At 43.6% G+C, this 103,466-nt stretch overlaps 3 protein-coding genes across 7 annotated transcripts; 1 reads left to right on the plus strand and 2 right to left on the minus strand.

Annotated features, from left to right (window-relative positions):
• Positions 1 to 1,156: 1,156 nt before the first annotated feature.
• Positions 1,157 to 37,637, minus strand: ASB2 (ankyrin repeat and SOCS box containing 2). 4 transcript variants are annotated; one of them, XM_080396266.1, is made up of 11 exons: positions 37,521 to 37,637; positions 31,925 to 34,407; positions 25,681 to 25,949; positions 23,977 to 24,081; positions 18,680 to 18,846; positions 17,850 to 18,005; positions 15,658 to 15,903; positions 13,214 to 13,385; positions 7,817 to 8,378; positions 3,867 to 4,020; positions 1,157 to 3,121 (listed from the first exon to the last, which is right to left on the minus strand). In XM_080396266.1, the coding sequence occupies exons 2-11, from the start codon at positions 31,928 to 31,930 to the stop codon at positions 2,985 to 2,987; spliced, it is 1,974 nt and encodes a 657-aa protein (XP_080252392.1). In that variant the 5' UTR covers positions 31,931 to 34,407; positions 37,521 to 37,637; the 3' UTR covers positions 1,157 to 2,984. The 4 variants fall into 4 exon arrangements, with proteins under 4 accessions (XP_080252392.1, XP_080252393.1, XP_080252394.1 ...); XM_080396267.1 differs by lacking the exon at positions 37,521 to 37,637 and having other exon boundaries at positions 25,681 to 25,964; positions 31,942 to 32,062; XM_080396268.1 differs by lacking the exons at positions 31,925 to 34,407; positions 37,521 to 37,637 and adding an exon at positions 26,061 to 31,895 and having other exon boundaries at positions 25,681 to 25,964.
• A 9,385-nt stretch (positions 37,638 to 47,022) lies between these two features.
• On the plus strand, positions 47,023 to 74,672 carry LOC308067473 (uncharacterized protein). Its single transcript, XM_080396347.1, is given in 9 exon segments — positions 47,023 to 47,160; positions 47,162 to 47,276; positions 47,862 to 47,892; positions 47,895 to 47,933; positions 47,936 to 47,973; positions 49,392 to 49,572; positions 52,433 to 52,475; positions 52,477 to 65,342; positions 74,535 to 74,672. Coding segments are annotated over 8 exon segments (633 nt in total). The 5' UTR covers positions 47,023 to 47,038; the 3' UTR covers positions 52,541 to 65,342; positions 74,535 to 74,672.
• A 3,401-nt stretch (positions 74,673 to 78,073) lies between these two features.
• Positions 78,074 to 94,178, minus strand: DDX24 (DEAD-box helicase 24). Of its 2 annotated transcripts, none has more exons than XM_080396265.1 (9): positions 93,751 to 94,178; positions 92,552 to 93,278; positions 89,135 to 89,512; positions 87,299 to 87,452; positions 86,396 to 86,911; positions 84,283 to 84,358; positions 83,492 to 83,680; positions 80,969 to 81,098; positions 78,074 to 79,209 (listed from the first exon to the last, which is right to left on the minus strand). In XM_080396265.1, exons 2-9 carry the CDS (start codon positions 93,270 to 93,272, stop codon positions 78,974 to 78,976), a joined length of 2,400 nt encoding a protein of 799 aa, XP_080252391.1. In that variant the 5' UTR covers positions 93,273 to 93,278; positions 93,751 to 94,178; the 3' UTR covers positions 78,074 to 78,973. The 2 variants fall into 2 exon arrangements, with proteins under 2 accessions (XP_080252391.1, XP_080252390.1); XM_080396264.1 differs by having other exon boundaries at positions 78,074 to 79,205; positions 80,965 to 81,098; positions 93,751 to 93,908.
• Positions 94,179 to 103,466: the final 9,288 nt, after the last annotated feature.

The following is a 103,466-nucleotide window of genomic DNA, read 5'->3' on the forward strand; positions in this document are numbered from 1 at the left end:
TAGATAGATGCATTAAATGCACATTGAATTTGTACAGATTCAGTATTGTGCACAAAATATTGTGTCAATGACTGGAGTGGAGAGGTAGTGAGCTCCATTTCAGTGCAAATAAATGTAAACTGAACATGTGAAGATTTGCTCTAAGGGTCAAGCAGAAAGGAATTAATAACACTGTAATTACCAGATTCCCCCTCTAATCGACTTTCCTCTCAGTTTCGGTGCAGAATGTGCACTTATCCTTCCTGCAGGTGCGGTACATTCCCATCAGACCAGTGCTCTGCAGCTCAGGGACTTCTCCTGCTCAGGACAAATGGTGGAGAGCAACCAGGACACGGGTCTTCCTATAGAGGCATAAAGGTCTCTTGGCTGAAAGAAGAAATGGACTTTCTGTATCTGCTCCACTCAAACCCAGTTTCAACTTCTCAAAGGACAAAAAAAGAAATTGCAACTCAAGAGGCTTTTGTATACGTAACTCTGATGGCTCAGGGGAAATTCCCACTTTGGGATAGCTTATGAAATCCCAACCCTGTGGTTATAAATGCAGCTGGTGACTGTGAATTCTTCAATCAGTCAGCTGTCTGCAGGACACTGTCACTGCATACCAAACAAGCACTTATGTACATGGTCTCCACCAAGCCGTGTGTCTGTATCCACCAACCTCTACAGCTCTGCTCTGTTACACTCACTTAATTTCAAGGAATTTTCTTCAGATTTATATCAATATGAGTAAGACCCAGACTTTCACTGCTCAGCCCCGTAAAGTGAGATGCACAGACTCCACAGGTGATTTTCTCTCTCACAAGCTCTTGCTTATCAACACAGGGCCTTCACTGGCAAAACTGGTCTGAAGATTTCCTGTTCCCCATCCCTTTCTCTCCACCTAGTATTTTTCCACCCTGAAGCAATTCCCTGTTGATGTTGCAGGAGACAAGGGGGTAGATGCTAAACTGGTAGTAATGGAAGTCACTGGACAAAATTTCAGCAGTTTCCAAAGCTTTGCAAGAAGATCCTTGTTCAGTGTGAATTGAAACTCTTAGTTTTTCAACATTTTTGTGTTTGGGAAGGGGACAGCTATGGACAGAGTGCCCATGGCTATAACCAATTCTTCTGCTCACGTCCTGTTCCACAAGTGCTGAACACATTTCACACAAAACCATTACAGAATCTGAACTTGTGTGCCCAGACAGACTTGTATGTGTGCAACACACTTTTAGTCCTGTATTAAGGTATAAAAAGCGGTACAAATAAAATCCGGTGCAATGCATTTTCCCTACTTACACTTCTATCTGATTCCATGGATGGTATGCAGGCCAACAAACAAAATCAGATCTGTCAGCTTTCTGGTGGGGAATCCAAATAAACCATAGTGCACAACAACTCTGTCACCTAAGGTAAGAAGGATTGTGCTTCTAGCGTAAGATTTGCAAAGACGTAGTTCCAAATTTAGGCTCTTCCATCCTTACTTAGGTGCCGAGTCAGGAACGAGGCACTCATCAAATCAGTTCAGCAAGTCACACCTATCAACTGAGCTGTAGTCGCTGCCAATAACCATTCATGGGCTCCTCAGCCTCCCCAGCTGTGAGGGAATGTGACTTGTTAAAAACTTCAATAAAAGAATTTCACGGACAATTATAGCGGTTCAGCTGATAGATGGTAACTTGTTAAGCTGCCATAAATCAGTTGTGAATCTGAGCTGTAAATAGGTGACCTAATTTTCAAAGAAGCTGAGATAATAACTTTCATCAATGTCAAAGGGAGCTAATAGATACTTCAAACTTCCAAAGTCAGGAAATTCAGGGCTAAATCCTAAGCCTTTTATTCTGCCTCAGTAATATCTGACACCAAATGTGGTCCTATTGGCTCAAGTGGAACTACACCTGGCTCAAGCAAGCTGGCATTGTTTAGGCACCTGAATAAGGATTTGGAAGCCTAATTCTGTGTATCCATTTTCATAAATCTCAAAGTCTGACTTCCACAATTTTGGAATAATCTCTCTTTCATCCAGTGATGGTATTATAGCCACGGAGGTCCAAGGAGGTAAGAGAGGCTGGGTTTTATAGGGACAAGATCTTCATGGGAGGAACAAAGAAAATTGGTTTAGCAGTGTTGCCTCTCCCTTCTGTTCCTGCGCCTCTAGGGCTTTGTTCTGTTCTGACACTAGCTCCATGACTGAGTAAAGCTACTGTTTACAGTGCAGCTACTTCTAATTTACACCAAAAAAAGAAAAAATAAAGCTACCCAAGCAGAATTTCACCTATTCCTTATTGCCAATGTAATACAAAATGAACTGTATTCACTATGCGCAGATACAATTGATACATCTTTAAATAAACCTTTCCTTCACTTTTAAAGGAATCAGAACTTCTGAATTTTAGTCTATTAAAAAGATCTGAGATTTGAATGTTCAGAATCAAGTATTCTACTCAATAATAAAGGTTCAAAAAATGGAAGTAGAAGTGTTAGCAAGATGGTGTTAATGCATCAGAGAATTAGCAACCAGCACACTTAGCAGAAATCCAAACAGTACAAAAGAAACTAAAATAAAAATCTCATTCAGTGAAGGAAATGTGATTGTTTTCCCAAATAAGTTGTTTCTCGATAATTTCTAAATTGTGATCTCAGCAAGGATACTAAGCTCCACCACAGCCCCAGGATACCTTTTAATTCCTCACTGATACTTGCTTCAGCACTACTAATTTTTCAGTGCTGGCTTTCATTTCTTGTTCTTTGCAGACCAAGCTCTGAGGTGAATCATAGGTGTTTTCTCTTGGAAAACCTAACAACAGTCCCATGTTTAGCTCTCTGTCTCCTCCATTTTCTTCTCACTCATGCTTCAGAAGCATATTTCTCTTAGATTAGTCATTGGAGGGTGCTTGACCAAACCAGCAGCAATTCTTCCCCACCATGCACAACGTGCACCCTCACCATGCTGGTGACGCTGAGTGCCATGCCGGGAAGCTGCTGCATGTCTGGTGTGCCTGGGGTCACTGTGTGTAATTGTGCTGTAAGTATCGAATCAGTCTGTCTGGGAGAGGCAAGGTGTCAAGAAGTTTAATGCGGTTTCTTCCAACCAGGCTTCGTACCTTGATGCGGCAAAGATGGGAAAGAGGTCGTGGGGGTTCTGAAAAACAGGCAGGTCAGAAACATGAGCAGAACAGGTTTAAACTTGAGAGGGACAGCTCAGCTTGGCCAGGTCAGTGTCAAGAGGAAAATGGGAGGATGAATGAAAAAAGGGGGCTTTTCCATAATAGAGGGATGATTCATCTGGCATTGGTGGCAGCTCGTCTATTCTGAGTTATGACATAGGGAAGGAAGCAGGGCAGGAGGATGGGGTGCTGTATCCCATCTCAGCCTTAGCTATGGGATTTCTAGGAAGATTTAAACGAGCTGCTTCACAGTACTCAGCCTTCCCACTGAAAATAAATATAATATGTACCAAAATTAGCTTGGTGCCAGGAAACTAATACTGATAATGTCTATGAAAGACTTGATCCTGAGGGAAAGGATATTTGGGAGAGCAGAATGTTAGTAGAAGTTTTAAAGTCCACTGGTGACTGCTGGGCTGCTGTGGAGATGGTCATGCTGCCCACCTGCCCTGATGTGACTGCACCCCAGGTGCGGCCAAATGGGCCTTCCCGCACTGGCAATGCTCCTTCCCAGTGGGTCAGATCCGCAGCTGGTGTACATCACAGACCCAGCAACACTCAGCAATTTCTACTGCCTCATGCCTGGTCCAAAATGTAATTCAGTCTCAGTAGGGAAAACCTATCAAGTTCAAGTGGTGAATACTAAGAAGAGATGGTAACTGAGGCTTTGATTCCAGCAGTGGGACTATTTGTGTCTGATTCTCTCCTGGGTGACCATACCTGCTTTTTCTTTAATGACAGCCCAGTCCTCATAGCTGTCAATATGCTCCTTGAGCCGGGAACAGAGCTGCACATTACCCACATAATCCAGCAGAACGTCGATGATTGGACCAGCCCAGCGACTTATTTCTGGAGTAGACACCATTTCACAAAACTTCAAGGAAAAAGAGATTGACTAAAGTCAGTGGGACGTGAATGCAACCATGGAATCTACATCAATAGCAACAGGGCTTTGGTGGTCCCAACCTTATACCAGCTGTGAGGGCAATTACCAGATTCCCTTCAGAAACTTCAACTAAGCACTTTTTTTTTGCAACTGAAGATGGAATCCCCTCTTTGTGACAGCAGGAGGACACAAACCTCTGTTGAAGTCCGAGCTCTGGAGCATGGAAAAGATGCTGAATTGTTTACAGGGTCCTACTTCCACAGAAATGGGAGGGCGGAGGAGTTTTGCCCCAAGCCAGTGAGGGAGCTGCTGAAAGGTCCATGAAGCCTAGGGCACTGTGGCCCAGCATGCTGGGTCCCTTTCCCTTCTTGGGAGGGGCTCTGTGTGGCAACTGTGCAGAAAGGAGGCTTAGGGAAAGAGGGAGATCGGGCCAAGCACAGCACCTCCTGCTTCTTGTGAACCTACTAGCATCTGCAGCTTTTGGGGACGAAACACCTCACTAGAAACAAGTCTGGGGAAATCTCTGCCCAGATGAATCCCAGGCAGTTTTACTCACTCATGGGAGAACTATCCTGGGCCTAATACAGTGATGTCTTCCTTACACAGTCCTGGATTAAGCAAATTTTCTGTTGCCCCCCATGGGAGCTGCAGAGTACTTAGAGCTGTTGCATGGAGGGCTGCTTATGGTGATATTGAAGAACAGATTTAAGGACCTGACTTTAAGCAGTCTCATATCAATAAAGTAATAAAAAAAATCAATAAAGTAGTGACTTCTCCTTCCACTTTAACTAAGTATAATACACCAGACAGCTTCATCTATCTCTGTTAAGGTGCTGCATATGACGAAGATATCTATGGATGTATCTGCATGTGAGCAGTCAGAAAATTTAACATGAATTGCATCATGCTGTGTGGGTAAGAACTCAGGCACATGGCCAAACCCAATTGGATGATGGTGGCTTAAACACCGTCGATCACTTTAGTCACTGAGACTGTCTGCAAGCACCCTCCAAGCCCACCACAAACAGGAAAGACAATGCACCAGCTTAAATCTCTTTCAGTTTAAGCTCCTGTAACTATCTAATAAAAAAATCAAAAATCAAATTTTATTACACATGCATGAGCCCTAAATCAAAATGCATTAAACTTTTGTGTGGATACCCTTACTCAGAATTAAAGTTATATTACCTCACCCTGGAAAGAATAAAGCTGCAGAAAATTATAAGGCCATTTTATTCAAGGTGACAGCATTCACAGAGGTGTTTATTACTCTTCTGACTTTTTTTCTTTTTTCCACTGAGCACCACCCTGTAGTGTTTCCCAGGAAATTTAGGTACAGTAATGTTGGGAGGATCCCAGTGGACAACCTACAGCTTCCTACCTGGACCACTTACAGGAAGTTCGGTTTAGAATATCTGGCTGCATTCTCCAGTGCATATGCCATTGCCATGCAGTTACTTATAGGATGTGCAAGCTGGGGATCTGCACTACCACTTCCAAGCAGTAACTCCACATTATCGAGTTAAATGAGGACACATGTGTAGGGCAATAAAACACTGAATCTCACTGCTTTCCTCTTCTTGTCTCTGCCAGAGACCTGGCCTGCCTTTTTCTCTCTTGCCTATTCACAAGCTCAGTCTGCAAAAACATTCTCTGAAATAAAAATATTCCAAAACATGTTGCAGGAAAAAAGGCACAACAAAATGAAGCAAAATTATGCAAACCTGCAGCTACAGGCAAAGGGATTGACTCGGGGACAAAGCGACTCCGAGCATGCATCTTGGTAGGCCCCCGAATGCCCTCTCGCGGCAGTAGGACACCTCACCCTCCGTGTTCACGGGTCTGACATTGCAATTCTGGAAACGTGGTGCAGTGAGACACCCATTTCCCTGTGTTTGCTCTCTCCAGCACACATTAATTTAGTAGCAACAGTAATGATTTATAGATATTCATTTTTCAAATCCACTTCCAGTAGCTCATGGTCTTTACTGTGTAAAGACTAAGCTTTCAGATTTATTATCTTTCCATAATCATATACAATAAAATAAAAAATGTACACATTTTGTGTGGAAAAAGCTATAGTTTCATAAGATACATTCTATATTTCAGAATACAAAACATGTCACAACTATATTATGAAGCTATACCACACAAGCCTTACTTTCATTAGCCAAATTCCTAGCAGTAAAGGAAGCAAATTTTAAAAAGTATTGGCGGGAAGGGATTGCTTCTTTTTTGTATGCATTTGCCTCTCACTGGTTCTAGGCACTAATATGATTTGATACAGCTTCTGCTACCTCTGCTTCACATGGTCTGACCATTAAGGTGATGACCTAATGTATTGTTAGGCACTAAAAGTAGTTGTAGGTGAGATCCAGAGTGAAATAATGTCCTTAAATAAGTAAAAGCAGAACGGGTTTTGAGTGGCTAGGATACAACAGAGGGCTACAGACAAACTGTCTCTCCTTGCCTTGGAATTCCAGCTCTCTGTTCACTCTACATGCTACTATATCACGGTTCAAGAACTGGAGATGATGTATTTTTCTTCTTTGACAAAAGTGTAGTATCCTGAAGGAATTTCGTTGTGACAAACACTCTCAAGGAGAAGTCAGCTCTGTTTGGTATAAGAGATTATTTTGATGGACTCTTACAATCCTCTTTCTAAGATTTCTTTTTATTCATTTTTTCCCAGACACATTACTAGAGAGTAAAGTCTTTTGGAAGACAGGACTAATAAAAAGGTCAAGATCTCCTGTGATCTATTAATGTCTTCCTCTGTTCTTTCCATTACCAAGGAGCATTTATTAGTGACAACCTCTTTGGGCTAAATGACACTTTCTTCTGAATCCCTCAAAATTACACTTAAACTAGATAGAAGGTGATTTATTTCTTCCCTGCTTCTTTGCAAAATAGAAAGACTGCCATGCTGAGATTTCTTTGTTGTGTTGCATGTTGAAGGGTAGGAAATTTTGATTGGAGTCAGCACACAGAGATCAGAAAAAAACCCACGTGTAATCTGAGATTCTGCAAAGTTCTTTAAGGAATTGATAGTTCAATTCCAGCCCATCAGAAGCTGAGCCTAGCTGAGATTCGGAAAGGACTGCAAAGATACACGTGTAAAGTGTGGATATCTAAAATCTGTAAGGGGCTTTGAACATATGAAATCATGGATCTACATCTCCTAACGTCTTTTGAAAACTTCAAATATAATGCACAGTCATATAGGTAATGTAATGATTTACACTCTCTCACCATGGCTGTTTGTTCAGTAAACTGGGGAATTGCAACTATTTACATTCATTTGTTTACCCTCATAAAGAGAAGCACTAGACAATTCTAATTTAACTAGGAGCTTAAATTCTGTATCAGGCAAAACAAATCTTATAGGGCAAATAGAACAAGCAGGTTTCTACTGCCCATATGCTACTGTCCATATGTTACTGCCCATATGACACTGCCTATCAAGAAAACATGCTTTATTCCTGGCACCTCAGGTCCAAAGGAAAAGAATATTGTAGATCTGACAGCAAAGCTGTCAAGATGGCCATAATTCACTACAGATTCAAGCCAGGGCCACAGCAGCTGTTGCCTACCACCCTGCTGTCATTGAACATGGACTTGGAACATTCAAGGACTTTCATTGAACCTTTTTTTCTGTTAATAAAGTAGGAGGGAAGGCATCTTCTATCACAGGAAATCTGGGAGAAAAAATACATTAAAATTTGCGGGATACGTGAGTAGGAGATGTCCTCAGAAGTACTGTGGGTAGACAGGCAGTGCTTACCTGTACTATGGTTGGCTCCTTGGACAGCTGGGGATCGTTAAGTCTGTCCCGTCTGTAGTTTAATGCAGGGTGTGGGCCGTTTCCATACTGACACTCAAAGCAGGAACCTGCATCACAGCCCAGATCCAGGAGATACTTCAGCACGGAAAGGTACTTCATCGAAAACATGATGGTAGCTGGAAATGTGGTGGGATGGCTTGATATATAGGCATCAATGTTCGCTCCATGGTCAAGGAGCAGTTTCATGGTCTTCAGGCAGCCATGGCGAATGGAGATGAGTAATGGGTTAATGAGGTCAACATTGGGGTTGGCTCCAGCTTGCAGCAGGAGCTCTGTGGCATAGATGTTGTTATTAAAAACAGCAAAATAGAGAGGGGTGGTGCGTCTGTCCTCGTAAAGGCAGGACCGTTCATTGGAGAGGGTGGTGTTGACATCATAGCCAGCATCGATCAGCTCTTCCAAGATGTCATCATTGTTGCGTTCAGCTGCTAAGTGCAGGGGGCTGATGCCACTACGCTTGACACGGGTGCGGCTGGTCACAGGGATCAGCATGGAGACAATCCTGTCAGGTGGAGAGTCAATGAACAGCAGTGAGCTCTAGGGGACCTAGGGGATCTACAACCATACAGCAAATCATAGCTGTATGGTTGTAACCACCAGAGAGAGCCTGCCAACTCAGGCACAGGAACAACTCTCTCTGAGAGAAACTAAAGTGTGAACTTGAAACCTGTCAGCAACTCCCTGTGCTCCTACCTTGCCAAAAATGTCACTTGCGTGACTCCTTCTTTCCTGGAGGAACAGGTGTTTTTTGAAATTATCACCCAGTTTCTATGAGATAGTGGCAGCTACAGGGGGAGTTACGATGGAAGAGATGACGTGCTGGCACTCACCTACCCTGTTGTAACTTGTCTTAGGTGCCACAGCCCAAAAGGCAGATGCCCAGCCAGGATCTCCCAGATGTTCTGCACCTTCATCGGCATGCTGTGGGTAGGACTGGAGGAAAAGGTGCATGGCCTGAGGTGCCAGCAGAGAGGCTGTATCTCCCCACCTTCATCGGCATTGTTTTATGTTTTATTGCTCAGCGGAGAAGGGCACTAACACAAGATGTTGGCAGGCCTCATGGGTCACAGCCACAGCAAGAGGCTTGAGACAGAATGGGGTGAAATCAAACATTCCTCTGCAGGACTGAGCTAGAACAAACTACATATTTGGTTCCCAAGCCTCCCTGCCCAATTTTATGATTCAGTTATTACCCTGGCTTGATCTCCATCCTGGAGGCTCTCACTGTGTGGCTTTTGGCTGTGGCAAATTCATGGGACTATCAACATCCATCCCAGATCATGGGGAGCCAAAAAGATAATTAGGAAAGGGCAGAAAAAGAAATAAAAATATTTTCCAGGCTGGTTTCCATGCTTTAGCCCAGGGAGAAAAAATGTACAGCCAAGTCCTAAACCCCAGTAATCAGGGGTTGCTATTGGAAAGTGTGATGTGGCCTCAGACACAGCAACATAAATCAAGCTGCTCTCGTTCTGTAACATGAAGTTCAAACACATGATGTGCAGGAGCCCCACAGTTGCAAATCTGTGATCATTTTTATTCTCCGTAGGTGCCAATGGAGCTGCATGACCAGTCCTTTGGGTTAAACCCTCCTTTCCTGCGTGTAAAACTGGATGGTTTAGCCAAGGCACTAGGTTGATTCTGTAAATACAGACCAGTCACCTTAAGCTACTTCCAGAAAGACTAGGGACCATCCAGCCTGAGTCTGCCTACTGTCTCAGGAGATGCTCATGTTCCCTGTATATTGTCTGTGGAGAGAGAGGGATATCTAAAATGAAACTTGCAGGAGCCAGCAAGCTAAGCACACCTTCTCCTCCTCTTCTTCCTTCCACGCAGACTTTATCCAGCGGTCAACAGTTCTTCAAACATGCAAATCTCAGTTTCCTACCATGTAGCATGTCTCCTTTAAAATGCTGCACATCTTCAGCTTGACTGCAATGCCTGGTCCCAACACTCAGCCCTCAAACGTATATTTACATAATGAACTAAGCCAAATGTAAACGCTAGTCTCAGGAAGACCTTTCTTTGTGATACACCGAATGATCCTGTGAAAGACAGAGCCTCCAGTGCTCCCAGGAGCTGAAATAAGAGTTGAAGATGCATAACACTTTACAGGATTATGTTCCTATTTAAGTGTTGGACTGTTGATGTCTCTAAGTTACTTCTACATATCATTTTTAAACAAAAAGTCTTTTAAAATATGTAAATATCTTGGGAAATCAAACACCTTTTTTTTTTTTTTTTCCTAAGCAGCCTCACTCATTTTCCAGCACTCTGATGCTCACCAGGGAGCAGGAGGTTTGGGCGCTTGTGAGCTGGCAAATTCCCACCATTAGCAAATGTTCTGTAAGAGCCGTAATAACAAAAAGGGCACAGAGCACTGCGAGGACCATGCCAAGTACCAGCATTAGTCATCCCATGATCAACTGTTTTGAAGATTTAAGGGTCTGTTTTGTTCTTTCTCTCCAGCATATGTGCTTCAGCCAGCTCTTCACATCTGAGTTAAAGAGGCACTGCGTCATTTCTGTCTGCAAGGGAGGCCTGAAACTCAACACAGGGGTGCCATGCTGAGACTCTGCATCCAAATGCTGCAGTGTCCCAGGCCTCAGTACACTCCCTGTACCCCACATTTATTTTGGGAGGAAAAACAAGAAGCATCACATTTGTATCAGTTTCATTTCGAGGCTTGAATCGTCTCTCTTCCTCATCCTCCAAAGCGGGTCGGTTCAGTAATATGGTGCCTCCACTTCTGCAGTCTTTCCTGTCTGTCTAGAGGGAGAAGGCAGCCAAGGCCAGACAAGCCAGGCTACATCCTACGTCCATCACAAGCCTGAGCCTCATGTACAGTTTTGAAATAGTGCCAAGTTTCCCCTTATCCCTGGCACCTGTTTTTGTAATTTCTATTTGTTAGAAACTATATGGAAAGGCATATATATATATATGAGGCAGAGCATCCTTAGCATGAATGTGCCAAAAATTTAATGGCTTTCATTTACTTGATAAATTTGCCCACACTTCACAAAGTCTTCCCTTCTCAGCATCTCAGTTCCGAGGGGGGAGGAGTTAAATAACTGCTTGTGATTGTCCTACAGCCGATGAGATGACCCTTATGAATTTCAGGTCAGTATTGACAAGGTGTCACTTAAAATAAACAAACACCAAGCAACAAGAGTTGACAGTTGAGCCTTGGGACTGCATTCTTGGCTTTTTGATGGTAGGGAGCCTTCGTGCTCTGGCAAAAAGTTGAAGCGTGGAATTCCTGCAGAATTACGTATTAAATCTGCAGGAATACAAAGAGAGGTCACCGTGAAGGGTGTTATTTTACTGAATACCAAAGGAATTAAGAATGATCAGCCAATTGGGCTAAAGCTTTGTCATTTAGATAAATATTTATAAGAGCAGATATTTTTTTCTTTTTTCTTTCTTTTGCACTTAGTTTGCAGCAGTTGTGCACAAATATTTGTGCTCAGTCTTTTACAAGTGAAGGAACTCGGAGTTTGGGCTAAATTCTGGTCTCATTTATGCTGCTGGGTGTTGGGAATAAGTAGATGTGAGATCTGAACCAGGCACTTTCCTTTATAACATGGGGATGGACTCAGCTTGTAGAGTTTCCATGTAAATTTCTTTTCAGGTCAGGGTGAGGAACTATTGAGGGGAGCAGAAGATTCAGAGAGCTGGTGCAGACTCTATATACAAATTGGACTCAGATCAACTTACTGTATTTTCAGATGAACTTTTTTTGAAAGTGAGCAACTAAAGCTGGGTTCTGTCTCTGGCACATTTCTCATCTAAAATGTGGGGTTTTTTTCAAGAAAATGTCTTTGTAGCTCAAACCCCAGAGAAAATTTTGAATCATGCCTACATTAGTCTATGTAGGGTATTCATGTACACGCTGTATGCGTATAAACACACACTGGGCTGCCCTCTAGAATACACAGCTTGCACACAAAGCAGACCTACTCCAACTGCAGAAAATTATTATCTTCAGGTCTATCAAAGTGATTTGAGAAGCTTAATAGGGATTCCCAAGCAGACCTAAACACTAGGATAAAAGATGCTATGGGAAGGCGTAGTGCAGTCAAAATTTTTCATTCCCCAGGCACTGTGAAATATATAAGAATCTGCTCCTGCAGTTGTCTGCAAAGTTAGCTTTACTATCCAGAAACAGTCTTTGCAGTTGGATATACTCTTTCCTTTTACTATTGCTGAAAGGATTTTGATAGAAGCTGTGACAGAAGAATTTGCTACAGTCACCAAAAGGGTCTGTCACTGTGAAATGTGACTGTATTTTGCAAAATGGCTGTGGGTCACTCACCCTTCCAGCAGTGAGGGGTTAAAGGCAGGAGCTGTAACTTGTCCTAGGATCAGAATGCTAAGGAGTTCATGCTCAGAGGCATACTCCAATGTCTCAGGTCTTGAAAGAGCTCAGTCAACAATATTTCCATGACAGTGCAACAATCCTATCCCTAGACAGCATTTTCTAAATTGATATCCTTTATCACAGGCTGTAGAGTTTCTCCTATAAACACTTCTGCTTCAGAGGACTAGTAAGTCTACTCAATTCCTGGTTATTTTTCCATTAGTTACTTTTCTCACTGTTCAAAGAATGTGCTCAGCTCTATCCCAAACACATTTTACTTCAGAAAAAAACCCCACTAGATCTTTTTATGCATTTGTCTGTTATATTTAAGAGTCATTTAATCACTCACTAATAGAGTATATTTTCCAGATCATGAGTAATTCTTGTACTTCTTTTCTGAAGCCTTTCCAATTTCCTGAAAGGGTTCTGAAGGGGAGGATACTAGAACTGGACACCATATTCTAGCAACAATCTTTCCAATGCCCTAGAGATTCACTTAACCACTTCCTGCTGTCAGTCTGAATTATTGTTAATAAAACCTGGACATACCAGAGGTGAATGCAGTATGTTCTGCTTGTACAGGAGAATCACAATGGGCTCATGTAGGAAAAAATGAGGACTAACTCCTACCCCTACACACATGCACACGCACAGATGTTTTTTTATTCTGTCTCAAGCATATTTTCTGGAGCTCAATTTAATCTGCTTCCAAGATACATGAGTCTTTTTAGTTGTAATAGGTGACATCTTGGCAAAGCTAAAGGAATCTTGCACCCACATTCCTGCTCACCCCATCCTAGACCATCCCAACCTGCAAACACGTTCTTCATTTCCAGCCTGAGCTGTGCAAGCAGAAAGACCAGCTCCCAAGTGGCAGCATCCCATGTTCACAACTAGATCTGGAACATTCCAATCTCCTTTTAATAAGGACTTCAGATTCTTGTCTAAAAGATGAAACTATGAAATGAACTAAAACTTACTCGCAAATCCCTTTTTTGGCTGCTATGTGAAGAGGTAACAGGCCATCCTTATTGGCTTTATTAGCATCTGCTCCCTGGGACAAAAGAAATTCCACGATAGGTACGTGTCCATTTTTACAGGCTTCATAAAGAGCAGAGGCGTTATCACTGGCTTGAGTGTTTATATCAGCACCTAGGAAGGAAGAAAACCTTTGTAGCACCAAAAGGTTAAAATCAGGTGGAAGCAACATGCTTTGAATGGACACATACATCTCCACGACACTGAAGCTACAAAATGTGCTGGACTGGGATGTGAATGAGGTCATATCAGAGGTGATACAGTCATATCAGTTGTATACAGCTACATCATAGCTTTCCACTGGTTTTTAATATGATGTGAATTTTATGAGGGAGAGTTTAACATGGGTGGTGACTATTAGCTCACAATCATGATTCTAGGCTCCATTCAGCTGCAGCTCAAAGGCAAAAAACTTTAAAACTATAAAATTATTTATATAGCATGGCTTTTTCTTTAGATACAATAATTCCATTTGTATTTATGCATTTATACAATGTATATAGATTATTCCTGAGCTGGAGTTTGGGCTAGATAACATCAAAAGATGCTCTCCATAATTCTATGATTATATATTTATGATATACATTTATTTATATTTAAATATATTATTTATACTTTTTATATATTCACGCTATAAGTACATTTATACTATTTACACTATATTTTAGTTTTAGTACATAGCCAGGCCAAAAGAGTACTCTATAACATGACATCTGCATGGTACTGAGTAACAATTCTAATCAGCTTTGGTCATGCCTTATTCAATGAATATTTATTTCATTTCAAAACTCAACACCTAAGGCCACATCACTTCACAAGGTTCCAGTTAGGCTCCGAATGGTAGGTTTTACCAAAAAAAGATGAACATTATTCATGAGCTACTAGATTATTTGGGGCATTTTTTTCTGCAGCTCTAGCGTGTATTTGGCTTAATAAACAACTTGCAAGAATAAACCAAGACCTAATACTTTTTGGCCACAAACAATTTGGATTCTAGCTTTTTCTGTGCTAGATGTTTAAGGCCTGGAAGCCTGGGTTTTGACTGTAGTATACCGTACTGTGCTGTCCTCAGGAGGGCTGCTCTATGTGTATCCTAAATGGGAATGACATTTCACTGGAGTTTTGCTTTTAAACTCCAATAGAGGAGCCAATCAGTCTCCCATTTGATCATGAAAACTCCTTGCCAAAGAGAACATTTCCCTGTGCTCTCGCCCCAAACCGAAACATCTGTGTTGTATTTGGCCCTTTGAAGATGTAGCTGGAAACATCAGGAGAATTGCAGTGACAAAACATAACACAGGACTACGATCCTAATGAAAAAGAAATGAAAAAGAAACCCTTTTTTATGATGAACATTGCTCATCATAAACAATGCAGTGATATCATTCCTGGGATTCTCAGAGGAGCTTTCCAGGGCTTGAAACAATTGGACAGTTTTATTGGATTTTCTCCTGTGTATTTTTCTCAAAATTGAACTTTACGGAAATCCTAATATCTATCTAAGTTGAAACACAAATCACATCCTGGCTTAGTTTCTAAAATTGTAGGCAGCGTGGTGGACTAACTGGTCACATAAAACTGACTTGAGAATGCTAGCTGGACAGCAGAACACATTTTTTGTTCCCCAACTCATATTTTAGCCATACTAACTGCTTCAGAAGTTTTTCTTATCTTCATTGCTGTTTAGCTCTTATTTCACAAGTGCAGGGCCCAGCTGTTACCTACATTGAAGATATTAGCCCACAGTGAAAATAAAATATGCCTCAGAAGAGTAGTAAAGTACGTTGTGCTTATTTTAAAGCTGTTTTACATGAGTGGAGCAGTAAAAGGTAGATTTAGTGTAAACTAGAATCAAATTCACTCTGTTCACATGTTTGAACATATACACACGGAGAGAGCAAGTCTGCTTCTCCTTGGTGTAAATCCATTAACTATACAATAGTACTTATCTATTTTCAGCAGGATTCATTAATGGAGGACAGCTAACCTTGCCCATCACTGCACATGTTCATGAGAAGATGGGGTTGGCTAATGTTCAGCTTCTGACATCTATTACCACCTACAGTTATCTTTTATGACTGATTGGATTTTAGGCTACGTGTGTGCAGCAATATGGGTTTTCAATCAGGCAGTGTAATTAGAGAGCACGATATTACTTCCCAAAGTAGGTGACCATGAATGAATGCTGAAGAAGCGGACGTGTCTGGGCCATGCTCACTGGAAGACCCTACACAATTCAGCCACCTGGAACAACAGGGTTTCAGCACCTCTGAAAGCTAGGCCTTGTCTCCAGAAGCAGAAAAACTGAGCCAGGGAGAATTAATGGCAACTCTGAAATATGAAGAATGAAAGCAGTAAAGGCATTTAATGGCACAGCTGTACTCACCACATTTTGCAAGGTATCTCAAAGCTTCCAACTGCCCACTCTCAGCTGCCACAAACAAAGAAGTGATCCCATAGGCATTTGCAGACTCGATCTTTGCACCTCCTTTCACAAGGATATCAATAATCTCCAGGTCATTTCGGGAGACAGCCTCATGGAGAGCAGTCCATCCTCGATTGCAACGATGGTTGGTGTCAGCATTGTACTGCACCAGGAGTCTTGCAGCCTCTGCATTCTTGCGCTCACAAGCTGTTTTGGAAAAAAGGGAAGTGATTAGGACAGGCTTTTGAGAAGATTCTGGATGTTGTGGTATCCATTCCATGTAGCATAGGGCAATATAATACAACTAGGCCATAGTCAGTAAAGACCAAAGTTCCATCTAGGTCAATATGAGGGCCAAGGCTGTTACCAAATGACACTGTCCAGGGCCTGTAAATGATATGGCAGTGAAGGCAATCTTCAACCAGGGCCTGGAGGAGGCTAAGTGTTCTGTGCAGGACTTGTGCCAGGCCTGGCATGGAGGGGAATCCAGCCCAGCACGTTTGTACCAACTGGACACCACAGTGACACAGCAAGGTGACAAGGTGCAGGAGATTATTTATAAAGAACAACATGTTACAGAAATCATGACTTGAAAACTTTCCAAATTCGGTGCAAACTGACTGGACAACAGATAAAGCTCTATATAGACAAAAAAAAAACCAAAACAAGCTTAAACCAACAGTACCCAGGAAAGGATCCTTAGGAAACAATAATGATGTGAGTCAGCAGCACTTTCTCAGCTTGCAACAATTTATAGTTCAGGACCATCCTGAGCTAAAGATATTTTCTTGATAATTAATAGTATTTCGTTGATTTTTATTCTACCAATTTGTCCCATTGTTTTTTGAATCCCAAATCGTGAGGCTTCCTGCACACCTTTATGGTGGGACCCCAAACCAAAGGTACCTAGAATAAGGCACATTTACAAACCCCAGTTAGCATTTGTTGTACAATGTATAGAGAGGCCAGCACATTCCATAGCAATTGGGGTTTTTTCTTTGAAATAATAGTGTCTTTTCCTCACAGAATTCCCACCTTTTGGTTTTGGTTCTTCCCTTGGGATATTGCCATGGCTTCCTCACCCATACGCAGGTGTCACTCATGTGTACTGAAAGCAACTATGTGATTAGACACTTCTGTAATTACCTGTGCATGGCTCTGCAGAGTTTAATTTGTTTACGCACTGGGGATGACTAGTTTCTTATGATATTTTTTCTTTTTGTTGTTGTTGTTGTTGGAGGATAGACCAGAAGATTTTGCATCAAGAGTAGCACATCCTTAATAACAGTTTTCCTCTGGCTAAACGGTGCTTTCCTATTACACTTGCTGTTATTATTAGTAGTATGAGCACTGCTACTACTACTACCACCACTACTGTGTGCTAAATGCACTGTTGAACAGCTTTCCTTTAGCAGACTATAGGCCAGAATTTTAAAACAAATGCATTTTAAACTGAGCAGCTCTAATGCTAGGCATCCAAACTTGGAGGCAAGATTACTGTTTTAACCAGTAATATGTGCTTTTTAATGTTTTAGAGTGCTAAAAATAGTCATGACAGGAGCAGTCAGTTAAAGGGCATGGACATGAAAGTGTGAGAGATCATCTCCTTCTCTGAATCTTTGAGATATCATAACGTAAAGCTGTTCTGCTAAAGAAAGTGTTCTCTCTGACCAGCAGCAGAGTGGTATGTTCACACTAAAAACTTTACCTACCTCACTGAATTGTTTACAACCTTATGCATCTCCCACAGCACACAGCCTGGCCTGGCGCACACAATATAGGAATCACTGGCATGTCTACAGCCATCGTACTCCCACATCTAACAGGACCTACTGTTTAGACGAGCATACATATTCCTGTACAATCCAGCTTTCCATAAGTTTGGGACATTGTACAGACACCCTGTGCTTAGGGCCCCACTAAGCATCACCCACCCCACCCTCAGCCCATGTGGCATCCTGCAGGGGCAGCTCTAATCCTGCCTCTGAGGCGGATGAGAAGGCAGGCTGTGGCATGGCAGGTCAGACATAGTAGGCAGGGAAGGTAGAAAATGGGAGCTAATCACAGTTTCAGCCTCACATCACCAGCCATCCTGCAGCTCTGCCTCGGTGGTGCCAGAAGAGCTCAGCATCCCTGGAAAGGCAGCCGCTTACCTTTGTAGAGTGGCGTTTCTCTGGCTTTGTTGGAGATGTCAGGCTCGGCCCCAGCCTGCAGCAGGGTGAGCAGGCAGTCCAGGTTGCCCCGGCTGGTGGCCAGGTAGAGAGCTGTCTCCTCATTGAGGGTGCGCTGGTCGATTGTGCCAGGGTATGCTGTGAAGAAATGGCAAGCCCAAAGCCATCACGGCACGTAGTGCACAAGTATCTGCAGCATCATTACCTTTCAAGATCCTCCTAGCTTTACGTGACTTTTTGTTGTTTATTTCTTTTCTTTTCCTTTTCCATGAGCAAAGCAATTTAAGAATATACTATAAAGTTACTGTAACTCAGATCAAGCACTTTAAATCAGTGGCCGGCATAGATTAAAATGTTCAGCTATGGCCACTGGTGATGCAGTAAGTTGTGGAGTAACTGCTCTTCAGCAACAGTTTGAAAACAAACTATAGTAGTTAACCACCTTCAGAGATAAGCAAAGAGGTGCTGGGCTGGATCTCCAGCTAGTGGGAAGTGGGGTAATTGCTGTCAGCTGTGGCAGCCAAGCAGCTCACAACAGCTGAGAGTTCAGCTACAAGGCTTTACTGTGAGATGTCGAGGACTTGGCAAGATCTATCCAGATACCACTTTCTCTGGAAGATCCTAACTTTTAGAAGCTTCAGTCTGGGAACCTATTCTCAAAAAGAAGGTGAAATTAACATACGCTCAGAGAGATTGGAAAAAAGCTTCACACACTGTCCCAGACCAGGCTTGGGTTTCTGCTAATTCTGTTTTTTAATTTATTCATATTCTTCTTCTCCCTTTTGTGATTACTTAGTTTTAACTTCACTGACCTTTTTGCAACAGGCTCAGGCAACCCACTTGGCCATAGTACGCAGCTTCATGGAGGGGTATCCAGCCATCCTTATTAGGTTCAGAAAGGTCTTTTCCTGATTTCATCATGTTGCATACTGCTTTTTCATCTCCATCCTTGATTGCTGCCACTACAGGGTCAAGTTCTCTTTAAAATAAGATTAAAACTCCTTCATTACTGAGAAGCTTTTTGCAGCAACATCACTGTATCGTCTAGCCAATATAGTGAATCCCTAGCCTATATAGTATTTATCATCCTAAGGTGTCTTGCTACAGGACCTGTAGAGGTAAAATTTGTCTTCTCTGATTTGGCCACTCACAACAGATCAGAAAAATCACTGTCTGGAGGTGCCAAGCTCTCTCCTTGGAGTGTGAGGAAGGTGAAAAGTGTGACTAATCTCTGACATAAACACTTATATTTTAGATAGCTGGAGTAGGGGGAGACCAGCTTTACCCTTGCTCTGTACACTTCCATGAGTGTCCATGGTTGTGATAACTGCATCACCCTGCCATTTGCTGTCCCATGTGGGACATGTGTTTCCATATGAGATCTCTTGAATAAGATCAGCTTTGAAGATAATTTCTTCTGTTCATCCCTGAAGAAAACTTTAAATTTGATTTGCAGGTGGCTTAGCCCTAAAACAGAAATTCTCAACAAATCTTATTCTTGTATTTTAAAGATACTTCCAATTTCTCTTACACAATGCTGTTTTCAGACGTTAGCCAGTCCAGTTACGAAGAAGGGAGAGCTCTGGTTAGACTGTGTGAACATCAGGGTGTTGATCTGGGCTTTCCTTTCTTCAGCCAGGGAGGATTAAAAAACCAAATCCACCCACCCAAATGAAATTCTGCACTGCCCTTCACAACCATGCCCCACAGGTCCCCAGCCTTTATTTCAGCACTGAGTAATCAAATTTTCAGAAATTATAACCACCTCAGAAATTATAGACCTTCAAAAGTGTGTATTCAGTGTCCCAGTAAGAGATATTAGGTGCTGGGCACTTCTAAAAATCTGGTCGTGAGAAGCCTGCTTGGGAGCAGACCCGTTAGCTCCGTTGACAAGTCCATTCCTGCAAACCTCTTAGGCAAGTTAGCGATTCCCCAAGAAACTGCAGCAGTCAGGGGCCTCTGGAACCACAGCTGGGACCTGATGCCAAGCTGTAAAAAGATTTGTGATCTGGTCCATTTGAACCCAGCAAACCACTGTCAGACTCCACAGGGTCAAAAAACTTCTAGGCACAAGGAGTAAAAGGAATAAAAAATTATTAGGGAGAGAGGGAGGTAAGGAGTATTTTAAAGCCTCTACAGAGTAGAAAGTGATTGAAATGTGTAGAATCACTGAAAAGTGTTAAAGTAGGATTTCAGTGTTTATCACAGAAAACAAAAATAACATGACAATCGTCTTTTGATGCTAATTCTGAAGCTTTCAAGACAAGGCGTACTGTGAAAATCTACAAAGAGCATGAAGTGTGCTCCATGCCACCCAGAAGTGAGACACAATGAGCAGCCTACTAGTGTGCTTTGCTCTGCCAAGCCTTCTCTTTGCCAAGCTTGTGTTCTGCACAGTCCAGACAGCAACCCATTTCTCCAAGCTCTGTAAGAGCTATTGCAGAGCAGGGCTGACTGGGCACACCAGTCCTGCCGAGCAACAGCAAGAGCTGCTGTGGGACTCCCTGCAAAGTGGGGTCACAATGCTGCCTGTCACCGTACCATGGGTCAGCAGTGCCCGCGCCAGGGCCCGCCACCCTCCTTCCACCCCGGCTGAGGCTGCTGACAGCGCAGCAGAGGCAGGGAGCAGGTACCCTGCGGGTGATGCAGGCAGGACCCTTGCCCCTGGCAGGCAGTGGCTCTGTGCCTGGCGGTGGGCTGGCTGTGCCTTCCAGCGTGAGTATCTGCTCATGCTCCTGCTCAGCTGTGCTAGGAGAAGGCAGGCACTGCTTCCTTATTCTGAGGCACCAAATGACTAAGCACCAGGACAGCAAACACCACAAAGCAAGAAGCATTTTTCCACTTCTAATGGGGACTTGCAAATAATGAATAATTTCAGAGACGGAGAACAAGAGGATGTTGGAAACATAGGACAGTTTGTGGTTCAAACTAACTCTAAAGAGACATCTTGCAGCCTTGAAAGCAGAGACAGGGAAGGGAAGTGCATGTCTCAGAGAGACTTTTAGCATCACCAGAGCAGGAATACAGTGTGCAGTGACTGTCATGCAGAGCAGTGACAATGGGAACAACCAGAAGAAACTCCGATTAGGGCAGAAGGTCTAAAATTCTACAACAGAGACCAGAGACAGAAAAATAGGGGCAGCTCACAGCACAGGAGTCCTCAAAAAGCAGATCATTGGTACAGCCTCTACATTTAGTGCAAGTTACAGGAGCAGCCCTGGATTTTGTTGCCTTGCAGGGGCTGGGCAGACTGACAGCCTGAAATTTATGTAGACATCATTAATTTCAGCCTGCCTAGAGGTACCAAAATCTGTGCCATAACACTAATCCTAGCACTGAAAGAAAAGTCACCAAGCTGCTTCTGTGAGGATAAACTCAGGGACTGCAATGGAGCAGGTGAACACATGTGTGCCAAGGAACGGGAAAGACACCATTTCCCAGGTGAAAAAGGACCTAGTACCACTTGCTCCTTTTCTATAGCTGGAAGCAGTGATCTCAAGACAGCAGGGTCACAAAAATAGCAACGCTGGAATGGAGGGAGATATGGGACACAAAGCCAAGCTTTTTGCTTGAGGAGATAACAGCTAGAGCAGGCAGCTGCCTTCCTGGCCACAGCCCACCCAGGAGAAATCAAGTGACCTTCTGATAGCTGCCCTGCTGAGGTCCCAGGGACACTGTTGTATCTCCACGCTATTTAGAGTACCCTGGGGATTAAGCTTAACACTGCTAGTTTTGTACAGATAACAGATTTTTATACAGGCATTTTAAATTGGGCATTTTGTTGAAGTCTGCTAACAGCAACAATTGGCACATTTGGCTGGGAGAGGAGGCGGAGGTGGGGGACCTTCATCTTTAAAAGCCTCTGGCACAAGGCTGCTGAAACCATCTGTTGTTCTGTGCGAAGGTTCAGATTACACTTGCAGGGCTGTTCACTGCAGCCTGAGGATTTGGGCACATGATTGCTACCAGCACTTAATGAGTTACTGCATGCCAGGTGGGCCAGTGCAGAAGGCTGTGCATTGGGCTGGCACACAGCAAATGCAGAGTGAATTACATTTAGCTGAGGCCTCAGTGAAAGCAGAGGGTACCTTGGATCTGTGGCAGGGTTAAAAATGTGTGAAGAATCAGTTACTACTCTGCTTAAGCCCTCAGATGCTGAAGGAAGCAAACTTCTGTTGGGCTCCTTGACCTTAAATGATTCCTGAGTAAAATGAGGGGGTTTGCTGGACCAGGCTGTCGATGCTTTAGCCAAGCAAATTCCAGATCAGTACAGAAAGTTTAATGAGTTTCAATGTGTAATCCTTGTTTTCTGCCTGGCTTATAATTGGCTGTTCTAAAAAAATGCAACACATTCTACAGCTTGGATTTTGTCAGATACAGAAAAAGTGAGTATTAAAACTACAGAGGAAACCTGAAGATCTGATGAAATCTTAACCTTACAGGCAAGTCAGAAGAATAAAGGCATTTCAAAGGCCAGCAGCCAAGATAATAAATACTCATTGCAGATAAGATGTATGATGGGGTCAATTCTGGGTGCTGCAGAAGCAGTTCAGTGGAGCACAGAAAGGTTCAGGAAGCTCCTGCTCCTCCCTTTCCTGGCAGCCTGGTGAGATGCAGGCAGCATGAAGGAACAGTATCTCCCCAGGTGAAGCCAACTATCATCCCTGTCTGGCTCTGGGACCAGGGCTATAAAGCAGTCATGACATCATGCTTTCAGGTGGCTTCCCAAACACATTTTTGCTTTCACCTGGTAGCAGAGGAGCCCTAAGTTATCAGCTTTATCCCCGCCTTCTTGTGGACTGAACCCTACTGAGCTACCTAATACAGAAGAAATGCCTGCCCTCCAGTCATTGCACCCAGAGCAGCAGGGAGGCATGTAAGGTGTGCAGAGCACTTAATGAGAGGATGTGATCTTAGTGTGGCCAAGGGGCACTGGCAGGTGACAAGGTTGAGGGAGGCTTCATGCTTCAGCAGAAATAGGTTTTCACAATGTCAGGGAGGGCAATGTCAGTGGGGAGCCAGGCACAGAGCCTGGATCAGCTAGGGTGCAGGGTGAGGTGGGGGAGATTGTAGAGCTGGGTAAGCGATGAAAGGAAAAGTGGTGGGGGGGGTGGTCACTGCAACATACATCCAGGGAGGGACTTGTAAGATGAATAAAACAGACTAGATTTGAACTGGGTAGATAAAGACAGGCAAGAATTTTCTGCAGGACACAGAGTGTGCTGATTTTCTTCTCTTCATCTCATAGCTAAAGGCAGGTGCATGCATCTCTCTGCCTGCCGGGAGCTGTAATAAACTCAATACGGTCCAGACATTTTCACTACATACAGGCACTGGGGCAGAGTGTGGGCCACCACTATCCCTGTCTGCTTTCCTCATCCATGACTGTTTTCACCTTAGCTTATTTACAGTCTCTGCCAACTGCAAAATGTGGCTAGAAGGATTAAAGTCAGTCAAGCTGGTTTCCTCCTTGGGCAGGTAAGATGTGCTATGGCTCCTCAGCAGCCCTCCTCAGTGTGGAAGAACAGTGCTGGTATTGCTCAGAACAGGCATGGCCTCTTGGGAGCGTTTATAAAATATTTATTTTGAAGGACTGGACTTTCTCACCCTGTTTACATACTGCAATAAAATGTTTGTTTGTTTTCCCCACTCTTCCCCATTGCTGAACTTAATACCAACACAGTTACTATCAGCACCTGCCTGCCTCATCTACTGTGTTGACTCAGGAGTCAGCCTATATAAATAAACCACAGTGCAGGCATCCCTTCCCTGCCATCCTTGTCCCCTCAGAGCTACCGAATGACCCAGAGTACCCAGGACATGTGCACTGGAGGAATGGAGAGGGGTCAAGGGGGTGAAGAGAACAAGGGAGGTCTGAGGTGGGTCACCTGCAAGAGCCTGGGCATGGTCCGGGGCAGCTGGGAGGTCGGAAGGAAGAATGGGAGGGCAGCGACGGTGCGGTGCAGGTATCAACAAGACCTCTTCCAGATGAACACCACCATTTCCCCCCACCAGATACTGTTGCCACCCCGAAGAACTGGCTCAGGGGGAGAGTGAATAGCAAGGCTTGTTTTGACCACAGGGAAAAGCAGGAGAGGAAGGCACTTACACGGGCTGGGATGTGCTGAACAGGCTGCCATCGTACCTTCGCCTGAACCCCCAGGCTGCCCCCGAGCTGGACGGCTGAGCACGGCCTCTTGGCTGGGCCACCAATCTGGAGTGGCGATGACATGAATGAAATAAAGAGAAATACTCCGAATAGGAGAAACAGGTCATGTTGAGGCAGAAACAGAGACACACATCCGCAGAGATAGAGCGAGAAAGCCTGCCGGTCAGGGCTTTGAATAAAAGCAGATGGCCACGGCTTGCTCTGTGCTGGATTCAGCTGCTCGCTCAGCTCGAGATTATTTTTGGCCCTCTGAGGAAGCGTCAGGGGATTCAAATGACCATATAAGACAGCAGTGAGGTTAACCCTACCACCACCGCTCAGGAAGCAGGGACGAGGCGAGGTGAGGTGACACTCATCACCTCCAAAGCGCCACGCAAGCAGGCAGAGGCAGGGGTGGAGGAGGGCCCAGGGCACCCGGGTGCCAGCTCCATTTCCAGCTCAGCTCTCCTGGGTGGCAGAAGAGTACAGCAATGCTACAGATCCGGAGCTACAGGCTGCAAAGTTTTTCCCTCCAGTGGGAGGTCAAAAGCTGCTCAGCTGAGGCAGAAGCAGGACAGGTTAGAGCATGGAACAGCAGATGCTGTCTTTTGCCAAAACAACAGGTGTCAAAGGACCCCCAAGGAGGACAAGACCAAATGGCCAGGGGAGCCCTTGTTCTCCCCCGCATCAGGTCCCTGTGGCAGAGTTGACAGTACAAGTGCACAGTAATGATACCAAGAAGCCACGACCTTTGGTGGGAGCAGGATGGCCCTGCGGCACAGCATCCTGATTCCACAGCTATGAAACGCGCTTACTGCTCATCAAATTGTTCCCAGTTTCCCAGCCTTGGAAACCAAACAATCACAGGTGGTAATGAGTGAGGTGTCAGAGGAAGGTGGAGTTATGAGAATGAAGGAGGAACAAAACTTCAGTTACTCCCAGCTTATTAAAAAAAAAAAAAAAAGGAGTTTAAAAGGATATTTTCCCTTGGCTTTGGAGTGACTTTGTAACCTCTTCCCTCCCCATCTGAGAAATCTGTGTTTTAAAAAATGAAAGGAGAACAATGTCTGGGTTTGAAACTGTCAGCAGGTGTCTGTAACCCACAGCCCAGCACCACAGGGGAGGGGGATGCTGCCACGCTTTGGTGTCTGGAGCTGCTCTTGGCTGAGAGCAGTGTGCCTGAGGCCAGTCTCCGATCTGAAATAACTACATCCTTTAAAGACTGCAGTATTTAGAAGGTAGCCAGCTCACACTGTTTTATGTACCTATTTTTGGCCTCTCTCCTCTGTTTTCTCATAACAAATGCTGTGCTCCGTCTCTGGCAAAATCTAGGCTCAGCATACAGCACGCCCCCGTGGGGAAAGGAGCCACTGGCTTCAGCAGGGCTGCTGTTGTTCAGGAAAGCATGTAGCAGTGCCCCTTTTCTTGTTTTATCTGTTGCTTACAGCAGATAACATCAAGCAAATTCTCATTTTGCTGTGAGGGCGTAAATTGTTGACCTCATTGGATTTAGAGCAGACTGGCTTTCAAACTAATGACAGACTCACAGAGCAGCCGCTTGGTAAAGCTAATTAAAAAGCATGTGTTTTGACAGGGGAAGCTGTTTTTCTCTTCCCGGGCAGGGTGTTTGTCTGGGCCAGGCAGCTCAGGCAGGGGCTCACTCACCTTTGCCAAGGGTAGATGCGGTAGGGCGGGTTGTGGCTGCTGGAGTGGCTGGGGGCGGCTGCCTCGCTGGGACCTGCCACCATTGACTTCTGGTGGCTCTGGGCAGCTGGCTGACCCACGGGGTCCTCTTCCAAGCTCTGCTGGATGGCCATCTTTATCAGCTCATCTTCACTCAAGCTACCGTACAGACTGTATTCCTCGCAGCCTATAGTTTGTCTTTGAGTATTTGCTGCTGTTGTGGCCATTTTTATATTTTTTTTCTTTTTTTTCTATTTTTGGCTTTCCTGTAAAAGGAAATTGTGATCATCAAAATTTGGAAAAATGAAACAAACTCAATTATCTTGTGCTTTTGTTCAGCTTTGCCTCTTCATTAGACTGACCAGAAAACCCTTCAGAAATCCTCCTCCGGGGAGAGAAGATTATCAGCTAAAATCTGCATGTAAATGTAATGAACTAACTCCTTTCTGTCACAGAGAAGTAATTGACTTAGCTGGTGTTTAAGAAAGGGAAGTGAGCTGCTGCAAGCAAGGCAGGTTTTTATCTACTTATTCTGGTTACCACCACTCAAAAGAAAAATAAGTAAAGGAAATCCCCATAAAATTGAAGAGCTACAGCTTTGAAATGAATTTATTTAGGAGAATGCCAATGGGCATCTATTGTTGGGTTTTGGGAGGATTGTTTTATTTCTTGCTCTAATTGCAGAAAATTAAGGGAAAAGGTTTGTATGTTTGCTGGTTCTTCTTTTTTATATGGTTGTAAGTTCTCTGCCACAAAGTGTATAGAACTTTGTGGAGTAATTTTTTCTACCTTATCTGGAGATCTCTTGAGCAACATGCAAAGCTGTTCTTTGAAGTGACTTTCTTTGTTTCACTCAGCTAGGAGAGCAATATGAGACTGCTCAGTTTCACTTCTGATTTTTTGCTTTTCACAGAACAAAGTTCAAGGTCATAAGCTTTAAGACTTATAGTCAGGCTCTCTTCTAAAAACTGGTGGTTGAGAACTGGAAATGAGAGAGGGGGAAAACATCAAAGCACACTCAGCAGTCACAGAATGACTGTGAACCCTCACTGCAGCATGGACTCAAAAAAACCAAAGACAATCCAAAATACTGTGGTATTTCCAGCAGTGATAGGGAAGTATTAATGTGTTGAATTGTACAATGCTCTAGCAGGATCTCATTTGATGCCAGTCTGGCCACCAGTGTTCAAGGGCCAAGGGCTTATTTCATGAGAGGAGATGGAAAAGCTTGCCTTTTTAAAGAAGATGACAGCCAAGGACTGAGTAAGAACTGTGTAAAATAATGGAGATGAGGGGCAGCGGGTACAAGCTGCCCAGGAGGACATGGCCAGGACAGGGGAGGATGGAGAGCCAGCAGCAGGAGTGCACCAGTAGGGTTGCCAACAAAGCTGCCAGCCCCCAGCCTGGGTGCTGTCAGTCCCTGTCCCAGCAACGCCACAGCTGGGCTGGTCTCCAGCTCCACACAGCCCTGCCCTGCCCAACCATGGGTCCTGGTGAGCTGGACCACCCAGCAGAGCCACAGGCATGAGGATGGCAGAGCCACCCAGACCCCCCTTTCTCAGGACCTGCCTCCCACCAAACCAGCACCGCTGTCAGAGTGAAGCCTTCAGCCCCTTTTCCCTGCACAGCTGCTCTCGCCAGCAGGCTGGGGCTCTGCTCCGGCTCTCCGAGTGCCTGGGGCAGCCTGGCTTCCCAGGGACTCACACCCACGTAGTCGATGGAAGCAGGGTCCAGCACACCACAAGCCTCCTGCCAGGAAACAGTCCTGACCAGGAGGAAATGGTAGCTCCCCAAATGGCAACAGAGCCGTATCTATCCACATCAAGACACTCATGTTTATTTCTTTAGCCATCATCTTTTTTAAAAAACTAGACTAATACAGTGTCAAGAAATTTCAAGAGCTTAAACCAAGCCATAACTAACTTAAAATCTAGGATTTAAGTTTTTCACTTCAGCAATCTTGGTATCTCTGACATCAAGAGCCACCTCAGGCTCCAAGCACACCCCAGAAGAAGTGGGAAGAGGTTGGGGTAAAGGGAAGCCCAGCAGATTTCAGATTGACATTATGACTTTTAACAACAAAGGATGTATTTTAAAGCAATGCAAACTGCCAAAATAAAACCTTCTGTTGCTGTAAATAGTGCAACCGAGTTTTGTTGTTTTTTCTTTTTTGTATTTTCAGCTAGATTTCTCACAGCTGTTGTTGGTTACCTTCTCCAGAGAGAGCTGCAGTGCCTCAGCTCTGCTATGACCCTCTGCTGCCCCAGGGAAGCAAGCCCAGGCATCAAACTGCTGGCAGCTCTGGTGCGGAGCCGCTGCCTGCCCCATGCCCCAGCCGCTCCAGTACCTGTCCTTGGCTGTGCTCCAGCCAGCGGCTGGCCAAGAACCATGACACAGCTTTGTTTTCCCAGCAGCTTCTGCTGCTGCTTGGCTTGTTCAACTCCTGGCATGCTGGGCAGCACTTTCATAGTCGGTCAGCCTGGGTACTCACTTAGTAACTGGTGCACTGCAGATGTGTGAAATCCACGGGCTGGAGTCAGAGGGCTTGTCTGCAGCAACCAGCACTGCAATGCCTAAATGTAGGGGCACGGCCCCAGTGGTGACTCAGAGACCTCAACTAAGCAGTCAGTGAAGGCAGGATCTGCTCATAAGCTCCTAATGGAGGTGATGCACAGTGACTCTTTGGAGGAGGCAAGAGTGGAAATTTAACTGCTCCTCTCTGAGGGCAACCGGAACCAGTGGAGCCTGAGATACAGATCCCTCCTTGTTATCCTCCCCAGCCCCACTGTTGGCATCCCGATGGGAGGCAACCAGGCAGTGGGTCCCTTTGTGGGCAGTCAGGGCTTTGAGGAGTATACAGGAGACCACTGCCAATGTGACTCCATGCTCCGGCACAGAGAAGCCAGCTGATTTGGCTGCCTCCCTAAATCCCCAATGGATCTAGATATAAAGGCCATTTCTGGGCATCTTCCCCTCCCTCTTTCTTTTGCTTTACACCTTGTTAAGGCACAGGGAGGGAAAAGGAAGAAGGGATCATTCATACTTCACCCTCTTATTCTTTTTATGGGTTAACTGGGTCCCACCTACTCACAGAGAAATGGGATAACCTCCCCTGCATGTTGGTGATCCTCACTAATCTAAATATTTTGACCAGCGTCCCATGGAGTACAGAAACAACAGCTCTGGCTGCAGCTCCCATCACTGACTCATCCTGCAGGAAGAAACTTTGTAGGGCTTAAAATAGAGAAAGCTTTCAGTTCTGCTCATCTAACTGGCACAACAGCAATGAAGGTGTAAAGGGTCACGTCCTGGGGCTGCAGGAGCTTTTGGGCTTTTGGGTCTGTTCTTACAGCCAGGGACAGCCTTGGCTGTCCTGAACCCTTGCAGAGACTGTTTTTTTGCAGAGCTGTTACTGCATCCCCTTGCCTGTCTCCCCTTGCTCAGACTGACTGTGTGGTGTAACTGAGTTTGGCTGGAGTCATGAAGTGTGCCTCCTCCCTACAGCTCCCTGTGTGATGGTCCCCAGTGGAGCAGAGCCCAGCCACCACCCTCCCCTTCCACCTGGAGATGCTTCTGTTGGAAGCTGCAGAACCACAGGGCTCAGGCCCTGGATGAAGTTATTTCTGTAACAAGCCACCGTGAGCCAGCTGGGTGCATGTCCTCTGCTGGAGGCTAATGAAATGCAGCCTGATTCAGTTTAACCTTCTCCCACTGTGGCTGAGCTCGGCGGCATCACCTGGCGCTGCTGCAGCCCACAGACCCACCCTGGCTCTGCTGACACAGCAGGGCTAAGGTTACCCCATCTAAGGCCAGTGGTGAACTACCAACCACGGCCTTATGGAAGCCCACTAGACTAATGCACTATAAGCTAAATATTTTCCACCTTCTGTAACGAAGGTGTGAAAAAAAAATCAGTCATTGTTGCTAGGAATGGTTGAACTGGTTTGGATAAGTAAGATCTGGCCAGTGGCCTTTCTAGATGCAGCTTGGATCTATTTGCTTGCTCTAAGCCTGTTTACCGCAGGTTTAAAGTATTGGAATCAGATTTATAATTGCTGTGCTTACTGTTCACCCTAAATTCAGGTTTATGGAGGAAGTTTTAATGTTCGGCTGTTCCCTGCAATTCCCTGGCAGCCTAAAAGCCCATCCTCACGTGCAGGCAGCACACAGCATTGCATCTATTGTAAAAGCAGAACCTGGTTTTTAAAGCTGTGGGTGTAGTGCCCATATCATTCCCTAGAGATTGCTTTCCGTTCAGGTCTGAACGGCTTCACTAGTGATCTCTCTTGGCAGAGATACCCCTTAGGATACTGCTGCCTGTGCTGCCATTTCATAGCTCAGTCTGGCAAGATCTACTGGATCTAAACTGAGCATCATTTCCACATAGGTCCTGATCCCGATCCTTAATTTTGCCATCTCGATTTCAGTGAGAGTTTGTTGATTTAGATGTGGAAATCAGACCTGTGTCAGGTAATGTAGCTGCACCCAGGGGCCAGGAGGTGAGGGTTGAAATGCCAGACTGTGATGCTCTGCCCTGCATCAGTGAGCAGCTGTACCTGGCACAGCTCTGATGCCAAAGGTGCTATTCACCAGGGTGACTACTAGTAACCACTGACACTGTGGCAAAAGCCACAGACAAACACAATTAGGTTGCTATTATATTTGTACTACAAGCTCTGTCAACATATAGTGTTTAGGAGAATGGGCCTCTGATCCCTGATGCAACATAAATAAACAACAGGGATTACAGCTGGCTTTGAACATGCAGAACCGTGCTATTCAATACCATTAGCATCTGAAACAACTGGTGCCCATTGATAGCGCTTCCTCAAAGAAAAGCTTAGCAAGGCTGCCTGTCCTCCTTCAATAGATCCCAGGCAGCAGAATTAGCAGAATTACTTAGTGCTGTCAGAGGAGGGTGGCAGGTGAGTGACAAGGTCATTAAGGGAGCAGAGCCAGGGACTTTGCCTGCCTTTGCAGTGAGTTTACCCCCGTCAGTTTGTAACTTAATACAGGACCTCAGTATTTATGGCTCAGGGTGCAACAAAACACATTTCTAAAAACAAAACCAAGTCTTTTGAGGCTGCAAAAGAGAGGAGCGGCTTGCTCATTCTGCCTTTTGCAAGGAACAACTGAGCCCCAGCTTCTGCAGATACATGTTTGCCTTTCCATGTGTTTGCCTTTACTTCTGAAAGCAGCAGGAGCACGCACAGGGGGAAGGTAAACACAGCTGGAAGTCTTCACAGTAAACGAAGCCTCTGCTTCAGCTCTTACTGCGGCACCTTTCAGGCCAGATCCTCTGCTGGCAATGGAAACTGGACCAATTTGCAGCACTTGAAGTATTCGCATTTTTGCTGTAGTTTAGATCAGTTTCCAGATAAACGTTTGCAGTTCTCCAAGGATATTACATTGGGTAACTACTGCTAGGAAGCAAGTGATTTTTTAAAAACGTAATGATTTCAGTGCCCATCAGACCTGCCAGCACTAAGGCATCAGAAGAATGACATCTCATGCTGTCCAGCTGCAGCAACAGGCAAACATACTTTTTAATGACAGCTTATGCAAACTGCTCAAGTTCTAGCCCTGTGCTGAAGGAGCAAAGCCAGGCTTCCCAAAGGAATCCTCCAAGGAAACAAATCCCCCTGTCCAGCCCCAGCTGTCAAAACAGGTCACCTATCAGTGTGGCATGTGTTATGATGCCATGAAATCATGGTTCTACGCAAATTCTTTACTGGAAATGCATACATCTGCAAGCTTTTATTTATTCTCAGAAAGCATTAATTCACGCAGCAATCAGTGCAATATTAGCTTCATGTCATACCAGCTAGAAATTTATAAATGAAAGAAATAACTTGCTGATGTCATTTTTTGTCTTCACGCTGTGCCTTACACACTACATTGTGCCTTAGCATGTCGTAACTACAACAACCATTTCTGAGCAAGCTATTCTAGGGACAAAGATACAAGTATCACCTGCAATTAAAAGAAAAATAAGGAAATGACAGAGCTACAGTTCTGCTTAACACTAGTGAGTGTTTTATGGCTTATTTGAAAAAAAAACCACCAACCCAAAAGCAAACCACAAAAATTCCCAAGACTGTGTCAGGGTGTTAGGTTACAAACTGCTATAGGAATAAATATTTGCATAGACATTGTTGAAGGAAAAATATTTTCTTTAACAGACATAGCACACTGACAGATTGAAAATATTAAATATGTTCAAAACATGCATATTTGCATTACCTTTTTGTTCTGAAATAAAAGGGCAATAATACTGCTGAAATGGGTTATCTCCTTGATTAAGTCTTAATTCAGAAAATCCGTGCTGGTATTCGTCTCCCTGCTTTGCCTGGATGTTTCGATCAACTGCAGGACAGCTTTGAAACACTCTCGCTTTGAAGCCCGGAGTTTATTTCTGGATCACCCCATGATCAGCGAATACAAGCCAAAATATAAGTTGTTCTGAATCTCAGATTTCCTGTTTGAAGATGAACGGCAGAAACTTTTACCCATCCTAAAGTTCTTCTTTGTTGCATTATCTGAAGAACTTCACTTCATCAAGCATCCTGTAGCTAAATGACACAAAGCTGACCTTTCTATTACATCATTATTTATTGTCCCTGACAAGTAGACCATATATGGACATGTTTCTGGAACCTAAAGAAGAAAAAAAAACCCTTGCCATATAATTTTGAAGTAAAATACGTTGTCCTGGAGAGTTTTATTTACTCAAGGAGAAGGGAGGTCCATTTACTTTTCTTTTAGCTTCTGCTTGTTAAACAACGTGACCGAACATTACGTGGGTAGTTACTGGTGTTTTAGAGTGGTTCGTGTATTTTTAAGGCTGCAAGTTTGAGACTTCAGGATTCCAAAAGATGACAAAAGCAGCTGTGAACTTGTTCCAAGTAGTATTTGTAAGAGCTTACTAGTGGAAAAAAAGCTGCTCTTACACCATGTAAATGTGAACGACAGACTCCTCAAGACCATAAACGTGAAATGGTAGCCACCTTCCCCACATGTGGCAGAGGGCAAGCTGGCCAAGGCAGAGATAGCACTGATCCAGGGGTGAGCTAGAAGAAAACAGTCAGGCACATACAGGAGAACTGACACTTGGATTAACTGGAACGTGGGGATAATAGTTTGGGAAGGTTTCTGTGTACTTGTCCAGCTGGTATGACGAATGAAGGGAAGCTATAATACACCATCACAATGATGCCTATGCTTTTTCCTTCAGTTCCTGCTTCACTGTTTGCCATGGCAAAACATTGCATGTAAAAAGAATAAAATCTAGATTGCAATGGGTCTGGTTTACCTTTTGAGTACCTTGTTGATCCTCAGGCTAGCTGTACCCACCCTGCCAGTGCATAAACACTCCCATCTAAGGCTTAGCAAGAACAATCTTGAAAGGAACCAATTTAACAAGACCGCATCATCCACTAATATGTGATCCCTTGCAACTCACCTGCTTTGCTTGTAGTGTCTTTCAGGACCAGCGTCATTCCCTTTCCATGCTTGCTTCTCCATCCAACTTACTTCGGCACGACAGGATGGCTAGTACGTGACACGTCCCCCTTCCCTGCTGCCCACAAACCCATCTGCCCCTCATAACTAGTGCTAGGGCTGTTGTTTTGTCCAAAGTTAAGGACATTCAGCAGTTACTGTGGCAGGTAAAGGAGCCTTGGATGTCATCACCAAGAGGGTGTGACGCTCTTATGCCCTTGACAACACGTCAGCCAACCCTCCAAAACTTTTAAACAACACCCAGCACTTTTTTCCCCTATATTACTTAAAGATTGTAACCAGCCTTGGCTCAAACACAGGAGTGAATATCTCACATATTTAACCCTTTTGCTTGCCTTTTTGGCAGTCTCTTATGCGATCCACACCCTTGGCACCCTTACGGCCTGCTTCATGTCCCACTGAACTCAAGGAAAAATGCCAATACTGTGATGCAGAGTCACACTTGGCAAAGGCAAGGGTGCCTATGTCTCCCAGGATGGACTGCTTGATTAGAAAAAAGATGTTGGGGCTCAAGGTCCCGGCAGCTATGAACATTGCAGGTGGTTCCCCATCCATTCACACCAAGCACACTGCAATTCCCTTCCCTCCCACATTCCTGGGTTTCCTTGCAAAGCCCTGTGCACCCCTTTGATACATTTGGAGATCCTATGAATGTTGCCACACCATTTTCTAATAAAAGCACAGGACTCTGCTTCAGAAGACCTATTTTCAGATATCACTAGTTCTTCCTTTTGTCTTGAGTAAATCATGTAACTCCTCTGTGTCTCATTTTTTACATTAGTAAAGTGGGAATAATCAAATGCATTAAGTTCAGAGAAAAGTGCAAAATTCCTTGCAGATGGAAAGCCAACAAGAGTACTTATATGGATAGAGATCGCTGAATAAGACCTTGTTTAATTAGTATCTGTGAAATACTTTGTATCCTCAGAGGAAGACCTCATAGAAGTTTGAAATATTAATTACAGAAATGTTACTATACAGGAATGAAATCATACATTTGGGGGTTGAATTTTTTTCCCAATAAAACAATGTTGTGGCTTTATTACAACACACCCAAAGCATAATAACAATCATTATGTTTTATTAGCATTGCATCAGATTTGCTAATATTTCCCCTGGAGCACGCACAGTTATAGATCAGCATTTTCAGCTTAACCCCAAGACATTCCAAGAGATTACAAATGTCACCTGCAAAAATAAATAGATAAATTTACACTATTTTCTGGGACAGATACCAAACTCAGACGCTGCATATTAGATCTCTTTGCTTTTTCTTTAAATAGAAAATTATGGAAATAGCCAACTCATGATGATGGGGGAATCAGCTAGGATCTCATAAATGAGGTGCAATAAAGAGATTTGAATCTGAGAGAAGACAAAGAAGGATGACTGTATGAAAATAACATGTTTATGTTGCTTTTATTATCGCTGTTCATGCAAAATGAGCAGAAAGATTCACTTTAATCTTCGTGTTTCCTCAAAATAGCCAGCAGAAGTCAGGCTAGGAAAGCACATGTAATATTTCCATGATTGTTGGATTTGTTCAGAGTCTCTACTTCCATTAAGTCACCCTTCAGCCCTTACTAAGCCTTTCAGTTCTACTAAGCTACACAACTGAATCAGGCAACTGAGGCTGGTGAAAAAAAACAAAGGTCATTTGTGCATTCCAGGACACTGATGAACTTGTCACAGGCTCATTTTGTGCAGAGCTGCCACAGATGTGCCATCACATGATGAAATGCAAGTGAAAATGGACATTAGCACAAACTATTATTTTTCATAGCCTATGACAACCAACAATGACTAACTCTACTGCATCCAAATTCTTGACTCATGGGTGGGTGTTCTGAAAGGAGGGAAATACTGGTTAGTTGTGGCAGCAACAGTACCTGGACAGAAAGTCCTTATAATACTTTGCTACAGAACAGCATACTGCTTTGTGCACCAATTACCTGGAACTGTTCTCTTGTTACTTATATCTTGTTTGAACAATTTTTTTTTTCCTGCAGAAAGACAACAACATGCTTTGTGTGGCATATTTCACTGAAATAGACCTAGGACACACATCTCTGTACTTTTTGTGATCATATTCCAGTGAGCAGAGCTTGGTGTTCAGTGTTGCCATGCTGCGCTTCCATCAGACACTCCCAAAAACTAAGTGCAAACACCAGAACCAAAAGCAACTCTCCCGTGCCTCCTGCTACATAACTGATGTTCAAATAACAAGACGATAGAAACTCCCACAGGGGAAGATGGTTTCCATTTCCTTTGCGAGAACTAATGATTGCTTTGGCCACAGTACCCTGAGAAAGGCAAGGAGCCAGAGGCACTTGTGTGGGAAAAGGTGGAGGATGTCACATGTGCCCAGGGGTAAGGACTAGAGTATACATTATTTCTTGCTGACACTGCTGCCGGAATACTTCAGTGCTGGAAAGATATAGGTGTTTTGAGATCACTCTGCTAAGAACATAATTCCCCTTTCAGGAGGAATTTAACCCACCCTAATAGCTGCTGACTCACACCCCCGAGTCAGGGTGGACTTCGGCTCAGTGTACGACTTCCACCTCTGCACAGTGGCTCCCCACTGAAAATTTTTACCTTTCAGATACAGTCAAAATGCAATCCTCACTCCTCTGGAAATATAACATGAGCACAAAGGGAAACACCCAGTATCCAGGGTCCCAAGCCCTGTTTCAGGTATCTGATGACTCAGCCCAGATCTGCCCTGCCAGTGAGCTCTGGAAGAGCGTATAGCTACTGCCGTCACAGCCTCTCTGCAAATGTCATCATAAGGTCACATCCACTGACTCAAACTGAAAGAGGAATCAGTCAGAGGGAATGTGAAATGCTAATACGAAGTGAACACAACCCAAAGACTATATAAACAAATACGTGTTCCTTGGAGGAACAGGGGAAGCATGAACATTATCATTTAGTTACTCTTTGCTGTGCAAATATCATTTATATTATGTTATAATATATGTTGGTAAGAATTCTAATGAAAGACTTGTCTTTTTCTTGACCTTTACAAAATCCACAAAATTCAGAGATGTTGCTGCAAGCCCATTGCTCCAAGGCTCTTGCAAGGGAGAAGGAGAATGAGAATGGCAAGAGACACAGGCTGCTGTGAATAGCAAAAGTCCTGAGAAAAAGCAATGATGGAAAAGTGACATCAATTTTGATGCAGAACAACCTTTCCAGAGTTTTTTCAAAGCAGTCTTTGGAAACATACAGTGGCCGTTTTCCTCTCCATTCAATCCCTTAGGCTAGTTTATAAACAGAGTCCCTTTTGATGCAGTTCTCTGGTACCCCCTAATTCCTTTAAGACTGATTTGTTTGTAACTGTGGTGCCTGCTGTATGCAATCAGACCTGTTGCATTGCTCTCCTTCCCTTCCCTCAATGACATGAGAACAGGCTTTCTAGACAAAAATCTGACTTTGCTTTATTATTGCCACAGATAAACAGACCTCAAAAAAAACAAAAGATGCCCCTACCTAAATTCAGAAGGTTGCAGAAATGTCATTGACTTTGAGTACAATGAAGTGCAAGGAATTACAACTTTCTTTATGCTTGGAGTTATACTAAGGCTATCAGGTGCCACCAGAGCAGCAAAGCAGCACAGGACCCTCCTGTGGACAGCCCAAGGAAGAAGTGGGTTGTTTTGGTTTTTGAGAGATGGGCTCCAGCCTGGCTTGGGATGAATGCCAAAGGCAGCCTCTGGCCACCCCCACTGGAAGTGGGTTTGCTGCCATGGGGCTCAGAAACTCAAAGCAGGGGGATGAGCTGTCATGCACATTGACTCCTGCCATGCTACACTGGCCTACTCCCCTAATGAGCTGGTCAGACCCGAGACATCGTCAGCTGCTGTGCTGACAAGAGCAGCAGAAGAACCAGAATAGACTGTACTAAAGGGCACTGCACCATTATCTCTGTTTACCCAATGCTGGTTTTGCTGTGCGGTCAAATTCATATGTAATAAATACAATATCTGACCCCCTGATCAAATGAACTGTCCTTCATACTGCCCTGAGAAAGCTTTGTTGTTCTGCACTGACTGCTTTGAGCATGCATGAGAGAGGACCAGAGGTTTATGCCCCCTTTAAGTTCAAATCACAATGCAACAGGTTTGTTTTACAGGACTGACATTTAATTATTTGCCCTACATCTCTCAGGTTAAATTTAGAGCTAAATTTAGGACAAGTGTCTGGACAGAATGTCATGACACCAGTGTGTATCTGTTGCACAACATGCCATACGAATATGTAATGTTCAACTCAGTTATAAATAACAGTACACTTACCTAATTCAGCAGGCTTCTGGACTCTATCTACTGAGCTGGTAAGCAGGCAGTGCAATAATAAGAGTCACAAGTATACTGAGGGAAGAAACACAACTAAAAACAAGAAGACAGAAAAAAATAATCTTTTTTCCGCATTTTTTCTTTTTTTTTTTTTTTTTATCAAGTAGTAATTACTGTCCCATAGAAATATATGTATTACAGTCTAGATTATCTTAAAAATGGACAGGAATAGATAAAGTGGAATTGTGAAAAGAATTGTAGAATTTTTTTCCCACCGAAGTGAGAGATGTCTGATTCCTCAAGAGCAGAGTTAAATGGCTGTCAAAACTCCCACCCTCAGCCTGGAAGAGGACAGATTCTTTCACAGTGAAGAAGTAGCTTGCTAAATACATGACTTCTTCAGCCACAACAGGGCTAGATGAAAGCAGTCAGTGTGGCTGAGGCAGGGAGACCCACACCTCCAAACTAAGCATCGTTAGCTTCCTGAGCTGTGTTTGGAGATCATAGCTCAAGGGAAAACCTGAGTACAGGAAAAAAACAACTGTTACACAAGTGTCAAAACCACAAAGTGAGATGGAAAATCTGTTTAACACCTTTACGGTAAGATGAGAACAAGCACGACAGCAGAGATGAAGGCTGGAGTAAAAAGCTGAAATTCAGCTCTTGATGTTACTGAGAGCTGTGATAATAAACAGGATGTGTTTTCTCCATTTGAGCTTCTGCAATGCTTCTGTCCTTTGGCATTCATCTAGACCCACTTGTGGAGTGTTTTCACCAGGCCTTGGATGGTGAGGCTGTAGGCACTCTGGCCACGGCTGGGTGATGGCCTTCAATGCCAAGCTCTCCTCTGCTGCCAGGAGCTGGCAGCCTCTGTGGCTCTTTGCTGCAGAAACATCCTTGTAGGTCCCCAGCTGGTGCAGAGTCCCTGTCCACCTGTGTTCCTGGAGCTACAGCCTGGCAGAGGGAACGTCACTGGGATGAGACAGACAATGGTGAATTCTGCTGGCCATCAGATGGAGGGCCCAACAGCTGCAATGTGTGAATCAACTTGGTATCAGGGCGCACTGAGAGCACCAAGGCAGCGTGCAGTGCTGCCGAGCAAGCCCTGGGGGACTGTGGGGAACTGACACTGCTGTGGCAGCTGAGCAAGGAGAAGGTTTTTTTTCAAGGCATTAGAAATGGGATGCAAACAGCTCCCTGGGTCCCTAGGATAAAGATGATCCAGCCCAAGTGGAGGGGGCTGATACCTGACAGTTGCCCAGTATCTGATGGGAGCACGTGCAAGCTCAGCCTGGGTGTGGGGGAGGGTGATCTGTCACATCATGGGCTACAGTGGGTACTGCCTGGTCCTCTCAGCAAAAAAAATCTCACCCTTAGGTGGGACAGTCTTCTGGGACCTGAGTGAGGCACATTACCATGTCAGTGTAGGGACACCTATGCATCCACTTTGTGCTTGCTCTCCAGATACCAAAGCGCTTTGCTATGAGGGCATGCCAGCACAACACCTTTCAAAAGTGCTTAAATCATGTTTAGCATTTTTTCCTTTAATGAGCGATTTCCTATTGACCTGAGATTGTGAGACAAGTTTAAACTTCTTAAGCTACTCACAGTATATATGAATGTAGGTGGGTGCATGCAGAGTGTCAAAGATATTTTTATTGAAATGCTGCAAAGATTGAGTCATTTCTTGGTTGGCACATTTTATTTTTCATGAAAGTGGTTTTGCTTTCTCTGCTGCAATTGCACATCCTGTCTGTCACATTCATTGTGGTCACAGTTTTGTATCATTGGTTAATCTCTGATAACAACCTTAGTTTCTGTTGTTTAGTACCTAAAAATCAATCGGGCCAGTGGTCAGTTTAAGCAGACCACATAGGCTGACTCCGACAGTGGTGGTTTAGGAGCATTTGCAAGAAACTTCTGTCAGGATAAATAGTTCCATGCAGAGACATCCTGCAAGCTCATGAAGACTGGTTTAAATCTTCAAAACTTGGCACTTTGCAACCTAACCAAATATTTTTCTGATTATTTATTCCTCAACAGTCCCATTTTCATGTAACACTGAACCCAAATTTGAATCTTGCTAAATTCTTTATCTCCATGACATTTTGAAGCAACGAGTCCCAGAGCCACAAATAGCACATTTCTGTGCTATTGTTGTCAGACTCCTGACAACCTCTTGCTGTGCAGCAGCAGAGACCCACATGTGGCTTTGAACACCAGCAGCAAGGACCTCCATCCCCATGGATGCTGGCACTGTGAGCCAGGCACTAGGGGAAAGCAAGGCTGCACGCACCAGCCTAGATTTTGACACACTGAGTCACACAGAAAGGACATCGAGGCATGCTGTGAACACCGAGTTCAGGTTGTGCAGGGAACTGTGGTTAGCTTTAAAACATAGTCAAAGAAAAAAAAAATCCCAGACCTCGTATATGCATCAAGACTTCACTTCTGCAGGCAGCTCTTCTCAGTGAACGTGGCAGCACACTCATGGGCAGCCTGTGCAGCACAGGGCACCAGCAGAGCTGTGGACACCTTCGTGTCTGGCAAGAGCCAAAACACTCCCCTCAGAAAAAAAGTGATTGATAATGTAAATTTTCACCAGTGTTAAGAAAAGTCTCTGGCTATTGGTTCACTGCTCAGGATGTGAATAGGAATGGAGTGTTTCATAATAATTTTATTAACAATTTTATTTTTTTAGAAGGAGAAGAAAAAAGATTTACTAGAAACCACTGGAGTACTTGGAGGATGCTGCCTTCATCACTGATTTTTGTAACCACAATCTGTACCACATGTTTGGCCTCAGGATCAGTTTGTTTCTGTTCTGCATCACATATGTATAACAAAGCATGGGAACTAATATTCGTTTAGTGCTGTGCTTGGTTATATTGGTTCAGTACCAGAGAAGCTGATGGAGTCACACTGGAGTAAGTGAGGACAAAGCAATCAGTCAAAACTCACTCAGGTCTCATAACACACATAAATATGCAGAGAAAGAATAGATCAACCAGGCATTACCAACCTTTTCTTTCCCTAGTGTAATTGTACTTTATCATTTATGACAAAGTACTATCATCGCTTCTGACCCTTCTGTCATGCAAAACACACACGTGAATAAGCAGTCACTCTCTCTCGGCACATATATGTGCACATGTACAGATATCTTACTGGAGATCTGCTCTACTTGAGTGAAGAGGGTGAAGTCCTGTACCTGAGATATCCACTACAGGTACAAATCAGTGTGGCAAGAGGGTAGCTGGGCAAAATACTGCAGAAGGTGCAGGCTTTCTCCAGCTTTCTTCCAATAAAGAATTCCTTCATGTAGCTACAAGTCTGCTTCTACCTGCTTTCCATCCATCCTTAAGTTCTTCAATCAAGCTACAAACCTGACAGATTGGGCCAGACAATTCAGTCTTTTGCATTTATTTATGCAAAGAATGAGCTGATATTCAGCCACTAGAAATCAGTATATCCCTGTTTATTTCAGTGGAACTGTAATTACTTGTTTCCAAAGTAGGTGCAGCTCAGTCCAGGGAGCACTAGAAGCACTTCAGGGAGAGGCGTGTATGATCCATCATGAGATTTTTAAAATTGTGTATCAGATCTGTGAAACAATGTGGCATGCAAATGGAATACACTGACTTGCCGAATGACGTTCTCATGATACATTAACACTTTTCCTTTTTTTGAGCTCCAGGGTGATAGCTTATGTCTGGTAAGAAACAAACAGTAAGACTTCAGGCTCATTGGAGAGGAGTGAAAAGCTCTCTGCTGATGCCATATGGCTCAGGGTAACTTTCGGACAACCACAGCTGCAAACAGACCTGGAAAGGACCTGATGATGTACTTGTGCACAGAATCCACCACTGTCTGAGCACAGCATCAATTAAACATAAAAAAGAGGCGCTCATTATGCAGATGGTTAGGCTGACTTGGAGCAAGCAGAAAAAAAAGTTTCTCTGGTCATATAGGAAGTATATGTCTTCACCATTGTGGGTGGACAGGTCGGAGTTCTGTACTGGCTAAGCATCCTCAGGGAAAAGTCATAATACAAATTAGCAGCACAATATTCATAGTAGCAGAAAACCAAAATAAATTACATAAAAAGAAAGCTAAAATTGCATATAACTAAAATGGCATAATCCAGATATAAGCATGGGTCTGTACCTCTTTTGCTTATTCTGTAAAGTAAGAACACACTTTACTATGCAAATCAAACCTCTTCGCTGAGAGGACTGTAGTTTGGAGGAAGATAAAAAAGATAATATTTGTCTATCTCTGCATGTGCTGCAGTAGATGTGCACACACACACACACAGATACAAAGAAAGGACTGGGAACTGTGTGTGAAAAAGGACAGCACCAAGTAAGTCAAAAAGCTTCTGAAAAATAAAAGAAATCTAACCCTGTAACCCTTCAATTCTGTTTGCATCATTTGCATTTGGAGGCTTCCTGGGAATAGATTGTATTGAATTTGTTACAATTGATTTTGAAGCTTTCAGGCTGAAATTTTCTCCAAGGTGTTATGTGTGGCAAGGAAGGGACATTTACCCAGGTAAGGGTGTTAACATGACTTGTCAGGTCTCTGCATAGTGGCATGCAGAAGAAATATTTGCCAAGGCAAGCCTTGAGGCCCATGATCACCTGCCTCACCATGGCCAAGGCTGCCAGGGGAACAGGGGCTGCAGCCATGGCTGGGAACGCCACTCCCCACAGGTCCCCCTCTGCTCAGTGGAGATTGACAGCAGATTCGCATCCATCTAGAAATTTATATTGCTCCAAATCATAGTTTGGTACAAATAAGACAAAGGCAGCTGGATTGTGTTGAAGCAGGCAAAGGTTGTTAAAAACTGTTTTCCCCCCAGCTCTGTTCCATCCTTTTGCAGAAGTCATCAAAATACGCGTGGCTTCGTACATAGAGAACTTGCATGTTGGGAAAGATTCCTACTGTGCTTCCAACCCATCATGAGAAACTGGGGGTCCCCAGCAATCTCAGATGAGGCATTTGCTGCAGCTGCAGAACGGCAAAAGTCAGCCTAACTTGTTTTGCTGACCCAGTTGGGTCAGTGCAGGTAAGTGACTTCAAATCCCACCATACTCTTGAATATAAAAGAAGAAAACTTTATGGGGAACATGCTGGTTGGAGAATCTCAGAAATAGCAGTGTTTTAATGAATTTAGGATAAAAAGGAAGAATAATTGAGTAGTAACTTTTCTGTACACATAAAACAGCTCTATCTGTAAACTAAGTGCTGTGCATTTAAAGGTGTCATCCCAGAAAATAAAAACAAACTGGGATGATCTCAGTAGGCACTGCCTGAATTTAAATTAGTCATGCAACATGGGGAAGGGAGACTGTAGAAGGCAGTGAGATGATTCATCATTGCAAAATCAGAATTTATAACAGATAATATGGCGTCAATAAAAATAAAAAGACAGAACACCACCATGCATAATATGACACATATGTGCACAACTGGTTCAGTCAGCCCCAGAAAAGCCTAGGACAGATCTGAGAAACTAAGTATGTGCAGCTGCTGCTCACACGTGAGTCCATGTAATCTATCCCTCAACTGTAATGTGCCCACCACCGTGGTATCTATTTACATACTGCAGAGCTCTGACACATACATACGTTGACCTGCTTTACCTAAATTGCCGCTCAAACCTACTTGATCAGCTGTCTATGTCTAGCTGACTTGCCCCATCAGCCTTCTCAAAATGGTGCAAAAGATCCAAGGGGCACAGTCCTTCCTATGTGTGTTGGCAGCATTCCTTTCCGATAAAGCATATCTTCAGAAGGATCAGCCACATACCAGACATGCCCATTAGTTTCGCCCATTTCAAGACCATTCTTCTGCAGCTTGCCCTTAAAGATCTCCACCTCCTGTAAAAAAAGACTCTAGACTTCCAAAACTTATAACCATAAACAAATCAAATGCATAATATCACTTAAGACATTTTGTATGGGACTAATCCTGGAAGAGAAGCCTCATTTTTCACCCCATACCCACCATGCTTATTGCGTGCCCAGTGGAAAATCAGTAGCTGGGACCATATCTCATTTTCTCATTTGTAAAACCTATGAGAACAGGTACTTTCTCCAAGATTTCAACAGTTGTGTCCACTGAAACAATCTCTGCAGAGGTGTCAGGACAAACATTTCATCTGAAGAAAATCCTCAGGAGCTGTTTAGCATCCATCCATCCAGAAGGATCCATTCCAGAGACCATCATGCTCTGAATCATACTGATAAATATATATCAGTCTTGCCTATCAGGATCTGGGCTTGCAGATTTATAAAATTTCAAATCTTCAGAGTTAAACATTGATGTTAAACTTAAAACAGAAATGCAATACAAAGGCTGTCATGCTGGTAATTTCTAGGTTGAATTTTCCTGTTGGAAAACCTGCCTGCCTCCTGAATCCTTTCTCCGTTGTGCAATATGATGCAAAGTGTCTGCTGCCTGGCCCCTGAGTGCAGTGCTAAAGCATAATCTTTGCACCAGCTTGTCAAGAAGCTGAACAGGTCTGTTTTATGTTCCCCCAGTCTGTATTTAGTCCACTTTGTCCTCATAAGGAGCCCTGCTCATACAGATACATCTATTTATAAAAACACCCATTCATTTTGTACGTAGAAGATTTCAAAGTACAATCGTCTCTGTAAACGCTGTGACCAAAACCCCTTTGGGGTTGCCAGACCAATGACAGAAACTCTTTTCTTTGTCTTAACTCAACCCTTTCTCATCTTTGCTATCATGCACTGCTGAGCAGAGCCATGTCATTATATGCCATGACAGTGCACCACATATCCTTACTATTATCAGGCTTAAGAAACATATTAGGGAAAAGATCGTATCACTGCAAGCTGATATTTCTCATACAAGGTCTGATTCAAAAAGCAAATTATTGATCTTTGTTAACATGCAGTGTACCCTTTCTTTAAAAAGCAAAATCTAATAAAATACATCAGATTTCTTATTACATTTTCGTTTAACTTAATATTAACCTGAAAGAAATGTTGAAATCATGAAAATGACAGAAATGACCTTGCTTCATAAAATATAATTTTCCAATTAGTGTAATTGTTTTTGAAACCAATCAAGCTGAGTAAAAATCAGAATATTAAACTTCCCCTGTCATCAGTCCATAAATTTTTAAAGAACTTTTCAAACCATCACTGCATTTAGTATGCTATGGACAAATCTATTGGAGACAAGATGCATCCTGCCCTCAGCTCTTCTAACTCCCCTGATTATAACACCAATGAATACAACTGGTTCCCTTTCAACATACATCAGCTTCACCGAGCTTATGACTTGGCCAAAGAAATAAACAGTTGTGCCTCAAAAGAAAATCAGTAACCAGGAATATTATCAAAAGATATCTGATGAAAGTTGTTGGCTGGTCAATCTTTGCTGGCAAATAAGTAATGCTAATTTTTTGAAAACATCTCAATTGAGAAATTTCCTGGCTGATGCAAACACCTTGTCCTACATTGGTGGTGTTACCTGCCAGCAGAGAGAGTCCAAGTCTGGAATGAAGATAACCAAGGCAAGCTAAAAATGTGCCCTGCAAGGTCTAGGGGATAGACAGCATCATCAGTACTAACATATGGTCAGTCCCTTCCTCTGGTCCCCAGGGGAGGGGAGAAGAAATGGTTATGTCCAGCCCTCTCTGAGAGATGAGGGATGGGTCTTGCTCTCCTTGCTCTCATAGTGCAGGTATAAAGCCAGAAAGACTTACAGTCCTGCATGCCACTCAGCTTTTCTGCATATCCTTGGGTAACTGTTCTTTAACAGCTCTACACAGAGAAGGTCAGAACATTATGGACTCTTTTCTAAGGGCAAAACACCTCCTGAAGTCAAAGGCCATTTCACCATGTACAGGCAAGAGAACACCAAGTAAGAAACCCATGCTTTGGGTGATGCTTTAGTTCCTTTGATTATTGTGTATTTTTCCAGAGAAGAAGAAGACAGGTGTCACTCACGTCCCCAACATCTATGAGGCTGGATAAATCTCTTTGCCTATTCATGTGTATGTCAAAGAATCTCAGGGAATGGCATTCTCTCCTTAAATCAAAGCAAACCCTTAACTCTGCCCTCAGTGGACAGTGCATGTGTCAGCTAAGCTCACCCCAGGTGTTTTCAGCTATTTCTGTTATCGTTTGGATCCAAGTTTGGGCCCCTAGAGAAGGGAGTGCATGGCACTCTGTTCTTCAGGAAAATTACCTTAGTGCGGTGTATCGACAGCCGAGGTGAGGTGGTGTCATGAGTGCAGGAAGCCAAGCATACAGTAGATTCAAAGGGTCTGTTCAAATTTGAGCTGCACCACGTTATTGTACAGGGGCTTCCCTCAGACAAAATTATGCATCAGAAAAATTATGCATCTTTTTATACATACAATAACCCAAAAGCATTTATTCATTTTCAGAAAAAGGTAAAAATCAGGAGTGCAACCAAAGAAAAAACATATAATGTATTAAGGAAATAAATCTTAATACCAAGTCTTCAACAATAGCATCTGTAGTTATGCACAGCTCCTGCTTGGTTCATGACATGTTTCAAGTCCTACCTCATGCACTTTCTTCGTGCAGAAAGTGGGACATGCCTTGGCACCTGCCCAGCTTCTCTGGCCAGATTTGTCCTGTGTATCTGTAGGCACTGAGTGATGCTCCACCGTCTTACCACCTTACGCTCCCCTGAATCATGAGCAAGAGATATGGTACCTCCTTGGGCATTGCAGAGCTTGGGCGGGCTGCACTGGCTTTAGCAGGGGGTTGGACTAGAAGGTCTCCAGAGGTCCCTTCCAACCCTGACCATTCTGTGATTCTGTGACCTCTCAGGCTGTTTATTTTTGTTCATCAGCTTCAGAGTTGGTTAATATTCTAACTTTAGCACCTCCTCAACATGCCTAGAGATAACCAGGATGCCCTCTACCCTGTTAAAAGCCCCACGCAAAGTTAGATCTTTCTGGAGGTTAGGCCCATATCTAGCAAGTTCATCCCACACTGGCCAGTGTGTGACAATTTACTATTCATTTAAACCAATGTGCACCAAAACCAGCATAAAGACAGCACTGAGTGAGGCTTTGCTACAGCCTGGGCATTTCCCAGCTTGACCTAGTCAGCTCCACGGATGTCAGAGACTCCGAGGGCTGCTCAGACCCACGTGGCAATGTCCCACCAGCCTCACTGGTCATAATGGTACAAGTACAGCCCAGCCCACCACCGTCCCCTTTGCTGCTGCTTAGCTGCATGCCTGATCAAAGGGTTTCTTGCCACTGTATGCCTTTGGGAGCTGTGGCAGGATGGGACCTTGGGTCATGGTGGCTCCTAGCATGGCCAAACAAAGTCTCATCGTTTACTTTGACAAAATGGGAACTTCTTAAACTGTCGCACTCCTGCTTAGGTTTGGGGTCACCACATAAAGTGTATGCATGTACTATGAGGGTGAGAGGGTGGAATCTGACATTTTGGCCAGCTTTAGGACAAAGAGTTATTGTACTCTGACCTGGCGTTATGCAAGCACAAGAGGATTTGTTATGTGTCTTTACTGACTTGCAAAGCCATTTCTGTTGGTTGGGCCCCAGCAAGACGCTGGAAAGCAGTGCCAACACGCTCCAGAAGACTCCACTTCTAAAGAGAGGTCAAAGTCAATCATGTCACAGCAGAGCTTGTTGCCAAGAGGCAAGAAATTAAAGTGAGGATGGAAGCTGTGTCCCAGCGGAGAGCAGAGCTGGCCGCCAAGCACAAGATGTAAGCATCCTTCTCACTCTGTGCTAGGAGAGCCCTGGCATCAGGGCTTAGTCTTGCTTCATCCCTCAGTGACTCTCTTCTGGCTGTTCACAGGGAGCATTTGCACATTCAAACACATTGCAATCGGTAGGAAATTTAAGCAACAGGCATAGTCCATTGGAGAAAGGCTTGACACTACAGTGTGCTCACTGCCTCCTTCCCTTTCTCACAAGTGCACATCCCTCATGCAGTGGCAGGAGTGACTTTCACATCTTACCATGACCTGTGAATCACTGCTGCAGCCTGCATAGACTGAAGCCTGGGTCTTCGCTTGTGCTGTAAAATATTTTGACTTGGGTTCAGCAATGACACTGGGGGCAGTTACTGGGGACGTGAGTGTCTTATCCCACGCTCCATTCCTAGTGTGGACACTTCAGTTGCTTGGGACTTGATCTGCTGGGAGCTAATAAATCTACCCAGGACACTGCATAATCCAGCAGTTTACCATGTCCCTAAATGGAGAGCTTCATCCACCTGTTAAATGCATCATTTCGTTTCTTTTGTGCCTGAACAGGAATCAAACTCTAAAGTTTGTTAAGTTTTTAAGGCTAATGGTGTGAAGAGGAAACGAGCAATCCAAACTACCAAGCAGAAGTAGAGTTAAATGAAATGACTGAGAGAAAAATAAACTGGTAGCAGAGGTTGAAAAATTGAGTCAGGTAAGGGCTAAGTTCCCCCTGCCACAATATCAGATTGTGTAACACAGGGATGCCTCTGTCTGCACACGGTCTCATCCAACTCCATGCATCTCCATTATTCCAATGATTCACTTAATAAAACAAATCAGCAAGATAGCACAGTATTGGTAATAGAAGCAAGGCACTAAAAGGGACGTATTGCATCTTCAAGCCTCGTCCCTTGCTATCGTTAGTAAGCATTATGTACAATCCTCCTTCAGAGTATAATAAGACCCATCAAAAAATGAGCAAGGAAATCTGGGCTAGACACAGTAAGGGGCTGCAAGAACTGCTGAGCTGGGCAGTGCAAATCCTGATTTATAGCCAAAGGGGACTTGAGATTTGGGAGCTCATGTTCCTTCTGCAGTCAGTGGGGATTAACCCCTGTTATCTACCCTGGTTGTCGGTAAGAAGCTGTGCAAACGTGGGTAGTGGAGCGCTGCCTCCCCCTCCTCTAGTCATGTTTGAAATATGGCTCTCAATGAATATTACTAGAGGCTTGGACCTCACAGCCCGATGCAGCCTCACAGTAAGGGGCCCTCCAGGTTTAACCCCTGGGACATCAGCTGGTGGTCAGCCACTTCTGCTGGGACTCGGGTATGAGCAAAAGCATGAAGCTGCTCGGCGTGTGGAGACGCAGAGCTTGCAGCTCCCTGGAGACTCTCAATGCCTATGGGAGAGTGCTACGTGATTTAGGCACCTCCAGCATTCGAGGGCTGTAGCCTGCAATGGCAGCATGCAAAGGGACAGTGTCCAACATGGCTCTAGCCCCAGCTCCCATTACACCCAGCGATGCATTGCTCAAGACCTCTCTCCTCTGATTACAAACTTTCTTGTAATTGACTCATGACCCTTTATTTCTTTTGCTGCCAGCTCTGTCCTTTAGCTTAAGTGGCTCTTCATTCTCCCCCGTGTTATGCCCTTGCTTTATTTATAGAAAGCACTGGTATCCACTCTGGGATACTTTCTCGCCAATGTTAAGCCAGCCAAGTCCCCCTTCTCCCAGACCGGCTCCCAGTGCCCCTGCTCTGCTCAGCTCTCCCTGGCTGCACCTGTCTAGTCTGAGGTTGCCTTTCATGAACAGTGCACACAGTATTTGGGAGTAGATCTCGTTAATGTCTAGTACCACAGGATGTTAATACTTGCTGTTATTAAGTATTATAATTATTAGCTTTCTTCCTATTTCAGGATGCAATTGGGAGGCTGAACTGTCAGAACTGTCAGATTTCCACCTCAAAGGACAGTTGCTTTTATATACTTCTCCAACATTATGGAAATCTTCTTCATGTGGCATAACACAATTGAAAGCTCCTTTCACACGAAAAGATCCCGTTAACACCAAAGTATCCCTTTAACAATATACTTCATTCTCACTGTTTGTACTAACCCTTCTAAAATAGTCTTGGGTATTTCTTCATTTTCTTTGCAGGCAGCAAAAGCTTGAGAGGAAAGTTGCTAAATACAAAGTATATACAGATTTCGTACTCAAAACCAGTGACAAATTGCCTGACAGCAAGTGCTGCTCTGAGGCACCTGCTGGGTCTTTCTCTGTAGTAACAGCAACTGTCGTCGTCTCCCTTTGCTCCTGAGCTGTGGTCGGGTAAATGCAGTCACCAGCAATACCAGCTGTGCAGAGAGGTGTGCTTGGGTCTAGCTGGCAGCTGGTGGCATGAACAGCAGGGAGCAAGACAGACCCATGTCCCTGGGGTTGAGCCTGTGCGCCCGGGCAGCACTTTTAAGCTGTAGGTAGAGGGCAAGGGAGCCAGATCCCTTCTATAATAGATGCAGCCCAGTTTGACCATGGGATCTGCATAGCCTTCTGGCTAGGAACTAGGAGCACACTCTTCTGCAGCTGATAGCAGCACAAGGGACAGAAACACTCAACTTACCAATACAGCTGTGCTTGGGAAGAAAGTAAGTCAGGACTGCATAGTGCAACTTAGCAGCATCACAGCAATTAATTGATGATGTCCTTTTGGGAACTGGGTTAGGCCAAGGTGACATGAAGTCACTGAAAGGATTCACAAAGTATGTGTTTCATTTCTACCTTGCTGAGCTTGTCTGCTATTGAAGGTGGGGTCAAAATCATGCCTCTTGCATTGGGAGCTCTTAGACTTGCAGACTCCATCTGTGTACTGCAGTCAGCAGGGCTGCTGTGCCTGAGGAAGAAAGTAGTGATGCTTGGATGGCTTCATCACACTATCATTGCAAGCACAAACTGGACTGAAAGTGGCTACAAACACCCTAAGCCTCCTGACCCCGTTGCTTCCCATTTCCATCGTTGGCTGTCAGCTCTGTTGTACTTCTGGCTCCACACAACCATACAACACTTGGGTAGAGCCAGCCTGAAGAAACCTGCCCGGACAAATTGCAGCCCATTGGGCATGCTTAGCACTTTTCTCAGACCACACAGACACATCCTTGGCCCCCAGGAGTTACGTTTTGACCATGGTTGGATTCTCTCCCTCCAGACAACTGTGGACCTTGCCCTAAAATGGCTTCAGAGCTCATGCTTGCCTGGGAGCATTGTGGATGGGAAACAGCTCTGAACTGCTTCCACCCTTTTGTGAGTGACACAATCTGGTTTTCTCCACTTATTTATTAGAGGATTAGAGTTGCAGTAGAAGAGGTTCCAGACTGTTTTATAGCTCAATGTTTTTCAGAAAATCGGTTGTGGCCCCATGCAAGGCAACCAAGATGGTTGTGATATGTTGAAACATTTATTACACTATAAAATGAATACAGTCCTGCTCCCTATCCACCTCTACCCCTGACCCCCCCCCCCCCCCCCTTCTAAGGTCAACTGTGCTCTATCAGCTTCTCCAAACAAGCAAGTCAGTCCAACAAGCTTTGATATTTTTTTCTCTTGCTTTTATAACAAATATACTGGGGTCAAGGGAATATTTGTGTTAGAATGAGGGGGGCCACCACCCAGTGGAGGCTGTTAAACATAGATCCAGCTTGCAGAAAGCTCATTTGGTATCAACAAACCCATTTGTGTTTCCATGATGTATTTAAACACTTAGGTGATGTTCTTTTAAGTAAATTCACTGATGTGTTGTTTACATACAGGTGAAGGAACCTGCCTACCGTTACCAAACTCTCTAATTCTGCTGAGTTACACATATCTTACAGAAGATGCATTAAATGCACTTTCTGAAATGCATCTTAAATCCTACCTGAATCCTTTCAAGCTTTCCAGGTCTTTGGGTTTTCAGTCCAGTCTCAGTCTGAAGTGATAATTCTGCACCAAAAGGTTTATCAGCAAGAGCTATTTAACACCAAGTCAGGTGTTAAGCCTATAAATAGTTTGTCTTGGCAACATTTAGACCTTGAGCTATGAAAAGTCACTGGCTTGTTTTCACTATGAGGTCAAGTCTGTTTGAAGGAATAGTGTGTTTAAAGGACACAGAAATCCCCATGCAGACTTAAAAAAAAAAACAACAAAAAAAAACCAACCAAAACCAGCAAAACAAACAAACAAAAAAAGCCCCCAAATCAAACCAAACCAAACAGATTCTCTTAAAAAACCATTTCACTTACTGGTGTGAAGTCTCACAGTGGATTAATTTCCTTGTTGGGTCACTACAGACTACAGACTACAGAAAATATTCATATTCCGTTCATGGAGCAACACCTTACTTGGTGAAGAGTCTTCCTCCTTTCCATCCTTATCACCATATTTTCCAGAAATTAGATTCCCCGGGATTAGAAGCTTAAAGCCCTCAGTAGTAGACGTATGAAGTCCAATACACTTCCCTGACAAAACCTTGAAATGAAACCAGTTCAGCCTCCTTGTTTTCTTACCTTTCCACACTCTTGGAGTAAAACAGGGTTGTTCGCTTTTGTCCGACATCCACCAGCACAGGCACTTCACATCACTTTCTCACACCTCAGACTAGCTGAAGTTTTGGACTCAACAGATTAAACAGTGGTCTCCACCGTTCAAGCAGGGGTGGGGAAGGAGGCACGGTGTGGCTTTTTCTTAAGAAGTCTGTTTCAAGCCTTTTCAAAGTTGCAGGGAAACAACCTGAAAATGTGAAACTCCCACATTTAAAAACTGGCAAGCACGAAGAACTGCCATTTTCTATTTTTGGAATTTGTGATTGTGGAGATGACCTCCAGATGAGAAATCTGAGTGCTGAGATATGAATGTTCCTAACTCGTCAACTTGAATCAATTCCCAGGAGTGCTAGACACACTCCCCAGCAGTGAGATTAGGCTGTTATGCAGAGGTCCTGGTCCTTCGTGGATTTTGGAAGGTGCAGGCACTTCCTCAGAGGTCCATGAGCAGTCAGAACAACCCATCCTGCAGGAAGAAATCTGCGCATCAGCAGGATTTGGCTCCTACCATGCAAAGAAAAGACAATAAGGTATATGTGATAGATGATAGGTAGCACCTCTGTCTACTTTGTGGTTCGTTTCCCTTGTGCCCTTCTAGCGATTATTTGGAACACGGTGAGAGCTATCAACAGGAAGCACGAGGCTCTCAGCTACAAACCAGAACTTGATAACGAATTTAGCCGTCCTGTCAGATGACTACAATTAAAACCAGCGCGACCTTGAAGCCTTGCTATAGGAACATGATACCATAAAAACTGTAATGTTACTAAGCATGTTATTTATGGTTTATAGGGTGGTATTTAGGTCAACAGAGTCATGCCACCTAAAAAATCAAATTCTTTGTGGTGCTGACTGTCATCTTTTGGGCCCAGACTCACATATAACAGCCGAAAAGGGGGACATTTCTCCAGTTATTGCTGACTGTAAGTATAAAATTTATCCCCCTCATTTGAACTGGCTAGAAAAAAATCCGTGTTGTCAAGTGAGTGGTGCCAGTGGCCACTGCACAGCCTGGATTCCCTCCCTGTTGGAAGTCTCTCATGGATATCAAGTGCGTTCCTGGAGGGGAGCCAAGTGCAATCCAGGCCACAGCAATACACAGAAGTGGTGACTGAAGCCTAATTTTGAGACGTGTTTACAAAATGTTGCTACTGAAGCTGATTTCTATGGTTAAGAGATTACTCCTGATATTTTTGGTTAAATCAGTCATCCTCGTTATTAATTTAATTGGGATAAATCGAGAAACTGTACCCTTACTGGGAAGAGAAAGCAGTCTCGCAAAAGCCTGTGCCCTCAGATCATTGCCCTGGATCTGATCCTCCAGGCCAGGTCCCAAGGAGGCTCAAGTGCCACCCACCAGGCTTGGGCTGTACCGGGGCAGCACTCCTCCTGGCGCCGACCTTTCTGCTCGGCAATGTCCAAGTGCTGACGCCGGAGCTGCGTTTTACCTTGGTGTCGGTGGTAAGAGAAGAAGGTGGCCCTGCCAGCAAAGCAGAGCTGCACAGCCCCTTGCAGAGCCTTGGTGCTTGCGGACCAGCCTACATTTGTCCTGACCCAGCCCCAGAAGCAGGCTTGGTAAATTTGCAGACACTTACAGTCACTTGGAAAGCCGTTTGGCAACTGGAAGCCATCTCAGCTGGCCACCTTTCTGCAAGGGAGAAGCGCAATAGTGGGCAAGCTTTCTGCTTTCATCATCCAGGTGCTGCTGATGAGTGAGCTTTCCCTGCAACAGATGGGCAACAGCTTGTGGAAAAAACCCAAAGAGCTGGAGCTACACATCACCCAGGAGAAAGGTCACTGCAGACAGCAGGTGAGCCGGTTGCAGAGACCAGCCAGGGTCACAGGGAGGAAACGGGGACAGGGACAAATGCAGCAACACCATTGGGAAGCTCCCAAAAGAAAAAGAGGATCTCCCAAAGGGATTTGTACTGTGCTGGAGCCCTGCTCTGTCACTGTGGGAGGAATGGCCTTTTCTGGGAACTTGGCAATGCTGTACTCACTGTGGTGGGCAGAAATTCATGCAGGACTTTTGTGCTGGGGCAGAGCCAGGCACAAGGCAGGCTGCTGTCAGCCACCCCATCACACGCAGCCCTGGCGAGAGGTGGGATTGCTGTCAAGCCTGGACATGAGGCTGGTAAGCAGCAAACACTCTCTGGGCATGGTGTGTGTGTGGCGTTCCTCCTCAAGAGGCATGCACACCCCCATGGTCAGCTAAACTTCCAGCGACTCACCCTGCTTGCCGAAGCACTCTGGCAGATGCAATGCCACCCAGACTAGCAGGTCTGCTGATGGCAGCAGGAGTGTCGCAGCAGTGGGCACTGTCTTGCACAAACAGCCAGGAACAAGGAGACCCAAACTGTCCCTCAGCTTTACCAGTGAGTTATGAAGAGACTGGGAAAAAGTCACATAACACCATGCTTCAGTTTCCCCACAAAGAGTAATATTTCTCCACTTCTCACATTTTCTCTGGAAGTTATTAGATACATCGAACAACTGAAAAACTGAGGGGAAGGCTGCTAAAAAGGGGTATCTATCAGCAGCAGCATGTGCACCTATGCATGTGTAGTATGCGTGCTGCACAAAGCTTTGCTATTCTCATCTTGCTGCCAGCCTGTAACACCAGCAGGGGTGGATTAGGTTCCTTTGAGGTGATGTGACAATAGGCAGGATATAAAGCCAGGACAGGGACACTTGTACTTCTTGTCTGAAATATGTCACAACATGTTCTTCAAAGCTGATCTTTTCAGGATACAGCCCCTGGGAATGTAAACCTGAGGAGCAGAGTATCGTTGGAGAAAGCCACAGAGCACACAGTCTGCTAGGATACATAAACCCACTTGGAGACTGCCTAAATTTAGCTATATATGGACATTTCTAGAAAGTGAGAACTGCAATGTTTTTTCCATCAATATTTCAAAGACCTTCTCCAGCCTCTCCCAAAGGCCTGTATTAAAGTGGTTTAGCAGAATAATCCTGTCTTAACAGAGAGATAACAGAGACACAGGGAAGTGCTTGGTCAGAGGAGGAGCCAGTGAAAGGGCCAAGAACAGTGTCCAAAAAAGTTCCCAAACTGTTACAGCTTTGTGTCTAACTCTGAACCTTGCCTCAGCTCTCTCAATCTTCAGTCAAAATACTGGCCTTACTGAGACAAGGCAAATTATTTGACCTTGCAAAAATAAAGAGGAAGGAGGAAATGAGTCCAGCTGATGCTCTCAAAACCCAGACTGTGGACTAGTCTGCACCTATATGCATTTTATAGCAAGGCCAGGAAATCCTGAAGGTAGGATATGCTAATAGCAATACATGATCCCAGTACAGTCCAAGATTAATTAATGGGCTACATAAACAGACTCCTTCACTTTTTCTGATCCACTCTGCCTGCATTCCTGGCTACAGCATGTGCCTGCAAGGGGCAGCACAGCCCCACGAGGAGACTATGGGGAGGGCACAGGCTGAGGAGGGCAGAGCTGTAGACTCAAATCCTGTAGGTTAGCAGGGAAATTGAGGCAATTAATGGTCTCCTGCACAGAAATCTTCTCCTCTTCATCACCAGGATTCACTTCAGAAAAATTCATATCATACACTTAGTGACACAGCCTGATGAATCTGGGAAGTTGCAGCCTGGTTTAGGAGACCAGACTCAGAGCAAGATGCTACAAAGAAGGCACAAAACAAGCTGCTGGCAGGCAGTGGTGGAATAATACAATGTGGTGTAAAAAAGTGGAAAGCATCCACATGGCACTATTTTAGATGAATGTACTGCTGCTTCAACAGAGTAAGATTGTGAACTTCAGCATCGGGCTAGCTGGTTTTCTTAAATAATTCTTCTAATGCTCTTTTTTGTTTGTTTGCCCTGCATATCCAAGCTTGGTGAAAATAGATTTAACTGCTGCAGAATGGAAACACACTGGTTATAAAAAACTTTGACATTACACTGGTCATGCTGGGAATGAGTGGGATCAATACATATTTTGGTGTACTCTGGTTCAGGGTGTCTACTTTGAAATTAGTGCAGGAACCCTCATTTTAGTTCCTCCTTCTCTGGGAGAAAGAAGGCATTACAAAATGGACAAAGTATTACATACTGGAACACTGTGGGAATGGTGATGAGTGATGCTACTGAAATCACTCACAGTGCCCAAACCATATCATGATGCTGCAGAGCCTATTCAGTGTGAGGCTGCTGGGGTTCAGAGGCATTTGGCCTCTTGCTCTCACCATGTTAGCTCCTCGCTCTATCCAGCTCTCTTTGCCCATGAGGTTTACACCAGTCCCTCAAAATTCCCCCTGATCCTGGAGTTGAATTGAACAAGGCTGTGCTGAAGCTGGCCCTCCCCTCCCTTGCCTCTGCACAAAGCCCCCTCCCTAGTCCGTTATTCAAGGGTTGAGACCACCTGGCAGCTCTGAGAGCACCAGCAGCCAAAAGAGGAAAGTGGGATGCAATTCTCTCTCACTCACCCTCCTTCCTATACTTCCTCCCTGATGGCAATCTAACCCTGGGGGCTCCTCAGCTCTGGGCTGGAAGACGTATAGGAGGGCATCAGGAGCAGAGGCTCTCCAGATCCAGATGGTGTGAGCAGAAATGAAGGAGCATGAAGGGGCAGGATGCAAATCCAGTATCACAGATCCCATGATACCATGGCAGTATTTTGTTACTGGTCAGTAACACGTGTGCTGCATTGTGTTATCACAGCATCAATCAGTCTGTGCGAGAGCTGATTCACTACTTACAAAAGACAGAGGTGCTGATTTGTGCCCGGTTAACATCTCGCACAAGATTTCCAGTGTTGTAACAGCATGTTCCATTCACTGCGTGCTGCCAGTTTTCTATACTAGAGCAAGCTTGCTGGAAAACACTCCCAAATTGCAAAGGAAGCATCTAATGCTGCTTTGCTGCAGTGAGCCAAGCCCTTGACTTCTCCCTCACACCAGTCCAAACAGGAGAGCTGGTTGCTAAAGTTTTGTTTCCTAAGAGTCACTGAATTAGACACTCCTAAGTGACTCACCAGCTGATGAAGCTAGAGGCATTCATTGCAGGCAGCATCAAGTTCTTTCAGATCTAGCCTCAAACTCCTTGTCCTTTGTCTTAGTCCAAAGGTAGCATCAGTTTTAATAGCTCTGTCATCAAACCACTCCTCAGGACCAGCCCTCTTTGAGTCACCAAGAATTATCCAGCTAGTAAAAGCCCTGTGGGACAGCAGCTGAGTACTGTTCATGCCCCATTGCCAAACCCATCAGGAGTGGTACTGGTACCAAGGATGCAAACTTTTAGAACAGGTAGGCAAGAGGTAGTATGAGCCAGCACTGGTGCCTCAGCTGGCAAGTATGGAGCTGGGCCCAGAGCCCAGGAGTGGACATTCACACATGTTCTCCAAAATGTTCCACCACTGTGCTGCAGGTCCTGCTCTCTTCTTGCCCTGTGAATCTCAAGCTCTGCCCTGGGCAGCTGCTGAAGCAGTGCTTGGTACTGCCTCCACCTGACTCTTGCCCAGGCACTGCCATGAGATGTAATTTGGACCTCTCAATGTCAGGACGGGGAAAGAGCCCCTAATTCATTTATCATCACCATGCCATTGATGAGCACTGCGTGCCTGTGCTGCAGCACTTTGAAAAAAATCGGTGACTGCTGCTGGTTGTAGGCTGCATGTAGGGCTGGGCACCAGTGGGCCTGGCTCCTTGGTGGAAGCACCACCTCCCTTCAGTCCCAACTCAGCTGCCCAAGCTACTTGAAGGTACGGGAGATCACGACCTCTTTCCATAATGTCCCAAGCAGCAGCTTTTAGGTAATGCCTTCCAGTGATTGTGGGTGTTTTGAGCAAAGGGAACTAAGTACCCAGTTCTGGGATTGGATGCCACTTCACAGGCCTTTTTTTTTTTTTTTTTTTTTTTCTTTTTTTTTTTTTTTTTTTTTTTTTTTTTTTTTTTTTTTGCTAAATAGTGCTAAATAGATGACCTGGGACACTGGGGACTCAAACCTGCATTTCTCTGTTCCCAGTGGTTTGTTCTTCTCACAGGAGGCACTGTATTGTCACACACATTTGAAAACCCCTGTCAACTTAAAAAGCCACTAGCAGGGAACAACATAATACCACTGCCCAAAACAGCATAATAATGAATCATAGAGTAATAGAATCATTTAGGCTGGAAAAGATCTTTAAGATCCAGTCCAACCATTAACCTAATAGTGCCAAGTCCACCACTAAACCATGTCCCTAAGGGCTACAGCTACACATCTTTTAAACACCTTCAGGGATGGTCCTGGACAGCCTGTTCCAATGCTTGACAACTCTTTTGGTGAAGATATTTTTCCTAATAGCCAATCTAAATCTCTCCTGGTGCAAACTGAGGCCATTTCCTCATCCTGTCACTTGTTACTCGGGAGAAGAGACCAACACTCACCTCGCTGCAGCCTCCTTGCAGCAAATTGTAGAGAGCGATAAGGTCTCCCCTCAGCCTCCTTTTCTCCAGACTAAACATCCCCAGTTCCCTCAGCCGCTCCTCATGGGACTTGTGCTCCAGACCCTTCACCAGCCTCATTGCCCTTCCCTGGACACGCTCCAGCACCTCAGGGTCTGTCTTGCAGTGAGGGGACAAAAATGGCCACGGGACTCGAGGTGCGGCCTCACCAGTGCTGAGCACAGGGGGACGATCACTGCCCTGGTCCTGCTGGCCACGCTGTGTCTGATACAGGCCAGGATGCTTTGGCTGCCTTTGCCACCTGGGCACACGGCTGGCTTGTATTCAGCTGGCGTTGACCAGCACCCCAGGTCCTTTTCCACCAGGCAGCTCTCCAGCCACTCTGCCCCCAGCCTGTAGTGTTGCATGGGATTCCCACTGTAGAGTCTTCCTGCCCTCAAGCAGATTAACACTCCTGCCCACCTTCATACCAAAGTGATCCAAGAAAGTCACATGGATATGGGGACCCATGGTGCCAAGCCCCTGAGTAGGCACTTGCTGGTGAGAGGCTTGTCCCTGGTCCACCCCCCTTCTCTCCAGTGAGAGTGCAGTAGTGATGGCTTTTCATCCAAAGCACAGGACAGTGGGATGGATAGGGCTGTGCTACTCACTGGACTGCCCTGGATGCTGTTTTGTATGAAAATTACCTTCTAATCACATGGAGGATGACAGAAATACCTTTTCTTCAGTGGGTACCACAGCTCATGTCCAGTTAGTCCATTGGAAAACAAATAGCAATTGCTTCTTCTTTCATAAAAGTGTCATGTTGCAGTTAATTCATAGGATAGGATAGGATAGGATATAGAGTAGAATAGTTTGTTTTGGTTTGGAAGGGACCTTAAACGTTATCTACTTCAAACTGCCCTGCCATGGGCAGGGACACCTTCCACTAGACCAGGTTGCTCAAAGAGCACTTCCAGGGATGGGGCATCCACAGGTTCTCTGGGCAGCCTGTTCCAGCGCCTCGCCAGCCTCACAGTAAAGAATTTCTCCCTAATATCTAATCTAAATCTATCCTCTTTCAGCTTAAAGTCATCCCCCTTGTCACATCACTACAAGCCCTACTAAAAGGTCCTTCTTCAGCTTTCTTGCAGGCCCCCTTTGGGTACTGAAAAACTGCTAGAAGGTCTCCCTGGAGCCTTCTCCTCTCCAGGCTGAACAACCCCAACTGTCTCAGCCTGTCTTCCTAGGAGAGATGCTCCAGCCCTCTGATCATCTTCGTGGCCCTCCTCTAGACCTGCTCCAACAGGTCCATGCCCTTCTTACTTTGGGAACTCCAGGGATGAGTGCAGTACTCCAGGTGGGATCTCACGGGAGCTGAGTAGAGGAGCAGAATCACCCCACTCAACCTGACTCAGCCCCCCCAGATTCTGCTAAGTTCCACATTTCAGATTTCTTAATGATTTTCTAGTGAATTTCTGATACTATAGTTACTACTTATAGTGCTGCTGTATAGTTAAAAACTCAGAATGAATCAGTATCCCTGGGGGCTGTACAGATATAAAAAAAAACAAACAAAACCGCCAGCATGCTTATTTGGAGAAGGACATGGATTTTCCTTTGGTGTTCAGTTCAATAGTATTTGGAAGTTGATATTGTTTGATAAATAGGAATTATCAAAACTCAGTTCACAGCTTAGAAGCCTTTAAAAGACACCCGCTCCACAACAAACTAACGTATAACCCACCCAGGACAAAGTCGGAACAACAAGCAACAGCAAACTAAGTTGTACAGTAAGATAAAGAAGAGAACCAGAACATGTTTAAAGGTCTGAAGAAGGCAAGTGTTTTGGTTGATGATGTGTTAAGAGAAATGACTGAAGAACAGATTGTGCGTGTGAAAACGTGAGCCACATAACCCCGTGCAGGTCAGTCAGCAGAGGGGCAGCGTGTTCTGCCGACGGAAGGGACCGCCAGCACTGCAGAGCTCTGCAAGGTTTCATTTAATTATGGGTAGCATATGGGTAGCATCTTATGTGATCAGCTTCACTGGGCCTTAAAAAGCCCGATTTAGAGGTGACTGGGTACTGCCTACTCATTCTGGCTGCCTCTGCCCATCTCCTGGTGCCCTCTCTTTTCTCTGAGCATTTTTTCTTGCATGAGCATGCAAGCCTGCTGCATGGGTCTCACCTCCAATGTTTATCACTGTGGATACAGCCGGCTTTGTGCAGAGGAGAGGACAAAGCACCAGTCACACAGAGAAGGCTGTCACGCACCAGTCCTGGAGCGAATCTTGTTAACGGAACCACTGCTGACGCTGAGGGTGCTTCTGAATGGAAACAAGACTTCCCAGAAATGTGGGTTTTGACAGAAAATGTAACTGTCCTTTGAGATACTAAACCAGATATGTAAATACCTGAAAAAATGAAAGTCACAGGGCCCTTAGACTGGAGTTGCACTTTCCTTCATGTATCCTTCAGCTTTCCTAGAGGCCAGGATCAGCCTCTCCCCCCAGGGAGCGGGGCCAGGACCTCCCAGGGTGAGGAGGCATAGGGGTCACCTTGGGATCCCAGGCCTAAGAGCAGAATGACAGCTGCAAATGTAAAATGCAACTTTTAAGAGGCATTACAACTCCTGTTTTGACTGCAGTCTTTCATGATTTTGGAAATTAAGTCAGAATTTTCCACTGAATGAAACATTTCCAGTTCAGCAACAATTTCGCTCGCTTCCCCTATCCTACCAATAAGCTTCAAAGGATTTAAACTAAAGCTGTAAACTGCTGCATACAATTTTTGTTTCCTTATTCTTTTCTTTAGGCCACCCAAAGTCCCTTTTCTGTAAGAAAGCAGTGTGTTGCTGCAGCCTTTGTTTCTGTGACAGGTCTACAAGGGCAGAATGATGCTCATGCTGGACTTGGTTATTCTGGCATAAATCAGAAGCCCTGACAATTACATGGACAAAACCCAGAAACCTCTCATTCCTCCTCGTCACACCTTTGCTTAGCCTGTGTAGTGTGTAAAATGCAACCGAATTGCACTGGTCCCTAGCAGCTTGGGTGCAGGGCTGCAGTCCCCACCATCTTCTTTCAGGTCCCGTGGAGATTTCTGCCTTCAGCTGCTCACTGTTACCCACTGCGTGGACATGCTGTTGATGCTAGCCCAGCTCATCTGTGCTGAAGAGAGATGACTGGACTCCCAGCCCTCTGCTCTCCTTCCTCACCAGGCAACCCCCAGCTGGAGAGCTCATACCCACCATGGAAAGACCCTCTCAGAAAGGACGTATAGCATGTGCATTTGCCACTGGAACAATTCAAAGGAAATTCAACACAACTGAAAAGATTTATCATTGGTCACTGTCAATTTAGAGCCATAGTTTTTCTCCAGCAGCCAGCCAGAATTTGTAGAGCGAAAGTAAACATGACCCTGCTGAGGCTTTTGGTTGTTTACTTTCCAAGAGGAAGAGAGGAAAGAGGAAAGGGGAGAGTAGGACCATCCTGATCCTGAACTTATGACTGGCTGTACTACAGGGAACAAACGGCCTTCTGGGAATTCAGGAAAGACTGTGCATAGCATCAGAATTTCCCATCTCAGGCAATGGAAGAGGACAGTAACCAAAGCTTGGGCAGCTCAGTTTATCTGACTGACTATGCCAGGTCTTGATCTTCTTTCCCCAGAGCAGCGCTGGGCAAGCAGCCGCTCATTTTCTGCTCTCTACGCGAAGGGGCTGTTTCTCCTTTAACGGATTATTGGCAGAAGGTGGTAGGCCTGAAATCTCCAGACTGCTCTGCGTGAAAAGCCAGAAGTTAAAAGAAGAATCAGACTTTTCCAGGCTCTGGCAAAGCTGTTCGTTTTCAGTGCAGGCTTCAGGAGGGTGGCAAGGTTATTTGCAGAAAGTTGGTGTTAATGTTGTGTAGGTTCCCTTCCTCACCACTGCTACTGAGCCTATGTGCAGAATAACCATGTTTTACAACGTGCGGTAGCTACATTCCATGTTGGTACACAATACACTTCTGAACTGGAGAATCATTTAGCGATGCTGTTAAGAAACCACTGAATGTTGGCTTTACCAGTTCACCGAAATGGGGATTTAATTCGGCTTCAATACCAGTCCAGCTTGGCTATTTCTGGATGGATGCTTTGAACTTTCTCTTTCCTCCAAAAGTCAAGAGGACTGTCATGACCTAAGATGTGGTCTTCCCTTCCCTAACAATAGTCTGCATGGCTAAGTTTAGAATACATTGGTGACTTCAGATACATTAGGATAAAAATGTATAATTGTCCTGATTTCAGTTGGGATAAGAGATAATTTTATTCTCAGTAGCTGGTACAATGTTGTGTTTTGGATTTAGTATGAGAATAATGTTGATAACACACTGATATTTTAGTTGTTGCTAGGTAGTGCTTAGTCTAAATCAGGGACTTTTCAGTTTCCCGTGCTCTGCCAGCGAGCAGGCGCACAAGAAGCCAGGAGGGAGCAGAGCCAGGACAGCTGACCCGAACTAGCCAAAGGGATATTCCATACCATAGAATATCATGCTCAGTATATAAACTGGGGGGAGGGGCTGATCACTGCTTGGGGACTGCTGGGCATCAGTAAGCAGGTGGTGAGCACTTGTGTTGTGCATCACTTGTTTGGGGCATTTTTCCCCCTTGGGTTTAATTCCTCTCTCTCTTTCTCTCTCTTTTTCATCACAATTGTTGTTATTTGTTGTTGTTGTATTTATTTATTTATTTATTTCAGTTATTAAATTGTTCTTAACCCATGAGTTTTACGTTTTTTCCTATTCTCCTCCCCATGGGATCGGGGGGCTGAGCAAGCAGCTGTGTAGTACTTAGTTGCTGGCAGGGGCTAAACCATGACAATAATGCAGAAGCACAAAGCAGGCATATTACTTATAAAGTGCTTCCTATATCACATAGGCATCCATATTATAGAAGAATGACCTTATCGCCTTACACTGTGAAAGTAAATTGCTGACTTAAAGCTGCTGATTTGGAGGGCTAATTGACTCCAGTCATATTTAAACTCTATTGCACAAACTCAATAACAACTTCAAGTTAAAAAAAAAATCCTATGTCCAAAAATATTAAATGGTCACAGCCTTTGGAAGCAATTAAGCAACAACACAAAAGAAAAAAATGTAAGAGTATTAACAGTATAGTAACAGGAAGAAGAGTCTTCCATCCAGGTGGTGGCATTGCCAGCTTCCAAGGTGCCCGGAATAGCTAAGTGGAGGTGTGACTTTTGGCTGTGCCAGAGAATAACAGTGAGCACCGCAAATAAAACCATGGTTTTAAGGGCTGTATACCTAAAGGAATAGAAAACCTAGACAGGAATATCAGTTAACCTCAGATCTGCCAAGCTAAGGTAGAACAAAATAATCCATTTACTGGCAATAAAGGCAATGTTCTAATCGATAATTTTTTGCTGAAGTTGAGGCAGTTTGACAGGTCGTGGCCACAGCACAGGTGCTCCTGACACCCACCCTGGGGCTGATGGACCCTGATGTGCCAGCGGGTCTGCCCCAGCGTGGGGATTTGGAGAGCCTCCTACAGCTGCTTGGGGCACTGACAGATGCTGTTAAGCAGTGGAATCGACAAGTGTGTCAGTTCCAGCCAGCCACGCCACGGACTGTGGAGGTTTCAGTTTGCTGAAAATTCGCAAAAGTGTTGGTTCCCACCCAATTTGGATCACGACCAGGTTTTTAAGAAAAAGAAATTCAAAATTTTCCCACGACCTCACTTTTGGCTGGTTCTGCTTACTACTTACATGCATAGCGCTTCATGCAGGGACCCTACCCTGGAGAGAGGTCAAAGGCATACAGTAATATACAGAATACTAAGCCCAAGATCCAAGAAAGAGACAAATGCAGATTTGCCTTAAATCAAGCAATTCAAATCTTGGTTTATACTGTTGAAACTTAATCTGTAGCTCACTCAGTATTAGAGCAATGGGGTCAAATAATTGAAGTTTTATATTTTTTAAGCAAGACTGAATTTGTTAAATATAAAAAGCCATCAGGAATATTTGAATCCTAAACAAGATTTTGAATAACATCTATCAATTTAATTACTTAATGAAAAAGGCCTCAGCAAGAAGACCGTGTTTTATTTTTACACTAATAAAAAGACATCAACCGGTGGGATAGCAATCTGATGAAGTTATATCTATTTCCAAAACTATCTGCTTAATAAAAAAAAAAAAAAAAGAAAAAGGTTGTATTCATGAAGCAAGATCATCATGCTCAAAAGAGATTTTTCCCATCACATACCGTGTTCTGCATGGAACAGCCATATCTCTTCCACCCGAAACATGTTCTCCAGGGACAAGGGAAAGAGAAGGACAGGAATGGGAAGAGAATAGGATAAAAATCAATCTCTCATGAAGTACACCAGATGTTAAGAACATTGTGTTTCAAATATTACTCCAATCTCTAACTTCTGGGATCAGTAGGAGACCTCTAGGGAGGACTCTTTAACCCACATCTGCCTGTTGCCAGTTGTTGGTATTTTTGCAATATTCCTTCTCAACAGCTGCTTCTGACTGGTGTCAGAGATGGAACCTGGTCTACTGCTGCAATCTGCAATGTCAATTCCTACATTTCACAAATCACCCAGTTGCCAAACGGCTGCATGCCTTCGGCAGCTACGGAACTGGTACATGCGTATCTCATTAAAACAAGATTCTTATCACATCAACATTATAGGATTAAATATGTGGAATCATAGTTCAGTTCAGTTTCCTAGTTGAAGAAACATCTTTGTGTTTTTGACTGTCACTCAGTGAGTATCTTGCTTTCAGTGTTAGAATTAAATCTGGATAGTGTTTGATGTCACCGATTGAATTAAATCCAGCCTACTTTTGATTTATACTTTCACTCCTTTATAGGAACCTGAGAAGGAATTGTAAACTTTAAGTAGGGCTTCTGCCCTACAAACTGGGAAAATGACTGAAAACACTGAATACTGACAGAGAGAGAGAAGTCCTTGCTAGGATGGAATTAAAGGACAATTGTGATCATCGTCTCTAGGACTGAACAGACACAGACCAACACGAGTGCACAAGAGCAAAATGGATGCAAAATGCTGAGGATTTAAATGAAGCTTAACTACGGTGTGTTTCATGTTCTTTTTTTGCTGAGATAAATGAGTTACCAAAACCCAATAAGTTTGGGCAAGTAAAAGAGGCAGTACAAATATCCAAAATATCTGATGCTCGTAATTTCACCCATGAACCACGCAGAGGAACATTTACAGATATACTTGGCCTGTGACACCCCTAGCAGAGGCTAACGAAGCAGGGGGTGCTGCAGTGACGGTTCACGGTGTCCCAGGCCAGCCCCTGTGTCCCGTCCCCCCGCCCCGGGTGCGTGGCTGCAAGAGGGGGGGGGGGGGGGGAGGGGCTGGCTCCGAGACGGCGCGGGGGGGGGGGGGGGGGGGATGCCCAGCCCAGTCCAGCCCAGCCCAGCCTCCTCCTGCTTCGCAAGGCATCTGTGCCATCTAGCGCCTGCTCTGCCTCGCTACCCAAACGTCCCACGTGGAGCATCCCGTGGTTGTGGGAAAGACATTCTGGGAACTAGTTAGCTGGGTAACGCTGATGAGTTTAGCTGGGTAAAGATATACCTGAGGCAGGAGATGCACAAACTCTGTGGCATCCATAGGCACGCAATCATCGAGTCATTAAACATCAGGGAGAGACAAACGCAGGTAAGTTACTTCTTTCTGCCCTTTCTGCTCTCTTTTCTTGATACATGTGAAAAAGAAAGTGCTGCAGTTTTGCCCTCTGGGAACTATGCAATGAAATTCCACTCAGAAGGCATTCAAAAATCCCTCAATGTCTTTTTAAGTGCCTCAGAGTGCTTGGATGTGTCCCTCTGGAGAGAAAGCACAAAGATTCATTAAAACAGATGTTAGAGTTGTTACTCCAGAGGTAAATCAAGCATGAAGTGCCTTAATGTTTGCCTTTTCTCTAATTAAGCCCCTACTTAATCACAGCTTTCATAAGGCTCTATTCAGATGGGTCTTCAAGAGCAACATGGCCAATGGCCTCTGCTTATCAGAGCCCCCAAAACCCTTACTCACATATTTGTAGCATACTGAGGGTCTTCAGTACAAGATGTCAAAACTAGGTGACCAGAAGAGAGCGAAGGAAAATGGGCATCTTCAGTGCTGGTGGTTCCTGCTGTAGCAGAGAATTTTGTAAGGGTCATCTAGATGTTTTCATCTAAAAAGTCACCATAGTCCACAACACAGAGGAAGGCAAAACCAAAAAAAAAAAAATAATCCCCCCAACCCGTCATTGCCAGTTAGCCTGACTTTAGTATAGCTGTTCAAGCAAGACACCAGAGTTCCGATTTTTTCCCCCCAAGCCAATAGAAATAATAGAGCATTTTATCTGACATCACATCTGTATGGCTTCAGAAGACACAAAAAGGCTTCTGGATTACAGAAAAGTCCTTCCTTGATGTTTTCAGAGGACCAGTACACTCTCTGAAGCATGCAGCCTGCTGCCTCCCATGGGAGACAGGATCCCAGCCTGGGCAGGTCTTTGACCTGGCCAGACCAGCTGTCCCTGCGCCCTGCCTGACATGTGCAGGACAGGAGAGTCACTTGCCGAGTGAAACTCCTGCAGACAGCAATGACATTTTCATGGGAACCTAAAGATCTTATCGAAGCTGCTATGTGCAACAGCCTGAAACATCTTTAATGTCACGTGATGTTTTTAGTATGGCTGAAAAAAGCCCCACCAGGCAGCCGTGTGCCAGGCCAGAGCAGCTGAGCACATCTGCAGGGCAGCAAGCAATGCGGCAGAGATGCTGAAGGTGAGCACTCCGGCCAGATGTGGCAGAGATGCTGAAGGTGAGCACTCCGGCCAGATGCGTTTCCCCATGCTGCTGCCACATGCCTGCAGGCTGCGGCTCCCTGTTACAGCAGGATGGATCAGCTGCTTGACCAGACACTGTTCCCTGCATAGAAACAAGCGAAGGAGCAGCAGGCAGTTGCAGGAAATGGGGTAAAATGTGGGCAAAGGGAACACTCTGAGAAATCTGCGAGTCTCGAGGAAACTTTCCTGCTGGCACTATGACCATGGCTAGCAGAGCACAATGTAGAGCAGAAACAAACCCGACTGCCCCAGAAAACCCCCTCCTCTCTCGTTTTCTGCCAGTGTTTGGGTCTGTCCCAAGCCTTTCCCCTGCTCTGCCTCCGGGTGCGGGTGCGGCGGTGGGTGCAGCGGAGCCCAGCGGCTGCCAGCGGTGCGGCCAGCTCAGGCGCGCAGCTACCGCCTGTGTGCTCGCTGTCCAGCGGGGAAACCTCACAGCAGAGCTGCTGCCTTAACTCTGGATTGACAGGAGGAAAGGCCAAGCTTCGGGCCTCTCGGCTCCCCTAAGGTGCTCCTGCGTGCTTGGGAAAAGGGCTGTGCGGGAGGCTCTTTGCACAGACAAGCTGACAGGCAGGTCGAGAGAATTTTGCTTGGAAGGGGAAGATACTGAAGGGAAATACCCAAACTAGGAACCCCCTAGCATTAGTGACTTGAACGGCATTGCCTCATTGTGATATTTTTTTATATACTAGAGACATTTTAACAAGTTAGATTTTGCTCCATTAGTGTTTCCAAAAAGTGAATTATCAGCAATGTAGTTACTGTGAGTATTTAATTGTCTTTTAGGAGCTCTCCTTGTCTTCTCAATCGCTGCAATACAAATGACACCTGGCAAGACTTGAGTTTAGTGCAATAGCTGAAAAAAAGAAATATGCAGAAATCTTCAGATGTAAAAAGAAGAGAGGGACTGAGAGGGATTTATATATTCAGCCATGGTAGGAACCAACAAGAGACAGTGATAACTCATGCTCTATTATTATGATAATGCCTAGGGGAGCGGGGCAGAAAGGTGGAGTGCTAACTATAGCCAGAGGTGAGGGACTTGGAGATAGAAGATTCTGAAGTAGAACTAAGAGGAAAGCAAGGCTCTTACCATATTTAATTTCCTTCTTGCAAGGAAGAGGTAGGATTGCACAAGGAGAATAACCACCACTTGTGCAGCACCATCACTCTGGTTAAGTTTTGTACATGGGACAAAACAGTATCTCCTTGAGAGACCTCTGTATGAAACTAATACAGGAGTTAATCCCTGTACCAGCTCGTCCCGCAATGTGTCCACTGCTGCAATGTGCTGTGCACTACATAAATCAACAGCAAAGTGAATTTGTTTACTGAAAATTCAGCGCTGGCTAAGAAAAGATGTACTAGCAGTTTTGCCAGAATGGGTAAAGCCAATGGCTAAAGCAGAGAGACCTGCTTACTTCTCACAACAGCAGCAGCCTTTTGAATTTGAAGGCTTTCTTCCAGAACCTGAGAAAAGTTTTTGAATGATCATGGCAATTTTGTGCAAGGGCCAAACAAATGCAATGCCTGATATTCACCATTCAACAGATAAAGCCAGGATCTTTTAATGTTTTAATGAGAAAGATGTCTGCCTATTACCTAGGTGGAACACCGCCTGCTGAACTCTCAGGGTTTTAAAATGACAAATTATTTGACCCCCAAAGGGGCTCAGGCTTATGTGGGTTGGACAATCTCTTGCTTGATGCTTGTTAAGCAACCGGCACACAGGAGCCTGGTCTGCATCTGGTGGTTCTGGCTATATTAATAGTATTGGACCAGTAACTAATGAGAGCTGTCAGGAACTGGCAAGCACCACTTGTAAAGTTGCCGCTTGAACCCAGTCCCCCATGCCCCAACACTCTAAGGTATTTGATCACTTTTTCTAAATGACTGTTTACTTTTCACACTAACTCATCTGAAAAGTTATGTTGATTGCTTAAAAACAAAGCAGAGAGAGAACATGTAGTTCTAGCAATTGCAAGGCTACAGATGTTTTTTTCCCTGAACTCCCTCCTCCCTAACTCCTCCGCTTTGGCCATTTGGTAGAGCAAAGCACATTCACCAGCCCTGTGTGTGCCTGTGCATTAGTCCTCTGCTGGGGAAACGATGCCATATATTCAAGAGCCTGACTTGCTCTTCAGAGCATACAAAATGGTCATAAATATAAGTACGCTAAAGAGCAGGAATGTTTATTTATGGCATTGTTTGCCCAGCAGTGGAACCAGTGTCCTATGGCTGTTTGTTCTTGCACCATAGCCCTGCTCTGGGAGGCTGTAATTCATCGTGAACTGAATTCTAGTTTCACCCTCTCTGTATGAGGAACAGTTTAATTAAAAATGCAGGAATAACAAAGACAGCTGCCATTGACATACAGTAAATAAACCTTTCTCAGTCAGACCAATGCCTTACAAGAGGCAGTTTTCCCAGCCTACGTTTTTACTTTGTTGTTTGTTTTTTTAAAAATAATAAGCCCCTCTAGTATAATGAAGTATAATGGAAAATGCAAACATGTTCATCATTGCAAGCAGAAAGCTGCCCCTGGCTATTGGTAACACGCAGCCTTCTGTGTACAGAAGAGTGCTAGGATAAATGATTGTACCCTTTTCTAATAAAACAGCTCCTGATAAATGTTACTCAATGTTTATTTTTGTGCTATTGTCAATCATATTTTAAATAGGAGAAAACAACATGGGATTTCAATTTGATAAAGCTGTCCTGGTTTTTATGCTCCAAATATCATGTCTTGATTCCCTTCTTTTTCTTTTTTTGCCAATGAACAAATGTAATTTTTGTTGTCCTTGGGTGGAAACTAAGAAGAAGAAGGGTAAGTCAATATCAGAGATCCTGTTTCAAGGCTTAAAGGAAGGTGCATTTTTTTTGGCTGACATTTAGTTGAGATTTTCTTGTTTCTTTTGAAATGTGTGATGACAATGTTTTTTCCAGCTCACATTTATTTATCATTTGGTAAGTGTATACTTCATTTCTTTAATGAATGAGACAACTCCTGGAGGAAGAGCTAATGACAGTACTTTGTTCTTATATAAATATATGTAATTGTATTAGCTAAAAGCTAGGTCACATTGTGTATACTTGTATACACATATATAATTGAATGATGCAGTAGAAAATAGACTTCTGAAAACTTCTATGATGGAAAGGACATATTTTCCAATCAAGTTTATACATGTATATATGTGCAAGAATAAACTTTTACCCCATCCAGAACTCGGGAGATTTTGAGAACCTAGGAAAACAAGAAAGAAAACCAGCGAGAAGTATTTCAGCAAATTTAATTCTCGCATTTTTTTTACCTTGCCAAGAAAACCACACTGTGAGGTCACCTCAGAATTGAGAGGATGGAAATGACCTCACTTGAGTCAGCTTAAAAGTAACACTATAAGAAACAGTCTGAAATGACTGCCCCTTATACCTTGCACCTTACAACACTGTTATTACCAATACCGGTACAGAAATCTAACAGGGTTATATTTCCCATGTTATAGAAGAAATCTGATTAACTATTCTTCGGTCTGGATAGTCTTGTTTAGCATTGTTAGCTTAGCACTAGTAGCTAAAGTAGGTGAAGCCTCAGGCTTTAAAAGCTGACCGAGAGTAAACTTTCTAATAAAACTAATGCTGCTAACACAGAACTAGCCGAATCCAGCAGATACGAGTGGAATGAAGAAGAATAATGAATGAAGAAGATAAAACTTGCTGAAAGCTCATCCAAAACTCCTGGGGTTTCACCTGACCTTATTAAAATGTCAAAATTGTGGAGCTCCTTCAGAAGGGATGTGAGTTTATTGAAATAGTCATAACCAGTCACCATAAAAACAAAGGGAGAAAAGCTCATAGCAATCAAGTATTAAATTCCCAAGGAGGCATAAAAAAGTATTCAGAAACAAATTGACCCATTTGAAAACAGGAGTTTTATGATAATGCAGTGTCCCGTATAATACCCCGATTTTATGTGTATGCAAAAATAGGTTAGGCAACAGAGATCCAGAATATTGGTTTGTACAGGACACCAGAGCAATAAATGAACATGTGTTTGTACCTCATTTGGTGGTTCCAGACCCATCAACAATATCATTACAAATTCCAGCCTGGGCAAAATACTTCACTGTTATTGATTTAATAACTGCATTTTTTAGTATTCCTATAGCAGAAGACATCCAGCATCTGCTTGCATTTATGTGGAAAGGCCAACAACTAATGTGGACCCACTTGCTCTAAGGGATCACTGGATCTCCTATGATATTCTGTCATTTGTATGAAGGCAGCTTGGAAGATACTACATTACCTGGAGGTTCTATACTTGCATGATACGTAGATGATTTATTACTTGCTAGCAATACATGTGATAATTGCTTGAAAGATGCTATTTGTCCATGTACTGCTTTAGCAGGAAAAGGTCACCGTGCATCTTCCAAGCTTCAGCTGTGTCAGCAGGAAGTAAAATACTTTGGATTTGTATTAAAAGGACAAAGATTAGCAGACCCAGAGCAGGTCCAGGCTATTATAGAAATACCTCGGCTGGTAACAAGAAAACAACTGCAAGGATTTTTAGGTGCAGCAGGGTGCTGCAGACCCTGGATACTGGGGCTGGGGGGGTTAAGGAAGCCATGGACAGAAGCTACCAAGGCAGAGGAAGCGGAGCCCATACAGTGGTGTCCAGAGAGAGCAAAGGCTTTCCAAACTGTAACATGAATTTTAGCTTTAGCTCCAGCGGGTGAATTGCTGGATTACGCCGGGCCCCGCAGCTGTCAGCGCGGGCGGGCAGGGGCGCGGGCAGCGGCGCGCTGCGCAAAGCTGGGCGCACAGCGCCCCCCCGTGGCTGCGCGCTCAGCGCAGCGGCGCCCTGTGGCGCAGGGAGTCCCTCCGGCCTGAAAGCGATAGCAGCCACAGGGGCTGTCACAGAAGGCAGCAGACCGTTAGTCCTGGGTCACCCAACAACCCGTGTGTGTCCCGCATGAAGGGCAGCTGATCCTTAAGCAACGAGCTACACCAGCATTGTCCCCAGAAAGAGCGCATCGCTACGGATTACTGATTTTAAACGCAGCTAATACTACTTTGAAAAGATGTCACGTTTTGAATGCAGCAACCTTACTGTCTGTTCCCTCTGATCGCGACTGTGCTAAGGCAGTGTTTCACCCCAGCTGCCTACAGCAAGACCTGCAGGATCAGCCTCGAGAGAACCTAGATCTAACCCTGTTCTCTGATGGATCTTCACACTACGCAAATGGAAAACACCACACAGGCTGTGCAGTGGTGAGAAACGTAGAGGTACTTGTAGCAGAACCCCTACAACCCTTGGTGAGTGCCTGAGGGGCTGAATTAACTGCATTGGCCAGGGCAGCCTGGTGGGGACATCACCAGCAGGTTACTATTTATACTTACTCTAAATATGCTTTTGGAGTGTGTCATGCAATGGGTACGCCATGGAAAGAACGAGGGGGTTCCTTACCTCATGGGGAAAGAATATTTCTGAAAGAACAGAAATCCAGATGCTGTTGGAAGTTGTTAAGCTTCCAAGGCAAATGGCTGTAGTACCCTGTCTAGCTCAAGCCAACGGATCCAGCAAAATTTAAATAAATCATGAATTGGCAGATAAAACAACTAAAGCTGCTGCCCGCCAATGTATACGTGAGTGTCTACTGTAACAGCTCACGCTGCTGATGATTGGCCAGAGATCAATAATCCAGCCCAAACACAGGCAGAGATTACTCAGGAAGAATGAGCTCAATGGGAAAGTTAGGAAGCTGAGAAAGATGAAACTGGAATTTGGACTACTGGGGGAAAACCCTTTTTATCAAGAAACTACTTCATGACTTTGGCTAGGTGGTTTCATGATAAAACACACCAAGGGATGACAGCAATTGTTAACTAGATTGAAAAAGTGTGGGCAGCCCCCAGAATACATATGGCAGTAAAAAGGATTGTGAATTTTTGTTCCACGTGTTGGAAGTTTTCCAACACAAAACCCAAACAGGAGGTGGGAGGACAACCATAAGCATACTTCCCATTCCAAAGATTGCAAATCGATTATGCTGACATGCCTCCTGCAAGTAGATTTAAGCACCTGCTGGTAATCGTGGATCAACTCTCAGGACGGGTAAAAGCTTTTCCCACCAGGAAAACTGATACTGCAGGAATTGTCAAAGCACTCACAGGAAATCATTCCTGGATATGGAATACCTGAAACCATAGAATCCAATAGAGGTTCTCATTTTTCAGTGGGAATACTAAACGCTATCTATGAAAGTTTACTAATACAGCAACAACTACACATTCCATATCATCTGCAGTCCTCAGGAGAGGTGGAAAGAATGAATAGGACTCTCAAAACTAAATTTGCTTGAACTTGTAGTCAGGTAGGTTTGAAATGGCCTGAAGTTTTAGGAATAGTGCTACAGGATATTACAAAGACCCCTCGCCAACATTTAGGGTTGTCATCAGCAGAGTGTTTGGGCAGGCACTTAGCTGTACCTGGGACCTTTGTCCCTGCTAGGACCGGCCTCTAAGTTTGAGATGAATGAGTCACCAAATTTGTATTTGGGATACAAAAATATCTACAAGAAAAGAGGGCACAAGCCAGATGGTTTCAACCAGTATGAGCTGGAATGGCAGCATATGACATCCAGTCTGGAGATGCAGTAATGATAAAAGTCCACTTTTGCAAAAAAAAGCTGCACCCTAAATGAGGGGGTCTGTATTGTGTTACGAACTTCTTACTTTGCTGTAAAGCTTTCTGAAAAGGATAACTGGATTCACGACTCTCATGCTAACTGTCAAAAGAATATCAGTTAGATGGACGATCATCAACCCTGTGGGACTTTGTCAATCCTACCTCGGAGACTGAAACTGGAACCATTTGAGTTCGTAAAGGCTGAAGGAAATCCTAGAACCACATCATTTTTGTTTTCCTTCTAGAACAAACTGGACCAGGGAGTCACCTGCTTCTTGACCTAGCGGACCATCAGATACTGGAAATCAAGGACAGTGTCCTGTTTGGTGTTTCCACCATCCTTATAGACTGGAAATCACCCCAGGCTCTGTTCCAAGAGGGAAGGATTTGAGATGGCATTAGCATGGCTTGCTTTCATTATCCTGCAATAGTTGTGGCCCATGTCGTCCTGGGTGGTGTATTAATAACTGTTATAGAGGTCATTGGGAAAACCGTCATTGAGGATGGAGTTGGGGAAATATAACCAGAAGAGGCACAGCCAGATACATAAGCTGCTGCTGTGTATGCAGGTGGCACCAAGTGCCCAGTGAAGAAGTGTTAGCCATAAAGCTCAATTTTTTATTATTAGATTAAGATTATCTTCTATAGCTTCTTAAATAGGAAATAGAGTGCTTACCCTAGTTCTGGCATTAACCCTTCTTTGTATAGATGTTTTGATTCTTTTTCTTTTCTAGAAACTCAAGGACCAAGGAAACAATGAAAAGAGAATGAGGTAACTTCAGAAAGTTGTCAGCCCAGTACAGTGAAAACCAGTGAGAAATCAAGAGACCACCAACAAGAACTAAGTGATTGGACTTGGGGATCGGTTGCTGGGTGGTATGAATATAATTGAGGGGCATGATCTGGGGTAGGGGTCCCTCTCTCGAAGCACCCAGCTTGAGTTGTAACCTAAGAACGAGTAAAGAGGAATTAGAAACCTTCATTCAACTTTACATTAATCAGCGGGACCCTAGTGTCAGACCTGTTATGGCGGCCGGTGCGCACAGATCCATAACACCTGTCAATACTAAAATTGCTTATACTGGTGTAGGCACTCTCATAAGGAAAGGAAAATAAACTCTACTCCTACAAAAGCATCAACAGTACTGATTAGACTGATATAATTACATCAATAATAAAAGGCCATCAGACCTCTACTTAGCCCAGTGGTACCAAAGCCCGTTTATACTTTGCAGTGCCCTTTCCCCTTTTCCAACCCAGGATTTGGGTCTGTGTTCTGTAACTGCAGCCTTCACCTACAGAAATTTGGCAGTTTGTAAAATCTAAAGTTGGTTGCTCTGGAAACAGACTGCAATTTCTTCCAGCTTCACAGCAAGAGCTGCTGAACTCCAAGACAAGCATAGCATCTCTGCTCAGTTGCTTCCCCAGGCCGACGATTTTTCCTCAGGAGTCACAGATCATTTCCTCCTTCTTACCCATCTATAAGGCCAGCCCCAGGAGGAGCTTTTGATTGACTTGAGGGAACACTGAAGCCTTGAAGTACCTTTCACAAAAGGAAGCTGGCACAGGAAATCTCACACGGGCCCAAAAAATACCAGACAACATCTGCCCGAGTATCAGAAGGAGGCATGGAAGGGATCTATAGAGGATTATAGAATCAGGACCATTTCCTAAAAGAGAGCCCTTCTGCTTGGCACCTCCCTTCTCCCCAGTCCTATGACCTCTGACAACATCCTACGTTTCTATGAGGACTATTGGATATTACTTACATGTTGCCTGCTTGTCAGTCTGTTACTAGTCACTGAACTCCTGGTCTTCTGAGCTCCATCCTTTACCCAGCCATACATCAAAATATTTGGAATTGCTCGGGCACCCAAAACACACCCCGCTGGCACAGGACAAAGCTGTGGGTGTTTAACACCCAAGAAAGCACCCCGTTTCTTACCAGATTTTCCTCCTAGTGTCAGGCAGTATGAGGTGAGATCATTGGAAAGCATCCTTTTCCCATCTTCTCTCCCGCTTGGGGACCTGGATGCAGAGTGACCACAGTACGCACGTGGTACCCAGCTCTTTCTCAGTAAGGCGCAGATTACCTTCCCTACGGCACATGGCCAGCGGCGTGCCTGGCCTCTGGCATACAGCAAGGCAGCACTCCTGCTTCAGCTTTGCTAACTTGCTGTTCTATTAACGCACAGGGGAAGAGAGAAAGAAAAGACTAGGGAAACATCAGCAAACTGCTGTCTTACCTGCAAGATCCTGCCCAAACCATCTCCTCAGCAGATGTCTTGAACACCACGGACTCCTCATTCTCTTGATCGGAGTATAACAGACCAGGAACTCTGTGTCCAGGATGAGGTCAACCGGCCCCATGTATTCACAAAATAAAAACGAAGGCTCAGAAGCTATTAGGTTTCCGTTTTCTGTTATGTAGTACTGGTTTCTCTGTATCAGCTTGGCCCCTACCAACACTGCTGAACTCACGCTTTTATTAATCTACTTGGAAGTTGCTGTGACAGCCTAAATAGACTTAATTAGTCCTTTAATTAATGCGTATTTTAGTAGATATAAGCTGTCACAAAACACCAGATTACTTGAGGCCTTAGCATAACTGCTGTGCCAGCAGAGCATTATAGAAACCATTCAATACTATGTATTTCATTAAATACTAGAATGAAATTGCCCATATGTACTTGATGTAGAAATCTTCATCTCTAATTTGCACCAGTGATACACATGCAAATGATCAGAGCTGGAGAAAACATTCTCCTTTGCCTTCCTCTCTTCCTGCAGTAACCTAGTTCACATTAAAGGAGGGCAGCCAAGCGGTAATATTTTCCAGTTTCCATTTAATAATTTGTTTAAGTTAGCTAAAGCAAGTATAAGGTTTTTCCTCTAGGTAGAAGACTCAGAGTATCCTAGTAAGATAAAGACAAGGCAAAGAAGACAGTCACAAGAGAGCTTTCAGTGCTAGACAAGTATTCTTTTTAAGACACCGAGATATTTTTAGGGTCCAAGCTCTGCTTGAGCTCCTGTGGGGGTGCAGCATCAGCAGATTAAGCAGTGAGAACTCATGCTGAGCTACATCAGAGGCTGCAGGAGTAAACCAGCACCAGAGTACGCCCCACAGGCAAGCATGGAGAAGGTGAGGAGGGCAGAAGTGTCATGGTCCATCTTGAAGAGACTTAGCAAGGCAGTGGACTGGAAGTGTGAGAACTAACTAGGTGGTTAAACACAGGGAAACAGAAGCAGCTGAAAAACTTCACAGCAGTGATGGAGAGGAAGTAACGATACTCTCATTGTCCCCCAGTTGAGCTCTCCTCATGATCATTTGGAATTAGAAATTGCCAAAACTGTCCTACCTTATGCAGGTTTTCAGACAGTGGAGAAGATGCAGAGTTCATGTCAGAATCCAGCTTTGATTTTGCTGATGAATTGTAAGCAAAAATACATCAGAAGATGCAGAAAGGTCCACCTGGTCTTCAATCCCTTCAGGGATGCAAACCCAGTGCAAGTTCCCTTTCCATAATGTAAGAATGTGATTAAAATGGCACAGAAAAGGAATGAGGGCATGCTTGCCTTTGCTTAGTTCCTTTTTTCAGCTTTCCTTACAAGTAAATTTATTTAAATTCTTGGTTTTATTTTTCAGATGTCACATTAACCCCTAAGTGTGTCATCTTTTCACATGGGTGAGGAAACAAAAGCTTACCAACTCTTCCCCCAAAAAACCTTACCCCCTCTACTCAAAGGGCATGAGACAGTATGTTGCAGGGAGAGCTTCATACATAATTGATAAGCTCTGCATGCTTATGATTAAATTCTCACAGCTCTTCTTCAGTAACGCAAGGAAGCAAGAGAAAAGCCCTCCAGAGATGGGGGAGGGGGCTTCACTTATTTGCATAGATGAAAGCGCAGAGTTTGCTGCTCTTACACAACCAGCAAGTGGTTGGAGGGGGCACTCAACTCCACACATTTCTCTTTGACCAGCTGAGCAAACTGGTGCCTCCTATCACGGCAGTGACACTGGTTCTATTCTGTACCGTATGAGACAAAAAAAAACTCAGCCCAACGTAGAGCTGGCAGGTCAAGGTTCCCTGTGCTCCCACCAATACAGAACCCACTGCCATGCCTCAATCTTTTGGGTGCTTTTCCGCCTCTCCTTGACCGCTAAGTGCAAACAGCATCAGCTATGAGGAATTCAGAAATCTCAACTAACTGAAAACAGACACAGGCTTTGGGTTTTATAGCAGATATCATTTAATAAAAATTCAAAATATAATTTTCTGAAATATTTTTTTAAATAATTTTAAAAATTGTTTTCCCAGGTCAGGTTTAAATGATTTAAAAGCATAATTATTAGGAAGTACTCTTCAAAAGTGACATTTCACAACATCATTTTTTCCATTAAAGCAAAGGTCATGGTTCTAACGTGTTCAAATACAGACTTAACTCCAAATATTAATTAAGAAAACACCAAGTAGCAACACTTCTTCCTCAAAAATATACGTATCTCCCAAGGTCGGCCCATTGCCACCTTTACTTTTTTTGCACAAACTAAAACATATTAACACAGGACTAAGGAAATTAGACCCAGTGGAGAACAGAACAGAGAAATATTATCAGAGGAGAAAGAAAACTGGGAGAGATTTCCATAACCAGAATTGTAGACTTGCTGGTAACACTACCTATATTCGCTGCCTTTCTCACTGAACTAGCTGCAGTAAAAGCCAAACCTCCCATTACCACCAGTTCAGATTCTATTCAGACTGTATACAGCCTATCTTTGCCTGTCCTTTAAGGACATGAAAATTCAAATTAAGTTTTATCATTACAGTACGCCCACAGTGAAATTTCACCCAGTAACTTTTATCAATCTCACAAAAAGGAGTAATAAACAGAATTATTTCAAAACTTATTAACTTCTATCAATACAGAGAGTAAGAAAAAATAAGTATGAGCATAAGAAAACAAGATCCAAAACAAGACTCAATAGTAAGTAACCAACTGCACGTTAACAGAGCCTTTTAAATCAACATTTTCCTTTGTGCCTGCAAAACCAAGACACAGGCACCATCCTCTGATACTACGTGTCTTCTAGCTGAGCTCCTCCATAAGCAGTGACAGCCTTGATAAGGATTGTCCTTGCTTCTGTCACTGAGTGATCTTGCTCAGTTATCTAATTTAATTTTATTGATTTCTTCTTCTTGGCTTGTTGTTTGGACACGGTACCCAGAGCAGATTCTGAAATGCCCACTGATGTCTGAGGCAGGAGTAGTTTTCCAGACTGTGTTGGGTACTTCGTTTTCATAAGGACTTTAAACAGTGGCTGGGACAACATATGTTTTAGTTGTTTTTTCATCCCCTTCAGCATCTTTTGCTTCTGGCTTTCTTCTTGCTCACTAGTTTTTCTTCCTTGGGGCAGAAATCAAAGATATAGAAAGTTACAAAAAGACAATAACTTGCACTGGCCTCTTCAACCAGGCTTTTGTAGTGCTAGAGGCAGATGCTAATCTCATCTTTCTCTCTCTAACAAAGTCATACAACTCCCATATAGTCTTCCAGTCATCTATGACACTTTTAGATCACCCAGGCTGTCCACAGGATAACAAGATCAAGAAGAATCCTGACTACTGAGCAACTACGGCCCAGGTATCATTCTGCTAAATCATTCAGTTGGCTCTCAACCCAGAACAGACTTGGGAACAAAAGAAAAGGGGCCCTAGAACATAAAGTATTAACCCAGGGCTTCCATCTGGGGCAGAAGATTCTTCTGAGTGTTTCATTCCTTTAGTCATGCCTCATTTCAGCAACTGCAACACAGGATGCCCTTTGTTTCTTATACATAAAAAACAGTTAGGTGCTCAGATTTAAGAACATAGGAGAAAGCATAACATAAGAAAGACTTGAGATATTTTAATAGGGTCTCCTGAACAGGAGAGAATAAATGAAATCAAGGTTGCTGTAATGTAAATTGAAAGGATATTACTAAATCCTTTGTAAGAGCATCAGAGGCATTTCATTTATGGGAGGAATGACCAAGATTTTATTGTCTCAAACAAGCTACAGAAGAATCGGAGACTGAATACATTTTAAAGCATGAATTTGGCAAGATTCTGGGTGGCAATTACAAAGTGCTTTGCTTGAGAGCCACAACTTGGACTGGATGTGCTGTTTTGGAACTCACGCCAAAGAACAGCATACTCACATTATGTCAAAACAAGACAGCAGAGTGCTAATTATCTGAGAGTGCTCCTGCAGTTTGGACAGAGACGATTACTGTTTGCTTGCAAAGTGGCTAAGAACAAACTAGTCCAGCCACGAGTCAAAGGAAAGAAAAAAATTAATATGAACATGCTTCAAAATTAAGGCATCTGCGTATTTAGCAGCTAACAGGTTAGAGACAGCTTAAGCTGAAGTGACCCAGGCAGCACCCCTATTCAGCATGCCTTCAAAGAACTGGTAGGAAATCATACCTTTAGCTCCTAAAATTTGAACACAACGCGGTATTTTACAGTGCATCTAAACATTGCAAAACTTCACGGCATTGAACTAATAGGTATCTGTATCTGCACAGCCCTACACATTCTCTCAGGCACAGCCTGTACAACATTGAATTTTAAAAATAGAAGAAATCATTTACTTCTAACAGACCACCAAAAGCCTCGGCAACTTAAATGTAAGTATTGGCCATTTAGCCCACACAACTCAACCTACATAAGGCTCACATAATTTTTGGTGTTTGCTAGTGCTTCCTGGGTGTTCCCACACAGAGCTGTCAGGCTCCTGTCCTGATGCCTGACTACCAGTGGGGTGGGAGAGATAAGCAGAAGTGGAGAAACAGCTTTTTCTTTGACACAGAGGGGGCATATAAGGCTGTTAAGATTACCCTAAAATATTTGCCAGAACCTAAACAGTTCTTGTCTTATGACATGTGGACTTGCCTTTGATTTGCCAGAATTGTCACACCTCGCTCCCTCAGCTCCAGGACTAACTACTGCACACCCATCCTGAAAACACCAGCACCACCACATACAAAGTAATGACACTCCTTTCCTTCCCCTTCTGTCCTGCAGGTTTTAAGAGTTTCTCTGTCATGGTGAGGCTTCTTCTGGATACCAGAAGCAGCTATGGGATCAGCTGAGCACGCCCTTAAACAAGCATTTTTACTTGCCCATAAACATGTCATCATCAAGATCAATCTCAAGAGCCTCTGCTGCTTGCTGGAGCCACGAGTTGTGCTGCTTTGCTCGACTGTTGAAAAATTCTGCCTTCTCAATCTGCCGTGCCAAATTCATCCGCTCCTGCAACAAAAGTACATTTTAGACAGTATGATCAGGTTTAAATGTGGGTCACTTCAGCAGAATCAGTGTTTCAGAGCATGCATTCCAACGCAACTGAGGTACAGAGACACTTTTTGGTGTCCCAGCAGATGTCCCATGTCACAAAGACATGTAATCATTTGCTAAAGGGTTTTCCTTCTTCAGATCCATCATAGAATCTGACTTCTAAAACATCTCAGCCACTAAACATGCCTGAATGTTAAGCGAATCATTGCAAACACTTCAGAGACATCAAGGGCAAATCATGATTTAAATACCTATCATTTCCACGTTACATATTTACATAGCACAGCTGGATCTTAAAGTTACTAGTCTCGGCAATAAAGGACAACCACTAGCTTCATCCTACTCTGAAGAAGTGCCTGCAGGCCATATGGAAGGAGTTATGTTCTCAGAAATGCACCTGCATGTTGTTCAGGCACAGGACAAAATGTCCTGTCCTCCTTCCCTGCTGCACACAGGTGGAACAAAGACGTCCAGCAAACCTAACCTGACCTGCAGCCTTCCAGCTGGGCCAAGCTGTCTCAAATAACTAATTCATTATGCAAAGAAAATCTGCACTGACAGTAAACAATAATGAAACAAAGTTCTGCTGTTTGGAATGTGCCTGCAGTTACACAAAACAAACCCTGTGCAGTACACCCTGACCACCTCAATTGAATAGTCTGGTGCTACACAGTTAACAGCACCAGACAGAACTGCCAGGATAATGAAGATGCAGAGAAAGAGGAAATTAAAACATGCAGTGGTCTAATAAAACAAGTCAGTCACTTCTTACATCATTACAAGAAACAGTTTTTCCATCTTTGTAAAACTTGAGTCCACTTTCAGTCTCCCCTCTACCCTGGTTCACCAATTCTACTCCTCTTAAGCATGAAATCCCTTCAGACTTCTCCTGAACTTGAAGGCAGGCATGCAGAACCAGGGAAGGAATGTGCCAAAGGGACATAAAGAACCAGCAGCACTATTGGTCCCAACTACAATGGCTTTGTGATTAAGCCCAGGGCAAAGTTAAATGAGACCTGACCACATGAAGGACCTAGGAGGCTGAAGTCCTGCAACTACAATTACAAAGACATCTTTTCCGGGGAGAGGAGCACTATTATGGATAGAAGAGAAGATTGTGAGATGGTGGCAGGAAAATTTAAGTATGTAAACAATATTTATTTGCCCATTAATTGACAGAGCATGATAAGAGCCAAGAACTAGTCATCAAGAAACACAGAAGGGACCTCTGAAGAAACACTCTAAAAACAACAGATTTATTTCATTAACCAGAAACATTTGGGGGGGGGGTTGAGGGAAAAAAAATAAAAGCCAAACTCTCTTTGTAACTACCAAGAGGAGAAAAATGAGTCTGTGGAAGCATTTCTTGGATTTTCTTCCTCTTTCAGAAAGCTGCATCTCCTGAAAGATTCACACTGAATACCCCATTTACAGCAAGCTTGGGCTCTGAAATTTGCTGACATTATCCCCACGGTGAGGATACCACTGCTGCCACTGGGGCAGACCCTGGGCTCAGTCCAAGCCAACTGGATAAGCATGAACCAGAATACTATAAGGAAGGTATCTGTTGCATTATCTGGCTGCTTGCATTTTTCTCCTGTTCTCAATGATTGTACAATATTCACACACTCCTAACCCAGCCAGATTCCTTTCAAATGCAATATTTAAATATGCCCCATTTGTACATGGCTGATGTCACTCAAACTGTTACAGAGACTGCTGAGACATGAGAAGTAGAAAAATCTGTGGTGACCAGATGCTTTCTGAAATACGTTGTTTTCTAAATCCTAACTACTGTCTATCTTGTGAGTTCATGAATGACCAAATTCTCCTTAAAACAGGCAGTAACCTAGAAAAATGAAACATACATAGCTTGACAGGGTTCAATGGCAGCTGTGGCCTCAAAGTATAGGAACTTTTAGAAAAGCAGAAAACTCACTACTTCAACTGAGGCAGATGAAGACCACTGAAGATCTGCGGACCTGCTACTGTTCTCTAGTCTTACTAACACAAGAGGCTATAAACAACACACTTAACAGAGCCATCCCTGCTCCCCAGCCACAAAACATATTCCCTTCCCTGTACTGTTTTTGGGAATCTAGTCAGAAGCTCCTCATAATAACATTCAAGAAACATGTGATGTTTATGTTTGAACACTTTTCTTGGGCTAGTTATTGAGGAGAAATCACAAATATTGCTTAAAAAAAGATAGTGTGATCAACTTCATTTTCAAATCCAGGTCCTGAAGAGTCGATTTCACCTGAAACCAGGAAGAAAGTGATGGGCAATGCAATAATGTAAGTAAGCAAGCAACTGCTCAAGTTGCAAAGAGATTGTTGTTTCTTTACCTTGACAGAAGTCATGCACTTGGTTTCAACTGGAAAAAATGGCAGCTCTTCACTTTTCTGCAATGTTTTATAGATTTTCCTAAAATTCATCAGGTCATCAGGGCCAATGAGCAATAGGCTAAGGCCTTCATTGGCAGCTCGGGCTGTCCTGCCACTTCTGTGTACATACAACTCAGACGTACGAGGGACCTGCGAAGATTCAGAGAAACCATTAAGCTGGGCATGGAAAGCTAGCAGCAGCCTGTCATGCTTTTGCCAAGAGGTTGCCAGAGAATACTGGTTTTTAACATACACATGAAGCATTGCATGTAACATAGCTGAAGGTAACCTAAAAGATGATGTCAGGGCACATTTTTTGTTCTCTGGTCCAGTATCCTTCCTTGCACAATCTTTTGTGAGTCTCTCCTAACTTCTGACCCTCTGTCATTTCCTTGCAAAGCAGGAAAAAAATTGTATGTGTCCTCAGAGAGGAGTTACAGAGCTGAGTCATTTGACATCTTTGTATACTGAAGTTAAGCAAAAACCAAGGAGAATGATATCTGTTACATCATTTCACATATATAATCATGCACTCATGAAGTGCTACCTACTACAGTCAGTCACTACAGCAATGACAGCCTTAAGTACAAAGCACTAAGGAGAGTTAAATTAATAATGATTAAATCTCTGTACTTGGGACTATACTATACACAGGACAGAGAATCACAGCTTTATAGTGTTCAGGGTTTGGATCAGCAAAAGCTTATTTCAAAATCAAAACAGTGAAAGAAAAAATATTAAAAATATTTAACCTGGTAGTGGATGACATGCTGCACATTGGGAATATCAAGACCACGAGCTGCAACATCTGTTGTCAGGAGGACACAGCTGAGAAAGTGAGAACACTGAATGAACATAAAACTGAAAAGTAAACCATTTGCCAAGGAACATGAAACACAGCAACCTAGAATTCTAACACAGCATTTTAAAGAACAGATTTGTACTGTATCATCTGCTGGAAATATGCTGTTTGTTTGCCCGTACAGAAAAGGGTACCCAGTATTACAGAGGCAGTCTTGAAAGAGCAATTCTTAAAACAAAAAAATGCAAATGTTACATTCAGCAGGTCTATTCTGTTTCCAATAAAGAACTTCACCACCTTGCTTGATCCTGTTTTCCTATGCTTTTATTCTCTCCCAGCTCACAGGAATGCTAGTGCAAATCACTATTCAATGACCTAATCCAACCACCTGGAAGGCAGGTATGCTCACTTTCATTACCTTTTACAGTCGTCTGCTCAGACTGGGTTTAAACACATCTTTAGCCTGACATGACCATACCATTAACAACACAGTTGATCTTCTGGCAGGACAGACAGGTTATTACAAGTTTCACCAGCTGAGAAAAATCACATTATTAACATTATAGATTTAATTAACAGCTTTTTGCAGCTGAAATATCTTCTACCAAGTTGCCCTCAAATAAGTTCTCTCAGTAGAAATATAAGGGGTGGATTCTGTTCTGACAATTAGCATTTCTCCTTTAACCCTAGAAATGAAGAACTCAAAAGAAGTCATTCTTCTACATAAACAGCCTACTAGACAGATTAAAGTCTCCCTAGGGTATGAAATAATTAGTTTTTAAAAAATCTCCCAGAAACTGAATCAAGTTACTTGTAGGTAACAGCAATTTGTTAAGATTTTACGGCATCTGACAGCATACTCTATTGCTACAAGGTTCAAAGCAGAAATAAACAGAGAAAATTCTACTGCTTGCAACCTGCAGGAGGCTGTGATAGATGGTCTCATAGATTTCTTCTTGCCTTGAAAATCTGCAGTCTCTGAAAACACCCCATGTGGCCTCGGCCAATGCTGTTGATACTACATTTTGCCAAGGGATGCTGCAGATCTGTCACTGCAATTCAACCTCTCTTCTCTCTGCCTAAGTCTATTACCACAGTACAAATTTCCATGCAGTCTGACAGCACACAGCACTTCACAGCAGGACTACGCTGGGAGGCTTCTGGATTATGGAAGCACTGAGACCACGAACCTCCTCTCAAAGGCCATCCCAAAGCCAGCAGGAAACAATAATTCTTAAAATGGCAGGATAGGACTGCCTGGGTAAACCTGAGCGCCCACTGCTGCTGAAAGGCACAACTCAACTGCCCCTTCTCTTGCATTGCTGTAGGATACCTTGACCCAGAGGAAGCTATTTATCTAACTAAACCCACAAAGCCCTAACCCAGCAAAAGATGGTTAGTTTTCTGATGGCTTAGTGAAATGAAACAACTTACAGCAGGATCAAGTGAGCTGCACAGCCAGGGCACAGGGCAAAGAGATGTGCAGGATGGTTATAAAAGTATCTGGCTGAAAACAGGGAAAATGACAGCTCCTTCAGCAGCAATGAGCTGCCAGATGACCACAAGATAATTCAGGCTCAAAGGGACCTCAGAAGGTCTCTTGTCCAACCTCCTCAAAGCAGGATGAATTTTAAGTCTGGACCAGGCTGCTCAGGGCTTTATCCAATTGAGCCTTAAAAAAAGCCTCAACAAATGAGCAGCCTGTTCCAATGCTTGTCTGTCTTCACAGAGAAAAGGTTTTCTTATATAGCCTGAACTGCACGTTTCAACTTACACACACTTTTCCCAGGTGACATAAGCCCAGTGCCCTCAGCCTCTCCCCTTGCAAAACCAGTGCTTCCTGACTACCTTGGTGGTCCCTCGCTGAACTCACTCCAGTTCACCACCTCAACCATCAGGTGAAACCTCATCCTTAATCATTAATAACCTGGACTCATGAACAGGGTACTCACATCCCCAGCTAACTCCCTCAACCTGCTCCTACTCTGAAAGACCTGTTCTCTCTCCCCACTACCCTTTACATGATTTCTTTTTTCTCTACTAGTAAGTAGAAAATAACTCACCTCTCTCGCTCAGCAAACCTTTCCAGGTTTTTCAGCCTTTGCTTTTGGTGCATGTTGGCATGCAAAGGAAGAGGATCACAATTTAAGATTGTAAGGAGAGAAGTGAGGCGCTTTATGCAGTCTATGCTGTTTGCAAAGACCATGGTTCTTCCTGGGTACTGGAGAAGGAAGTAATAGAGATAATAGTCCTTCTCATTTGTATTACAGTGGATTCTGGTTTCTGTCAGAGTCTCAACAGTAGCCTCTTTCCTTGTTAAGTCTATTACTTTGGGTTTGCCCTTTATTCCTACTTTTTCCATTAACAATTCTAGTTTGGTCTTCTTGTCCATCTTTTTAGCATTCTTCTTCTGTAAAACTCTTGTGGGAGTCTGATGGACTAAAGTCAAAGTGGCAGAAAAAACTAAAGTCTGTCGTTGAGGGTTATACTGTGAATCATTTAAGATTTCCAACAACTGAGACAGCTCTAAGAAGTGACCTTTCTCAACCATTCGGTCTGCTTCATCAATCACAAGGCACCTGTCAAATAGAAAACACACAATAAAAAAACACTTGTGCAGATAAACACAAATCTGCTACACTCAAAAAGAACTTTTCCTGCTAAACATGTAAGGGAAGTTTTGCATGTAAAACCCAAAGGAGCACCAGGTATGCTGGGGTAGCTACAGCAGTCTTCCACATTTCCTTTTGAAAAATGAAGTTTCTAAAAGAAAAATGAGGGTTTTGCTACTAGCTTTAATTGACATTTCTGCCTATCAAGATAACCAGTGTGCATGTCGATAAACACTCTGGCAAAGACATAAGTTCTCTTATATAGTCTAAATTATTTAATCAGTTAGTAAATGTAATCAGTATGCAGCGATGTCCACTTCAGTACCCAGCAGTTAGTCTAACAGGCACCTTTACCTGAGCTGCCGAAGATTTGAAAGATGTGGGTGTCTCTCTTTAATTAACTCCCACAGACGGCCTGGGGTTGCAATTACAATTTCTGGCTTCCGATTCAGTAAACGTTCTTGCTTCTGTGCAGCCATGCCTCCAACTAGAATTGCAGTCTTAATGCCTAGAACATATAAATAATAGTTTTTATCTCACTAATTTATCAGTGAATGTCTTTACATACATCCAGTCAAAGAAGTATTTTTAAAGTCTATACCACAACTTTCAGCAAGCATTTTAGCCAGGAAATTTCAGGGTGTTTATGTAACACTGAACACACACACCCCAATTCCCTCAATTTTACAGAAAAATCCTCGTTATAGTTAGAAGCCAAAAATATTCTTTTAGTCCACCCATTTTCCAATAGCAGGAAGAATCGTGTATGTCCTCCATACCTGTTAGCTTTGTTTACCTGTACTTCAGAATCTTCTATTTTGCCAATTTTATCTGCATGAACCAGCGTGTTCCTGTTATTCATAACAAGCAGGCCCCTCCAAGAGTAAGACTGAGAAATGCTTGTCAAGCTAGTAACTGCTTATTTGCTATGGAACAATCCTAATAATCCAAACAATAAGGCCCCCACCCAAGTAATGATTCTCTGGAGCGCACATTAGCGCAGACCCTCAGTTAGCTTTAAGCAATTTGCTCAGGTACTAAAAGGTGTTTAGCAAGAGAAGCACAGACTCCGCACACGGCTTATTTCACTCTACTCTACAAACATACGCTGGCCCATGACAACCTCAATGCCACCGTGCAAGATTCCTCCAGTATCTAAGATACCACTGACCCTTCCTCCCCACTACCTGCGGAACGCCACGCTTCCAGGTGGGCATATTTTTCAAAGTGACTTTGAGACAACAAAGAAAGCCTACATCAAAACATTTTCTCTTGCTGCTACAATGATATATCACTTGGACAGCAGATTTTTACTCACAAATACCACTGCTCCTACCAGAACTGTACTGACATAAATTGATTATTTCAGGCTAGGAGTTAAAACTAGCTTTGTAATCAGTTGTAGACTGATGAGCACAGCAGGACATAGACACCAAAAGAAGGCTTTTAAGCACATCTCACACACTGCACAAATATGCTTTTCAATAAATAAACAATTACTACTGTTGGAGAAGTAGGGAGTTGTTTCCCAATTCTCCTCAACTTGAACAGTTTCACATCCTCACTCACTCACTTAACAGATGTGCTGACCTCTGGTCTGGAAGAGAAAGGTACAGAATGGAATTGCTTTCATCAGGCTTGTCACCCAACAATATGCTGTGGCCCAACTGCCACATAGGTGAATCAGACAATCAAGCAGTGCCTTCTACCCTCAAAATTTATGGCCATAATTTAAGTTTTTTGATAGACAGATGTATTTATATATATAGTTTGATCTATCTATTATCTACATAGATATATCTGTCAAAAAGGGAAATTATTTTTTAATTATATATATATACACTCATAATGAAATTATTTTTTATAGATAACCTACATTACTCAAAACCAGGACAAGTTAGCTGTCACTGGGTATCTAGTGCCGATTCTCTGTTGCTAAAGGACTAGTCAACAGCTATTTGAAGAAACATTTTAAAGCAGAATATCCCACATTAACTGTTTACTTCCACATGCATCTCCTTGAAGAATCTCAATGCATTTCTCAAACATCAGTGACTATGAACCCTAACTCTTCAAAAGCCACCCCAGTTTTACGATGCAGAAGAAGCTGTGGCACGCATTCTGGCTCAATCCCAATGCCAAGATCCAAACACAGCATAATTTGGGACATGGTCCATGGGGTCTACATACCTGTAAACTTTGCAACTGCATCAATGTGGTGTTTTACTTGCACAGCTAATTCTCTCGTGGGAGTAAGGACCAGTCCTAAAAGAGGTCTCTTTTCATGGGAGCCAACAGTATGTGCCTCATCACCAGAATCAAAGTCAAAATTCTCCAGCACCTTCACACAGCCTGTTGTGAAAGATGCATCATCTTCATCTCCGCTACCTTCAACCTGCTGACGGATTAGCTTTTCCACTTCACCCTCATTTTCCCATCTTGTTTCTTCATAATGCTGATGGGACTCCTTAGAAGCACTGTCATTTCTGCTTGTTGAGCTATTTGATTTTTGCCACTGCAGCACAGAGTGAATCATTGGAATTGCAAATGCAAGCGTTTTGCCGCTTCCTGAAAAAAACAAACAATAATAATATAGACCAATAAGTCATTTATTTGAAAAGATGAGAAAAGCAACATCTAATCACATACTGACCTTGAAACATACAGTTGTAACAGACACAAACTCTTGATCTTTGTAAGACTAGAAACTTGCAGCAATAGCATCTTTTCTCCTGTTCCCTTTGTACATCTCCCTGAGGTCACCAATAGCATGCTCCCCAGGGAACAGGTATTTTTCCAATCTCTAGTAGGTCAGGCAGATTCATTTGTTCTGAAACTGTTTTTTAAAAGCTGCAGTTGCAGCCAAGATATTTTTAAAGAACTGTATGCCCGTAAGGAGAATACCATGCCCTAATTGACAGTTCTGATCAGTGTTCTCCAAATAAACGAACAGCAAATGAGGCCAAGGGCAAACTGGAATGTACTTGAAGGATTCACTTTCATCTTCAGTTTACAGTACCATGTTTACAACTTTCTAAGAAACTGTATTTTGAAATACGCCACCATCTAATTTCCTGATCTATCGCAAGCTCACATTTTCCTAATCAAAACATATATATCTGATTTTAAACAGATAATCCACTTTGGAGAGAAGAGGGCTGTTAAACACAAAAATGCTCCCCTGACTTTAATTTCAAAGGTTCACTGTCCCAAACTGCAAGTCACATCCCTGCCACATATTCCCTTCTGAACTATCTGTCATGAATAAAGATGTTAAGTGAAGTCTGGTAGGCACATCCATCCCAGTTAAGGTTCTCATAAATATCAGCTCATTGGTCACAAAAGCAGCATCCAGAGCACAAGACACTATTACACCATTCCTGCAATAGGCCACTGCTGGCAAGCAGTCCCCTGGAGATCGCATCTCAATTCCTTGAGCATTGTTTATCCGTTATCACAAACCCATTGTGGTTTGCCAAATTCAGCAACATGGAATTTTGCCTATTTAGGGGAGAACCTTAGTAATAGTTACTATACAGCTATGACCACCGGCATTATCCTGACCAATACTGCTGCAAAATTTCCTCGTATTCACTTCCCCACCTTTCTGCATGTCTGGGAGATCTCATGACTTCTCCACTTGAAGTAGAAAACATTTATAATCTGGATTTGCAGAGCACTTATGCAATAAGATTCTGTATTACCAGAACATCTGTTTTTAAGGTGAAGAACACTGCTGATCTTGAGTTAAATGTAATACAGTATGGTTGGTGCAAGTGTCAGTACTGCACTCAAACTAGATTATGGCTGTGATAATCACGACTATTCTGCAGGCACTAGATTCACCCCAAAATTAAACAAATAATCAGCTCATGGGGCACATTATCTTCATGACACATGAATCACACACCACAGCCAGGCCTGCAAAACCAGGAGAAAAGTAAATCTTGGTATATCTAGATATTACAGCAGCTCAAGCCAATTCATGCTCTTTTAAACAGTTTTAGATTGTAAGATTTTACAATTTGGTTCCTTAACCAAAAACTTCACTAGTTCTGCAAGGTAATGAACAGAGCCAGTTAGACCTACTGCAAAAACGATAAGCCCTGACATTCCCTGTATCTGATCTCCACAGGGATCCACTGCCGTATCAAAATCTTGCCGTTCTCCCCTACAGTGCTACACAAGGGACTTTCACCTGACACATTCCTCCCTCTGTCCCAATGTTAAGAGACATTGCAGGGTGTAGAAAAAAAGAACTGGATAGTTTCAGCCCCTCCCAGCTTGCAGCGCTTCCTAACAGACAGTTATCTACATCTTTTCTCAAGTTTCTCCAGAACACTGATGATCCACTGGGCTCTCTGGAGAGAAGAACCAGGCTTTCTCTCATGAAAGAAGAAAATAAAAAGAGCAAAACACAGCCCTACTACCTCAGGGTAATGTGAAATTAGAGAGCAACAATACAACCTCCCACCAACTGTGCCTCAGCGCTGCCAAAATGGCACTTTTTGCAGTGCAAGAACACCATTTTAATTTTCAGTTCCATTTTCAAAAACATTCCCTGCAGGGTTTTCTAATCTTATTAAAGCTAATAGCACCAGCCTAGCTCTGATTAAAATGAAAATGCAAATGACTGCATATCTTATTAGTTACTATACCTTCATGCTCAAAAGCAGTAAATGGCTTTACAAGACAAGCAGTGAGATAAGGCAACAGGAACAGATGAAAAGAATGCAAAGGAAGCCTTTAAACCAAGGCAGCTTCCAATCATGCTTCCTATTTTTAGTTTTTTTTGGGAAAGAGACATTGCACTGCTAAGATGGTAAAATTTCAACGGTACGAGCAGCAAAAAAAAGTCAGAGTGAACATAATGCTTTGAGACTTCACAGCATTAAGTAAAAAAGGAGCTGTAACAAATTTCATGAAGGCTCGCAATGCTCAATGACAAAGGCATGAGCTGATCACGAGATGGACAAGAGACAATACCTCTCAAGTGATCAAGGTAATACTCACTTCAAGTGCAAGCAGCGAGAAGGGCTGGTGACAATATACAGGCCAAACCGAGACAGAGCACAGGGTGGGCCTGTTGTGCTACAACAAAGGCCTAGGCCACATTCATGCCTAACGCGGTACCTAGTATTTATTTACTGTTCCAAGCTACTATTGAATCATCTTCAGAGGAACCTAGTTCTCTGCTTTGCCTTGGCACAGGGACATCCACAGGAGTTAAACTGCTGGAAAAATGACCCTGTTTGTTTCATTAATTCCAGTCTTTGCAGTGTATGACTTTGCAGTTCCCAAACTAGGAAACAATTTGAGAAACAACAGAAAAAGAGACTTCCGTCAAAAGCATAAAAACTCATTGAGACTTCAAAGCTTTGCACAGCGTGTTTTGTAAAGGTGGAATGTCCCGTGTTTCTGAGTTACAAAATTTTAGTATTTGCCAATGAATCATTGCTAATATGTTGGATATGCCAAAGATACAAGCTCTTCTCCTACATATAAATACTGCTTCTGCTACATAGAAAAACTCGTAAACGTGACGTGCATTTCAATAGGGCAGATGGGAAGTTCCCAGCATATACAACTGGTTTAACAGATCTGTACCTGTTTCGGCAGCACCAAGAACATCCATGTTATCCCGGATGGCAGAAGGCAAGGCTAAGGCTTGAATAGGAGTTGGAGCACTAAATCCCAGGTGGCTCAAGGCCCGCAACACTGCTTCAGGTACAAACAGGTTTTTCCATGCAGACACATCAGCTTTGTGATCAGTCGAAGCAGATAAAGCTTCTGTTGTCCAGTTTTTAACTTTTTTAGAAGTAGGTACTGATGGAAAAGCTTCCTGAGCTTGAGAAGCCTTTTTTTTAGCTACCTTCTTTTTCTTTGGAGCATCCTTTCTGTCTGAAGTGCTCTCAGCCACAGGTCCATGGGCCTCACAATCTGCTGCTTCGATTATTTTGTTAGACTTTGCCTCTTTATCAACTGGCATATCAACTTCTGCTGTGTTAGAATCATCACTTTTATCTGGTTTGCTTCTTAAATCCTTGTTTTTCTTTTTCTTTTTGGGAGGGACGACAGGTTCTTCCTCCTCCTCCTTAACTTCTGAAACACTCACAGCCTTTCTCTTCGTCTCTTTTACTTTCCCTACTTTGGAAGAACTTACTAATTTGTACTCTGTAAGTTCCTCCAAGCATACTATATCTCCGAAGTCCTCATCCCCAAATAGATTGGGGTCGATTTCCACAGTTTTCCATTTTCCTAGTACTTTAATGCCTTTTTGTTTCGGTTTAAAGTGAGATCTAAATCTCCCTCCTTTTCTGGTCTTCATTTTTATCTAAAAAAGAAAGTGTGGGGGTGGGGAGCGGCGCATCAGATCAAAAATAATCAGGACTACATCGATGACTCAAACAAAGGGCAAGGCACAAGCCTTTTTGCCTTTTTTTTTTGTTGTTAATAGCGTTAATATGAATGTTTAACTATTTTAATATTAATTAACGGCATACAGCTACCACAGGCCAGGCCTACAGCTTCGCCCCTGGAACAGCGCCAGGGATAAAACCAAACCCGCCGGATAACCACACACCCCACCACCACCACCACCACCACTCCCCGGCCGCGAAGCTCTCCCGCCCTGCCTGCCCCGGCCACCGCCTGCCCCGGCCACCGCCTGCCCCGGCCACCGCCTGCCCCGGCCCAGCCCTCGCCGCCGCGCACGGGAGCTCCGGGCTCCTGCCGAGACCCGTGTGAAGCCGGCGGGGCCGCGCCGCCTGCAGCCCCAGGGCCCCGCCCCCCACCCCGGCACTTACCGCGCTCAGCAGCCCCCAGGCCGATACACAGAGCGCCCGCGAGGCCCTGCCCGCCGCCGCTAACGGCACCGCTAACGCCGCCGCGCGCCGCGTGCGCCACCGGGCGCCGCCATTGCCGCGCGACGTCACTCCGCCGCGCCGGCGAGCGCGTGTCTGGGGGCGGTGCCGGCCGGCGTGAGGCCGGGGCGGCGTGCGCGTGCGCCCCCGCGGGGGGCGGGGCCTGCGCAGGCGCGGGGGGTGGGGCCCGGCCCTGCTTACCCGGCGGCGCGCGCCGCGCTGGCGGGCCTCGGCGGGGGTCCGGGCCTGCGGAGCGGCAGACTCGGGGGCGAGCGGCTGCGGTGACGCGCCCCGGCTGTGCGGGGAGGGTGGTGCCGCCGGGCGGGACGGGGCGCCGTGATAGCCCGGTGGCTCGGCCCGCCCTGCCCTGCCCCGGCCCGGCTCTCACCCAGCTGGGCCCTCGCCTAGCCGGCCGGTGGGGCGGAGGCGGGGGAGCGTGGGTGGCCGTGCCGAGAGGCGGTGTGTAGCCGCCGGTGCCCGCCGTTTCTCTCGGAGGTGAAGCGTGTGAGCCGGTCAGCGGTGAGGGCCGTTCTCAGCGCAGCCTGACTGCAGGGGCTCTAATGGCCCTAGGAGCGCTCTGGGCTCCTACCGGTGGCGGTGCGGGCGAGATGAGGGAGCCGGGCCGTCTAACGTGTAAGCAGCTCAGGTGAGGGAGTGTGGGCACTCCCGCTTCTCTCCCGTCTTGGGTTACCGGAGAGTAACGTCCCCTTGCTAGCGTTACTACTGACATAACCCGTTGCTGCAGCCCGGGTGTTACACAAAGCGAGCGGCAGGCAGTGGCTTGCAGCCCCCTTGCACTGCCAGTGCTGATGGTGGCAGCCACATCACCATAAAAACATGGGGGTTTTCTAATCAGGCACTGATTATCTTTCACGGGAACATCAGTAGCTGTTGTGCTGTTAGCACAAATAAGACTAAGGTGAAGATCAGACATACTGCTGTAGCCTTGACTAAGAAGGAATAGCAAAATGTGTTTACCTTCCTGCAACTGAAAATTTTCTTTTGGAATAGAAACATCTCTATAGATCATTTGTGTGTTACTGTGTGCATAATAAATCTAATTCAAGACAAAAATGCATAAAGGGCCGCTTAAATTTCAACTCTGAAATTAGCAGATAAGGTTGAATGTCATTAGCATTGCTCATTCAATAAAAAAACTTGTTATTCATACTTGCTCATGTGTTAATGTATTCTTTATTATTCCCTGTTTAGAAGAGTATTGTGGGAAAATCAATGCGATTTGGAGAAGAGTTGCAGATAGCTATAGAAGCAAGCATACCACTGAGGTCACAGCATGATTATTTTTTTTTCCCCTCCCTCTGGTGTGATCAAGTGCTTTTTGCAATTTGATCTGGGTGTAGAAAGAGGACATCAGAAATTATATGCTATGATAATGGAAGATTTTTACTTCTGCTAAAAGATTGGCTGGTACTCTGATACTCTGAACAGCTTCTTTTGGGAGTAAATATGGGGAAGAGAGGAAAAAACCAGGTTTCTAGGTGGTACAGACCAGGACAGTAGATTAAGGTGCGATTACACCAACAATTACAGTTATTTCTTCTCTGTGGTATCTTGGTTCTGCGAGAATATAGGAAAACAGAGGGTTGCTTGCTTTGCTTTTTATTGTTTTTTTAATATGGTAAGGCCAAAGGCAGAAATAAGCATATTAAATGTTTTCAAGGACAGCTTCAGGTAATCATTGCTAATGATCTGCTAATGCGTAACATGAGTTGCTTCCACTTCATATCCTCATGTGAGCAAGGCTAAAGAACATTTGATGCTTTGTAAGAAACGAGTTGAAATCAGTGAGAATCTCAAAGGAAGTTCAGGGAGCAGGATTTGATATGGTAGCTTTAACGCTTCAACCAGCAAACCTTATTTATGTAGTACTGAACTGGAGATAGCAATGACTGATGGTGCTAGCTCACTGATAGGAGCTGTGACTGCATCTTCATGTCCAAGTTTAGTTAGGGGTCTCAGCAGTCTTTATGCATTCCTTCATTAAAAGTATCTTTCCTTCCAGGTTGTGTGGATTCAAATTTGTAAGTGACAGTTTTGCTGGTTTACAGTTTTTCCATTTTATCTCTCTCTCTCTCTCTTTTTTTTTTTTTTTTTTTTTCCCCCTGGATATTAGCAGAAACAAAGGAAACAGATTTCTCTCAGATTCTGGTGTGGCTGACTTAATGTTGATCCCAAATAAAAAGTAAAAAATCTGTCCATATATAGTTTCAGAATTTGTACCTCTGTCCTGAAAGAAAAATTGAATATGGAAATGACTTGCCAAATCATGCTGAATTATGATTTTAAATGTAATTACTGACATATCTTTACAAGGCATAGGAGTATTCTGATTTTTTTCCTCAAGAATCCATTTGTGGATGCAGCTGGCTTTTCTTTTTGATCAGTATTGAGCTCTAGATGCTATTTATAGACTATTTATTACTAAATCTTAATTTGAAAGAAGGCACATGCCTATTTCTAATGAACTTGGAGGTTCAGAATGGTCTTGCCTACATTGAGGCTGTGACTCTTCTTACTGCCATGGTATGGACTTGTGTAAGAGGCATTCATTTTCTGAGTTGCTTTGAAAAAGGATAACTGAGGGAACTAAACATTTGCTTAGTTTGAGAGTAACATGAATCTTTCTGAGCTTTTGTAACCTGAAATTGACACAGCTTTGGTATGTTGTGACACAGATTTGTCAAGGGGAAGTGTGCATTTGTGTCCTACCAAAGAGTCAGCTGTTACACTCTTGGTAAATATATTTCCATTGCTGACGATGCAAAGCCAACTCTTGCATCTATCCACGACAAATGAAACACAAGTTTGCTTTAGCACCCAGGACGTTTTTAGATCAACAGTTAATTAAATACCAGGAAATTGTGAATTGAAGATAATAACAGGTATTAATAGTTAACAAGTCATGCCATTTGTCTGCTTGCATAACTCATGTCAGTACCTAAATATTTGATTATTTTATCAACGATTTCCAAATTATCTATGCCAATATGTCTGAGGGCCCAAGAGAAATTGAGGGATTTGATGTCTTTATTACAGAACTTTAGCTGTCAACTGATCCTTCTGTCCTTCCCAGCTATAAGCTTACAGTCCTGCAGATCAGTAGCCCAGAGATTGTGGTTTGGTCTCTACTGTGCAGTGTTAGATACTAGATATCGTAGTTTGCCAATTAATATTTTTCTGGTTTGTAACATATAAAAGATTTCTCCTAAGATAGGTCGATCCAGAGACCTTTGTGACCAGTACTGGTGTTCAAGCAGCTGAATTCAGTGCCAGGAACAGCTGAATCTGCATGTGAGCAACTGATGTAGGCTTTCATTCAGTAATCAAATTCTTTGGTTTCTCTCTTGTTTTTTCTTTATCACTTGCAGTAAGATCAGTATCTGCTTAACTACTGATTTTAATAGCCACTACTGCTAACAAAAGAATGTCACCATACTGTGATTTATATTAATACTTATGGTGCATTTTGCACATGAAAAACATATGGTGCATTTTGCACATGAAAAACATGAAAAATATGAAAAAAATATACTTGATGCCTCCTGTGCTTTGTAGGCTGCAGAATCTGCTCTTCTGTCTTTTCTGGCATGCCAGATGAGTGAGGCTGGTTGTCCTGGTTCTGAAGCAGGAAGGTAAAATCTTGGCAATCTCAGGCTGAAGGCTTTTTGTTGTCATATTTAAAAGTTCTGGAATACTGTTCTAAGATCTGACAAGATCTTAGGACCATAAAAATAATAACTCTAGGAGTTATTTATTATAAAATTAATAACTGGTTGTTAACTGGAGGAGAGTTTTAGTTTGGATTCTTCTTTCTGTCTTCTGCAGTGTTCTGGAACATTTTTCCTATGTTTCTCCAGTTTATTAGTTCTCTATTGTTAAAGCTTATTTGAAAACGTATACCCCATTGCCTGTGCTGCTTTTTTCTTTTACTTTCTTTGCTCTTTGTTCTAACTTTGCAGATGAGTTGCTTGCTTACCTCTGTGAAGCATTTTTGGTATATAATAGGCTTTGTCAAAGACATAGTGCTGCTGCTTTGGCTAATGTCTTCACAAAACCAGAGCAAGATAATCTCCAGGCATGAGATTTAAGAGTACTGGTACATTTAACTCTAGTTACAATAGCAAAGACCTTTTCAAGCACAGATATATCAAGGTAAAGATTTTTCTGTGTGACTGAAGAATAGCAAAGACACGAGGGGAACATTTGCAATGGTCACAGATGCAGTCAGATGCAATAAATACTTCAGAATGTATTTTGAAAGGAAGAATGATAAAGGGAGTTATGAAGACAATAGGAAATGAAACAAAAGGCTGTACTGGTTAACCAAGGGGAAATGGGAAATCGGGTCATGTTGGTGTGTTACCGTGATAGGATGACTGGTTTTCTGGGCAGAAAAATAAAGTTCATCTAATCTATCTGGACATCCTCAAAATATTTTTTATATGAGAAATGATTAAGGAATAGGAGAGAACTTTGAGGTGAAGGGAGCTGGCTAAAGAGGAAGGGAAATGCATGTTTCATATGGGGGAGCGCATCAGTGTGCGTATTGACAGACTGACCTGTTGGGTACATGGAATTTACTCAAGGAGTTTCTTAAAGTCTTGTGGACTAATCTTATTTCATTAATAACTGTGATACAACATTAAATTTACTGATGACACAGTTATTAATACAGAGAGGAATTATGATATCAGGCAGAATGAAATGACCTCGAGGACCAGAATAATTGGATTAATTTACTCATACAAAGTGCAGTACCATTCAGCTAAGGCTACTACTGAGAATTTATACAATTAAAATGGGAGTTAATTAGTTTTAGATCACTGTGGATGAGAGTATTAATCAATCACAAGTTAACTGTGGGCTGCCAGTGTAGTATATTTGGTAACCAAATTCCTGTACAGAAATTCATTTTTCACAGGAGGCATTACTTTCCTGGAATTTTTACTTGCAATACTGTATTCCCATCACCTTAATTCAGGAGGGGTGAAGTCAAACTGTAGCAGATACCAAGGGGACTGCTGGGGTGATCAGGGGAATGAATGAAGAGCCTGTTTTAGGAGTGAAGACTAAATGCTGAGCTTAGCTTGTTTAACCTAGGATTAGAGCAGGCATGACTGCAGTCTTTAAATACCAGGAAAGGAAAAATAGTTTAAAGGACAGCACTGGCACAAGAAGAAACTCAGTAAACTGGCCAACAGTAATTTTAGGTAGGAAATCTGAGGTTTCTATGGCAACCAATGAGTAAAGATTACTTGAAGGCAAAAAGTTGTTAGTTTTAATATAAAGTTTGACATGCATATGACAGATAGTGTTCATGGTTGTCATAGCGAGGAAGTGGACTCATCGGCTATCTCTGTGTTACGAATATAGCAGTGCCAGTCTTGGGCTGTGAGGCGGACTGGTGTGGCTTGGCCATGTCTGTACTGGTACACTCTTACCTCCCAGGTTAGTGTGCTGGCATCCTCACTGCCTGCGGCGAGGTGCCTGGGTGGCATTAAAGCCTGGCCTGAAGGAGTTGAAAGATTGACCTTCAGGTCCTGTACCATGCCCGGTATTGTTTAATCTGTTACTGGGTCCAGAGGTGTTTTCCCTTCCCGGTTCATTGTGAAGGGTTGAGAAAATTCCTGGTAGACTATGATGTAGAACTCCCTACTGATGGCACTGAGATTTTTGTCATTACTATTCCTATTTCTAAAATGTAAATAAATTCTGCTTTATGTGAATATTTGAAAAAATAATAAACCTGGACAAAAAAAATGTGCACTTTTTTTACAATAGGGAATAATTCACTTAAACTTCATAAAGTAGTTTGCTATTAGATCCTATTCTCAGGGCAAAAATCCAACAAATAGCTGGAAGACAGGAGGAAAAATGGTGCTTTCTAGTTACTTTGTTGTTATTCTGTCTTTGTGCATGTGCTATTAACTACTTTTGGACAGAGGGTAGCAGATTAGACACTATAGAAAGAGAACATTACTAGTTCTTACAGAAAGACACGAAGGACACAGTGACTGCAATGTTACAAATGTTATATATTATGTAAAAACAAAAAAAGGATCTTTTCTATGTTCTTGTAAAACAATCTTTTTGGTTGTTTAGATCTTATTGGAGGGTATTAAGTTAGAGAAGAGAATACGGGAGACCAAGCTAAAGAAGATGAAAGCACAGTGAGTACATTCCAGTGTTCTTTCCTTTATAACCCTTTTAATGATATAGGTGTTCCAACGAGATGACCAAAGTGGCAAAAGAACAATCAGAAATTTTCTGCAAATGACAATAGTAATATGAAGCAACGGTTTCTTAGCAACAAACTGGAAAAAACCCTAAATAATATTTTTTCCTGCTGAGGTTTGTGTATGCTACGTTCCAAGCATTGTTCTGATGTAGACCCAGATTTTTGTGTTTTGTTTACATTAATGTTCTTACAGGTTTGCCTTGACATGAAGATTTTCTGAAGAACCACTGTTTGTGGAGACATTCTTACCTGGAGTATGACTGGAATGAAAAATCTTTTTAAGGTTAAGGCATTAGATGGAACATTAAAGCTGCATTTGTTAAGGGTTTGGTGAACTGTAAAAAAAAAAAAAAAAAAAAAAAAAAGAAAGGGGCAAACCATTGCAGGCAGAGGATGCTCATTTGGAAATGGTGAGTGACCACTGATACAACTCTGGCTGTTTCTCGATGGTGGTAAACAGACTGAATTGAACTTCTGCACAGTTTATGTGCTGAGTCCTGAGCCAAGCTGTGATTACACAGTGCATAATTACATAGTGTACTTTACGAAAAGGTTGGTTGATATTTTTCTGTGGAGTATGAAATTGACAGAAAAAAGAGGAAATGAACAATGATGTGTTTAATTTTGACCTTTACAGAAACTTTTTGGTAGTCTAAATTAAAAAAAAAAAAAAAAAGAAAAAAGAAAAAAAAGAAAAGATTGCTTTCAAGTTGACCCAAAATATATTGCCTTTTTTCCCCCCTCCAATATAATCCAAAAATATTCTGCTGTATTTTTCCTCCTTTTCTGGTTTTGCCATTCCATAAGAAATTCTGGCTTTTAACCTGGATGGAGTGCAGACATTTAGCCTGAAAGCATTTCTTGGCATGTCTTTCCAAATCCCCCCAAACCAGTTCCTTCATATTCCAGCTGATTCGGGCATTAGAATACATGCTGAGACTTCCTAAATTTTCAACTTCTCTGTGAGTAATTTGATTTACAGGTTAATTCTTTGGGAACATGGAACAGTTAGAGGAAGAATCACAGCCTTTTCAGAGCAGTTTCCAGAAGGCAGACACCTAGCTGCTGGGTGGCAAAGGAGAACTGTGCATCTGTGCAAGACAAATCCCTGCACCTAGGAGTCCTTAGGTCAGGTCAGTGTGAAGAATCCTTCGGGTACAAAGTCCTTCCATCTATTTCATTATTTTTGATTTCATCTGTATTGCATTTAGTTTATTGCTTTCGAAGGCACGAATAACAGGATTTATCTTCTTCCCCTAGGGAGGAGTGCCATTTCCCCAGGTGCTTTGCAGTTGTCTCCATCAAGGAAGGATTATTTAAAATCAGCCCTGTTTTGGCTTCGCAAGCTTATACGGCTCCTGTGTTAAAATGGAGGTTCCAGTTCACTCTGGATTTCACAAAAGCAGTAAGAAATAGCTCTTTATTCTATTACAATAGCTGTGACAAGGTTAGAATGAAGCTGAAAGTAGAGCTTTATTTGGGGGAAGAGAGTAGTGGAAAAGGGAGGAGCTGCATGTAGCCACAGTGGAAGGGAAGTGATGCGTGACTTTCATCACAGATGAGAATGACAGACCACTTGGGGTGAATATGCCTGCAGATTTACTATCAGAGGGGATTAATTTTTATATATGTGGTTTTGGAACAAAATATGCAAGCTTTTTTATTATTTTTTTTAATCCTGTCTGGCAAATCTGTGGGTCAAAAGGAAATGTGTTTATATTGAATCTGGGCAAGATAATTCCTTCAGTGATCTTTATTCTGGTCCAGTATCCAATTTACAGAAAATAATTAGTCTTATTTTTATTCTGCTTTTCACATTTCCAGGATATTTGTAAATCTCTTTGACAAAGCTTCCAATTTTGAAATTGATGAGATTCATGCCTGCCCAGTGTTTCCTGGGCTAAGTTAGAAAGATTTTTAAAGGCATTAAAGGGAGCTGTTTACGTGTTTATAAAACACCCTCCTCTTTACTGGCTTACAAAATTTATGTAAAACATACTATGATAAATCAGTCTAATTATGTATCTAAACTCCACATTCTTCAGTCTTTAAAACTGAGTTATGAAATACCTGATTTGAAAACTGCAATGAGTTCGTAATTCAAGGCACACAAAAGAGAATGTCTTTGGTCTCATAAAACCTTTACGATTCATGGGAAGTATTTGCAAGGTGAAATAACCACAAGTTGGCTGTGAAAGAACTTGCAAAAGAATTTTTCGAGCTAACTGAGATTGGGATTGCAGTATGTCTTACTAATACTTAGCATTGGCCGAAGCCTGCATGTCAGGATTCTGAATTTGAGAAGAGAATGTTATATAATTATTCCCCGCTCTCCCCCCCCCCCCCCCCCCCCCTTGTGGAGCTACTTAGTTACCTACTCTGAGAGGACTTGGGTTCAGTTATAACTATTATATTTGCTGTCTGATGATGTTCTCTGGTTAAAAGGGAATAACGCAAAGGAGATGTTCAAAGTAGTATTTCTTGTTCTCATTCATCATCATGCCCTGAAAACTCCAAATGGTTTTGGTTTTCTATTACATAATAGTTTAATTATTTATATGTACTTTGAATTAGATTTTTCTGCTAGTAATTCTGTTATACATTTTAAATTAATGGAGATGCTTTAATTTTTTGCCGCTTTAGTGGTTTAACTGAGCACAGGGGTTTGGCCTAACAAAGGCTCTATTTGGTATGCAGAGAAGTAACACATAAAGGACCACATTTACTTTTTGCTAAATAGAAGCTGAGGTACTTACCAATCATAAAATAAAAGTTAAATTCTGGGCAATATACTACATAGTATTATCTAATCCTTACAGTTTCTGGAATTAATTTTATACTTTATCAACGAAACTCACTGGGTCATGTGGGCATTTCACAGTAGTAGTGAAATGTTGTGCCCACTGAAATAGGCCCTTGTGAAATATTTACGGGGTGTGTGTGCGTGTGGTGTGTGTAAACTCCTGGTGTGAGTGTGATTGCTCGGTTGTGTTCCATATGATCATTGCAAAGGCTGCTGTCTTCAGGCCTGGAGAATTACTTAGCTCAGTAGCTAAGTGCAGCTCTGTGTGTTGATTCTTGTCCTGCATGCCTTTTGCATTACTGAGCCACCCCAAAGGAAGCCGTCGCACTGAATTTTTAAAAAAGATTTTCCATGCTTATTTGTTCACCAATCAGGGCTAAAAATGTCATACCTTTATTCTGAAATAAATGCTCTCCCTTGTAGCCCCAGTGAACTGCATTTGTGAGCCAGAACGCTAAATCCTATGGCATCCAAGGCCTAACTGCCTCCATTGGGGAGGATGTTCACGGAGACCTGCCCTGCTGGAAGTGCCAGCGGTGTGTGACCTGTGCCGGGGAAGGGCTGTAACTGTGAGGCGCACGAAGTTGTGAGGAGTGG

This window comes from Falco punctatus, assembly GCF_963210335.1.
Source record: "Falco punctatus genome assembly, chromosome: 7".
NCBI lineage: Eukaryota > Metazoa > Chordata > Aves > Falconiformes > Falconidae > Falco > Falco punctatus.

What these genes read in the sequence shown, in the direction of transcription:
- ASB2 (XM_080396266.1), bottom strand. An exon ending in CGCATCTACCCTTGGCAAAG is followed by an intron (nt 24,082 to 25,680) that starts GTGAGTGAGCCC and finishes TCGCCACTCCAG; the next exon opens with ATTGGTGGCCCAGCCAAGAG. An exon ending in TTCAGCACATCCCAGCCCGT is followed by an intron (nt 18,847 to 23,976) that starts GTAAGTGCCTTC and finishes CTTATTTTAAAG; the next exon opens with AGAACTTGACCCTGTAGTGG.
- DDX24 (XM_080396265.1), bottom strand. Translation starts at nt 93,272, where the DNA reads ATGAAGACCAGAAAAGGAGGGAGATTTAGATCTCACTTTAAACCGAAA. An exon ending in TCAAATCTTCGGCAGCTCAG is followed by an intron (nt 86,912 to 87,298) that starts GTAAAGGTGCCT and finishes TCTATTTGACAG; the next exon opens with GTGCCTTGTGATTGATGAAG. An exon ending in AGGTTTGCTGAGCGAGAGAG is followed by an intron (nt 84,359 to 86,395) that starts GTGAGTTATTTT and finishes TCACTTTCTCAG; the next exon opens with CTGTGTCCTCCTGACAACAG.